General features: G+C 51.3%; 33 protein-coding genes across 33 annotated transcripts in view; 16 read left to right on the plus strand and 17 right to left on the minus strand.

Annotated features, from left to right (window-relative positions):
- Positions 1-132: 132 nt before the first annotated feature.
- KD926_007478 (oxidase ustYa family protein) lies at positions 133-1,047 on the plus strand (the record flags this gene model as incomplete). Its single annotated transcript, XM_053100336.1, has 6 exons — positions 133-181; positions 233-391; positions 447-528; positions 582-612; positions 681-774; positions 854-1,047. The coding sequence occupies 6 exons, from the start codon at positions 133-135 to the stop codon at positions 1,045-1,047; spliced, it is 609 nt and encodes a 202-aa protein (XP_052955919.1).
- A 326-nt stretch (positions 1,048-1,373) lies between these two features.
- KD926_007479 (uncharacterized protein) lies at positions 1,374-4,308 on the minus strand (the record flags this gene model as incomplete). Its single annotated transcript, XM_053100337.1, has 8 exons — positions 1,374-1,563; positions 1,628-1,664; positions 1,718-1,808; positions 1,895-2,043; positions 2,133-2,255; positions 2,321-2,547; positions 3,324-4,018; positions 4,066-4,308. The coding sequence occupies 8 exons, from the start codon at positions 4,306-4,308 to the stop codon at positions 1,374-1,376; spliced, it is 1,755 nt and encodes a 584-aa protein (XP_052955920.1).
- Positions 4,309-4,850: 542 nt separating this feature from the next.
- KD926_007480 (Zn(II)2Cys6 transcription factor) lies at positions 4,851-5,922 on the minus strand (the record flags this gene model as incomplete). The annotated part of the gene is made up of 2 exons (XM_053100338.1): positions 4,851-5,810; positions 5,908-5,922. The coding sequence occupies 2 exons, from the start codon at positions 5,920-5,922 to the stop codon at positions 4,851-4,853; spliced, it is 975 nt and encodes a 324-aa protein (XP_052955921.1).
- Positions 5,923-7,612: 1,690 nt separating this feature from the next.
- KD926_007481 (uncharacterized protein) lies at positions 7,613-14,836 on the plus strand (the record flags this gene model as incomplete). Its single annotated transcript, XM_053100340.1, has 11 exons — positions 7,613-8,420; positions 8,474-8,956; positions 9,348-9,355; positions 9,427-9,495; positions 9,555-9,613; positions 9,674-9,863; positions 9,946-10,054; positions 11,504-11,795; positions 11,896-12,107; positions 12,178-12,449; positions 12,503-14,836. 11 exons carry the CDS (start codon positions 7,613-7,615, stop codon positions 14,834-14,836), a joined length of 4,836 nt encoding a protein of 1,611 aa, XP_052955922.1.
- Positions 14,837-15,795: 959 nt separating this feature from the next.
- KD926_007482 (uncharacterized protein) lies at positions 15,796-17,262 on the minus strand (the record flags this gene model as incomplete). Its single annotated transcript, XM_053100341.1, has 1 exon — positions 15,796-17,262. The coding sequence occupies one exon, from the start codon at positions 17,260-17,262 to the stop codon at positions 15,796-15,798; it is 1,467 nt and encodes a 488-aa protein (XP_052955923.1).
- Positions 17,263-17,567: 305 nt separating this feature from the next.
- On the minus strand, positions 17,568-18,446 carry sod2 (superoxide dismutase sodB; the record flags this gene model as incomplete). The annotated part of the gene is made up of 4 exons (XM_053100342.1): positions 17,568-17,655; positions 17,723-17,790; positions 17,849-18,255; positions 18,317-18,446. The coding sequence occupies 4 exons, from the start codon at positions 18,444-18,446 to the stop codon at positions 17,568-17,570; spliced, it is 693 nt and encodes a 230-aa protein (XP_052955924.1).
- Positions 18,447-18,797: 351 nt separating this feature from the next.
- On the plus strand, positions 18,798-21,107 carry KD926_007484 (putative G-patch domain protein (TFIP11); the record flags this gene model as incomplete). Its single annotated transcript, XM_053100343.1, has 1 exon — positions 18,798-21,107. One exon carries the CDS (start codon positions 18,798-18,800, stop codon positions 21,105-21,107), a length of 2,310 nt encoding a protein of 769 aa, XP_052955925.1.
- Positions 21,108-21,636: 529 nt separating this feature from the next.
- KD926_007485 (membrane morphogenesis protein VPS13) lies at positions 21,637-31,253 on the minus strand (the record flags this gene model as incomplete). Its single annotated transcript, XM_053100344.1, has 3 exons — positions 21,637-21,686; positions 21,748-22,164; positions 22,217-31,253. 3 exons carry the CDS (start codon positions 31,251-31,253, stop codon positions 21,637-21,639), a joined length of 9,504 nt encoding a protein of 3,167 aa, XP_052955926.1.
- Positions 31,254-32,301: 1,048 nt separating this feature from the next.
- Positions 32,302-33,459, plus strand: KD926_007486 (DUF3429 domain-containing protein; the record flags this gene model as incomplete). Its single annotated transcript, XM_053100345.1, has 4 exons — positions 32,302-32,520; positions 32,583-32,636; positions 32,752-32,976; positions 33,037-33,459. 4 exons carry the CDS (start codon positions 32,302-32,304, stop codon positions 33,457-33,459), a joined length of 921 nt encoding a protein of 306 aa, XP_052955927.1.
- A 5,426-nt stretch (positions 33,460-38,885) lies between these two features.
- On the plus strand, positions 38,886-40,790 carry KD926_007487 (glycerol kinase; the record flags this gene model as incomplete). Its single annotated transcript, XM_053100346.1, has 4 exons — positions 38,886-39,157; positions 39,223-40,217; positions 40,273-40,439; positions 40,518-40,790. The coding sequence occupies 4 exons, from the start codon at positions 38,886-38,888 to the stop codon at positions 40,788-40,790; spliced, it is 1,707 nt and encodes a 568-aa protein (XP_052955928.1).
- A 1,540-nt stretch (positions 40,791-42,330) lies between these two features.
- Positions 42,331-44,962, minus strand: KD926_007488 (i-AAA protease YME1; the record flags this gene model as incomplete). Its single annotated transcript, XM_053100347.1, has 5 exons — positions 42,331-42,726; positions 42,794-44,499; positions 44,558-44,672; positions 44,734-44,868; positions 44,933-44,962. 5 exons carry the CDS (start codon positions 44,960-44,962, stop codon positions 42,331-42,333), a joined length of 2,382 nt encoding a protein of 793 aa, XP_052955929.1.
- Positions 44,963-45,795: 833 nt separating this feature from the next.
- Positions 45,796-46,908, plus strand: KD926_007489 (uncharacterized protein; the record flags this gene model as incomplete). Its single annotated transcript, XM_053100348.1, has 1 exon — positions 45,796-46,908. The coding sequence occupies one exon, from the start codon at positions 45,796-45,798 to the stop codon at positions 46,906-46,908; it is 1,113 nt and encodes a 370-aa protein (XP_052955930.1).
- A 765-nt stretch (positions 46,909-47,673) lies between these two features.
- On the plus strand, positions 47,674-49,080 carry KD926_007490 (mannose-1-phosphate guanyltransferase; the record flags this gene model as incomplete). Its single annotated transcript, XM_053100349.1, has 5 exons — positions 47,674-47,680; positions 47,755-47,798; positions 47,918-48,064; positions 48,122-48,998; positions 49,061-49,080. The coding sequence occupies 5 exons, from the start codon at positions 47,674-47,676 to the stop codon at positions 49,078-49,080; spliced, it is 1,095 nt and encodes a 364-aa protein (XP_052955931.1).
- Positions 49,081-49,963: 883 nt separating this feature from the next.
- On the minus strand, positions 49,964-51,334 carry KD926_007491 (3-keto-steroid reductase; the record flags this gene model as incomplete). Its single annotated transcript, XM_053100351.1, has 2 exons — positions 49,964-51,212; positions 51,294-51,334. 2 exons carry the CDS (start codon positions 51,332-51,334, stop codon positions 49,964-49,966), a joined length of 1,290 nt encoding a protein of 429 aa, XP_052955932.1.
- Positions 51,335-60,728: 9,394 nt separating this feature from the next.
- Positions 60,729-61,752, plus strand: KD926_007492 (putative C2H2 finger domain protein; the record flags this gene model as incomplete). The annotated part of the gene is made up of 3 exons (XM_053100352.1): positions 60,729-60,782; positions 61,095-61,174; positions 61,233-61,752. 3 exons carry the CDS (start codon positions 60,729-60,731, stop codon positions 61,750-61,752), a joined length of 654 nt encoding a protein of 217 aa, XP_052955933.1.
- A 5,053-nt stretch (positions 61,753-66,805) lies between these two features.
- Positions 66,806-67,995, minus strand: KD926_007493 (sucrase/ferredoxin-like domain-containing protein; the record flags this gene model as incomplete). Its single annotated transcript, XM_053100353.1, has 2 exons — positions 66,806-67,528; positions 67,612-67,995. The coding sequence occupies 2 exons, from the start codon at positions 67,993-67,995 to the stop codon at positions 66,806-66,808; spliced, it is 1,107 nt and encodes a 368-aa protein (XP_052955934.1).
- A 392-nt stretch (positions 67,996-68,387) lies between these two features.
- KD926_007494 (putative aminotransferase) lies at positions 68,388-71,830 on the minus strand (the record flags this gene model as incomplete). Its single annotated transcript, XM_053100354.1, has 5 exons — positions 68,388-69,725; positions 69,978-70,564; positions 70,619-70,904; positions 70,966-71,441; positions 71,749-71,830. The coding sequence occupies 5 exons, from the start codon at positions 71,828-71,830 to the stop codon at positions 68,388-68,390; spliced, it is 2,769 nt and encodes a 922-aa protein (XP_052955935.1).
- Positions 71,831-73,189: 1,359 nt separating this feature from the next.
- KD926_007495 (Rho family guanine nucleotide exchange factor CDC24) lies at positions 73,190-76,514 on the minus strand (the record flags this gene model as incomplete). Its single annotated transcript, XM_053100355.1, has 4 exons — positions 73,190-74,556; positions 74,622-74,808; positions 75,187-75,435; positions 75,540-76,514. The coding sequence occupies 4 exons, from the start codon at positions 76,512-76,514 to the stop codon at positions 73,190-73,192; spliced, it is 2,778 nt and encodes a 925-aa protein (XP_052955936.1).
- Positions 76,515-78,892: 2,378 nt separating this feature from the next.
- KD926_007496 (F-box and WD domain protein) lies at positions 78,893-81,443 on the plus strand (the record flags this gene model as incomplete). The annotated part of the gene is made up of 2 exons (XM_053100356.1): positions 78,893-79,127; positions 79,210-81,443. The coding sequence occupies 2 exons, from the start codon at positions 78,893-78,895 to the stop codon at positions 81,441-81,443; spliced, it is 2,469 nt and encodes an 822-aa protein (XP_052955937.1).
- Positions 81,444-82,211: 768 nt separating this feature from the next.
- Positions 82,212-83,774, minus strand: KD926_007497 (uncharacterized protein; the record flags this gene model as incomplete). The annotated part of the gene is made up of 1 exon (XM_053100357.1): positions 82,212-83,774. One exon carries the CDS (start codon positions 83,772-83,774, stop codon positions 82,212-82,214), a length of 1,563 nt encoding a protein of 520 aa, XP_052955938.1.
- A 508-nt stretch (positions 83,775-84,282) lies between these two features.
- On the minus strand, positions 84,283-87,593 carry KD926_007498 (involucrin repeat protein; the record flags this gene model as incomplete). Its single annotated transcript, XM_053100358.1, has 3 exons — positions 84,283-84,393; positions 84,455-87,355; positions 87,429-87,593. 3 exons carry the CDS (start codon positions 87,591-87,593, stop codon positions 84,283-84,285), a joined length of 3,177 nt encoding a protein of 1,058 aa, XP_052955939.1.
- Positions 87,594-88,706: 1,113 nt separating this feature from the next.
- KD926_007499 (putative cell surface receptor/MFS transporter (FLVCR)) lies at positions 88,707-90,390 on the plus strand (the record flags this gene model as incomplete). The annotated part of the gene is made up of 4 exons (XM_053100359.1): positions 88,707-88,838; positions 88,925-89,037; positions 89,098-89,473; positions 89,542-90,390. 4 exons carry the CDS (start codon positions 88,707-88,709, stop codon positions 90,388-90,390), a joined length of 1,470 nt encoding a protein of 489 aa, XP_052955940.1.
- A 621-nt stretch (positions 90,391-91,011) lies between these two features.
- Positions 91,012-91,912, minus strand: KD926_007500 (cytochrome b-c1 complex subunit 6 family protein; the record flags this gene model as incomplete). The annotated part of the gene is made up of 3 exons (XM_053100360.1): positions 91,012-91,076; positions 91,207-91,329; positions 91,594-91,912. 3 exons carry the CDS (start codon positions 91,910-91,912, stop codon positions 91,012-91,014), a joined length of 507 nt encoding a protein of 168 aa, XP_052955941.1.
- A 373-nt stretch (positions 91,913-92,285) lies between these two features.
- KD926_007501 (uncharacterized protein) lies at positions 92,286-93,234 on the minus strand (the record flags this gene model as incomplete). The annotated part of the gene is made up of 3 exons (XM_053100362.1): positions 92,286-92,816; positions 92,876-93,047; positions 93,224-93,234. The coding sequence occupies 3 exons, from the start codon at positions 93,232-93,234 to the stop codon at positions 92,286-92,288; spliced, it is 714 nt and encodes a 237-aa protein (XP_052955942.1).
- A 1,158-nt stretch (positions 93,235-94,392) lies between these two features.
- Positions 94,393-96,122, plus strand: KD926_007502 (ankyrin repeat domain-containing protein; the record flags this gene model as incomplete). Its single annotated transcript, XM_053100363.1, has 2 exons — positions 94,393-95,555; positions 95,957-96,122. 2 exons carry the CDS (start codon positions 94,393-94,395, stop codon positions 96,120-96,122), a joined length of 1,329 nt encoding a protein of 442 aa, XP_052955943.1.
- Positions 96,123-96,586: 464 nt separating this feature from the next.
- On the plus strand, positions 96,587-101,194 carry KD926_007503 (putative glycerol-3-phosphate acyltransferase Sct1; the record flags this gene model as incomplete). The annotated part of the gene is made up of 6 exons (XM_053100364.1): positions 96,587-96,757; positions 96,831-97,428; positions 97,481-97,749; positions 97,802-98,851; positions 99,570-100,019; positions 100,235-101,194. The coding sequence occupies 6 exons, from the start codon at positions 96,587-96,589 to the stop codon at positions 101,192-101,194; spliced, it is 3,498 nt and encodes a 1,165-aa protein (XP_052955944.1).
- Positions 101,195-101,535: 341 nt separating this feature from the next.
- Positions 101,536-103,412, plus strand: lys9 (saccharopine dehydrogenase (NADP+, L-glutamate-forming); the record flags this gene model as incomplete). Its single annotated transcript, XM_053100365.1, has 6 exons — positions 101,536-101,587; positions 101,726-101,779; positions 101,946-102,232; positions 102,292-102,330; positions 102,402-103,226; positions 103,317-103,412. The coding sequence occupies 6 exons, from the start codon at positions 101,536-101,538 to the stop codon at positions 103,410-103,412; spliced, it is 1,353 nt and encodes a 450-aa protein (XP_052955945.1).
- A 471-nt stretch (positions 103,413-103,883) lies between these two features.
- On the minus strand, positions 103,884-105,148 carry KD926_007505 (AHA1 family protein; the record flags this gene model as incomplete). Its single annotated transcript, XM_053100366.1, has 3 exons — positions 103,884-104,705; positions 104,787-104,869; positions 104,926-105,148. The coding sequence occupies 3 exons, from the start codon at positions 105,146-105,148 to the stop codon at positions 103,884-103,886; spliced, it is 1,128 nt and encodes a 375-aa protein (XP_052955946.1).
- An 8,565-nt stretch (positions 105,149-113,713) lies between these two features.
- On the plus strand, positions 113,714-114,849 carry fbp1 (fructose 1,6-bisphosphate 1-phosphatase; the record flags this gene model as incomplete). The annotated part of the gene is made up of 2 exons (XM_053100367.1): positions 113,714-113,838; positions 113,910-114,849. The coding sequence occupies 2 exons, from the start codon at positions 113,714-113,716 to the stop codon at positions 114,847-114,849; spliced, it is 1,065 nt and encodes a 354-aa protein (XP_052955947.1).
- An 806-nt stretch (positions 114,850-115,655) lies between these two features.
- On the minus strand, positions 115,656-118,176 carry KD926_007508 (uncharacterized protein; the record flags this gene model as incomplete). Its single annotated transcript, XM_053100368.1, has 5 exons — positions 115,656-116,119; positions 116,172-116,283; positions 116,699-117,338; positions 117,401-117,949; positions 118,061-118,176. 5 exons carry the CDS (start codon positions 118,174-118,176, stop codon positions 115,656-115,658), a joined length of 1,881 nt encoding a protein of 626 aa, XP_052955948.1.
- Positions 118,177-118,779: 603 nt separating this feature from the next.
- KD926_007509 (uncharacterized protein) lies at positions 118,780-119,151 on the plus strand (the record flags this gene model as incomplete). The annotated part of the gene is made up of 1 exon (XM_053100369.1): positions 118,780-119,151. The coding sequence occupies one exon, from the start codon at positions 118,780-118,782 to the stop codon at positions 119,149-119,151; it is 372 nt and encodes a 123-aa protein (XP_052955949.1).
- A 1,777-nt stretch (positions 119,152-120,928) lies between these two features.
- Positions 120,929-132,603, minus strand: KD926_007510 (proteasome activator BLM10; the record flags this gene model as incomplete). Its single annotated transcript, XM_053100370.1, has 11 exons — positions 120,929-121,831; positions 121,886-123,354; positions 123,426-123,504; positions 123,577-123,691; positions 123,749-123,919; positions 124,201-124,310; positions 124,442-129,839; positions 129,897-130,385; positions 131,300-131,518; positions 131,575-132,196; positions 132,270-132,603. 11 exons carry the CDS (start codon positions 132,601-132,603, stop codon positions 120,929-120,931), a joined length of 9,909 nt encoding a protein of 3,302 aa, XP_052955950.1.
- Positions 132,604-135,884: 3,281 nt separating this feature from the next.
- KD926_007511 (uncharacterized protein) overlaps positions 135,885-136,602 on the plus strand; it is a gene marked incomplete at both ends in the record, with an annotated part of 1,767 nt that continues 1,049 nt past the window's right edge. The window contains one exon of the mRNA XM_053100372.1: positions 135,885-136,602. This exon is cut by the window's right edge and continues 1,049 nt beyond it. Coding sequence (XP_052955951.1) covers positions 135,885-136,602 — 718 coding nt within the window.

The raw sequence follows: 136,602 nt of genomic DNA on the forward strand, positions 1-136,602 counted from the left end.
CCCACCGAGCATATACCTATATTCAGTTGAATCGATAGGATATCTGCTTAGGGCAATGACCAAGTCAACCGACAGATAATATCAACGTGTCTCTTTGCGCTTCTGTTCTGCGCTTCTGTTCTGTATCAAGCAATGACCCCGGCCTCTGATACATATGAGACGGGCTTCGAGACCGAACTCGGTATGCCGTTTATTTTGCCTTTATAGGGGGTCTTTGCTAATGGAATCGCAGAACCCTCTCGGAAAGCAATGAGTTTGAAGAGAGTGCAGTTCTACGGCGGTATACTCGTTAATGAGTCAGGAGAATTTGATCTTAACCTGAACCTCTACGGTCCCCAGTATACTGGCCATCCAACTAGAGAGTTGGATGCTGCATGGGACGAACTTGTAGGTCAGTAAGATACCTAAGGCTTCTAACACATGTGGTATCTAAGCTCGGACCATAGGGAACTACGTTGCCTTGAATGATCAGGAAGCTGCCCGGATCAACGGTGAAATTTCGAAAGAAAATGGCCACTTTTTCGTTGTGTATGTAGATTACGGACCCCGAATGATAAGGTCGATGTACTGATTTTTCCCAGTCCTCATGTCCAACACAGCCTTCATTGCGTGGTTAGTTTCCTGATATCAGATCTATGCCTTATCCTATCCAGCATCGCACATGGATCACTGATCAGTAGAAACAGAACTACTTGAGAAAAGCCCTGTATCCCAGGTTCTACCCGACCATCCACGAAGTTAAGGAAACGGTTCCGAATTACTGGACTCATATCGGTCTGTCTTATCCTACGTCCCAGCACACTTATATTTACCTTTTACTTGGTCAAATGCCTTCTCACTAATAACTGACTAGACCACTGCATTGAGATCCTGAGAGAGACAATTCAATGTAATATGGACATGACGCCTGTGCCACACGTCTGGTTTGAAAAGAAGAAAATGTACATCGCGAACACACAACTGGTGCATACCTGTAGAGACTTTGAAGCGCTGCAGAGATGGGAGAAGGACTGGGAAGAACAAGTGAAACAGCGAAGTAATGCTTGAGAGCAAGTGTCTAGTTTTGAGTATGCCTTGCAATAAGATGAGTCTTTGTAAGGTTCTCTAGTTATATATATGTAAATTGGTTACTAATTCAAGTCACCACACCCAGGGAACAACATGTATCCACCGAGCAGAACCAGGCATCGCAACAGGCACTATTACAATAATTGTGCGACTGACAGCGTTTACTCCATTATGATATATACCCTACAGGCGACTGAACAATTTTTCTTATTAAAAGGCTAATCAAAGCTTAGGTGCGTTAAATTATTATAGTCAAATGCCTTTACAAGTGGCTTCGCCCCCATTATATCTCGATAACTCGATGGTTATGGATATTCTTGTAACCCCACTATGTCTTTAGGTTTCTCGAAGTCTAGAGTAGATGCAAAAGAACGTTCCTCAGCCCAGCCCATAACTTCCTTGAAGTCATGACACTGATGGTGACTATTAAAATTAGCCACTGGCCATCTCACACGCTGAACCCAGTTGTATGTGACAAGATTCGAGTCTGCATCGCTGCAGTCATTTGAATATTAGCATATGCCTGACAGATACCTTTTATCATTCAGACTTGACTTACCACATGAGCTTCTGGCGAAGGGTGTCAATGCAATGGTCTGTCGGCTCTTAGGATATGGATCTATGTGGCAGGGGACAAGACTTCACATACCGACGCGTTCTTGTTCGTGCGCAAGGTTATCCTCTCGACTCTTTTGAAGATCCTCAAAATGGTTCAAATAGTTCAACTTTAACAGATTATGCTAGAACATCATTAGCACTAGGCAAGACAATGGATTATTGTCATGGCCTCTAGTCATAGATTGGGACAGGTATAGTCCTGACTTACAAGACAATTCAACTGGTGGGTAACTTCCAGTGTTGCCATGTATTTACTTTCAGATCTACCTCCTACCATTCTTGGAATCTGGACACTAGAATCAGGGTACTGGGGCTTGGAGCGCTCCCATGTATCCTTATCTACGGCAAGGACACCAGCTATAAACAATCATCAGCTTTGCTGTTGCTACCGGAGATTCCGGTCATAAATGGAACTGGCGGAAAAAACGGATGGATATTATACTAACGTCGCAAGATGTCCCCCCAGGCGGCAGCTGTCTCCAAGTTCGGGGGCCCCTTGAATGAATTGTTAACATTGAAGGTCCCAGTAAATCGCACATCTAGTAGGTGACGACTGGGCCCGTTGGGGCCTTTACCATGGAGCGTAAGTCAGTATCAAAACATTCTAAACATATAATAGGCATCTATATCGTACCTTCCTGCGCATTGATGGAAGAATCAGTAGACCCGTAACGGAGCAGAAGCAAGGCAACCAGAAATCCTGTGGTCACTGAAATGCCAAACAAAAGCGCGTGCAGGATCCACGGAAAAGTAGGTTTTGTGTTCGGTGAAGATGATCGCGGGCTTAGGGCACCAGTTTCTGTATCCTCAAAGTGAAGACGCCTGTATGTACCGACCATGGCTGTGACAAAAAGCAAAAAGCTGTATATTTGATTGAGCGAGTCAGAGACAGAAGCAGGAAGGTAATCAGAACATGCTATTCAGACAAGGGCTCTAAACACGTATGACCATATCCGTTGGTTGACGTAGAAAATTCGTATCTTTATGCAAAGACTTAGCAGCATCAACAGACAGGAACAATTTTAGAATAGCTTAGCTGATTACTACCGAGCAGATACTTCTCTTCTACATGTTAGTATGATAGCTGTGTGGGCCTTGGAGTGCTCCTATCCACTTTGACGCACTACTCATCATTTTGTTAGCACAGTATTTTGAAGACCTAAATCATCGTAACAACACATTCCACCATTGATAACTAAATGTAGTTATGCATAACTAACGTACAAGGATGAAAGACAAGTAGGAGAAATTGGAGAACTAGGAGAAGTATGAGATGTATCTGATAGCGTACCCACATATATTCTTACACTATGAGGGGTAGCGGGAACTAGAGAAACTGGGAGAAGTAGGAGAAACTAAAGTGTCCGGGGAGAATTTGCGAAGCTACTAATCGGTGGAGGCAACACCTAGGTCAAACAAAGACCGTAGGTATCAGAAACTATTAGTTGTGGTGGAGGTGCCTAGACCGCGTCCTAGCCCATCCGCCTGGCAGCTTGGCCCCCAAAACAGTGCAAGGAGGAGTGGTCAAACAAGGGTTTGATTCCATGTATGCGGCACCTGGTGGTGATCGGCACTTCCTCCGCGGCCGTCCCTCATACATAAAGGGCAAAACATTCCCTGGAGTTATCAAACTTTACCGGAACATCTGATTCGGAGTATTGAGAGTCGAGGCGAATTGCTTTCCAGTCGTCACATTGTGGGTCTTTGAAGGTCCGGCGATGGCAGTGAAGTTCGTGAATTGGGATGGGGGATTGCTGATACCTTCTTGGACCCCCAGAACGGATGCAGACGTGATGTTGGTCGTTGTATTGTAGCTGATCGTGAACACTCCTCCAGCTGCAATGGGATCTGCCTCGTCCAGTTTGGCAAGGTCGCAAGCTGCCTTGATGTAGTTGTATATACCCGACTCGTCAAATGCTTGGATCGTGGTGCTAATCTGCGGGATTTCATGGGTCCGGAGTGTAAACTTGGTGACAATCCCAAAGTTGTTGGCACCGCCTTTCAACGCCCAGAACAGGTCGGGATGAGACTGAGTCGATGCCACCACCTGCGTCCCATTCCCCAGCACCACTTCATATCGAGCAACATTGTCCATGGCATACCCGTATTTGTTGATGAAGTAGTGAACGCCTCCGATCAAGGTAAGTCCCGGGACGCCGATTGTCTTAAGACGACCGCCAATTGCCATCCGGCCGGAAGCCTCGAGCGCGGAATAGACGTCGTACCAGGTCATTCCTGGACCAACATCGATGGTGTCGTTGTGAAGCGTGTATTTGTTCAAGGCAGAGAGAGCGATAACAACGCCATCGTCGATGTCGTTCGATCCTGGAATCTGTCCTGCCCCGTCAGTGATGCATATTGGGAGGTAATTAATTGGACCGCCCGTGCCACTTCACCTCCGGTTCTGGGGACGAAGATGCAGGTCGGGTCTAGCTTGGAGCGGACATCCCAGTAATGACCAGCCTCTTCTTGATACTCCGTGGATGACGGGAACAACAATTGTTGAGGATTTTTTGAAGAAAGCCGCTGACAGGCGCATGACACACCAGGGACTGTGAGATTTCCACTACCCAAAGCCAACCCAGCCAGAGCCAGAGCCAAGAACTTGGTAAGTTGGAACATTGCCAATGTGTAATGAGATACTGCGATATTGAATGGAAGCGTTTTTACAATAGGACAAGCTTCATGCAGGGACTCTCCCAGATTATATAGATTTTTGAGATTCGTGCAGAGGCATGAATATGCTTTTTTTATCGATACCGCAAGATCGCTGCCTTGCAATCGTGTCGCAATGGTCCCGCCATTGATATCACAGGACGAAACGAAAGCAACAATTATTCCATAATTTGCAGTGGAATGCCCTGGTTCAACCAGTCGGACGGGGGCATTGATCGACACGGTAGAAGAAGAGGCGGTTCGGGTTCGGGTTCGGGTTCGGGTTGGCTTGTTCCTTCGAGGCAACAACTATTTTGTTTCACTTGACAGCTTTTTTTGACCTTGAAGGATGAAATAGGCCACATACAAATGAAGATATGATCGGCCAAGTAACGCGTCTGCCTTGTCAAACACACCAGCCGACCTGCTCCATCGGCCACTGGATCCATGGGCGATGTGCTTCGTCCAGAAGTCCGTGGATTCGCGACAACAAATGAATCGCCCACCCATCAATCCACCACATCCACTCCAGTCGACGCAGGAGGGGGCAGAAGAAACCAAAAATTACCAGTGCCACCGGTCGCTGCTCCATCAGGAGTTCCAGATATTCTTGTGACACACTCAGCAGCCACACAAATACGTCGTCCGTTTCCCATTGTGTAGGACATTGGTCTGTCCACGGTATATACGCCCATTTCATTTCTTCCCAGGCATCCAAGAAAATTGTCCTCATTATGAACCTCTTTTCGGATCAGACGCTCCACGTCGGGTATTGAGCTTTTATCGTCAGCCGTCAGGCTTTTGCGAACTTTCGAACGAGCGCTGCGGATATTAAGGATGGCCGCCATGGGACCGGACCATAACGCCTCTGAGGCATATTTGGCAATCGTTCCCGAACCCCGGAAAAGCACCAGCCACTCGGAGATTTCTCCTCGTCTAAAAAGCAACAGGTCGTCCAGTTTTCTAGGTTTGGCGCAGGCTATGAAACTGGTAAGAATTGAGAACAAGAAGCAACCGGCGCTGTCGTCCTGCATCAGATGCGTGATGTTCGGTGTCACTTGTCTCACTGCGGCATCATGGTGATATTCGGCTTGATTTACATAGAATTGCTTCTGATTGGGTCGCAAATGTGCCAGATGGAGAGCAGATATAGCCAGGATAGCCCGGAGTGCATAAGGAGCGGAGAAGCCTATTCGAGGGGCATTGAGACGCCAGAAAGTTTGGATGACCGGGTGCTGGGAGAAAGTGTACGCGGTTGAAGTTGAGAAATGATGCAGCAGCTCTAGACCAGATATGGCGAGCTCTGACGTTATACCGCTTGTCTGACCAGTACCTGACATAGCATCATCATTGTTCAAAAGAGTGCCTGGAATTCCTGGGGGAGAAGGTGCACCCCCAGCGGTCGCAGAAAATGAACACTGGACCTGATGCTTTTTGCAATTCTCACAACTCGGTCTTCCTTCATCACACTGTCCAAAGATTGTTAACTTCTATCAAAGAAGGGTCTGCAGGCGTATTGGCACCTGACAGAAACGCAAAACTGTACCTTTACTTTTCTTGCCTTACACTGCCCGCAGCCATTGCGTGACTTGCGGTGTGACCGACGCCCAGTCAACAGTTTCTCAGTACCCATTTCACCGAAGCACTGTTGTCTGGGACCATATTCTCTTGTACATGTGGTGATAGGGAAGCCGGAGTGGTTGTTGTTCGGAGAGATGATCTGCCGAAACCAGCATGCGTTTACGCAAGGCGAGGCGGTGTCGGTCGGCAGTATAATGTCAAGAATGCTAGTGCGTAAGGCAGTAGTTGTTGGCTAGTTAAGAGAATGATGCGCTGAGTATAAATTAGATGATAATTAGAGGATAAGTTGGGTTGGTCATATGAAGGACGAACGGTGCGACCAGGGTGGTCGACGGGGACCCTCTTGAGTGGGGCGGATATCAGATGTCTCCATAAGCCCTATCAGGCATTATGCTTGGGGAGATAGTAGGTGAATAATTGTGGCCGTGGCTGTAATCGGCTTATGTGGTGTGTTTTGAACAGAATGTTTGATTGATGACCGAAAGATGCCTCTTTCCCTCCTTCGCGTGCCGGCCGTGGTCTGGTTTGAAGTCTGTGATAGCGAAGTCTCTGACAGAGGCGAGTGAAACCCAAGGCATCAATACTTTCAAGACCTATTAGGCCTCCTTGTTTGTAGCCCTCGGATATAAAGTCGGGGTAGCACAAAGAAAAAATAAAAAGAAATTTCCAAACGCCCAGGGTTCTTAGCCTATGCTACCCCCAAGGACATTTCTCAATGACTAGGTAGGCGACTTGCTGCGTACTTGCTCTGACGGCTGCAGGTCTTGTAAGGGGTAACATGCAACTAGACACTGGGCTGACAAACTGGCATAAATAATGACTCTTTGACAATTCATTCACGTCAGCGAGGGAACTGCTTTTCCGAACCATGCGAACAATATATACTGCCTCGTGCTCGGTTGCCTAGCAGGATGTCGGCGAGCGACACCCACTAGGAAGAAACGCTTCCTTTGAACACAAACTTTGAAAAGCCACATTCGAGGTCGGGACGTGCCAGGGGTCGACAATTTATTGACATTGACGAGGAACAGCAAGAGCGATGGCGACGTTCAAGGGTTCGCGATTGGAGTCTCTATGGAATTTGCTTTTGCTCCCTTGATACTCCTATCGAACTCTTTGTTGCAACGGTCGTGCTTTCAGGGAGGTTGCGCGCCATGCATGATGTCGGGTTTCATAGGCTATACTTTGTCGTCGATATCTTTCCCTTTCTTGGATTGGAGAGACAAAGGACGTCTCCGTGGCTGACAGACAAACTTGGATTTAGTACCACTGGAGGGTGGGAGGTGATGCAACTCCACGCTAGTTTGCATGGTACGCCACGTTTCACAGGTAATGTGCGACCAGAGCTGGATGCTGCATGGGAGAATGTGGGACCAGGGAACGCCCCCAGCCGATATTCTCCAACAAGTATATTCGTCGGGATTTTGAGGGGTTACAAAAATGGGTGAAGGCCCATAACTGGGAAGATGGTTGAGAAGTCTCATGCAGTGCGATCATTGTTTGTAAGAGTGTGTTCCGATGATTGGTGTACTCACTTTGCGGCTGCTGGTTGGCCACAGAGTTGGGTTCTTTGTTCGCACCGCAGCTTATGAAATGGCCAACAATGCCGGATTTCCCTTAAATTCAGTATAAAGATTCATCTGTTTCCAACAATTCTAGTGATCACAGCATCTTGCACTCGTCCTCCAGCATGTCCACAACTCCTGATGATCATCAAACTCTTGTTAGTGAGATCCTGAGCAAGGACTTTGGTCTTGAGGTGACAAATATCACTCCTCTTGGCTATGGTCGCAGCAATATAGTCTTTCTAGTTGATCTTCTCAAGCCTCTCAAAAGCATTCGGCTCCTGGCACCATCCCGTGGACCCCCAAAGCCTGGCACTGTGCCCATACCCAAGGATACAGCAAAGTTGATCTTCCGCTTCTTCAGGCCCTTCGACACCTACAATGAGGCCGTACGGGCGGAGAACAAAGTAGCTGCAATGAGTGTTGCCAGCTCGGCTCTTTCCCATTCGCATCTTCCATCGATTGTTCCCCAAGTTTACGGCTGGGACAGCGGTGAGAACGAGCCGAGCGCACTTGGTTGGGTTCTTGAAGAATATATCCCGGGCAAAAACCTTGCCGCGGACTTTCCGAGTCTCCCAATCAGCAAGCAGAGAGTCATTCTTGCGCAGATGGCAGATGTAACGAAGGCGTTCCAGATCTATCGTCTTCCGGATACCGTGACCGGTTTCGGTGGACTTGCCTTTGATAATCAAAGGCAAATGCGGTCGGGTCTTCCGAGCTTCCAGTGTGTCGGTGGCCCCTTTGACTCTATTGCTTCCTTTTATCAAGGCCTGATGAGCTGGTATCTTCAAGCGTCGGACCGATTTGGGATTATCGGTGGCTGGCGGGACAGCGAGCTCATCGACCGAATTGACCAGTTCGTTATGAACGGATCAAGTGAGTTGTTGGCGAGCCTCCCAACAGATCGTCCGACATTCATCCAAGGCGGCCTGGGTAAGTACAAGCCATCATCGAGACAAAGCAGGACATCACTGAGACGGAAGCAGAGCCTATGAAAACTCTTTACGATCCCGAGACTCTTCGGATCACCGCAATCCTCGATTACGGTCTTTCTCACGTCGGCATCCCAGTCATGGAGTTTTTGTACTCTTTCGCCGGGTTCTCGGGATCCCTCACCGCGCCATTCGAAAAAGAAACCGAAAGATTGCGACACGCAATGCTACATGGATTCCCAGAGATACCTCCTATTTCCAGGCCCATGCGTCAGGGTCCTACTATGTTTGGAAGTGGCCACAATATTCAGTGGGGCCTTGCAAAAGCGTGGGAGGTTGAACTGGAGAGGGTAGGCGCCGTCCGACCACGCAACACTAAGGGCGCCGACTTGTTGTCTCAGGTTCATTGGTTCATTCAAGAACTTGCGCCGTGGCATCTGTACGACCCCGACATTGTTCAGATGCGTACGAAGGAGCAGCTCCTCGAAGCGCGGCAGGAAGCGCAAAAGACCTTAGAGAAGTACCTGGAGACCTGGGGTTATTAGGAAAGACGGAGGTTGTTCAGAGATGGATTTTTAGGCCAAACGAAGCCTGTCTGTGTACGAGGCGCGTCTTTGGTCATGAAGGATGAAGGCTGGATAAAATGATTATATCTCTGGAATATATATGTAGATGGATGTAGACGAGAAGAAGAGCAGAGGAACATCTTTAGTTGTTTCTTACTAGCTGATTGCCCGTTTGGGGCTAGTGTAGCTACAACGGTTACGTCATAGATACCCGGCCGGCGTTTTGTGCACGTGACACCGCGCGCACCAGGAACGCGTTCGCCGCCCGTCGAGTTCAACGTCGTCGATCTTCAGCAGGAAATCGGTTGCATGCCCCCCAGCAATCAAAATGTCTTACTATGACATTGATTCCATTTTAACAGACGCTCAGGTTGGTGGTCTCGCGCCGGACTTCGGTTCTTTTGAAGTTCGTTCATCTCATTCTGATCTTCGGTGCTCTAGAAATTGCCGTGCACGTTTGAGCTCGCGGTGCCAGGGCTTGGCATTCTAGAGGGCAATCCAGGCGAGAACGTAAGTCAAGCCATTCCTAAACATCGCTGCAAAGGAAATTGTATACTGACGCGACCCAGATCAAAGCCGGCACGCGAATCGATCTGCCGCTATGGCTGGGTGAAATGCTCTCTATCGGGTGAGTCTTCTGTCTGCATGCAGGCTGGGGGCGTTCCCGTCTAACCTGCCCCCGTCCCAGAGCGCGGCTGGGGACGTCTCGTCTGGTTACACTAGATCTTCCTGCCGCCTTATCAGAACGCGTCATGAACGCACTGAAGGCTGATCCCCGGACCATCGACTTGCGCGCGCTGGCGCCCCACTTCTACAGCCTGAGCGAACGGGTACTGGAGCTCTTCGAAGAGGAAGAGATGGTGGACGTTCTGAGTAACGTATGTCTTGACCGACTTTCTTGATCTCTGTCGTGGCCGTCAATGAGTGGAATGCCGTAACTGACTGACCCTGTCCCTTTAGACTTTCAAGAAGCGTGCAGCCGAGATCGCTGATCATGCGCATAACCCGCGAGGGGCTCTCGGCGAGGGTGTCGAGTTCTTGCGAGGTCTAGACGAGACTGAGCGACAGTGTAAGTTGTGCTCATTTGGCCTTGGGTTGAGCGATTAGGATTCTGACTAGCAACACGTGGACAGTGTTCCGGGTGGCTCATGATAGTGCCAGGGAGACACGGATTTGGGCCGGGGAAGCGAAGAAGCGATAGAACTGGAGGGGATACTGACTGAGCTGAGCTCGTCGACTCTGAGCGTTACGGAACATGTTGACCATGTTTATGGAGGATGTGACATGACTTGCATCCAGTGGAGTTTTGGTATGCCGAGTGAATTGATATTGATCTATGATGTATATTTCTCTGAAGAGCCTCCCATTTGAACTTCAATTGAAACTAGGTGGGACAGGTCTTTTTTGCGTGGGCGAGTCATAGTATGTTATGCGTTTCTACCTTGGGACTCTATTTAATTTGACCGGTACTATACCAGAGAGGATCACACGTCATGGGAGCTATGAAGAATGGGACGAGTTATATAAGCATACCCTTTCCTTGCCAACACCGAAGTCAGGCCGAGAAGGTCAAGGCTGGTACCATTGTTTCTCAGTGTCCAGGGTTCGGAATGGACAAGTTCCATGGATGACGGATACCTGTGGCTGGTCGTCGGTTCGAATGAAATTTTGCGACCCGATGGATCCCAAACGAAGCGATCCCTGGAATGGCCGTGGATGTATCTCCCTGTCGCAGGCCCTCCAACTGAGGAGGGAGGACAGAAGTACATACTCCGTAGAGATTGAATTAAATGAATTAATGAAATTGTCCATTGGATCGCCAGGCCAAGCGGATCCCTCCCGAACGGGTTTAGGCCGCGGGGAGTCTGGGCCTCCAGGAGGGCAACGGTCAACGCTGATTGGCAAGGGATGAAACCCCCGCAGCTACTGGGCGCTTCCGATTCGTCCAATGAAGATTTGTGCCAGCAGGGGGGGGTTCCTGCCTTTTCCAAGTTCCAACACTAAAAATTAGAATTTATTAAATTGAAATCTTTTAATATTCAATATTCAATATTCAATATTCAATTAATCAGAATCCATCGCATCTCGATGTGAGTCTCTCTCGTAGAAAGACTGAATCCCTTATCTTCCGACGATGGCCACGATGTCGGAGATGCCCGCAATGGAAGAATCCCATACATTCCCAAGGCTGGCCTGGTAACGAAACATACCGGCTTTCCAGAATTAAGACTAAAGTATGAACCTCCGGCAGATCGGGTAAATCGTGCTGGGTGGGGATCCCAAATAATATACTTTATGTCATTCCCCTTTCTTGGCCACCACCATCGACTCGTCACATCTTTCTTCCTCTCCCTCTGCCTCTCCCCTCACGTCCGTCACTTTGGCTTTCATTCTCTTTCTTGATTCCTCTCTTTTCGTTGAGTTAGTTTCCTGTCCAGCCCCTAGCAAAGCCAACCCCAGTGGATCCGTAATAATCGACATATCACCTCCTCGCTTGACCCGTCTCCAATCGCTGTAGTTATTGCTTTTTCCCCTTGCGAGATCTATCCAGTTATCTTCCAAGCTGAGCAAGTTCGCGTCTTGAGTGCACACGCTTCTGCCGCTCTACTGCACTCTAACTCGTGCAGTGCGTCTTGTCAGGAATGCGCATCGTCTTGTCGAGTTTCCCGTCGTCGCCAAAATGGACAGAGATCTTCAGAGACGCAGCACGGTCTCCGCGCACTCGTCAATCCCTTCGTCGCTGCGACACTGCGTATATCCCACGCCTCCTACCGCAAAAAGGGCCTCTCTGAGACACAGTCCAACGAAGAGTGAGTCCTGCCGCAATTTCTCGTCCCTGGCCCAATCAAGGGATACGGAACCGCGCAAATCCTCAAGCTAACCTGTGTCCATCTGTCCGTCTCCAGCCAGACCCAGACCGGATTCTCTTCAACCTGCTGCCGTTACCCGTGTCAAGGGTGATATCGCAATGGATTCGCGGACGAGCACAGGTGCGAGCGCGTCTTTCAATTCAGAATTCCCGATCAATGCAATTGACCAGTCTCTAGATATGTCCTGCACCGAGGACTTGCCTTCTATGACCGCGTCGCCGAAGTCGACCATTTCACACACCCCTCGATCACGTACGCATCCGCAAGATTCGCAGCGATATAACCAATGAACGAACGCTGACCACGGCTGTGTTGGAATTAGGAACACCGGAAACTACCACGACCCTGGTCAACCCCTCGTCTTCCCTGCTACAAGATCTCTTGAAAGAACAACGTGCCTCGCGCGGCTCGCGAGGAACGATGTCGGAAGGTTGCGACGATCGCACACCCCGTACGCCGGATCGCTCCGGTTCCGATTCCCAATCCCAATCCCAACAAGACGAACCGGGTTCTGCCAGACAGCGGAAGATAAATAACGCCCTTTCGTCCGGCCTGAAGCAGCCACGAGAGATGGGGATACGGGAGACGGATCAAGTAGGTGGCCTCTGATCAGCCCTAGATCTGGCAGTCGACTAAACCTTTACTAGTATATCTCGAAAATGAACAAGCAAAATTTTGACCTGAAACTTGAGATCTTCCACCGCGCCCAACAGATTATAGCCATGGAGAAGAAACTCGAACGGATGGCCGAGATGGAGGAGGAGCTTCGGCGAATGCGACAAATGGAGGAGGAACTCCAGGACCTTCGAGATGCCGAGGAGGATAATCTCCGTCTACGCGAATCCAATGAGCAGTTGCGACAAGAAATCGACAAGCGGGATCAGGCAGTAACGGAGGCTGTGGATTTGATCTGCCAGCTGGAGGCGAGAATGGAAGCGATGGAAGGGGGCCAGGATGCGTCTCGGCCTTCCACGGCTCCCGACCCTATCGATGAATATGATCTTGAGACACCTAGAAACAAGAGCAACTTCGAAATTCCCGAACGAAGATCTTCGAAACAAAGCTCTGCATCTGGGGAGTATCGTCGTGTATCATCTAGCTCACGTAACCTCAAGAGGCCCCCGTCATTTCTTACAGACCGGAGAGAGAGTACTGCAGCCCTGCGGAGCCTCTATGCCCCGGCTGACGAGCATTGTGCAATGAGTGAGATTACAAGGTCGGACAGCCTCAATTCTATTAACGAGACCCTGGATGTTGAATCGCCAAGACTAAGCGCTTTGAGCGAATGCAGTGAACTAAATCCGTATACTGACAGTGTCGGAGGAGTCAATGGATTGGACCAGATCATGATTCCGATTCGAAAACGAGAGCCTCTTTCGGATAAGTCTGACTTGTCGATATCCCAGAGCAGCGGTTTAGGGAAGCGTCAAATTGCTGAATGGATCCAACCCCAGTCGGACCCCTTTGCGGACAAAATTCCAAATATGAAGCCGCCACCATCGGATGTTTTCCAGGAATCAAATACGCTCCGTGCTGATAGCGATGCATTTTGGAATAGTTCTAGCCAGCGGACGCCACTAGGCAGTGTGTTTGGGAGTACAAGGCTCCCGCCTACCCCGGATACCATGAGCACGGCATACGCAGGAGGTGGGAACGGGTCCAATGGCAGTGCTGGCGCCGACAAAGGCCAGAGCGATCAGATTCAGTCTGTGAAACGAAGGCTTGCGCGTCCCCGTTCTGCCGGCGAATTGACAACGAAGCAAAGTTATGCACAAAGCAACGTTACAGATGGCTTGAACACCAACACAAGCAAGGTTACACTACCTCGACGCAGCCTTGAGAAGGAAGAAATACCCGCCATATTCCCTTTAGACAGCATCACATCCAGAACGGGGGGCCTTCTCAGTCAAGAATCTATCATCAACCCCAGCTTCGGTCATTACGGGGGAAACGAGATATTCAACCCCCATGGTCTAGAGAGGGTTTTCACCAAGATGGATCGGAATCACTACTCACCGGCAATGTTCGAAGCAAGACAAAGAGGCCCCGCTGCATCACCACCTCTCACTCCGCAGGACTGGGTGGAAGCGGCGAAGTCAGGGAGTCCTGCCAGAAAAGATCAGGCCAGCGCTCCTCCTACCGGTCCTCTCCCAGCGGGATCACGGCTAGTTGGTGCTCGAGCACCAAGTCAATCCTCTTTCCTTGGTCGACGACATAGCATCGATTCGGCCATCCGAGACACCGATCTTCCCACCGTTCCGACCCTTGACTTGGACTCGTTGGAGCCCGATCCCCGGCCTGAACCTGATCCCGAACGTTCTCGCCGGAGAATTAGTCTTCGTTTATTCAATCGCTCAGGAAGCTCGCGACGCCTGCAGGACTCTCCCACGATCGACTTTCTCGATAAAGATGACTGTGCACCTGCCCCCGTAGTACGGAAAACGAGACAAATAGCGAATGCTAGGGCAATACAAGCAAACCAAAGCATCGAAGACCCATCAACAACCGGGTATGCGAACCTTCGAGCGTCTGCGCCAACCTACGCAGACACCACGGACGAAGACGTCCCCCACAGGACTCTCCCTCATTCCTTGACCGAACGCAACTTCGCCTCGGCCGGCACGATGGCTAAAAGCTCACTCTCTCACGCCAAGAGCCACAAGAGGAGAAGCTCTCTGGGAATCCTTGGCTGGGTCAAAGGAGCCAGCGGGCTCGCATCTCTGGGGAAGAAAACCGACCCCGTGGATTCCACAACGCCAACATCCCAACCTAGCAAGAGTCGAGTATCCTCTCGACTCGGTCAAGATGCTTCGGGCCCGGTCTCAACGATCCCCGAGGCAGATCAAGACCCCAATCACCTCGCGGGCACGAATATCGTTGTCGAGGACTTTGCATATAACTCCAAACGCATGTCTCGCGCGGAGGAAGAAGAACCGGGACGGCGGCCACGGTATATGGAACGACGTTCACGACGGGGCTGATGCATTTCTTACTTTTTATCCTGTTTTAATTGCACTTCTTTTTTCGGTTCTCTTTGTTAATTTCTTTCGTTCTTCTTTATTCTGCCTTTCCATGAGTTTTCTTTCTCTTTCGTTCACGATACCCACGAGTTATTTGATGTGACGGAGCCGGCATGAAGATTGTACGAATAGGATATGGGGTTGCGGGGATTGCTTTCATGGCCTTGATATTGTTTTTCTGCACTGCTTTGTTCTGTCGTTTCTTCCTTTCGTTCATTTTCCTTTGTTCTTTCTTAATGTTTTGCGTCCATCCACTCTCATTATCATGTCTCCCATGTTTACTGATTGAGATCTATCATCTATATCTGGCTGGTCTAGATCCAACCATTCGTCTCTCATTTCACTCATTTCATTGATTTAATTGAGCGCTCAAGTCTGCCAAGATGGATTGACTTTGGGAATTCATCCATTCATTCGCTTTCAATCTTTCCTTCCTTTTTTTTTTCTTCCATCTTTCTAATTTTCTATCTGTGTTATTTTAGGGGTTCATTGTAGGAAAGCTTCAAAAGTACAAAACTTTACAATCAATTGAATTATAAATTTCTTCCATATCCTACAAAACATCTTACACAAACTGGAACATTATCGATGGATAATATTGTAGACTATACGCAACTAAAAACTCCAGAAAACCGAGTATCATCCATTTTCAATATCTCAATCTATAATCCAACTAAACTCCCCTTCCCATGCATGACCCGACCTGTCGCAATCTATGTACATGATACACCAAGAAAAAAAAAACCCCCCCAATTTTGAATTCCAAGAAGTGCGCACTCTCACACCGACCCCATTAAAACTCCATATCAGGTCCGTATATAAGACACAAGTAATTAATGAAAGGATTAGAGAAGGGTAAAACAAAAAGAAAGCAGGTGATACATAACCAACGCTTTTTATCCCATTCTGAGAGTGATGGATCAGTACCAGCCCGTGCCGGACTCACCCAATTTCTTTCCCCGCGGATTCATGGACAACACGCGCTGTCCCGGGAGAACGTCATCGGTGATCGAGGACTCGAAGGTACCCGAGATGGTGCGCTTGCCGAGCAACTCGAACGAGTCGTAGCCGTCGCCGTGCCCGTTGCAGGCGGCCCACTCGCGCGACAGACGCGGAGACGACCCGTCACCGAGATCACTCCAGCGGGTGACGACGATGGCGTGACGGAAGTGCAGGCTCCGCGGATCGGTGCGGTCCTCGGTGAGTTTGACCTCGACGAGGTACTCGGAGGGACACTCAGGACAGCGGCGCATGGGACGACACTTGCCGCAGAGAGTGGTCAGGGCGTTCGGGTTGTGGATGCGGCCGTGGATCATGTCCTTACCGCGGTGCTCGAGGCCCTGCAGGCCGGCGGTCTCGCGCGGCTTGGGGATGTGGCCAAGGGCGCACTTGCAGACGTTCATGAGCTCGCCGTCGCGCCAGTGCGCGCACGCCGAGAAGTATGGCCAGTAGTCGTCGCGCGAGTAGAGGAGCATGCGCTGCGAGCTGGGCGGCAGGTCGGGCTCCGCGAAGCAGCTGCTGACGACGCGTATGAGCAGCCGGCCGCGGTGGACGTAGTAGCGGCTGTGGTGTGACCAGCCATCGCGGCGCCAGCGGCGCGAGAGCAGGTCGGCGGAGATGCCGTAGCGTGGGGAGAAGCGGCGGGCGCGCATGACGAGCTGGACAAAGGAGAAGGGGAGCATGCGGCCGTGGGTGATGCGGTGTCGTGGCGGCGGGACCAGCGGGTTGCGGGCATTGGGGCAGTCGAAGAGCGGGTTCAGCACGTCGGCGGGCTGCAGCTTCTCGAACCCTTCCCGCGTGCGACGGTGGTAGCGGGCGCAGGGGAAGCAGAGGAGGTGGTGAGGGAGAGCGCGGTCCTGCGAAACGAGGAAATCGGCGCGGTAGTCGTGGTTTTCCGGGTCGTTCAGCGCCATCCAGGGATCGAGGCCAAGCCGGCCGAGGAAGGCTTTGCTGACGAAGGCGAGACTAGCCCGCTCGGCGGGGTTCAAGAACTCCGCCACCAGACGCCAGAGATCCGGCGGGAGCATGGCCATCACGGGTTCGCCGGGCGGCCGACGGTCGATCTCGTTCGCATCGTTGGCCGCGGAGTCGCTCATGTCCTGCACGCCAATGGCGTGCAGCATGGCCGTGTGGTCGCGGTGCTCACCCAGCTGGGTGTCAACCTGGGCATTGGCCTCGCGATATTTGAGTCGATGGGCCTCGAGCGGCGCAAGGGAGGGCATTGGAGGGATGTCATCGCTGCCGCCGCGCGATTGCAGCTCGGCTCGAAGGTCCGGCGTGGATGCGCTGTAGCCCTTTCGGAGGACCTGGCGAGATTTTTTGGGCCGCAGGGCATTGGCGAAGAAGGCTCGGAAGCCGCGCCGTTCCCCAGGACTGGTAGCGGACATGACTGGGGGGTAATGAGAGGAAGAGAGAAGAGGTGAAGTCGAGAGAGCCGCGAGAATCCGGATGCAGAAAGTCGGCGATGACGAAGTCGCTGATGTAATGCAACCTGTTACGGGATTACCCGCCGGGACCCGGTATTTTACGCCGTCCCTGGCGAAGTACATCAGAGATTCTATAAGGGCAATGGAATATCATGACATTAGATCCTAAGCTATCGAGTAGATTCCCAAATTCTCAGTTTACAGATCTCAACCAAAATCAATCGCTCAAATCAGAGGCAATGTACAGTCAATGTCCAGTCTGCACTTTACGAGAACCGCTTCTCAACGGTCTTCCAGTTGATCACCTCCCAGATGGCCTTGAAGTACTCAGCCTTGCGGTTCTGGTACTGGAGGCTAGAAGGGACATTCACGTTAGCAGCGGGTCGGGCAACGGCCAAGCAAGGTAATCGGAGAAACTTACTAGTAAGCGTGCTCCCAAGCGTCGATACCGAGGAGAGGCTGGAACTGGCCGACAACGGGGTCCTGGTTCTGTGTCGGGGATTAGCTTTAAACATCCTCTATTTTGAATGGTCCGGGTCGATCATACAGCGTAGGTCTTGATGCCGATGTTGCCGGTCTGCTTGTCCTTGACAAGCCAGGCCCATCCGCTGCCCTGAATACCAGCCAGGGCGGTGTTCATCTTGTTCTGGAACTCGCCCAAGCTGCCGAAGCTCTCGTCAATGGCCTTGGCCAGAGCGCCCGAAGGGGGCTCACCACCGCCGGCGTTCTTGGGGGCCAGGTTCTCCCAGAAGAGGGTGTGGTTCAGGTGACCACCGCCGTGGAAGTTGATGGCGGGCTTGAGGTTGATCTGGGCCGAGATATCGCCCTTGGCCTGAGCCTCCTGCAGCTGCTCGACGGCAGTGTTGTAGCTGTTGACGTAGGTCTGGTGGTGGTTCTTGTGGTGCAGCTCCATGATCTTGCCGTTGATCGAGGGCTCAAGAGCACCGTAGTCGTCTGGGCGATCACGTCAGTTCCGAGCTGTCGGAAGCTAGTCTACATGAGAAGGGACACATACAGGCCAGGTCGGGAAGAGTAGCCTTGCCGCGGGCAAAGGTCAATCCGGCGAGACCGGCAGACTTGGAAGTAGCCGAAGCTCCGGCGCGGAGAGCAGCGCGAGCCGTGGGACGGACGAGAGAAGCAGCCATGATGAATGGAGTGGAGAGGGAGGATTTGATCAATGGGGTATCACAGTAAGGAGGGAGTCAATTGACAGAAGTTGGGGTAAGTATGAAGAGGAAAAGAAGAGAGTAGAGAGAAGAGAGAGGGAAGGAGAGGAGAAGGAAGAACAAGGGAAAAAGAAGCGGGTCGCTGGGGAAGAACGTCATCGCCTCGGGACTCGCATTTCGCCGCCTCCGAGCTCCGTTCTCCGCTAAACATTTTGGTTCCATCGCGACTCTATCAACATTCAAGCATTCCTCCCTTCTATTTACGCTTCACACCACCCCCGCATTTCCGTGCATTCGGCTGCTCCCTCCATCCCTCACTCGCTCGGGGCTATGGATTCCCCCTCGGATTCATCCTATGCCGGCCAGAAGCGCAAAGTCGCCGACATGAGCTCCGACGAAGAGGACGAACGCCCGACCATGGGCTTTCGCGGCTTTGCGCGAGCTTCATCCCGGTCGGAATCGCCTCCCTCACGCGGCCTGGGTAGCGGTCGTCGCAAACCCTGGAACAACATGGCGCAGCCCGCGACGGGGGGCTCAAAGGGAGGCAACAACAATGGCGGCAATGGCCTGGCAGGAGGCAATTCGTTCGCCGCGCGCATGATGGCTAAAATGGGTTATGTCGAGGGACAAGGTCTGGGATCCGGTGGTCAGGGTATCGTCAATCCGATCGAAGCTCAGGCGCGTCCCACGGGTGCCGGTCTGGGCGCCGTGCAAGAGAAGACAAAGCAAGCGCGTGAGGAGGAGAAACGAGCGGCGGCCCAGCGCGGCGAAACGCTCGAGGACAGCTCCGAAGAAGAGCGAAAGAGACGGCAGAAGAAGAAGGAGCAGCGCAAACGAGAGGGCCGCAGTGCTACGGGGACCCCGGTTGTCCGCGCGAAGCCGCAATACCGCACGGCCCGGGAGATGGAGGCGGATATGGAGGGTCTAGAGGTCCCTAATGTGCTCAAGTCGTTGATCGATGCCACGGGCAAGGAACAACGGGTGATCACCTCCACGGCCGGCCTGATGACTCCGATGCCATTCGTCAATCAGGGCGAAGGCGAGGCGCTGAAAATCGCACAGCGGGCGCGCCATGACCTAGAAGCCTTTGCCGACGAATGGAAGGGACTGACGGAACGAAAGAGTTACATCGAACTAGAAGAGGCGCAGATCGTGGAACAACTCGACATGCAGCAGCTACGAGCCGACCAGCTGACAGAGCTGATCACCGCCGTCGGGGCGCTGGAGATATTCCAAGACGACAGCAACGTTCGGACCAAGTTCGATGAAGTGACTGACAAGCTCGAATCCTTGGAAATGAAATTCCGGAACGATATCCTTGAATACCGACTACCTGAGACAGCGGTCGCCGCCATCCATCCTCTCTTCCGCGAAGCCATGGAAGAATGGGAGCCTCTCAAGGAGCCCACATTCCTCGTATCACATCTCCGCCGTCTCCAACCCCTATTATCGCGAAAGAAGAGCGCCGAGGAAGGGCAACGCCAGTCTACGTCACCATACGAAACGATGATCTATACCCTATGGCTGCCCCGCGTGCGCTCAGCCCTCCTCAACGAATGGGACGTATTCGACCCGACCCCCGCCACGTCTCTCATCGTCGCATGGAAGGAGATCCTCCCGTCCTTTGTCTACGCCAACGTACTCGATCAGCTCGTCGTGCCCAAACTTACGAGCGGCATCAAGGAGTGGAAACCCCGAAGCAGCAGCCGACGGCATCCGTCGTCCTCGCAGCACAGCTCCCGGTTCCCGTGGTGGCTATTCACATGGCTCCAGTATCTTGGCGAACGACACACCGACCCCAAGCAGGCCACGGGTCTTCTCTCGGACGCCAAGAGGAAGTTCCGCGTCCTGCTGGACACCTGGGATCTCAGCCGAGGCCTAGTCAGCGGGATCGAACTATGGCGAGACGCACTGGGCTCCGAGTTCGATGTCTGCCTCCGCAACAACCTCCTCCCTCGCCTCGGCAGCCATTTGCGCGAGGACTTCGACGTCAACCCGCAAGACCAGGATCTCGCCGCGCTCGAGAACGTCCTGAAGTGGAAGGACTTCTTCAAGCCCAACGTCATGGGCCTGCTCCTCGTCGCCGAGTTCTTCCCCAAATGGCACAATATCCTCTATATCTGGCTCACCAACGACCCGAACTACGAAGAAGTCGGCGAATGGTTCTCCTGGTGGCGCACGCAGATCCCCGCCGAGATCAACGACCTGGCCATCGTCGACGACGAGTGGAAGAAGGGGCTCCAGTCGATGGACTTGGCCTCTCGCCTGGGCGACCGAGCCGCCGCCGAGCTCCCACCCCCGACCACGACGCGCCACGAGCCGGAAGAAGCGAAAGAAAAGGCCGCCCCGCGCGTGCCCGCCGAACCGCCGCGCAAACCCAAGGTCGTCGAGGAGGTCGGCTTCAAGGATATTATCGAGTCGTGGTGCGCCGAGGAAGGGCTTATCATGCTCCCGCTGCGGGAGGCACATCCGCAGAACGGCCAGCCTCTCTTCCGTATCACGGCCAGTGCGACGGGGAAGGGGGGTGTCGTGGCATTCGTCCAGGGAGATGTGGTCTGGGTGCAGAACAAGAAAGCCAAAGATATATGGGAGCCGATGGGTTTGGAAGAGAGGCTGGTGGAGAAGGCAGAAGGAAAGTAATTCCGCTCTTAGCCTTGACTTTTTACTCGGAAGGTTCGAAAACTATTTTGCTGGGTTTTTATGATATCCTATTTCGTTACTGTGTCGATACGTATATGATAGATTGCACGAAGTGTCACCGTCACCCTTATACTCCTTCAGCTCTATCCTCTTTTTCTCTTTTTCTTGCAAACGAAGGAAATGTCCTATCTTGTATACGATGGTAAGGATGGATCATGCTGTAACTGAAGAGAAGACATTAATTAAATAGCTGATAAACAACCAAAACGTAAAGTATCTACAGTCATCAATTGAGAAATCAGGAAAAAAGAAAATAGATGAGACACGAATAGAAGACAAATACAAAACAATGGCTATTTGCAACGCTGAAGTGCAGTGAAAGCGTAAGCTCCAGATGCTCCTTGAATGCATCCAGTCTGAATTTTCATGGCTTGTGACTTTTGTACTTTCGTCCTTTTCACATCATGCCGGTATGCCTCGAGGCCAAACTTCATGGACATCATTAGCAGACCATAAAAATCTCAATATATTAACTGGTCCGAGCGATATTGTTGTGCTTCTCGTTGAATGCATTGACGGCTGAAAGGAACAATATTAGCCACAGTGCATCGTAATAAAGAGCAACACCATGTTCACTTACCAACAGCAATTTGTCTGTACAGCCAATTTCGGGCACTTTCTTCCTGAACTGGGATGAAAGGCCCATTGGCACCTCCCTTGAGAATGATACTCATACCGGTGCGCTCCTTCGAGATGGTTTGGATATCGGTCAAACGAATGTCCCATTCGGTCTTGAGCTTCTTGGACCGCACAAGCATTATGCGGTCGTACGTCAACATGACCAGCATGTCTCTGCTAGGAAGTTCCAAATGGGCGATATAATCCTCGTTGAAGTACAGCCCATCGTCCGAGGTCTTGAGCCAGAACTGACCCAATGCTTCGCGCTGTGAATATGGGCGTACTATACCATCTGTTCCGATGAATCGCGTCAGACGAACGCGGTCGAGTCCCTCCGCGTCAAACACAGTCGTGGTATTGCGGACACCCTCAGCCAGATCTGTACAAATGTTAGTTATCCCATTCAAACGAAACCCTCGAGAACAACTTACTTGAGGCTAAATCAAAGGCGCCAATCGCAGGTTTTGTGGCCAAGCCTAAGACACCCTTTCCAACACCCTTGAAAAATCCTTGAAGACCTTCTTTTTCGGCGCCTTGGAGCGGATGACGTGCGAGACCTCCGATACCACTCGCCAAGCTGTTCGCAAATGCATTGCCACCCGCGGTGATACCATAGAGTGCATGCTTGGGTCGGTTTCGAGATTTCGACATCCGTCGTTGGTCTTGGAACTCCTTGTCCAGAGTGGCGGCAGCAAGACCCTTCGACATACTTCCAGTAAGCTTGGCCATACTGTCCGAGAAACCAAAGACCGATTTCTTCACAAAACTTGTAGCTCCTTTGGCAATCCCGATGCCAAGCTCTTGAGGTCTGTCGGTCATGACCAATCCCTGGTACGGTTCATAGAAGATTGCAGCAACTCCGGAACTGACATTGTTGAACAGACCGACCGGGTTACCGAGGAAATCAGCAGATCCAAGAACAATATGGACTTGACGGAGGAATTCTTGGGTATAGTGTCTTTGAATATTGCTCACAAGCACACCAAGAGAGACGCGAGCATTTTCCAGCATCAGGGCATTGAGTCGGACGGGTGCGTCGTTGACATTGCCCATTGACATGGTCATGACATTGACGAAGAACATCAGGGGATTGGAGGGCTGCATTGTGTCTTCGGCATTGATGCGCTCGGTCCGCATAAAGGAGATGTCGACCTGCATTGGCTGCAAATGTAGCAGCTCAAAATACACATCCTGGCCAGCACCTTCGCCAGTCGGCTCCGGGATTTGGAGATTCTCGTCACAAAGCTGACCCTCGTGTTCTTCGGACCACGAGGCACCAGGGACCTTCGCGAAATCGAGCATAGCAAAGACGAAGTCTTCATCCAGTTCTAATGTCATCTGCTGCAGCAGTATCGTGGCATATTTGATGTAAAGCACACCGTAAGAATCGTCCTTCACGCGTGTAACCATGGCATGGAAGATCGGGTGTGCCTCCATCTCCTTGCCGGTCTTTGGGACCACACTGGGGTACAACAAGATTGGGAAGATACCTCCATAGAGCTGATTGTCGATTTGGATCCACTTTATGGTCGTGTTCAAAGTCTGGTAAAGTCGCGATTCCCTGTACTTGATCTCAATGTCGCGGAAGGTCATATACAGCAGCTCTTTCAGATTTTGGTTGATCAACGATATGCCAATTCCTCCGAGACGGAGCTGAGCTTTGAAATTGACATCAGAGTCCAGTTCTTTAACCTCAAACCCGGTGCTTAAACTGGACTGAGAAGCCTGTCCCCTCTGCTGCCGATACATACTCTTCGAAGGCTTGAAATTGGACAAGACCAAAGTTTGGGTGGGACCCTCGGCAGTAATATTGATATCAATGATCTTCTGAGTTTCCCCATGCTGGGTGGGAGGAATCCTCATCGGAATCAAATTGCCAATCTCCGCGAGCTTGATACGTCGTTCTTTGCCCTTGCCGGTCAACACAAGAGTTTTGTTCTTTGTAGCTGGGTAATCCCACGCATAGGGCATAATACTGCGCGGAGGAAGACGGTAACGGATTGGCCGCCAGTCACTCGTCCTGTCAACTTCATCATCTTCAATGTTGGGGTTCGCTTGGAAGAAGATGAATTCCATGTCACTCTCATTTCGCATTGAGAACGGCCAGTTGCGATTTTCAAAACTGAAACCAATGAAGAGGGTTGCATTCTCCATAATGGTGTCAACCTTAATCAGTCTTTGGCGTTGGTTTGTTTTCGCAAGCTTCACGTGCACAGTTCCTATGTCTGCGATGTTGAAAGGTGACGACCACTGGTTGTTGACTCCTGGGAAGCAAAGACAAAGCTGTTTCTCTGCGACCTGACGCAAAAAGTGAAGGGGAATAAGATCGCCTGCTTTAATGCTGAGGACGTTGGAAGAACCAGGCTCTCGAACCAGTAATTCTTCGTTAAGTTTGTTCTTCAGAATAAAACGAGGCGTGATGGTAACGACCTTGGTCATCTTGTATTTACCTTCACCTTCGGCGACAGACACACCTGAGTGGAATTCAGATCTGCCATTCCGGTCTGGGAGAACGACCTCAAATGTACTTCCGATAGCTTCGAAACTTTGAGGCTTGCTCCAAGCAGATTCGCCTATCCTCAACATAGATCGGTTTTTGGTGTCACCGGTTGGGTAGGAGTACATGTACGGAAGGGCACGACCGCCGGTCCTGGGATCAGCCCTCAGACCTTGTCCGGCTGCTGACCGAGCAGACTGCAAGAAAGCCTTGCTCTGTATCTCCATCGGAAGACCTGTCTTGTTCAGAATGAGGTATGGACTGTAGATCGACACCTTGAATGCGCCTCCACTCTCGGGCACATTGTAGTAATGTAGCTTCAGTTTTAGCTGGATGCCTCTCTCATCCTTCAGAGAGAGCACGTGTTCTCTCCTAAAATCCTGCGCGTTTCCGTTGATGATGGCAAAATCACTCTGTTTGAAGACAGTATCTTGCATATCAATGCTGAGAAGAAGCAAGTGAGATAGCTCGACGACATGTACGGGGCTGACGCCTCCCTTTCGCAAGAAGTTGGTCCAGTCCTTTCTCGTGTTCTTGTCATAGATGCGGTACTTGAAATCGTAGGGAAGGAGGTTTTGAATTTCAACGGGGGCAAAAATTCGAATCCGCATGTAAGGATAGTGGCCTGCTAGGGAGTCCCGGGCATTGTATGTAGCATTCATCTGGAAGTAGAACGGCGGGGCTTGTTGTCCACTCTCGCTGACGCACTTGATTGTCCGAGTGGGCCGGCGTATGAGATCTTTCCAATGCAACTGTTCATTGGACCAGTCATAACCAAAGCCTTGATCAGGTCGCACAACAAGTGAGTGCATATACGCTGCCCCAACAGGCGCCGGTCGAGCATCGCCAGGCAGAATCTTCTCGATTTTCAGGAGATGGCCGTCATTTGGACTAAAGATGCCTAACTCGACTGGAATCTGTGTGTTGTTCTCGACGACCAGCGGTGACCGGAAGGTGATGTATTTCACGTTGTCTGTGCCGAGCTTGACTTCGACTAGAAGTCGATGGAGAACATTCTCCTTCCTGGGTTTCAAGTTGTATAGCATCTCGCCCTCCCGAACGACGGGGATCCGGCTTATGCTCTCAAACCCGCTTCCTTCCAGTTTAACGCCGACAAGTCCAGCGTGGCCTTCTGGTGCTAAGTTCTCACGCATAGCAGTTGAATCCTCGAATCTCCAAGGATATTCTTCCCCGTCTGTAAGTTTAGCAGCCGGTCCGTCTTCGTCAGCATTAACATCAGCCCAGACGTGGAGATCAAAGCCAGTGTGATTCCGGATTCTATAAGGAGCATCCGCTCCTCTTGGCTTCGAGAGAACATCCTCGTCCGTAGAAAGGAACTGGAAAGATTTGGACGCCAGTGCAATTGTGGCGGATGTAACCGTGAGCTCCATCGTTTTGTGCGAGTAGAGATCGACCGAAAATATTTCCGGGTTGACTTCCTTGGCTACATGGAAACCGAGCTGCCATGGCTCTATGAGGGGCTCCCAGGCTGACTTGGAGAAGTTATAGACGTTTACAAAAGTGTCGAAGCTAGTGTCAGCGTTCAGCGTTGACGACCAGTCACGAACATCCACTGCAAATTTCTTCACGCTCCAGTCAAGCAGCGGGAGGTCATGGAGATCGCCGATGAGAATGACTCTGATACCGTCGATCTGAGCATTCATCTCCTCTCGTTTGAGAATAGCCGATCGTGCAGGTGCCAGTCGACCATCTTGGGGATCAAGAGCACCGCGTGACCCACGATGATCCTTCGGTACAACTGCGGAAGAGGATTGTTTACCAACAGACTTCCTACGGGAAGACTTCGTACCTGCGGCCTTGCCATCTGTTATTTGCTTTGCTTCGCCACTTTCCAACTCATTTGTTCTTTGGGCCCGCATTTCAGATGCCTTGTTCACGATTTGCATAGCCATTAGAATGTCCCGAAGAGAGAGACGAAGGACCAGGGGCTCAAGGTGTACATTGATGGATGTCAAAGCAGAGCCTTTTTCTTGAGGGCGACTATCCATGGTAATTTCAAGAGTAAAATCGTCCAGAATTCGAAGCCTGCTAGTCTCAAACTTGTCCATGCGGCACAAGAACATGCCAACTTTGGTGATTTGCAAAGTCGAGACATTCTGGTGAGAGAAGAGCACCTGCTTTGTCCCAAGAACTATGGCCTCCGTGTGGGTAATGGCTGGGTTGGCAATCGTTATTACCTGCGCGTCAACAAGATTCACCTTGAATGACACGGTAGTCTGCCTAGCCGGAGTAGCATTCTCCCCGGTTGCAGGTCCAACAGAGCCATCCCTACTTTCTGCCGTGCTTGATCTGGGTTCTGATTCTTCGGTAGTCTCGCTGCCATCCTCTTCTTCCACTGACTCTTCTGAAGCGAATGCAGAGTTTGTGAAGGACTGCAGGGCAGAAAGATAATCCAGAGCAAGTATAATGCGCGGGCTGTCAATGGTCAACATGGCGATCAGATGTTTCTCCGGTCCTCCAGACATCGACACACTGGCCATAAATTGTTGCTGGACATCATTGTTTATCAATGACATGATCTTCCGGAATTTATTGGTGTCCCCATTGCGACTGTCACGAATAGAAAGGGAATGTATCAACAGCTCAGACTCCAATGATCCATCTGTCAACATGCGCAGTTTGACTCGCGTGTCGTTCAATGAGAATTTGGACAAACTAGCATCCTCCAGGCGCCCAACTGGCTCGTCGTCCTGGGACAGGATGAGCTCCAATCCAACACTATCTACTTTGAAGATCATGTCAAGTCGGACCCAGGTCTCGTCTACATTGCTCGCTTCCAATGACTGTCTCTCTTGAATCGCCCTGGACTCTGCTTCCTTGGTGGGCTCAGTTACTGAGGAAGGAAGTGCTTGCATGGCCTCGAGCTCTTGCTGCTCTGTGTCGGTTGCGAATGCACCGGGCACTGTGTTGGACAAAGCCATCAGGAATTTCAATTGTCTCTGCGAGATACGAAGGTTGATGGGAGACATTGAGCCCTCGATTTCCATATCAGGGCGTGGGTTGTCTTGCTGGTGCTCCAGGTAGCATATACTGAACTCAAGGTTGACCTTCTGAATCATCTCAAGTTCTTCCACGGCACCTTCATCGAAATGGAATTTCGACGTCAGGCGGATGTTGCGGATACCAGAAGAAATCAAATTCACGGCAGGACTGTCCTTTTCATCCTCAAGGGGGACAAAGGTATTCTTCACGTATATTTCACCAAGGTGGGCTGTCACTGTGTCACGAGGGCGGTCCTCCTTGACGACCCCTGGGAAGACTAGAATGGGTGTCATGACGACAACGTCGAAACGCATCCGCGATGCATTTTCTTGGAGTTGGTTGGCTTGGTTGGCTGCGGCCTGTCGGGCAGCATTGAAAATAGCCTGCATCTTCCCGAATTTGACCAGGAAGTTGATGATCTTTCGGTATGGCTCTTCAAGGAAATTGATTTTGATCGAGCCCGATCGGAGGAAAACCTCTGAATCATAACCAGGGTAATTCGCACTTTCCGGGTCAAAAGTCTCATATTTGAAATCGGCGAAATTATCCCCCTCAATGGTCAGAAGTCTCCGGAGATCAGACGTCTCTGACGCTCCGGTATTGACATCATCCACCAAGGTCAAGCTTCCGATTCGAGATTGTATGAGCATGGTTTTGCCCACAAGGAATATCCCTACGTCAGCAGTGTTGAGACTCAGAGTCGCAAGCCTGACACCGTCATTGTTGAGTACGAGAGCAATACTCTTGAGATCAGCTTTTATGCGAATCTTTCCAGACTGCTGAGGTTTTTGGTCCTCATCGTCTGTGCCCTGGATAGTTCGGTCTGACTGTTGGTTCCCGTTGTTGCTGGATTGCTCTGGATTTGTGAAGGTGAGAAGGATGAAGTCCAGGAGGGTGAGGAGCGTCCTTCTAGTAACGACGAGGTTGATAGTCGAGACCGAAACATCAAGATTCATTGCGACGCCCTCGTATGTTGACTCAAATTCAGGAGACTCTGGATTGACTCGGACAAATTTAAGATAGAACAGATCTTTATCCTCGTCCGCATCAAATCCCTTCGACGAGATGATCCTCTTGAATTCGGGCAAGGGATTATCCTCAATGTGATCATCGACGCTCAAAGATTTAAGGACTATCTCTGCCACCATATCAAATGGTCGCATATAATAGTCTAATGCGAATCCTTCAGCAACCAATTCGGCCAGTAGATGATCACGGAGCTGATCATTAGGATCCGAGCGGAACAATGAACCACGTAGACGACCAACGGTAAACTTGAATTCGAAATCCCGGCGATGAATGTTGGTCGGCTTATCAACGCTCTGATTTGTTTGCTCGGGATCTGATTCGTCATCGGAATCTTCGTCAACGACAGGGAGTTCCCTCAAGCTGGGCGGTTTGAATGACGAGGATCTTGCTCTGTTGCCGGCGAAGGTAGACTCATCGCTCTTCTTCTTCGATGGCGGTGCGGAGGAGTCGGTTTCAGAAAATCGCGGAATTGCGATATCGATCAACTTCATCAATCCCTTATACTTGGTATCGGAAATTGACGCGTGCAATTCGGGAAGATGACCGGATATTCTGGTCCGGGTGAGCTCTGTAACCTTCGGAACGATGCACATCTCCAGCACAAAATCCACGTTAATACGATCGATGATATGCAGGTTACTGGACGCGACATTAGAATTAAGCTGTGACTTGGTGGTCTCGATGCCCGGGCCAATGAGGACTTGTGTCGAGTCAAGCTTGATCAAAAATCTGTCGTATAGAAGATGCTCCAGCTCCTTGTAATCGCCTTCGTCATACTGGCGTTTTTGTTTGGACTGGAGATCTCTCATCGTCTGTCGGTCGACCAGCTCGCTGTTGACACTCACATGACCAGCGTCGAGAATCAAGCATAAAGAGCTTTCTTTTGTGATGCTCTCGGGCACAATGAACAAGGGTGCATGGATATCAAACTGCGCATCCACTTTCTTGTGTTCCTCCAAGGCAAACTCCAAGCCAGCTCGGGTCTGCTGCCGGATTCCCTCCACAGTCGCGCCTGCCGAATCCAAAAGAGCTCCAATAGATTCCATGTGTCGCTCTGGAGGCTCAAAGAACTTGACAACCTCGACCAAGAATTTGGGATTGTAGATGACCTCGATACTCTTTAGTTTGACCTTGACCACGGAGTCGGCATCGCTTTCAAGGGGGTTCTTCTCGAGCTGAAGGTGGAATAAGCTGTCCTCATCCTCAACTATGTCGTCACCGACTTCAGCATCTAGTTCCGCGTTGTCTGAGATTTGCGACAGGCGATTCTTAGGCTCTGGGAGAGAATCCTTCACTTTCACGATCTGAGGGAACAGACTCCCTTCCGTGGTTCCGTCGTAAACTCTCAGCCCTCCGAGATCCAGATCGACAAAGAAGGAGTCTGACCGCTGCAATGCCTTGGCACGGAAATTATCAAACACCAGCTTCATGATTTCATTTGCTGCCCCATGGGGATCACGTTTCAAAGTAAAGCTTCCCGCTCTGAGAGCCGAATTAATCTGCAATTTGACCCATTCCCGGGGAACTTCGACGCTCTCGGCAATTGCTTTCTTCTCGTCCCAGTCAATGGCATTGTAAAGCTCCTGGCGTTGCTCTTCGGTCATCGATGCCTCCTCGGATTCTTCTTGTTTACTACCCCAGAACCACTCCCCCCAGGTCTGCTGTCGTGCAGGCTTTTTCACGCCTACATTCTCCTTTCGAAGTTGGTTTCTTGCCAGTGATCTCCAGAACCGGATATCCTCATAGCTGAGCTTTCTCTGCAGCCTATCAAACTCTTCGGCGTCTTCTCCATACAAAGTCTCCTCGCGCTTTTTCTTCTTGAAGAGGTCAATGTACGCGATTCGGTCGTCCCTTCGTTCTTTGATGTAATCCCAGGTCCAACGCCGATTTCGATCGTGGATCTTGCTAAGCACAGCTTCGCCAGCAAATCTGAACCAAGCGCGAGGGTCTTCCTTGGGGCTAGACTTCGGTTGGAATTTCTTGTACTCCTGATGCCGGATAAAGTAGTGGAAAAGGTCCACAAGCATCAGCGCATCTCGGTACTGGTTGTCATCCAAAACGAAGCTAAGCTCGTCAAACAACAACCGGGTCTTGAGGGCTGGCCGGTCATGCTGTCCGGATTTATCCAACTCCAATCCAGCACGGCCACTCACGGGGCGAAGCATGTATTGACTATGCTCTTCGTCAATGCCCGACCGCAATCGCTCCATCAGTTCCGCGTGGCTGGTGCCCTGGGCTTCTGCGCCGATGTCTGAACCTCGGCCTGTACCCAAAAGCTCTGCATCCGTATTCCAGTAGGCTGAAAGGGCACCCAGGATTGCCAATTTATGCGTTGTTTCCGAGGTTGACTGGATGAACGTGGGGTTCCATTCGGAATCGGTGCTGACTGCACTAAGTTCCTTCAGCGTGATACCGACGGCGAACGGGTGGCCAGGCGATGCAATCGAGTCCTCGTAACGGAAGTGTACATTCTTAATAGAGATCTGAAGGTTGTCGACGACTGCCGTGATAAGACTCTGCGTGAAACTTTGGTTTCGGCGCTGTTCTTCCTGGCTCATGCCCTCCGAGTTTCGTTCCTTCAAGATTTCCGCGCTATCGATTTTATCCATCTTCAAATTCTGTTCTCTCCGCTCTTCCTCCTCGGGATCGTAGTCCGCATCTTCCTTCGGGGCGGCGAGGAGGAATACATCTTCGATATCGACTCTGACCGGCTTCCCTCTAAGGTTGGACCAGGGGATCGACAGGGTGAGCTCGCCGAGGTGGCCTTCGACGACATTGAGGGGCAGATGCAGTTGATCGAGGGCTTCTCGCCGCAGTTCCAAGTTGCGGAGTTTCACATCGCCAGACCAGATACCGATATTTAGCTGCGTGGCGTCGAAGTTCTTGACGTAGATGCCCAAGAAGCGGTTAAGCAAGTTGGCGACCACCCCCTCCAACATGGTTGCGGTATGCGGCTATAGGGGTAGACTGCGATAGAAAGAGATGAGGTGTCTTAAGAAGGACAGGCGATTGAGATCCAATCACGCCAGCCTGGTTGGGGAATCAAACGTCAGCATGAGGGGAACAGAGGTGACCAAGGTTGGGCAATTGAACAGGCAGACACAGAGCCCAAGCGGGGAATCAAGGAAAGAGGGAAAGTACGGCCTTGCCACAGACACGCGCGCGAGCTCTAGTTACACTCGCAAAATGCAGAAACCATAGCCATCCAGGATATTAACCAAGCCAAGCGTGCACGTTATACGGATGCGGGTCGGGCTGGGGCGAGACGGGATGGAATGGCGGTTTGACCAGCAGGAAAGGTGGGGAAAACACGAGAGAGTTGAGGGAGATATGCCGGAGACGGGTGACGGCGAGTATGCAGCAAATATGGGTGGCACGAGGAATGTCAGGAGTAGAGAGATGAGGATGGGGAGAAGAAGCAAACGGAGCCGAGAGACCAGGTCTACTAGGTCTAACTACTTCCTGCCTACAGCCGTACCTGGGGAAAACATGCGCTGGGCTAACGAAACAACAAAAGGGGGGGCTGCGTAACCCGCCCAGGCAGTGACGTCGCTCCTTCCCAATTCCTCTCTCCGCCTGAGGCACTGCGGCTGCATCCAGTTAGCCGTCTAGGGCTCCAGCCCTGCCGGCTGAGTCACCCGCCGTGCGGGCGGGTGGGTGCCTGAGGCGGCACGTCCGATGACACCTGCGGGAGTGGCGTCTGCGGTGCGCCCGAGCCCGATCATTACCGCACCTCAGCATAATATCACCTCACTCATTCGTTGTCTCCAGGAATCAGTTGTCTCCTCGGCCTGCCATCTCCACTCCCACGAGTCCAACTCGACCAACTCCTGGGTGAATACCCTCATCTCCACTCTTACTCTTCGTTTCCATCTTTTTTCCAGCTCAATTGGGTGAGTGGTCGTCCGTCTACCGGCTATCCGAGCTTTCCAGCCATCGCTTTGCTAACCCGAGATCGGGAGAAAAATTAGCTGTCCCTCGTCGACAATGTTGTACAGAACCACTGCTGCCCGCTCTGCCCTTCGGGCTCTCTCCAACACCAATGCCTCGGTCGCCCGCTCGAGCTTCGCCAGCAACGTTTTCAAGGCTCCCTTGACTTCCGCCGCTCGCTTTCCCGCTCGTCCGACCTCGTCTCCCAGCCTTGCTCTGGCTGCTCGCAAGCCCGTCACCACCGCGCTTGTCCGATATGCCTCCTCTTCGTCCAAGGTGAGAAGGGCATCGTTGTCAGGAGCTATGCAGAACGTCAATTGCTAATCTCATCCGAACAGGACGCCCACGGCGAGGAAGAGCCTGACATGATGGCCGGTATCAAGGGTGATGCGGTATGTATCCATTGAATTGTTTTTACTCGTCGCATGCGGTCCCTCCTATCGGGTTATCTACGCGTCGGCATATTCCCAAATGCTCGATCAGCTCACATTCCCGATTCTTTCACAGAAAGTGATCAAGGACACCTTCAGTCTTGCGGATGTCCCCAAGGAGGCTCTGTACCTCGGTATGGCCGGTGTCATTCCTTACCTCGCTACTTCGATGGAGACCGTCTACCTCTCGTACGAGATCGGCCGAAACGCTGCTGGTGGCGATGGCCTCATCTTCTCCGGTCAGACTGCCGAGCTCCTGCTCCACATGATTGAGCCCATCCAGGTCGGATACGGTGCTGTGGTAAGTAGATACCTTGCCGTTGGTCCATTCAAGAATTAAGCTGACCGGGAGCGATGACAGATCCTCTCTTTCCTGGGTGCCATCCACTGGGGTCTTGAGTGGGCCGGCTACGGCGGAAAGTACGGCTACAAGCGTTATGCGGCCGGTGTTGTCGCGCCTGCCGTTGCTTGGCCGACTCTGCTCTTCCCCACCGAGTACGCTTTGATCAGCCAGTTCCTCGCTTTCACCTTCCTGTACTATAACGACGCTCGCGCCGCTGCCCACGGCCGTGCTCCCCACTGGTACGGCATGTACCGTTTCGTCCTGACCTTCATCGTCGGTGCCAGTATCGTGGCCACCCTGGTCGGCCGTGAGCAGATTGCCAACACCATCACCTCGGAGCACAGCATCACTGACAAGATCAACGCTCTGCTCTTCCTCAAGAAGAAGGAGCAGGAGGAGCTCGAGGCCCGCCGCAAGGCCGAGGCCGAGGAGTCTGAGTAAAGGAATCAACGTTAATTGAACTTCTTTATATCAAAAACAGACCCTCTAATCCTGTGATTGTATAAGCATGTGCATAGTTTGAATTCGACGGAGTGGCCCGAGAGAGAAAGCAAAGCCGCGTCTCAGACCTTGCCTGCGGCAAGACCCGTGTGACAGTAAAGCAAAAGGTGTGATCTTATATCATTGTTTCCGATTTTGATTTTTTTTATTTTATTTTATGTTGGGTTGAGTTACTTGTAGATTACATGTGGAATCAACGAATCAGCGGACGCTGGGAATTTTCATTTGTTTTAGTTTGTTTGAACTGGTTATGTTGGACTGTGGTAGTTGTGCCACGCGAGACGTAGAGACGGGAAACTAGAAACAAAGATACTCCGAACTCATCTCCATCAAACAGTATCGAATCAGGTTTGGGGTTGGCAGAATGACAAAGGACTACCTTAACCTACCTAGGCAGTGCCGTATCACAGTCGTCCGCGCTCGTTCCCATCATCATCATCGTCATCGAGAACATTGAACTCCCCCTACTCCATATCCAGTAAACCGTATCTCCCCACGGGACTCCGGATATGTCAGGAATCCCTGATCATAAGCGATTAGTCCCTTGGCAAGCATTCCTGAAGTCAGGTCGGATATCCAAACAGACATCGATATTGATATCGATACCAAGGCCCAGCCTTACTAGTGACCACTAGACAAAGTAACTCCGGGCCATGGCAGACCAGGATCGCACGACCCAAGAACCAAATGCGGGGTTTTGACACCCCAGGCAGGACTTGAACCCGGGGGGAAGGATGGAAGTGTCGGCAAGACCAGAACCAGACAGGACAATGGACATTACAATTCCTGCCTGTCTACGGGAGTGCCTAACCTAGAAAACGCCCAGGATCCAGCGGCATTGCAAGCGAGCGACTCATTCAAGGAAAGTCAGACGAGGACAGCGAGCTCCCTGTCAGGACCAAAACGGTGCAATCCATCAAATCTGTTACTAATATTAATTGTGCTAATGTACTGTAGGGTGCTAAGTATGTCGCTATGAATGTATGCACATGCACAAATTAGCCCAGTCCTCGTGGTGCCCAAGAGATGAGTAGATAGACAACCAGGTAACCAAGTCGGCAGATGACATGACAATTACAATGCCAAACGTGCGACGATGCCACACAGACAGACAGACAGAAGCATAAGCAGACCGACCCAGAACACAACGCAGTGCCGACTTACTTGTCTGCCACGAAAGGCGCAGATCGCAGCAACAGGCCGGCAATGACGACTGGGCCCGGGATGCAAACAGGTTTGGGAAGGAAGTCCCGGGAAGGTATCGGCCCGCATTCTAAACCAACCTTTGACCGGATCTCACCGTTGGTCATTTGATGGGATCCTTAGATTGGTAGGGTTCTCATTCCGTGGTCTCCGGTCTCCGTAGCTTTGCAATTCCCTCGTTCTTGGCAGGTCGGAGGACAACGCATGCACGGCATATGTACTGTGTCAGTGCCCAGTGGTCTAGTAGGCAGGCATTGCATCAGAACCCGGATCTATCGGTCCATATTTCGTTTTTTTTTTTTTTATGTTCGCAATGGAAATATGCCAGTACTCCATATACCGCTATATCCTACAGGGCTCTAGACCTGCCACATTTTTTTAACCTAGGATATAAATAAATAAAGTACAAATTTGCGGTGGGAGGATCGACTCCGGGTTTGTTGCATGCTCTGATGATCCGTCCGTCCAGCCAATTAGGGCCAATGCATCACAGGTCAATGCTGATAATTGAGTGGGAATGGAGGCTCCGTATGATTCAAGTTGATTATCTTGACGCTTGGGAACTGCCGAAATGAAATGAAACGAAGACTACCCGCCCGAACCTCTTCTACACCATACTCCGTAGTCCGTACTCTGTAGGTCGATCATGTTCTTGCAGGGCCAGCAAAGCTACGTAAGTTAGGTTTGCCCGACAAGCAGGTCTGGTCGTCAACGTCACTATCCGCTCTGAGGTGGCGAGTGGTGGGCCTCGGGTGGGATCTTCTTCTTACTGGAATACGTGGGCAGGACTTGGGATACATAATCATGACATCGACACCTGGGCAGCCGGGCAGAGTGCGGGTTTAGAGGACTAATAAGATACGATGAATCAATGAGCTTTGCAAGGAATACCCGTATCGACTAACTACACCGTACGGCGTATGCGAGAACGACGGGGTCGAAAGTCGACAGGCGAAAGAAAGTACTCAGTGGTAGTCGTACAGCGTAGTTGGGCAGTCACCCAGTCTAATTAGGAATAAATCCGTAGTCTAAAATGTGCTTATTCTTTAGCTCTCCTTGATTCATTCGTCCGAAACACGGACGTTGATGTTCAAAAAAAAAAAGCAAAAGAAAATTTTTTAAATCAGATATAATAAATTTTAATAAACATTAAGCAACCCCGGGTCAGCGTCGAGACCCTTCTGCCGGTCGGCACAATTGATCCCGTGGCCCAGGGTAACTAAAGGAGGGGCCAAGCCGACCCGACTATCCGGAGGGTCGAATTTCTCCGTAAATCACATCCCCGAATTGATGACTTGTTTGCCCTGCCGGCTTCGCTAGTGCCGTCCCATCCTGGTTGGAACGCGTGCCAAAAGGATGTGATCAAGGAATCGGTGACAAGGGTATAGCAGAGTACTTATATACATACATACACCTTATACAAATATATTACCAAGTTGACGATTGTACGGAGTACCCGGATTCGAATTCTAGGTACACATTCCTTCCATGAATTGTGGACTTAGCAGATACTAAAAAACTAGTACGGAGCAGGTGAATTAATATTATCATAATATTACTATCGGAGTACTATTGTATATTACTGAGCAGTTTCGTAGGGGGGCCCCGTCTCGTTTAAAAAAGAAAATATAGTTCTGACATTACTAATGGGTGGTCCGGTTCCCACTCGGGAGGTCATGAGCACGCGCAAAAAAAAGAGGGAAAAGAGGGAAAAGAAAAAAAAAGAAACAAAAAAATGGGTCATGGAAATAAGATAAAATAAACTAACGACGATAACGGTAGAATTGAAAAGGAGAGAGAGAGGAAGGGGCCCCGAATTCCAGCGACGACCCTGGAACAACCGGAGAGAGAAGAAGCTAGAACGTCCAAATGATCAAGAAAAAAAAGATCCAGGGGTAGAAAGGGCCGGTCTAGATCGCCGAAGGAGCGTTAAAAAGGAATAGCAGGAGAAAATTGCACCGTGTCATGTGCTCGATCGACGAGAACCAACGGGCCCGCAGAGCCCCTCTCTTGCGCGTTTTGTCTTCAATCCTACCTACCTTGGCAGGGATATGATCTGGTTTATTTAGGATTATTCTTCCCTCCGTTGTTCAGGAGACGGTGGTTGGGCTTCCATAGAGATTCGATTTCCAGATCGACATCTATTCTGCAGGTAGGTATGTCTGGTCGTGGAATGGATCAATGGATCAGGCATAGATGCACATCGCTCTGCATTATCGATTAGGAATTTGGGAGCCCGTTGTTCCCTGGATTTACTTTGTTGGGGTTTCCCCCTTCTTCATACTGCCTCCATCAGACCTCTTGCATATTCTTTTGGAGGGGATTCGTTGTCAACCCAGAGATTGACGAGCCCGATTAAGACCTCGGAGGATGAGGGAGGGGGGGAGGAAAGAGAGATATTTTCTTTTATTTTGATATTTCTTTTCTTATTTAGTGACAATTATATTGTTACTAGGATTGCTTATCTCAACACCCACGGGAGGGTATGAGTGGTCGACCAGACCGGGTAAAGCTGTTTTCGGGGGGGGGGTTTGTTCTAGGCACCGCGACTAGTTCCGGGTGGAGATGCAGATAGAGAAAACCATGGAATCGACCTGCGATGGGTCCGTGATCGATGTCATGTGGCAGTTCAGCACCTACTATTCTTAGTCGCGCTCCTCGAGCTCTTGGCTGCGATGATCGGAAGCCCTGCCGGACATACCCTCCTTTACCACACTGATGGGAAATTGGGTAATTTGGATGTTATTTTATTTTCTGCTCCCCCCTTCAATGGGTGTGATCAAGACATTCCGTTGAATGACCCTTAAATTCTATTTCCTTCGCGAGTGAGATTTTAAAAGGCGATCGATGATTGATGGCCATAATCACGAATTGTACGGAGTACTCCGTATGAACCACAAAAATCAAGATAGAAAATAGAAAATCCATCAATCACCTCAGGAGGTTTCAGCCCAAATATAAAACATGGGGAGAACTAACCCGGCCAATAGTGCAGGGTGATAAATCGACGATAACGGAAAGGGGAGAGATCCAGAGGGAGAGACTCCAGATTTTCTAAATTAGCCAGGCTAACCTTCCCAAAATCCCCAAACAAGCAGTCCCCATTCCGCGTAAGGAGGGCAATGAATGTCAGTGCTGACGACGGACAGTGGTCGTCTGATCAGAAAAAAAAAAAAAAAAGAAAAAAGAAGGGCCGAAGAAAGTGGAAATGGAATGAATCTTCCAATCCGTTTTCCGAGTTCTCCCCCACGCCCCCACTTCTCCGCCATGGACGAACGGGGAATTCGCCAGGCCAAAGTAGGAGGCCATTAGGTCAGCACCCTAGTTCGCGGCGGGTACGAGGGGACTGGCCCGAAGAGAGCAGCCGGGCGAGGGTCACTAGGAAGCACCCTACGGAGCAACACACTCTGGACTATTCCTTTGCCTGGCCCTTAGTCGGTTCGTTAGTATGTATGTAGGTACATCCATGCATCCCCATACCGGACTCTCATACGGACAGGTACCAAGGGAAAGCTGTCCACTTATGCACATGTAATACCTGGTCTGGGCGGGCCAGATCCACCGAGTTGGATAAGAAGTGTCCCTCGTCCATTCTGGAGAAGAGCGAAGATTCATTTCTTTCTTTCTCGTTTCCCTCCCTTTTCCTGCCTTGTTGCCTCGCCACAGCATTAAATCACTCCTAAGTCGGTGACCTCATCCCCGCCTACTTTCTCTCTTGTTCGCTCTCTCTCTTCTCTTGACTTCTCTCTCTCCTCTCCCACCGCCCTCAAGTTTTCTTCTTTCTCACTGCGTTCACGGCCTTCCCAACACGCACTCCCGAATCCGGCTACGTCACCTGCGTCCACTCCTCCGACTCAGCAGCATCTTGGCTGCCCAGTATCTTTTCCTCGTTTCTTCCCCCCACCAACCATTTCCGCGTAGTTCAATTCCGTCATCCTTTAACCAATATTTTCTCTCTCTTCCCCGCCTCTTCCCTCTTAAGAACTGCGCTCGGGACGTAAATTCCCCCCCCTCTCTTCCTGTCCTCCCTCCAATCAACCCTCGGGCAATCCCTGTTCTTTGCCACTTTTTTATATATTCTTTTTTTTTTGGCGAGAATCTTCCCTCTCGCCAACTCCTCTCCCACGAACTCTTAAATTGCCTATACCGACCCCACCACCACAATGAGGAACCCTTTCGATATGTCCGATCTGGACTCGCTCATCGACGAGCAAGAACAGCAGGAGCGCTATGTTGATCTTCACGCTTACTCATCGCACGATGGCCATCGCGGTCTATTACAGCACGAAAATCGTCGCAATGACAACCTGAAGGATCGGTTTATTGGGGCCATCGACACGGGTACCACCAGTTCCCGTTTTATCATCTTCGACTGCACTGGTGTTCCCGTAGCGAAGTATCAGACTGAGTTTCGCCAGATTCATGAATACTCTGGGTATGTTTCCTCCCACCATTATCTTTAACATCATCCTTTGGACCCCTCCTAACTCGCAACTCTAGATGGCACGAACAAGACCCCTTCGAGCTGGTGGATTCCGTTTACATTTGTATCGAAGAAGCGATGAAGACCTTCCTTGCCCTGGGCCACTCCACCGACGAAATCGAGGCTATTGGTATCACTAGTCAACGAGAGACTGCAGTGTGTTGGGATTGGGAAACCGGCGAGCCTCTTCACAATGCCATTGCTTGGCCCGATACCCGGACCAAGGGCTTGGTCCGCGAGCTGAAAGCCAAACCCGGAGCAGACGAGCTCAAGAACATTTGTGGTCTTCCGCTGTCTACCTACCCTTCCTCCGTTACCTTGGTATGGATGCTTGAGCATTTGCCCGAAGTCAGGGCCGCATATGAGGATGGAAGACTCGCTTTTGGTACTGTCGACTCGTGGCTCATCTACAATCTGAATGGCGGTGTCGAGGGTGGTCGCTTGGTCACCGATGTGACTAACGCCTCCCGAACAATGTTCATGAACCTGGAAACGCTTGATTATGACGATCGATTGCTCAACTTCTTCGGGCTGGACAGGAACAAGATCCGTTTACCTCTTATCCTACCGTCCGCGGACCCGGACGGATACGGATATGTTAGCTCGGGACCTCTAGAAGGCATTCCTATTACTAGCTGTCTTGGTGACCAGTCCTCCGCGTTGGTGGGTCACTGCGCCTTCACGCCGGGAAGCGCCAAGAATACGTATGGTACTGGATGCTTCCTGCTCTACAACGTTGGCGAGAAGCCGGTCATCTCGAAGCATGGTCTCCTGGGCACTGTGGGCTTCCAACTGGGCAAGCATCGGAAACCTGTCTACGCTTTGGAAGGTAGTGTGGCTGTTGCAGGCAGTGGTGTTTCTTTTCTGATGAACAACATGGGTTTCTTCCGTGACTCGCGCAAAGTCAGTGACCTTGCGGCCTCCGTGCCCGACAGCGGCGGTTGTGTCTTCGTCACGGCGTTCAGTGGCTTGTTCGCACCCTACTGGATAGATGATGCCAAGGGCACTATCTGTAAGTTGAAGTCTTGGATATGAGAGTGAAGATTTTTTGCTAATCATGACAACAGTTGGCATTACGCAATATACTCAGCGCGGGCACATCGCAAGAGCCACTATGGAGGCTGCCTGTTTCCAAACCAAGGCTATCCTTGATGCTATCGAGGTTGACAGTGGGCACAAATTGACTCAGCTTGCCGTTGACGGTGGAATGAGCAATTCTGACATCTGCATGCAGGTATGTTGTGCTTGTTTTACTCTTGACCGCACAAATAAGCAGCGCGCTAACAGTTTTTTTTTTTTTCTCTCCTTTTAGACTCAAGCCGATGTTATCCAAATTCCTGTCGAACGACCCGCTATGCACGAAACCACCGCTTTGGGAGCCGCCATCGCCGCCGGCTTCGCCATCGACGTTTGGAAGGACTTCAATGAACTCAAGAACATGAACCGCGCCAACCGCACCACCTTCGAGCCCCACATCTCCATCAAAAAGAGTGCGAGGATGTACAAACAATGGTCCAAGGCCGTCGAGATGTCTCGCGGCTGGACCGACACGGGTGATATGGATGGTGAAGACGAAGAAGAGTAGAAATACTCTTTTGGCAATCAAGGAAGGAAAACACAAAAGGGAATCAGCCTTCCCATTTTCTATTATAATACCTGGATGATTTCTGTGCGATTAAGCGTTGTGCGTTTGTCATGTGTTCATTGGGGTTCATGGGTCTTTTTTTCATTGTTTTTGCTATTTGGCCAATCCGGCGGTGTGGTGTCTTTTCTGAAGATACCCAATTCTTCATCTCGTTTTTCTTTTCGAGCAGGTTTCCTGGTACATATACATCTATATACTATTCTAGCTTTCACATACATATTTTAGATCAAATTCATCAATATTTCAAAAACATAAAAAAAAAAACCAAATGTAGCGACAAGTAGTTTGGTTGTCACATGTTTTAGATATTCTGTGTGGCTTTCTCGGCACCGGATTATATACAACTCTTGACGCGAGCATCAATCAACTTGGCAAAAGTACGATCGGCATTCCAGTTAGATCTCTAGAATGGAACCGTTTGTCACCTCCTTCCTATATCTATGTCTCCTTGAGCAAGGTACTTCCATCATCATCAATCAATCAATCAATCAATCAATCAACTACATAGTTCACAAATTCCATCCATCCAATCCCCTCCCACCGCCATACCTACATATCTATGGCAAACAATATATGGTCTGGACCACCTCTTCCCTCCGTTTCATAACCAGACTCCCTAACCCGAGAACCCAGATATGGATTTGACTACCAAAGCCATGGGTGAGCGGTCATTTCATGAGTGCATAAGTACGGATGAATATGTTTTCAACAACCCGGTAGACCAGACCACAACAATCGTCATTCAGTGCCGCTGCATACACTGATTCCGGAACTGCTACTTAGGATGACAGACTTCTACCTTATTCCGAGTCTATTTAGCCGGATCTAGTCACGTTGATCATCACAGATACCTAGGGTTAGGGTCAAGTCAGCTTCTGCATCGCGAACGTCTGTCTGGACCGATTACGACTCGACAAAAACCAAGATTGTTCTAAATTCTAGCTTCAGTATTCAATTTCGATTGCGACCTATGTATGTATGTACAATACAATACAACCCAAGATAGACCAGGCAAAGGTACTTAGGTAAAGAGACAAGCAAGTATTGGGTAATTTCAATTCCGCGCTTGCCGGTGATTTTCTGACTCCTTAAACTCGCCCTGCTATATGCCAGATGAGAACAGATACAGGTCTGAATTTTTTGACTGCGATTGCGGATTTCGGGGATGGATATTGAGATCAGAGATATCGAAACAGAAAAAAGGGAAAGTAGAAAAGATAAGGGACAAGGAAAAAAAGAGAAGCAGAGTATGCAGACGAAGGCGCAACACCGAGTACAATGTAAAGAGCAAAGAGAAGGGGAAATCGGAAGAGGAACAAGAACCTCCAAGGGTTGCAATCAAAGGTGTGACAAGTACAATGCCGATCCTCGAGACGCCCAATGGAGGTCAGCCCAAAAGAAAACAACAACCAGGATCGAAAGAGGATTATGAATAGGGGAGAGATTGAAATGTCATCAGGAAAAAGAAAAGAGATTGGCCTTATTCGGCAGCTGTCGGGGGTTCTTTATCGGATTTGCTCAACCGTGCCGCCTGCAGAGCCTCGGGCAATTTAAGAGGCGGCGACGACGCAGGTGGTGGTTCCAGCTTGTCGAGTTTCTCTCCCTTTAAGACTTTCTCCATTTCTTCCTTGGTGAGAGTCTCGTATTCAATCAAGGCTTTCGTCAAGAGTTCCAATTCGTTTCGCTTTTCGGTCAGGATGTTCTGGGCGCGCACTCTGGCCTCCTCAACTAAACGCCGGACTTCACCTTCGATCTCCTGTTTGGTCTCAGACGACAACGAGTTGTAATTGGTGGAGAGATCGACGTTTCCGAGCTTCTTGGAGTATCCGAATCGAGTGACCAAGGTGAAAGCCGTCTCAGTGGCTTGTTGGATATCCTATTTGAAAGTTGGGTCAGCAAACAGCGATCTGGTGATGGATTGGGTGGGGGGAAAACAAGCTTACAGCTGAGATGCCGCTCGTAACCTTGTCGTGTCCGAAAATGAGCTCTTCAGCGGCCTTACCACCCATGGAAACGTCGATATCGGACAAGTACTCGGTATAGTTCCGAGAGACCATGTCCATCTCGGGCAGGAAGTGCGTCACACCCAGCGCCATTCCGCGGGGCACGATGGTGATTTTGTACAGCGGTGTAGAGGACGGAGAGAAATAAGCAACCAGGGCGTGACCAGCTTCGTGGTAGGCGGTCAGAAGCTTGTCCTTGTCCTGGATGAATCTGCTACGAGACTCTGCTCCCATCATGATCTTGTCTTTAGCCCAATCAAAATCCTTGGCGATCACCTTGTCCTGCTTGTTTCTGCTGGCGTAGATGGCGGCCTGGTTGACCAGGTTTTCCAAGTCGGCGCCGGAGAAACCGGGAGTGCCACGCGCAATCACTGCGAGATCCACATCAGTGCTGGTCTGGACGTCCTTCATTTGGTGCTTGAGGATATCCATCCGACCCCGGACATCGGGGAGGCCGACGGTCACCTTCCGGTCGAAACGTCCAGGTCGAGTCAGTGCCTTATCCAGCAGTTGTGGGTAGTTGGTCGCAGCAAGAATGATCACTCCGGTTGACTGCGAGAACCCATCGAGTTCGGTGAGTAACTGGTTTAAAGTTTGCTTCACGTACGAGGCATCCTTCTCATTTCTCTTGGCGCCTATCGCATCCAGCTCATCGATGAAGATGATCGCGGGTGACTTGCCTCGAGCCTGAGCGAACAACTCACGGACACGCTTGGCACCAACACCCACGTACACCTCGTCGAATTCAGATCCAGACATGTAGAAGAAAGGGACACCGGCTTCACCCGCAACAGCACGAGCAAGAAGGGTCTTTCCAGTACCGGGTGGCCCAACAAGCAGGACACCTTTAGGCAGCTTGCCACCGAGCGAAGAAAACCGATCCGGGTTCAGCAAAAACTCAACGAGCTCCTGAAGCTCATCCTTGGCTTCATCGCAGCCATGCACATCACTGAAGCGAACATTCTGATGCTGCGGTTGGGCCTCGTTGCTCTGAGAGCCTCGGATGTTCTTCAAAACGCCCGTGGTTTCCACCAAGACAGTAACAAGCACAAGGGACATGTAGACGAAGAATGCGAAGGACACCAGGAATTTAGCCCATCGGAAGATGGTGCTTCCACGCGACTCTTCCACAACAACATACAAAGGAGCTTCTTTCGCGCCAGTGCTGTCATGCTTTGTTGATAATCCCACTTGACCACCATGTTTCTGAGCCGCAACTGCCTGGCCAATAGCCTGGAGTTGTTCCATGTTCACATTCGGATTAGACCCGGGAGCCATTGCTGCGGGACTAGTTCCTCCAACAAGGTTCAAGGCCTTGAAATAGATCGATTCCGAAAGTTCGTTGCTGGCGAATTGTCCACTCCTGTACCGCTCGACTATAATCGCGGGCATATTGGCGCGAAGGAGGTCCTGATAGAAGGAATTCTGGGCATTGACGTTTTGTGGGTTATTGTTAGCGGTTTTCTCTTTCTGTGCTAAGATACCGTGAGAGGGACCGCCGAAGAGAAACCGCTGATGCTGCAACTTGGAAAGACCGAGGGGGTGGGGGACGTGGCGAAGTCGGTTCAGAGACGTGGAATAAGAACGAGAAGACGACGGAGAGAAGACCCGGGAGGCAAGGGAGGGTGAGGACCAAAGCGAACGTTCTTTAAAGAATCATGAGTCAGTATAAATGTTTCCCTCAACATCTCGGATTATGATTACCATTGAACAAGGAACGGGACCATCCCGATGACGCAGGCTGGCGTATGGCGTCCGCTCTCAAAGCCATCGAGGGCACCGTGTGCAGGAACTCCGGCAGCACGACAGACCCGGCTTTCTAAACAGATCGTTAACAACCCAACGGAACAATCCTCATCCATGCATGACACAAAACGTACTGTTGAACTCGCTTCCCCAACCGTGCGCTGGGAAGCGGTAGATCCGGGAGAAGGGCCGCGCTCGACATTCTTCCAAGGCGCATTCAGGAGCTTCGACATGGAAGGCCAGATATCGGATGTCACTGCCGCGATATTCTGCACGGGATTATATAGGTTAGAGAGGTCGAACGCTCCAGATCATAAGGCCAAGGGTTCTTACGGGCTTGGGGATCGGAACTTGAAAGGCCATGGTTGACCGACGTAAGGCGGCACTTGGCCGCGACAACAGGAAGTTCTATCCCTGGATAGGTCGTGTGAAAGTTGGGATCGAGGAAACGTGAAATTAATCCTCAAGGAAAGAAAATGCCATCACTGAATGATAGCGATCAGGGTGCGGAGCGAAAGTGAGATGGAGGTGCCTCGGCGGGATTCAATAATGCGGCGGCGAATTCATTGGCGGCGGACTTGCCACTGTGGCTCGTCCGCCCCGCCGGACAGACAGGTCACGTGTATTTATGCCCCAGGCAGCAGCCCGTCCATTTGCTTCCATCGGCATCTTCCATCGCCAAAGCTTTCCATTATCTGTAAACCATTCCCCTCGAGGTGGAGTTCGACAATATCTCCTCTCCGGGAGATCGCAGAGGCAACAGGAACTGCCTTGATCATATTGGTGATGAATATCTACGTATTACACAATACAATGGAAAGGCAGGCTCGGCAACCCGTGGTTCGATTCGGCCACCGATGAGAAGGTCATCATTGACAATAAGAAACCTTCTCATTTTTCGCATAACACATCACCTACCGCGCATGTTGTGATACACCGGTATCTTCCTTTTCACTAGGTTTTCAACACTCACACACACTCTCTCTCTATATATATGTTACTTTGCGCAAATTTGCAGAGTTTGTTATTGGCCAGTTCGGTCACCAGCACTTGGAGAAGGAAGCGGGTCTTCATTCACTTCAAGCAAGAGCGCAGCTACCTGTTTGACCCTCGTCCTGAACCTTGTCGTGATAGGTTCAGCAACTTTGACCTCGGGGCATACTTCATGGCTTCTGTCGTTCGAGCTCTAGTCCGAGATGTCCCGAAAGGTCATTCTTCTTATGGGAGCTCCCACCGTACGGAGTCTTCATTGGGATGAACATGAGCTACTCAATGCACCCATATACCCATTCGACGGCTCGGGTGTTGGCAACGAAGGAGCCAAGTCCTTTGCAGAATACTACACTGTGAAATGGAGACTGCTGCAGGATTCGGCTTTGCTAGAGACGTATCCAGATCAGAACGAAACTGATCCTACGGGAGGCGCACGGTTCTTTACCATCGACGAGCTGGTTACTCCTGGCGGAATATCTACGACACCCGACGATTCGACACTCTCCAAATTCTACAACCACTCTTTTGCCATCCATGAGACGTCGGAGATATCTGCGCCCGGCACCTCCGGGGACGACTCGACGAAAGAGAGCGGCGTATGGGCGGACAGCACGAACACTTCGATCGCGCCAAGCTGGGAAGAAGAAAGCCTCCAACCGGGTCTTTCGATCTCGGGACATATCACGGACCTGCGCGATATTCCTAGCGCCGCATACCTCAATGCCATTGTGCCTCAGACGATGACGGTGAATCTGATCGTGGGCATCATTACCATTCGGCCGCCGCGCCGCATCCTGACGCGACAATGGAAACGAGAGCTGGACCTGATCGAGGTCGTGGTGGGCGATAACACGCGCAGCGGGTTTGGTGTTACATTTTGGCTTCCTCGCACGAATCGAGGCGGCGACGAGGAGAGCGAACTGGGACGCAGCCTGGCAAGTCTGCGACCACGGGACATCGTTCTCTTGCGCACGGTGGGACTGAGTACATTCCGGGAACGGGTGTACGGGCAGAGTCTGAAGAATGGAGTCACGCGGGTGGAATTGCTGCACCGCCAGCGGGTCGACGTAACGGACGCGGGGGGAGTGTACAGCGGCAGGAAGCTGCGTGATGTTCAGCAGAAGCGCCCGAAGGAGCCAGAAGATCTGCCGCTGGCGAAGGTGAGCAACGTCCGTCAGTGGATCCGCCATTTTGTGGACCCGGCACCGGAAGCAGCAGGCGGTGGCACCAGGGGGCCAAAACAACGTGGGTCGATGGAGATTCCGGCGAAAAATCCTCATCCCACGATTCTGCCTCCAGATACGCCCGAGCAGTGACTGTGAGTGGTGATCTTATAAATAGAAACCCCGACAGGACGACGCGGCCTGAGGGACCCGAACAAGAGAGACATTGGCTCTCAGCCACCTTGACCAACGGACCATTCAGTGTACACCGTAGGACTGTATGTACTTTGTACTCCGTAGGTAGGGGACATGTCGGGTCATATGATTGACGCCGTCTGGAGTAGGGCGTACATACTCCGTCAGGATGTAACCTTGTTTTCTTTGTTCCGCTTGTTTTACCTCTAAGTATGGAGTGGAACAAGAGAAGCAGGAGAAAAAGGGGTGGGAAATTGCAGGAAGAAAGCTTGCCTGAGGGCTGAGGCATGGGGGGCAATACTGAAACCGGGCCCGACTAAGGAGAGCACCTGACCGGATGTTGCCTGGTGGCCTGGTTTGCGTACCGTATCGTTACCGTCTTCCCCTGCCCCAACTTCCCTCCCCCCTCGCCGCAAACAGACGGTACGGCGGTACACTTTCGTACACTCCAATACATCCAACGCCAGGTGTTCTATTGTTCATTTCTGGTTCCTCTTTTATTCCGCTCCTCTCTTCCTCCTCCTTCTCCTTCTCTCTCCTTTTCCCTCCCTGAGAGCTTCCGATCTGTCAATCCGGCCATCTCCCGATCGATTGATTGATTGCTTCCCCCTTCCCTCTGTCAACTTCTAATCAATCGCCTTTTTATCTTCATCCAAGTCCTTCCTTTTCCTTCTCCTTTTATACTCCCCTCTCCTAAATTCACTCGTTCATCCCACCCTCAATATGAAGGGTACGTGCTCCCTGTTGGACTCGACTAGTCCCCCTCCGATTGTTTCCCCCCCCCTTTAACTAACGTTTCTCTAGCTCTTATTCTTGTCGGAGGTTTCGGTACCCGGTTGCGTCCTTTGGTAAGCCAATGCTTCCCCCCTCATCCCTCCCCCGCCGCCGCCGCCGACGATCGTGACGTCGGAGCATACCAGCCGCTTCTCGAAAGAATCTCTGCTAATCTATGCGGCCGCTGTCATAGACGTTGACGCTACCCAAGCCTCTCGTGGAATTCGGCAACCGTCCCATGATCTTGCACCAGGTCGAGAGCTTGGCTGCTGCTGGTGTCACCGATATTGTTCTGGCCGTCAACTACCGCCCCGATGTGATGGTCTCTGCCCTGAAAAAGGTACGCGTGATATTCTCTCGTGAATTGAAAGATCCGGTTTGCTTATTGTTGCGCTAGTATGAGGAACAATACAACGTCCGCATCGAGTTCTCCGTCGAGTCCGAGCCGCTGGGCACGGCCGGTCCCCTGAAGTTGGCGGAGAAGATCCTGGGCAAGGACGACTCCCCCTTCTTCGTCCTGAACTCCGATGTCATTTGCGATTACCCGTTCAAGGAGCTGGCCGAGTTCCACAAGAACCACGGCGACGAAGGTACCATCGTCGTGACCAAGGTTGACGAGCCCTCGAAATACGGTGTCGTCGTCCACAAGCCCAACCACGCGTCGCGCATCGACCGTTTCGTCGAAAAGCCTGTCGAGTTCGTCGGCAACCGTATCAATGCCGGTATCTATATTCTCAACCCCAGCGTGCTAAACCGTATTGAGCTGCGTCCCACCTCGATCGAACAGGAGACGTTCCCCGCCATCTGCAAGGAGGGCCAGCTCCATTCGTTTGATCTGGAAGGGTTCTGGATGGATGTCGGTCAGCCCAAGGATTTCCTCAGCGGCACCTGCCTGTACCTCACCTCGCTCGCAAAGCGCAACTCCAAACTGCTCGCCCCCAACAACGAGCCCTACGTGTATGGCGGAAACGTCATGGTCGACCCCAGCGCAAAGATTGGCAAGAACTGCCGCATCGGGCCCAACGTCGTCATCGGACCTAACGTCGTCGTCGGCGACGGTGCTCGTCTGCAACGATGCGTCCTGTTGGAGAACAGCAAGGTCAAGGACCACGCGTGGGTGAAGTCGACCATTGTCGGATGGAACAGCTCGGTGGGCAAGTGGGCTCGCCTGGAGAACGTTACCGTTCTGGGTGACGACGTGACCATTGCCGATGAAGTCTACGTGAACGGTGGTTCTATCTTGCCGCACAAGAGCATCAAACAGAACGTTGATGGTGAGTTTTCTTGGTTATGCTCACTCAATCCTCCATCCATGATACTAACAGTTCTGCGCTAGTTCCTGCGATCATCATGTAATCTCCCGTTCTCTTTTCCTTCCCTTTACGTCGACATGTCCTCGAATATCTTGATTTGAATCACCTTTACCTCGAAATCGCCCAGATGCATAGAGCCGGAGTCGTTACATCTTTTGAGTTTGCCTTGATGCAGTTGATTCAGGCAGTCTTGCGCTTGCCCGGTTCATCGGTCAAGAGCATAACGTCCGTTACTTTCCCCTTTCCCCTTTACCCCTCCTGAAAGCACGTCTTCCTATCTACCTACCTACTTACCTACCTTTCCGCCTCTTTCTTGCATAAAACCCCCTTTAGTCTCATATATGGGTCTGTCACCATCTCCGCACTCAGAACCTTGACGGTGTGACGTGCGTCCGATGCGACTTTTTCCAATTTTTTTCAGTAATACTCTTCTGTTTTGATTTACCATCTCGCCTCAATCTTTTCTTCCTTCTCCCAATATTTTTTTTTTCCTTTTTTCTTTTTCTTATTCTTCCTCGTCGCGATATCTTTTCTATTCATTACTCTGCGTCTGCTTACCCGGGGATTGGTGAGTAAATGGGTTCTAATACACTATCCAATTTTAATGATGTATGTGGGACAAACGGGGTTCTTTAAGGAATGTAAATATGGGAGGCAGAACTCAGAATTGAATTAATACAAGAATTAAGGAAAGAGAATTAAGTCCATGTTCCAATTACATTGATCATTATTGCTTTCACCTGCTCTATTTTCGCGAAGACGTACTCCCGAGTCGAATTGAAATCATATTGTGTAGATCAACCGTCTATGTGACAAAGTAAGGATTAAAAATAGATATGAATATAGAAGAAAGAATACAGATAGTCCCGGGAAGACGAAAACAAAGGAAGATTGTCCAAGATAGGAAAGGGCCGTTTCCCATCTAGCTAGGACTCATCCACCTTCTCGGCCTCATCCAAGATACCGTCCCAGTGGATCCGCAACTCCTCCATCTGCCGCCAGCACGACCGTCCTAGCTCCTCGAACCGCTCCTTTTGTTCCTTGGTGAGGTCCGTCGCGCCGCGCTTGCGTCGACGCTGGCGATCCTCCTCGACCACGGCGCGTCCCACGACGCCGCCGTACCCCCATCCGTCAACCTCGGTTGGGACAGAGGACGCGGCGCCCCAGAGGCCGCAGGAAGAGCCCCATTTCACGCGTCCGCCGCCGTGCTGTCGGTATGCCGATTCCACGTCGTCGAGGGCCGATTGCGGCGCCAGGGCTAGCCAGACGGGAGAGCAAGCGCCCATGTACGTAGACAGAGTATGCCAGGGAGAGCCGAGGAGACGGGCGAGCCAGAAGGCGGCGAGCATGAGGTAGAAGAGCGGGAGCGCGAGAGGGACGATGGCGGTGCCGCAGATGCCAGGGTGGGAGACGTAGGTGGTTGGCGGGGGAGCATCGGAGGCGGATTCGGGGGAGTTCTTCTTGTTGGCGTCGTCGATCGAGTGGAAGCTGCGGACCCAGGGCGCGACGCTGGGGAGGTCGGACGTGAGGGCGAGGATGTCGGTCAGGGCCTTGGAGGATTCGTAGGGAGTAGTGGTGCGGAGGCCTTGGAGGTCCTCCGGGTTGAACAACTTCACTGTGGCTTCGATACTCGAGACCCAGATGATGCGACCGGAGTGACCGGGGCGTCGCAGCAGAGGCATGACGTTGTGGGCGAGCATGTAGTGACCGAAGACGTTGGCGCAGAATACATTGCCCAAGCGAGGCTCTTGGTCGGCGCGCGGGGTCTGAGGATCGGTCACGACGCCGGCCGACGCAAGTTTGTATGCCGGCCAGGTGGCGGCGTGGACCAGGTCGGTGCAGATCCCCCAGACGGCTCGCGGCCAGTCAAGGCCCGTCCAGCCACCTATGCCGGCGTTCAGCAGGATGGCATCGAGCTTGGGGAAGGTCTGAGTCAGTCGGCGGGAGAGAGCTCGCACAGAGACGAGGTTGGACAGGTCGACATTCTCGGGGATGAAAGTCACTCGGGCCGCGGCGGAGGCATTGGCCGAGGTGCGCAGGTAGTCTTGCAGAAGGCGGAGAGTGTCATTTCCCTTCTTGGTGCTCCGGGTTGTGAAGATGACGGTCAACGACCCGTGAGTGGTAGAGCTCAGGAACTCGTCCACTGCGCGACAGCAGATAGAAAAACCGAGGCCACTGTATTGCGCGCGAAGAACCGAGCGATTAGTCAGACGAAAGGCAAGGAGATTGGAGGCTACTCAGGGACGGAGACTGTACCTGTTTGCACCAGTGACCAGGATGAAGGTCTGGTTCGTCATGGCGATAGATTGAGTGCGAATGAGGTCCATCGAAGGCAGAGAAGCAAATCGACGCCGCGAGTGAAGGAATTCAGGGCGGCGAGTTGATTGGCCCGCCCACCCCAATGGGGCCCCCGAAGGAACCGTGGATGCCTCAGGAAGGAAGCCATGTGACGACCCAAAGAGGCAGGCGTACCGTGACGACCCAAAACGGCAATCTGTTTAGACGGAGTGGGGAGTATAAGGAAGAAGATGCTTTTCAAGTAGCTCTTCTCCGTAAGATTCAATGCGAGACACCCCTTTTCATACATTTTATCTAGCCTTGGCCAAACTAACCGTCTCGCTTCCTGGACTCCTGACTCAATACGAGGTCAAAACGTGGCCGGTCTACTTACTCAACAGTCCGGCATGGTGAAGCTGACGGCATTGGCCATATCATCCTCCTAGAGCTTCCTTAGAACCTAACGCTCCTTGATTTATCCCTCCCTAGTCGGCGGCGCGTTGGCAATTTGTAAGGTGCGTCCAGCCCGGCGCCTAAGGAATCAACCCCGCAAAAAAGCGAATCTCCACTAGCGCCTTGTTAGCCACATGGGGAAACAGACCTTGGCCCCCTTGATACGGAGTACGGAGTGATAGCTAGTTGATGGCATAGGCGGGTTCACGGGGTAGGTAGATCGAAATGCAGCCCAGGATGAATGGCTCGTATCACTTCGGCCTAGCCAAGCCAGCACCAACCATGTGGGAGGGGAAAGTTATCTGGACTGGACAAGAATGAGTTGGTGGGCGCTTTCCCGTGCAGCGGAGGTTGTTGGGAAAGCCGGATAGTGAGGCTCGCTTAGAAGATGAGCAATTATCTGTTGATGATTATCCTGGCTATCATCCTTGCGAATGAATAGTGTCCCCGGTGATCACAGATCATGGATTCAATCTCCGATCATCGATTTGTCTACGTCATGAGGACCCCTCGTGAACGAATTTTCGATCGCGTAACGTACGTAGTCCCTGATTTATTCGATTCAGCGCTTCCTAGATGGCGCGCGAGAGAGAAGAAGCGGTGCTGTACGCATGCATCTACACAGCGAGGTGGGCGTCAGCTGAAAATGGCGCTGGCATGCAATTTCTCCCCCGAATCATACGATAGGATGGTCGAAGTTAAATCGACGTCAATCAGAGTGGCGTTGTCCATGCACCGGTTATGAATCACTCGTCGGTTTGACACAAAGAGTAGAAGGGGTTTCTCAGCCTTTTCCATACATACATCACAAAGTAGCAAGCCGTAACTGAAGTCCTGAAGGCAGAGACTTCCAGCCAGCCCATCGGGGCCAGACGAGAGCTTTCCCAGCAGAACATTCGGGCGAATCGCTTTGAAAGACGCCCTTCTATCGGGATCAACACGACCAGTGAGAAAGATTAGGAATCCTCCACGACCAAGGACCAAGACCGAACCAGGTAGGGCTCTGGAAACGTATTTGGATCCCTCTGATGGCTGACCGGACCAGCAGTGAAACACGGCCTGTAGAGAAGCCCGAAAAAGGGCCAAAAAGGAACACCAGGCCTTCGAGTCCGTTCTGTATGCATCGATATTGATTGACGCCTCTTCCGAGTTATCTCCATAATTGTCAGCACGGAAGGAGGCGAGCAGCGTTGTGAATTGAAAGGCAAATAAGGCGACACAGCCACCCCGAAGGATTTCATGTCAGCATTTCAAAACCCTATCAAGACCGGTTGACTATTTGCCATTTGGGTTATATTAGATGCTGCTCTCAATCACCTCTGGTTCTCTTTGCCGTAGAGAAGCAGCCACCAACAACGGGCAGCCCTTTTTTTCTATTATTATTTTGGCGCGAGTACCAAGAAGGAAAATGATCCAACTCAAACTCTTAGGAGATAGCCGAGTAAACTAGACTCTGGATGGGATCGATGACTCCTCTCGACACATCGACTGTCTCGTACGGAGCCTCATTGCATTCTTGGGTCGTGGTAATTGTTTTTCCTGGTGATTCCCGTGACATCCGCAAGAGGGCCAAAAACAGGCGAGATCTTCCTTCCCAAGTAAAGAAAAGAATGAAATAAATGAAAGTAAATAAAACACTGTAAGAAAATAGGGAATACGAGAGACAACTTTAATATAAAAAAAACAAGGCATGACTATGCGTGGAATGCATACTACTGTGGGAGCGAAGATATTCCCGCACTAAACAATTGTCACCGTGGAGAAGTATATGGCTTCAGACAAAGGTGCTCACCGACACTTGGGAACCGGGGGGAATCGACCTGAGGCCCGGATTACTAGAGAATAGACTAAACCGTGGTAATCGAGCCGTACCAGCCGTATGTAGACCGGACTGATCATGCTTTTTACCAGCCTTAGAGAGGTGGCTTTTTCGGCGACGCGCTTGGCTACCTGATCAGCCCATTCATTTTCATGTGTTCTTTTCAGCCCTCATGCATCATTTTTCGCCTGATTCGACCGGGGATCTAATTAATTCCCCTCCTTCACAGCTCCGAGCCAAGCCGTTTGGGCGACTCCTATGTTGTGTCATGGATCGAGGGCCGAAAGGGGGCAAAAAGGATTTAAATGAAATTAAAAAGAGAGAAAAAAGCTGATTTGATGCATGCGAAACCTGCGAATCGGAGATTTTTCTCTGTGCTGGCCACCTATCGAGCGGCGCATCGAGCGCATGTATGTCTAGCATCATCCGCAAAGAAACGACGCCCTCCATTGCTTAGTTTCAGAATTCACCTCGGTTCTATGCACGATGAATGGCCAATCGTCGGTTCTTTCGAGCGGAGAAGTCTATGAATATGATCATTGGCGATACCGCGGCAAAGTAACTTGTCTTCTCCACGTCCAACATCGACCAGCGATGCGCACACTCGATCGAAAGATTAGTTTACTCCGTCGGCCCACGGGAGACGCTGCGAGTCATCTGTATGCCCAATAATAGGAGCAAGAGCGGCGAGAATTAGTCCTAGGCTGCATAGGATCTCACGCAGGAGCAGATTTAGTCCGATAATGGCTGCTGCGGCAATCAATCTCCCCCCTTCCGTCCAGTCCTTTGCTGCGTGCAGTAGGTAGGAACTAGGAAAGGGAAATCAGGACTCGGCCCTCCCCCTTATTTTTCCCACCCCTCTCAAGAACGCGGGGTTCTGAGGTAGTGTCGCTCGCAACGCTGTTTCGTGGGAGATACTGCGGCTACACCCTAGCAAAGGTTAATGATAAGGGCCGAAATAATAGTGATAGGGGAAAGAAGACAAAAGCTAAATAAGGAAAGGTAGATTAATAAACGAAGCGGAGCAAAGGGGGGAGAGACAAGCGAGTCAAGGCTGGAGGATCCCATTTCCCGGCGTTTGAAGACCCAACAGGTGACAGGCCAGCAATTTGATCGGGAACAAGGCTGGGCTGGACTGTCGGGGAATTGACCACCATCCGACTAGTGAGATGTTCGGTCGACTAGTTGGCGTAGTAGCAGTTTAGTCGACTTGACTAACCTTCACACCGTTGATCGCCCAGCCAGCTTCGAATCAGCACATCTCCTCATACATCCAGTTGATCACGTATCTTCTTGCGTGAACAGACGGTTTTTTGCTTTTCTATTTTATTTTATTTTAATTTTTTTGGTGACTTTTTGGCCTTTGGAAACTCGGCGTGCATTGAACATGCTAAGGCTGAGACCGTGAGACTTTTCGACAATCATTTTGGGAATTGATTAAGTTAGTAACTTTTTTAGAAATTTTTTTATCTCGAAAGAGGAAGAGAAAGAATAATAAAACCACTAAGAAAAGCAACCATTTGGTAGGGGGGCAAGGAAGCACAAATGAGAAGGGGGAGAGATCACCAAGAAACGCCAGGACTTGAACGGAGAACGAGCCCTCCGATCCTACACATGATTCCTCCCGTCTGCAGCTTAGAGCAGCGGCTGTCAGAACCAACGACCAGGTTCTTGGGTTCGGACTGAGGAGTAAGAGGAGAAAAAAAGAGAGCGCGCGAAAAAATTGGGCTGCGATGACGTTAACCCCCGATGCACTTAATCAATATCCATCTAGGCGAAGCCGCGAGGGAGGCAAGACGTACGTGTAGTAGTTTCGCCTCAGTGCATCGGGCGGGCCATCACGTCTCTGTCATCAAAGATTATCGCCCATTGTCACACCATTCCGCAGGGGATCAGCAGCAAGATGACACAACGGCGCCAGACTCGGTGTCTATCCTGCATCACAGACTACAGTCGATGCAGGAGGATGCCTTTCATTGATGGGATGACGGGGTAAGTAAGGTTTCGAAAGGATGGGAGACTTGCGACAGGCGACGTACTGTGGCACAGTACTAAACAACTTTATACAGTTAGTGCTCATGGTGAGAAGGCCGTCAAGTGGAGGAGAAGGACAAGGAGGAGGGAGATGGAAGTCGAATAGGACGGTCGTATACAATTGGGGCGTATGGATGATCTTCCAAGGGCTGGGCTTGCATACGAGCGACGATTCCTTCCCTTTCCAGAGTATCCGTTATGAAAAGATCCACAATCGATGCTCAAATGTTGATCAAAACTTGCCAGGATGTCTGATACTGACTGGGAAGAACGGAATTTGAACCCAGGATGTATAATTGGCGCGAGGCGATGGTTCTGGTGAAGGATTCCAACGTGGATACCAGGTAGATTGCTGATTACTGAGTGCGGGAGTCATGGAGCACTACGGCGGAGAGAAGTCGGTACGGTAAGGTGGTAATTATGGTAATTTGGAAACCCTGTCCGGGGAGCTGCGCCGTACAGTACAGTACAATACGGGCTGCGGTACCTCTACCTTACCTACCTACGGTATCATCAAGATTAGGTCTTGTATTCATGTAGGCACTGTAGATCCGTAGTCGACGGTCTATGTACGGAGTACACGAAGTATAACGTCCTCTGGGTTACCCCGTATATGGAGATCTCTCTTCCCATTCCGGTCCAGACTCCCACAGTCTGGACCCGCGTAGTCGGTCTTACGAAAGTGTCAAGCCACGCTGACAATCCTTCTTATCTTCATCTTGCGCAACGAAGCGGTGTCGCGGAGCGTCCCCTTGAGTTGAGATGGCAGCGTTAGTTAGCACTACTGGACAAAGTGTAACCATCATTTGAATAGGCCCGGTCCAGTTAAAAGCATATCCAGCCCACGGACGACGATCTATCAAGTCCGTCTCCTATCAATTATTGTGGACAATCTTCATCGGCTATCACTGGCGGTGGGGATGGAGACTCCTTGTGCCAAGCTCAAAGGGGATCGGCTCTAATGATTGACAGAACCATGGGTGGAAGTTGGGTCCTCAACCACGGCTGGAATCCTTCCCTCTTCGCGTCCTCGGTTTCCCTGGTCCGTAGCGAAATAGTTGTTATTCGGATCTGCAATTCACTGGGCGGCAACCGCAACGCTTCCCTCAAGCTGAAAGCCTCTTGGTGAAGGATTGATTGTCGAGAATCAATGAGTTTCTAGACCTCACTGCTGACGGGAGGAAAGTGGAGGGCCATGTGGGTAAGGACGATAGAGGGAATGGGGAGGGATTATCTAGCCTCTTCAGCGTTGACCATGCCTGTCACCGCCACGGGATCCACGTCCATCACCTTTAAATGTCCCATCTGCTTCACCGTCGTTCGAGGGGAAGGATCACGGATTGTGAAGGGCGGAGAAAGAGGAGAAGGCTTGAAGGAAGAGGGAGAGACGGTATTGTATTGTTGGATTATCGCGCAGTGACCTGTTGAGGATCGTCCAGCCAGTCGTTGTCCGGTCGTCAGCATCCCTTTGTACAAGGTTAGGAGCCACGTGGTTAGGGAGAATGAATACAGTAGAGAGCTCGACTTGATCCTGTTTGTGATCATGGATCTGGGATTCTGGGACCTTCTCGGGAGAACTTCAAGGGTACTTACTTCGGACTAGCGGTCGAGAAAGATAGTCGTAATCTTTACGGACGTGGACGGGGACGGGGAGGTTACGCCGTGGTATTCGATGGCTTGCTGCAGCAGACGACGAGGACACTCCTTGCCGACGAGGCCTATCTTTGCCTAAATGCTCCGGGCCTTATCATCTGTCTCCGCGGTTGCGTGCCTTTCACGGCATGCCATTTTCCAATCATTCGATCTGCCCCCTGATCATGGAAGTTTATGGGATGCTCTTCTTTTGTTCAAGGCAGGGCTTCAAAACCCCCAAAAATGGCGAAACGAACTCAGACGTACGCCGTAAGACCGGGATCCAATCGACGATGGAGAAGGGGGGTCGTACAACCGTAGGATGGTGCTACTCTACCTTAGTGATACATACCTATAGCTGGTGATACCTAAAGCCAGACCGATGAGTGGCCACCCGGGCTCGTTTGGAGGTAGGTAGCTAGATAGTACCCCTGGAAGGTGTAGGTCCGGACATACCTACCTACATGCAATAATAAATTACATCAGTAAGATCACAACTTCCAACACCGACGGGAAGGCTGCCATCGGGTTGAAGCACCTCCAATGCTTGTTGAACGATAAATTAAAATGAATGAATGGCTTTGAGATGTCCCGTATTCCAAGGCAGGTGGATGGAAGTAGGTATGTACTGCATACCTCGACGACGGCCGGGGGGGGGGGGACAATACGGTCAGGGTCGCGTACCGCCAAAAACCGTAGCATCAACAATGTGGGAGGACATCATGCAGGAAGCTAAACCCACTATCCGCCTAGTGGATTTCTTCCAAGGTCAGGCTTACCCCCACCAGCCCATGATTGGTCGAGCCTATCCTCTAACTCCTAAGGCACCGGCGGGTGGGTGGGGACCTCTGATTCCCCTCCCCAAATGATCTTGACCGGGAACTGTTCCCCCCATCCTTTTTTTTTTTTTTTTTTTTTTTTTTCTTTCCCATCCTTTCTTTTATGGCGTCTACTCCGTACTCTAGTTAACTCCGACAGCCTTCCACCCTGCCAGACAGACCCAGATTACTACTGTATGTGCGGTGTAGAAGTAGAAAGATGTCTGTCAGTTCAGGAACTCGCCTCCCTCTGGCACACCTGCCGCAACTATCTACCTAATCCTGGATAGTCGGTACTCGGTTACGAGGTGGTAGAAACGCAACGACCAGGGTACCTAGAATAGTCGGGCTAGTTGGACGCAGGACAATACTGATGCTACCTCTGCATTGCTACTATGGACCGGGTATATCCATCTTCTGTTCTGGATTAATTATTGGCACCAGTATCGATCATTTCTCTCTTTCTCCGGGTCCGGGATGCAGTTCCCATTTTTTTGCGGTCCGTCGAAGCGGTGGGAGAAAAAAATCCACGATATACCGTCTTCCGTTCATGCTTATGTGGAATTGAAATGAATAACGGGGGACAGCCGGTATGTCGGAGTACACAGGTACATTGTACAGTGTTGATGTTCCCCAAAAGAAATAATAATACGGAGTACATAATAATGAAAGCGACCAGTTCCAAAGCGGATTGGATAAACGCCCCTCTTCTTGCGTCGTTGCTTCTGCCCTCTCGCCTTCAGTTCTGTTTCCACCGCTATCCGCCAGTCTTCCGGGGTAGGGGTAAGGGTAGGGGAGGGGCGGACAGCTTGCTTCTAACCATCTCTGGTTACCGATCTGTAAGTAAGTATTCCTAATCGAACCGAAGGCCGGAGAATCTGGTACGTACCGTGTAGCTGTAGGACTACCTACCAGGTGTAGCTCTCTCGAGTCCGTACTTGGTACTCCGTCCCTTGGGTATGGGCTGCCCAGCTCCTGCCACCCGGTATTCTGGCCCGTAAAATACACGCGGCCTACGACACCTACCTGACAAGACAGATGAAGTCGCAGAATATTATGAGATACTAGTAGGCATCATAAATTGTCCAGGGTCAACCAAAATCATACTAATAAGAGTAAGCCAAAAAAGAATTTTTTAATTTTTTTTTCTCGTGCTTGTCAGCTCATTTTCGATTGTCTGGTTATGGCAGGTATCATCATTCTACCCTTGGTCTCGTTGATTTTAATTACAATCTTTCCTCCTGTCCATCCTCATCTTTCGCTTTTATTTCAATTTATTTTTAATTTTCCTAAATCTCTCTTTTCCACCCCTCCCCAGTCTCCTGAGAAGTTTCTTTGCGGACTGTAAACAGCATAAAAGCGCAGCATCTTCCCGTATCACTGGGACTCCCTTATTTATCATTATTATCTGGTTGACGTTTCCACCTTTTCCCTTCTCTCCATCTTCTAAATTCTAAATCCATTATTCTCTCTTCTGATTCATAACTCACCTCGACTCCGGTCCAGAGAGGAAATCATCACCGACCGCCATCTGCTCACCTTCTTAGGCTCTTCCCTAAGTCTTGGGACAAGCTGACCGGCGTGGCTTTTTCCTATAATAGGAGGCAACCGAAGATAACAAAAAAAAAAAAAAAAAAAAAATCAGAGGCAAAATAAAACAATTGAAAAAGAGTGAAGCGACGGTATAGTGGCCATCATCCATCATCAATCATAATAATTCCTATTATTATTATCTCGCTTCTTCTGGTGCCTTCTTGCTCGCCCTCGACGGACTACGGGCTTTGGACCTAGACCCATCATCCTCGTTTCTCCCTGAGATTATCGTGTTTATTATATCCTGATGCTCAGGATATCCGAATAATAATAATTACGATAATAACCAGGGTAAGAAGAAGCCCGCATAAGCAGCGCTGCAGAGGCTTTTCCCCATTCGACCCATCGGACCTCTTGTGACTCGCTGGGGCCAGACCTCCAATGATTGACGAAGCTGCACGTCTAGGATTTAATTTACCTACGGTGACAGTCTGGTCCTCTCCACTTCGACGCTGATTTCTTTTTTGTTTTGTCTTCTCGCTCACTCTTCCTTCGATCCACCACCCCATTCCCTCTCCCGAACCGTTGCTCTATTTAGTATCTATCTACTCCGTACATCGTCTCCATCGCCTTGGGCCCTTGTTCCTCTCTTGCTTTTCTTCCCTTTTTCTTTTTTCTTTTTTCTTTTCTCATTTTTTATCTTTTTAATTTTTTTATTTTCCATTAAATTAAATTAAAAAAAAAAAAAAAAAACGCGTCTTATTTTTTGATTTCCAAATCTTTTTACATTTTATTTTGTCTTATTTTATTTATCCTCTCCCACCCCCCTGTCAAACACCTCGACAGTCTAAATCTATTTATTTGTCTATTTTTACCTGGAAACCTTTTTATGCTGTCTGACTTCCATTGCTTTGATTCCCCCTTCTTAAATTCCATCCTTCTTGTTCCTCTCATCCCCGCCCCCTTCAACGGTTTTCCTCCCTATTAAACCATCCCACCTCCCCCCGTTGGGTTCCTCCCCGCCATTCCACCGTGCTCTGTCCCACTTTTTTTCTATTTTTTCTTTTTCTTTCTTTTTAATTATCATCATCACCTTATCGATATCTACACGCCCTTACCGTGGCCATGGCGCCTGGTAATGGACGCGATTTCAACTGCACGTGGGAGCAATGTGGCAAGGTATTCCTTCCTCGAGGTTCCTCTATCTACATCGGCCATTGATAATAATGGTATCAAATGACAGTCTTTCAATCGCAAATCCGATCTCTGCAGACATTATCGGATACACACCAATGAACGGCCTTACCATTGTACGGTCAAGGACTGCAACAAGAGCTTCATCCAACGAAGTGCATTGACTGTCCACTCGCGAACACATACTGGGGAAAAGCCTCACGTCTGTGACCATGATGGGTGCCGTAAGGCGTTCTCCGATGTACGAACCAAGTCCCATTCCTGTTCTTCAGTCCCGCAGCTGACGCATTCGATCAGTCATCCAGTCTAGCACGCCATCGCCGAATTCATACAGGCAAGCGTCCCTACATCTGCGCAGAGCCTACCTGTGATAAAAGGTAAGACTGCTAATCTCTAATGGAACCTGTTCTGGGTCTAATGGATTTCCCCAACCAGCTTTTGTCGCAAAACGACCTTGACCAAGCATCAAAACAAGACGCATCCGCCCGGAACCGTGTCTCGACCGCCGTCGGAGGATACGATCTCGGAGCATTCCTACCAGACGCCCATCAGCACGTCCGGTCCGAACGATCATTATCTTCTCACGCAGCAACCTTACTATTCCCATTCGTCCACACCCACCCATGACTTCTACCACCACCAGAATGTACCGATGACGCCGGTTGCCATGCAGGAGGGTCCACCAATTGTCGCCCATAGCGTGCCGGTCTCGCCACCAATGGAGATGCAGCATGCTCAACAACAGTACATGCGGCAGCTCATGCAGCAACGCTACGCACAGGGTCGTCCTGGGTACGTACCGCCAGAATTCAAACAGCCCTTTGCGGCCGTACCGGCAGTGGAAAGCCAACCGCTCGTGGTCACGTATCCTCAGAATTTCCAATTCAAGCAGGAAGAAACCCGGCTACTGGATCAGCCCGAAGGAACTGACTGGGGTTTTCTAGGGGTCGGCTGACGGACGAAAAATACTCTACTTGGACGCTGGAAGCCGACGGCGGAAAGTTAACCTTTGTTTACTTTTTCTTTATCTATCTATTTTTCTTTCTTTACTTGAACACTCAAATTGAAAGTGAAGGGAAGGGAGTCTCTCTCAGGAGATGTGACGATTCTTGTGTGACGCCTATTACGACTATCTTTCCAGGGCGGGTGTTATTTGGTTCGAATGCCATGTCTTGATTATGAGTCTGCCATCCCTCTTGAGTTCGGGATGTTTGTGCTGTGATCGGACTGTTGAAGTCACTTTTTGCTTCGCCAAGGTGTGACGTTGGTTTGGTTTCCCGGTTTACAAGGGTGAGGCGTTCAGTTGCGATACCTTGATACCTGACGTGATTGGTCATCTTTAATCTGTTATCGAAGTCTGTTTTTTTTTTTTTTTTTTTTTTTTTTTCTTTTCTCTTGATGTCTTGGATCAGTTATCAGAGCTGTTTGTTATGTTTGACCTTGGCCGTTTGAATAGAACATCAAGCGAGCCATATTCCCCAGGATGGAACCTTTCATGGTTGATTTACGTGTACTTATTCCTACTCAATTGTTTTTTATTCCCTACTTATCTGCTTCTCCCGTCCTAGTAATCCTATCTCGCTTATTGGCCGACGAACAACGGAGCCACCTACCTAGTTCGAGTTGACATGTAGCGGAGGACCGCCGATCTTCACTTCTTTGCGGCGCCATTGCGGGCTATTCTATTTTAATTTCCCATCATTCTGCAGACTCACCCGACTCTAACGCTGCAAGACCGACGATAGCCCAGGAGGCGAACCAATCCACCAGGCAGCCGGCGATAACTTCACTAGCGAGGCGCAACAATAGGATTATTGTTTCCCGCTGACCTCACTAGACATGAATGGCTCTGTAGGGATGGACAAGTCGTCTACAGCGGCTAACTAAGTCACTAGCTAACCAACTCTGTAGCTGCATACTAGTTAGCTCTGATGGAGTTGAGTTAGTCAACAACGTCAGCCAAGGATCAACACTCAACAGTTTTCTACTTGGGCGAAAACAACTCCACTTCAGAAGTACGAGGATCCGTCGTAGTCCGGGTTCATCGCATTGAACACTTTGCACGGAGTAACTACATAGCCTAAATACCCAATGTAGTCCATTAGTTAGTTAGTTTCTGCCCAGATCAGATCATATCCCACAATCAGCTAATCTAAACCGTCTACCCTAACTAGTATACACCACCTTAAAGCATACTCCGTAGGTGTACACCGTAGTGGATAGTAATTACGGCGCAGCCCGATATGAGAGATTAAATCTCCTTAGCCCTCGGAGACTAAGGATATAGTCTCCGCCGGGCCAACAAAATGGGTCTCCCTTCTGATCCATTACCCACATGCCAAATCGTGGATTCATTCAATCAATCCAATCAGCCAATTGCGAGCAGTAGCCGGGTACTCCGACTCATAGGCTAACTCCGTAGGACTAGGATCATAGGGTGGTTTCACGTTTCATCCTCAGGACTCCGTAGTAGTACGGAGTACCGAGTCCCTAAGCTAATTCCTGTATATCAGGGTAGATACTAATTAGTGGTAGTGGTAGTGGTAGTATCGGCCAAGGCGGATAGAAGGGAGAACTCGATTAATTAGATTAACTAATGCTAACTAACTAAGACTTAATTAAACAATTAGAACGATTAAATCATAGTTAGATTAAAACTAGAAGAGAGAAAAGCGAGAGAAGAGACGGAGGCGCGCTTCGCCTGCATTAAACCCTCATCACCACCGCCACTGGCATCATCGTCGTCACTTTCACATTCACGTTCACGTTCACGTTCACTCGCTTTCTTTTCTTTTCTTTTTTATTATTATTATTATTTGGAGGGCTTTCTTTTAGGTTGGAATACTTACCTACCCGATGTACAGTACCTACTGAGTAGAGTCTAGCGAGTCGGAGGATGGAGGGTGCGAAATTAACACGAAAAAAAGAAAAAGAAAAAAGAGGAAAGGAAAAAGAGGGGCATGGAATGAAAAAAAATCAATAATCAACCAGAAATTGCAAAAATCAAACCAGCGACGAGATGGTCGCCACCGTCCGCTGCATGACTTGATGGATCGACTGTACATACAGACAGACAGACAGACAGACAGATAGATTGACAGCTGGTAGACGCGTGTCCGGTACGAGACACTCCCTTACTACTAACTACCACTACCTACCAACCTAGTATTACTAGCTACTACTACTACTACTCAGTAGGCACAAGTAGGTATAGGAAGGTATAATACATATAGGTAGTGTAAGTAAACTGTACGGGTATTAATTACATACTTTACTTTACAGTATGTATACAGAATACCTAAAGGTACAGGATACAATCTCGAGATCTCTCTACTAGGTTATTCACTAGGTTAGGCTTTTCTGTCATTCCTTCAACTCCCACATCTCCTACATACAGAGTACATACATCCAGAGTACATCGCCAACGCATCCCGTCATCCAAAGCCCCAAGAACGGAGCACAAAGAAAAGACCGACCAGGATGCGAAACAGACACGGCAGCACCGCAGCACCGCAGCAGTTAAACTGCTAATCGAAACGGTCTAGATTGCGGGGTTTCCCCCTCTCCCATGTCGATGCTGCTTGTCCAGCGGGATCGGTCTGTACACAGAATGTACCTACACTGTACATACATCCATCATGTACTCCGCGGCGTGGGATGGATGCCTAAACCGTCTAGGGACGGGTCGTTGGGAACCCGTCCACGGAGAGGACTTGCTTTTTAGAAATCGGAAACGCAGGGATGGATGGAGAGGACAGTTGCGGAAGACGGAAGTACGATGGACGGCTGGATGGATGGATTGGATGGTGGCATGGCATGGCATATCTAACATGGCTGAATGGAGTGATACGTCCAAATCGAATCACGGCACAGGTACAGTAGCTTACCTATGGGGGTAAGTCCTGGCTAGTTAACTGTCTGACTGTCTACCGTACCTGTATCTGTAACTACTGTCTGTGCATTCTAGTTTCTACGGTAAAGTTGCCTCCTCTAGGTACTCCGTATCAACCATCGAATTCCCTCAATCTAGCCAACCAGTCTCCGAACATGAAAAAAATAAACAAAAAAAAAAAGAATAGAGGATCCTCGTCCCACCCCTCAACCCAAGTGGAGCAATTAATCTCCCCCGGAGGACCACCAGTGACGGAGCGTGGAGTTGATCCCCGAGGGAATGCAATTTGGCCTCGATCGAAGGCACGAAGGATCCGGTGGGGACTGGGGGACGGGGGACGAGGGACGGGCAGGATGATCATGGATCAGATGTCTCGAGACCACAGGGTACAGGGTTGGATTCTGGTTTTTATTTGATTTTGTTTCGTATGGTTTTTGTGATTTCTCCTGGATCGCGGTGGATGGGGAAAAGATCGACCGTCGGTGGGAATGGCCTGGCATGGCATGGCATGGCATTGTGGCCGTGAGAAAAGGGGATGTGTTGGCAGAGCAACCCTTGTGACGGGGATATCGACGGGGATGTGAGCATGCCAGGATGCGAGGGGAAAAGACGGGATGGGGATGACATCGCTTGCGTAGTTACCAGTGATAATAGGATTAATATAATTGATATTAATTAGTCTTCTGATGTGTCTTGATCTTATGTACGGAGTATATCGCTAGACATATCGACCTGTCCCTGACGGCGGACCACGGGCGCACCAGAAGTCAACAGTCAAGCTTGGGCCAGACCGAGGTCGATGCTTCCACGTCTCAGAAGTTTAAATTCAATTTCATGTCATCGCGACCCGTGGATTCTCCTCGACGATTAAGTTTTATGTCCGGCTGGACGTCCCGTCTGAGTGACAGGGCAGATTCCACGGAGATTCCTGTTTATGAGGTACCTTAGCTATCCCCATCTGCATATACAGCCCCGGTACATCGATTGTATTCCGATTGTACTCGCGACTACTGCCCAAGATAAACCCCAAACCGATCGATCCCTCCGATATGATTCCGATTCTCCCTACGCAAGAAACAGAAACAGAGGGGTTACCCCGTCCTACGTTGCACCCGTTCGGGGCTTTCATCCGAAACTCAAGTGAGCCTGTCTGTCCACGGAGAACACAGTAAGGATGAATTGTGATCTCACATCTGACAGGCAGTAGTCATTATGTATGATGATGTATAGGGTACTATCCCCGTGGGAAGATGACAATGCCTCAAGCTAACAACCAAACGTATGTACAAATGTATGTCCGAGTACATACGTAAGTAAGTACCTCATACATACCAGATACTTCTGCCTTCTGCTAGTGTTACAATCGACACAGCTACCTACCTACATAGTGGTTACTACTGTACACGCAGTCATTTCCACAGTAGATCAATCGCTGCTGTGTCGTACAGTGTGGAGTTCCTCGTATTCGTCGGCACTGTCCGCCCCAAGGAGAAGAGAGTTTTGGCCCGACAGTCCGGCCCCTCGACTAGAGCCTCTAGCCAGTATGGAGTACTCGCAATGGACTATGAACTCTATGAATCCAGAGTCATGGTTTCACGTCCACTCGCAAGAACTCGAATTCTGAAGCGAGGCTCCGACCGAAAGTCAATTTCCAAGATTTGCTGGTCAATCGACGAACCAGGTACCCGGATGGCCTCAGTGATCAATCATGTCGGTAGACGTCGAGGGGGCTTTAACTGATCCGGGTAATTTTAAACGAATGGCGAATGGGACCCGCTTCGCTAAGGGGGTTAGGTTTGGTAGTTTGGTGGTTACTTGTTTGTCGTGGTGGGATATCTACTGTAGTACATACACATGATGCATATACTGTACATACTATGAACTATGGAGTAGAGACTGGATGGTCAGCAAAGCAAACATTCGACGATTGACAAAAATGGTTAACTACATAGAAGTGAGAGGCCAGAGAGAAGTGATATCCTGATACTAATTACTGGACTAGATGAATGTAATTTACTACGGAGTGTCACTGTCATACCACTTTCTATTAAATGTACTCTTGAACATTGATCATGATCGGATCTATAAAAATGTATCCTCTGTAGCTATATACCCATCACCAACTAATCAACCCTCTCTCCCGATCAAACCCTCCCCGTAACTGCTCCTTCGGCTTAACCACCTTCCCCTGCAGCACCGTATACCGGATGACATTCTCACAGTCCTCCGGTCTCACGCGCGCCAACCAGATGCCCTGCGCCGCGCCCTCGTCCTTCGCCTTCTCCTCCCCGGTCTCGGTCTTGGTCTGTTTATACCACTCGAAATCCCGCCGTCGGTACACAATCACGTTGGCGGAATATTTGTGCCCCCCGACGTGACTGATGAAGTAGATACCCACGCCACCCGGTCGCTCGTCATCCAGATCCCGGTACAGCCCTAACGGCCGCAGGTGGCGCTCGAATTCGCGCTTCAGGAGCGGCGCGGACTGTCCGCATCGTGCGTCGCGCGTGCGTTGCGAGCAGAGCAGGATGACGGCTGCGTGCGGCGAAGAGCGCGATTGTAGGGGTGTGGCGGGGATGGACGGGGCTGCTGATACTGTTGTCTCGGACTCGGCGGTCTGGTTCTGCGAGGAGGACTCGTCCGCTACACCGACCAACGGTGTCGTGGTGGTGGGCGCCGGGTTGACGAAATGCGTGATGAGGTCGGAGGCCAGCGCGGGGGTGACGTGGTCGACGACGGTGAAGCTGGGAAGCAGGAGGACCGTGGTGGGTTGCTGGCCGGGCTCGTGGTAGTGGTATTCATCGGGGACGGGGATGTTGGAGGCGGAGAGTTTGAGTTTCTGCGCAGATACCACATGGTTAGCTTTCGCTCTTAGACAATCCAGTTCTGTCTTGAGATCAGATGGAGAAGAAGGTGAAATACCCCGTTCGTAGGCTCGATCCCCCCCTTCTCGATGGCCTCCATCACGCTGCCCGACTCGTCCGCCACGTCTCGCACCCAGTCCGTCTTGCCGGTGGCGACGAGCAAATGCGTCGCCCAGCCGTTCACGTTGCCGTACAACTCATCCTCGTAGTCGACGTCGAACCTGGCCGGGTACCGTACCGTGCAGGAGGAGCAGTCGTGCAGGCAGTCCTCGCCGTCGACCGCGGGGTCGGTCTTGCGGAATAGGGCGTCATGCGACGGCGCTTTCGAGAAGTCCTCGGTGGAGGTGACGGGCGTGGTGTCCTGCGTCTGCTCCCGCTCTGGCGAGGAGTCGGTGGGCGTGGAGGTGAAGAGCGAGGTGCCTTTGCGAAAGAGAGCCTGCATGGTGTGTGGGGGATGAAAAGGACAGAAGAGTCGGGGACAAATCAGGATGGAAGGGCGAATCTTATCAATCGCCGCCAAGAACGGAATGTTTTCCGAACATGTAGCCTTAGTGCCTTGCTTACTTATCCCTTGCCGATTGGCTGCTGCCTCCGGGGTGTTTTATACTCCGTACAGCTCTACGGTTGCAACTACAGAGTAATAATAGGTAGGGAGGAGGGCAGTCTAGGCTCTACCTTCTACAATCACTAGTCAGTAGTCGAACTCTACACCGTTACACCGCAATCTTCGAAGGCGTCGACCTGGAACAAGTCCAATCAGAACTCATCCCACAGGATGACGACAAAGCACACCATCCACATCCAATTTCGTTTTTATTGTATCTATCAGCCTATCTATCGCGACGGCGTGTACGGACGATTGCTCATATTGAAATTGAACGTATACGGCAGATCATTCGGTCCGCGAGGATCAGCCAGGCGGATGACACTGCCTCCCGAGCTCCCCGACGTGGTCGATCGCACCTGTCGAAGCGAGTGCATGGACGGCGTCCGAGGGACGGCCAGCGTGTGCTGCTGCTGTGGCTCCCGGTATCGCGGCCCGCCATTCTGTCTCGGTGGAGTACTGTAAATAGAGCGACCCTCCCAGGTCGACGCGTTCGACGGCCGCGGACTGTAACTGCGACCGCGGGACAGCGCCTCGCTACCGGGAAAGTCCATCGTGTCCGTTTCCCCCTCCTCGTCCGACGGGCCGATGACGGACTCGCTGTCTCCGCGGGAACTTTCGGCTCGGATCCCGCCCAGGGCCTGCGGATCCAAAAATGTCATCCCGCGCAGCAGTTCCGCAAAGACGTGCATCAGCTCTTGGAATTCGGCCTCGTAGAGTTCGCGCGATGAGAAGCGGGCGCGCTCGTAGAGAGCGAGGAAGTCGCTGCCAATTTCTGGCGGCTGGATCATGCCGAACTCGGCCAGGTGCTGGAGATACTCGCGCAATCCCATGGACGCCGGTCGCCGGAGAATTTCGACCACGCGCGTGTCCGGCGGCGAAGGGCCCATTTCGGCGGAGGCATGCTCGAAGGGGAAGTAAGGGTCCGGGGGCGCCAAAGAGACTGCTTTGGCTTCGATTAGGTTGGGGAGTTCCTGAAGGACGGTGCGATAGGGCAGATCGGGCAACTCGGGCGACGACGGCGACGACCAGCCCGGATGTTCGACGTGGTCCCAGGGGGGATGGTCGCGGTCAACCACGAGCATCTGGTAGTCGGCGAACCGGTCCCCGTCGGCGTCGATATCCCGCGGTCGAGCCTGGTAGGCCACGATGGCGCTACGAGCCAGTCCCTCCATCACCAGACGCCGGACGCTTTTGCCGACATCCTCCTTTTCGATGGGAATCCACGCCTTGGGGATTCCGGAGAGAACGGTCCGGTTGGTATAGATGCGTGTCGCGTAGATCAATGCGGCTAGGATAATGGTCACAACGTATCCGCCGGTGATGATGAAGATGTTGGTGAGTCGTGAGGTGACGTAGCACTGATAAATGGCGTCGGCCGGGGTTAAGACGACCAGGCAGAAGAGGATGATCGAGAGGACGGTGAAGACGGTGTGATTGAGGACGCGATACAGATTCCAGGCCATAGTAGCGAGCGCACCATCCTGCGCGTCGCAGCCTGTGCCGGGACCAGCACGAAAGAAAAGGGTTGCGAAAGGTAGGCAAAGCAACTCCGGGAAAGTCTGAAGCTGCGACTCCAACAGGGGAAGTCACCGACCGGGCGCACGTGACCCCCTTGCGGCCCACGGCCCAGGTCCGTCTCCTTTAATTTGCGCTATTCTTACTCTTTTTATTGCATTTACCGGACAATCAACTCAGAACATAACGGCATTATTCACAGGACGGTACATGGCGCCATCCTGCGAGATCTATAGTTCTACGCTCGGAAACATGCTTAGGCTAATCCTCTCTCATCCATCCCCCATCTAATCGTCCTGGACGGCAACCTCGTCTTCCCATTGCTGCTTGGCCATACCACGAGCCCGTTGGATCACGCGCTCGATACCGTCCAGACCCATCTTCAGAACATCCATCTTAGGTCCGTAACTCAGGCGAACAAAGTGGTGGCAGGGACTGTCAAACAGATCTCTTCTCTTGGCCGGGTTCAGATCGAAGAAGATTCCGGGCACCACGATGACCTTCTCGGTGAGGAGGGCGTTGAAGAAGTTCAATCCGTCGGAGATGTTAGCCTCCGCGGGAAGAGGGGGGTCCAAAGAAGTCAGATCCAGCCAAATGTAGAACGTAGCCTGCGGCACGTCCTGCATGCGGAATCCGATCTCATGCAGGCGCTGGAGGACGAAGTCACGCTTCTCACGGAAATGCTGCTGCAGTGCCTTCATCTCGGCGTGGACCAGAGAGGGCTCAAGCATCGGGATGGCGGCTTCCTGGAAGGGAGCGTTGGCACCGCCGTCCAGATAAGACCCGGCGGAGCCCAGGGCATTAACGAATTCCTTGGGTCCAACAATCCAAGCGATACGCCAGCCCGGAAGGCGGAAACGCTTGGTGAGACCGTCAATCAAAAGCACATCTGCCGTTCAGGTTAGCCGGACGGGAAGGGAGAGAGACAGAATCGCAGACGAACCATCTTGGTTAACATCCACCACGTTGGAAGCACCACTGATGGTGGTACCGTCACAGTCGGTGGTGTAGTTGTACCCTCCGTAGAATTCATCCAGAATCAGGGTGGCACGGTCACGGCAGATGTCTTGAATCCGAGCCAGCTCCTCGTGGCAAACAAAGTGACCGGTCGGGTTTCGGGGGTTGGAGGTCAACAGCACCGACGTTCCACGAGCGATTTCCTCGGCGATCTTATCGGGATGGATGTGGTAGTGGTCATCCTGGGCGAGGGGAATGGGGATGGGAGCGATCTGAAAGGTGGCCGTTAGCATTGGGGAGACGGGGATGAAGGTAGGTACATCACAAACTCACGTTCTTGAACAGGGTCAACATCTCCGAGTAAGCCGAGTAGTCGGGGATGGGGAAGGAAAGGTAGGAATTGCCCAGGATGGCGGCAATTCGAATCAAACCCGCACGACCGCCGGGGACGATGCAAACGTTCTCCCAGGTATACTGACTGGCCTTGCCTTGACGATAATGCTCATTGTATAGACGGGCGACAGCTGCACGAAGGGGCTTGATACCGGCCGTGGGACCGTATTCACGGGCAGCGGAGGTGATGGGGATGGAGGTGGGCCGGGGGAAACTGCCCTCGATCTCGTCGTCGGCCTCGGGGGCACCCTGACCTAGGTTGGCCCAGGACGAGGGATCCTCGGCGTAGCCATGCTCCGTCGCACGTTCGGTACACCACACCACACCGGTCGAGGCACGCGAGGCATCGAGACCGGCATGCGGACGGTGACCTTCGTGGGCCGTTCGGAACTGACGATGCGTTTCCGATCGGAGTTCTGGAAGAGGACGTTAGTTTAGCTGCGTCAATGGCGCATGCTTAGTGGCTTGGAAGGGGGGATTTTTTTTTATTTTAGTTTTTAATTTTGGGGGGGGGGCTGCGGAATCAACACGACATCTTGGTTTTGTGCCCAACCCATCGTCTAAGGGTGGAAGTTCCAGAGAGCAAGAAAAGAGGAAAGAAAACAGTTCCAATAGATGGTAGATAGATACATCGACTCAAGAGGAACACTTCGTTTGGAAAAGACAAACAAGAGAATAAAAATGAAACACGGAGTTCAGACGGAGAAAAAGAAGACGACGTACCATTCTCCGACAATTCCTTGCTGGCAGAGAAACGCCGGTTGGAGGGACGCAGAATGCTCACACGGCGTCCAGAGAAGGACATGATGGGCGAGAGACTCAGCGAAGGTGTGAATGAGGAGTGAACAACTCGAGCGAGTGGAAGAGCAAAAGACGGTGTGCCTGGTTGAGCATAAACGGCATCCCAAGGCGGGTGTTAAATGGCAAGAGGGGAAGAAGAAGAAGAGGGAGAGAAAGACGGTAAGGAAAGATAGACAAACTGGCGGCCTGATTCTGACGGACTCCAACTCCAAACCTGCCCCAACTTCGACTGTCCACTTTCCAATGAGAATCCCTCAGGATTGGTTCATCCCCAGGACATGCCAATGACAGCCAGTAGAACTGCCGACCAACACCTCCAGGACGATCAGGGGGCGCGAATAGAGGCAGGGAAAATGCCTCATCGCACCTGTCAGAAGCCTCTCGAGTCTCGACTTACTCTCCGACCAGTGCCCGACCATCCGTAACACTCACCACTAAACAAGACAAGCTCAAGGATAATAAATAATAATAATCGTTCCACTTCCGAGTGGGCCGCCGCTCTCGGATCCCATCCGACGATGCTCTACTCTGTACACTCTACTGAGTACTCGTCTAAGACACCGTCACCCATCGTCCAGTCTAATTTCAATGCAATTTTCTCTCAGTCTCTCCTGAACCCAACTATCCAAACTCCGACCAGGCCAATCCCCAGCCGGGCAAATGCAAAAAAAAGAAAAAAAAAAAAAAAAAACGTATCCAACATTCGCTCACTCCGGGCATCTCAACTCTCGTATCGAACGGGGGGAACAGAATAATCAGATAATAAAAATAGAAACGCAATCGAATCGGCTCGATCAAAAAATAGCGGTATACATACATCATGCAGTCATGGTCCTCGGACGTAGGGGAAAACAGCAGCCTAAACAAGACAAGACAAAAAATGACACTCCAGACGCATCCATCATCGTCGCCGTTCCCCTGGCCATGGCAAGAGAAGATCGGTTGACTATCGGCTCCTAACTCAAGAGAAAAAAAAGGGGTAAAAGGTAATATAGAAAGATGCAAAAGAAAAAAAAAAGAAAACCCTGTACCATCCCAGTTTTTATTTCCCTCTGTTCCGGTTTATTCCCGAGAATATGATCAATGATTCCCCAACAGTCTCAAGCCAATCCAGTTGGAAATGAGTTGTCGAACACCTGGAGACAACGCCAGCGACTTTCCTTGAGAAACCCTTCTCCCTGTCCATCTCTTCATCCTGCGGAGAGAGCGTGACCAAAGGGATGGGAGAAAAAGAAGGATGAAGATGAGAGAAGAAAGAAAAAAAAAAAAAAAGAAAAGAAAAGAAGAGTAATAAAAGAAAAAGGAAATGGAACCGGAAGAACCCGCAGATGGTAATTAGATGACAATAGTGCCCATTCACATTTCAGTTCTCCACGGCTTGACAATATAGTTGGATTTCTCCGACTTGGCCTCGAGAAAGCGCGTCCCGATGCTGCTCGCGCCATTCCATGAATGCGAGCTGCACTGCCTCGTCGCTGTCGATGGTGACGAAATCCCCGTCCTCGTCGCGATAACGCAAACGCACCGACTTATTGCCAATCGACCGGTTGGTGAATCGAGCCAGCTTCGCGTCCACCCGGTCCGTGAGCGAGCGGAACATGATGTTGCTGGCGATCACCAGCGTCACGTAGTTATCGTCAAAGCTCACCTTGGCTTTGAGCTGTGTAGGCATGAGAGGGTCCTCGTCAGGCTCGTGGCTCAAGGGTGATGTCGGTTGATCCGACGTCGACGGGGTGGCTCGAGATTCGGAGTACTGGGGTTCGTTGAACTGAGTCGCGGGCATATGCCGTGAGTCGTGGTGCGACGTGTTGGAAAGATGGTTGGCGTTTCGAATTGGAATGTTACCGTTGGTGGGCGAATTGTTCTGGCTTCGATTGACGGGGGCCTTCATGCTGGCCATGTGTGCCGGAATGGGTGGAACCGGTACATTGTCGACGGTCTGCATCGTATGCGCCCCCATGTATCGGCGCATTTCGGGATTGTGGGCGTGGATGTCGGGACTGCTGGCGGATCGCATGCGCTGGGCCATGCCGTTCGAGGCTTGGCCGGACATGGGTGGCAAGGAGGGCCGTTGCACAGTTCGTCCGTTCGGGGCGTTGTTGAAATATGAATTCGAGCCGTCCCTGGAAACTCCGCGAGACAAGGCGGGTGCCGTGTATCGGTTTGACTCTTCGGTCCAGTTGGCGGATGGTGTCTGTCGTCCGTAGGAGAAACCAGTTGACTGAGAACTTGATCGCGTTGAAGGCGTCTCGGCGACGGGCGAGAAGTAGGAAGGTGCGTTTCGTTCTGCAGGGGACATGCCTCCGCCGGGGAACTGAGTATGCACGGACAGGTTGGGGTCGGGCATTGGGAAGCGTGGCGGACGACCCGAGGAGAGCGGTGGCCCAGAGCTCCCACTTCCTCCTGTGGCAGACCGGGTTCTCAAGCTTGTGCTGGAGGCATTTCGACTCATGGGGAATTCGGAAAAGAAGCCGGCTTCCTTGGTGGCCTCCTGTTCGGCATCGTATTCCTGCTGGTAGGGGTTTGGCATGTTTGCCATGCCCTTCATATATGTAAATTCTGTTTCAGAAGTGCCGGTACTCCGAGCACTGCGATGATCGGCTTGGATCGCCCGCTGGTTATCAATATCCTTGTACCATTTGCGCATGGTATCTTCGTTCTGATAGCGAATGATAAAGTTGTCCACCACGCCAGGGTCGCCCTTCCAGAAAATTTGAATGCGATAAGAGCCTACAAAACGAGGTCAGTCAGCAACAGGAAACCAGCATGGGGAAGGTGTCATGTCCTTTCCATACCCGGCTTTTGAAGGCAAACGATATCGGTCACATTCGCCATGTAAATGCGGCCTTTGAGCTGAAGACGTGGCTTTCCCTTGACCGTAGCGGAAGGCTTGTCTTTGCTCACCATCAGTTTGGTCTTTTGTTTGTTCGGGTTGATATCCTTGCAGCAGAGAAGGATGCGCTCGAAAAGATAGATGTGGTACTAGACTCGAGAATCAGGGAAACACGTCCCATACTAGGTTAGCGATTGTTTTCTTTTAGAAGATCATGCGGTGATTCTGTTTGGGCCGTGAGCACGAGGAAATATTCGATCCCCCCCTGTGTGGGTATGTAAGGTTTGGGGGCAAAGGGCTGTGGGTAGGGTAGCAATGCCAAGTTTGGCGATAGGAAGAGCTTCCATGGAGATCGACGGGGAAAATGCACTCCGTTTGTTTCCTGGAGCCCTTTAACTACAGGAGCCATGAAAAGGGGGGTCCATATCGGCGAGGTTCAACCGCATAAGCAAGCCATGTTGTGCAGGGGAAACGACGTTTGCGGGCCAAAAGTCTTCATAGCAGTGGGTGACTAAAAGGGTACAAACCTCTCTTTCCGAATCCTTGCCGTTGTCGCCTTTTAAGACCGTGAAGGTTCCAAATCGTAGCAGATCGCCGAAGGAATCTATTTTCAGCGATTTCCAGTCGTCGACTCGCTCATCGAGTTCCTTGAATGCCGAGGCGAGGTGTTCTTTGTCAATTGCATCGTTCGCGCAATCGAGGACCGTTTGAATCGCATCGATGGCCCGGGTTATATCGGTTTGAAGGTCTGGGTTTTCTGTCTGTTTGCGGAGTTCCTGTTGGAAGGGTTAATTATGCGCCTTGAGAGAAAGGAATTTGGTATTTAGTGCTGTAGTCCCCATGACGGGGGAGCAGTGCAGAGAAAGGGGAAGAAACTCACGCTAAGCATCAATGGGTATTTGGTGAGTCGCTGGAAAGGCTTGACGAAGAAACCATTCAACGTTGCAGGCTGGGCCACCATCTGTTGCAAATCCAGGGAACGCGGGGCAATCCGAATCTTGTCCCATTCTCTCAGGCAAACTTCGTCGCAACGCATCTGGTTCGAGATAAACGGCTCGTACTGTCGGAAAGCTTCCTCATGCTGGATGAATACCTCTCCCCAATTTTGCTTCTCCTCGGGTAACGCATAGTGCTGTTCGATGCGGATCAAAAATCGCTGGGCGAAATCAAGGAGGTTGTTCAGGTTCAGGAAAATCTGGTGGCTGAGATCACCGGTCAGAGCGCCCGTTTCCTCCAATTCCTTTTTGAGCGCCTGCAAGTTCTGTAGGTGGTGGACATAGTCGCGCTCCGTCTCTAGCAATTCCTTCAGAATGTGTTCTCGCCGAGTCAATTTGACAGTCCCCTTTTCGGGCGCGAGGGTGGTGTCGTCGGCTCGTCGCTTGAGCTGACCCTGCATTTCCAAGATGTCCAAGACCCGGTTGACCATTTTAATGACCTTGATAAAACCAGTCGTACTGTCGCCATAGAGATCGGTGATGAGGAAGCAGTCCTGCTGAGGGAAGGCCAGCTCCTTCAAGGAGGCCTGTAGGAATTTGAAGGTGGCGGCTTTCGGACGTTTGGCCTCGGGGATCTTGGCGGGGTCGACTTCGAGGTACTCCTCGGGGCTGGAGGCATTGTAGATGGTCAGGAGAGGGTATCCATCCCGCAGACAGTTCCATAGCGAGGCCACGGGGTCGGTGTTGGCTTGCGCTTCATCTGCTTCATCCATCTCCCGCAGGTGCGTTTCGAATTCGGGCAGTTCCGTCAGGCGCTTTTTGAGGTTGACGCAGCTCTGGTAAATCGACTCACCGCCGCGGCGGTTGATGATGTTGTCCTCGGCGATGGGACCGCCATTTACAACCACGGTCTCGGCCATTTCGACAGTCCGTCGACTGGGGCTGCGAGACGAACCAACGGCGGGATCTCAGGGGAGGGGCGACAGGAAGGGAGGGGTCTCGGAATCGGAGGGGGGCTCAAATCTGCGCAGCAGATGGAGAGACCGGGAGGGTGGAAAGGACAGACAGGCGTAGTTGTACAAGAAGAAGAATAATGTCGAGCATGGATCACTGAATGCGAGCCGGTGGACCGATGCGGGATGAATGGCGCAAGCGAGCAGCTAAGAAAGGGAGTGGAGATAAAGTGGTACGTTAACTCCCTCCGAACGCTGAGTCAAGTTGGTCTCTGCCGTGTCTCGACTCTCTCAGGAGTCAGGAGGCTTTGGAGGGGGGAAGAAGTTCAGTCCGCGAACGAGCGAGAAAAAAAGGGGGGGAGGAAAGGAATGGAAAATAACCACAACCCACGACAACGAGAACTCGATCCGAAAGAAGCAGAAAAAGAAAATCAGAAGCCCAAAAGAAGCAGATAAAAAAGCAGAAGAAAGAGAGGAAGAGAGCGACGGTGCGTGAGTAAATATGCAGGTCAAGATCCAGTGACCGTGAATTTCTCGCCCTGTCCTTGTTTCTTTTTTTAAACCCGGACGGTCAATCAATATTGCACTTTTCCTTCTTGCCAAATACAATAATGATAATAATGATAATAAAACCCCCCCCCCAAAAAAATAATTCTCCGACCCTTGCTGGGAAGTAGTCCGTTAGACCAGCCCCGGGATTGGGAGATCGAAGAAAGGGTGTGAATGTGGGGTTCGACCGCTGCAGCCAGGCAAGCGTTCAGTCCAGGGTAGGGGGGGCAGGGACTAGATGACAGATTATAGATGGAGGGAATGGAGGGATGGGATCAAAATAGAAATAGAAATAGGACGGTCCCAGTGATGGAAGAGGAGGCGACACCCTTTTTCTGATCCCAACTAACTATTATTGCCTTCAAATCGGGCAGATCCGCTCCGAAGGTAGAGGGGGAGATTAAATCGGTTGCAAGGTCTATTAAAAAGAGAGCAAGCAGTACCCAAAACCAACAAATAAGAGATGATGAAACAGACAAGCAGGGAGAAGGGAAGGGAAGAAAGAGAAGCAGAAAAAGGGAGGAGGGGGGCAGGAGAAGGAATTCCGTAAGGCGCCTGAGGTTCCCCTGCCGATGCTGATTCTTCTTCTTTCTTCCCCCCGATGGTATGGCTGGTGAGCCCTGTGCTTATTTTCTCCGTTGGATAAGAAGAAGAACATCTCCCGAGTCATTATTACCCCTAGTAGTTACTTCCTACAACATTACTGTGTAGGATGTCCCCGGTATACACCGTACTGAGTACTCGGGTTACTCCGTATACTTCGGGGCCTTCGACTCCTCATACATTAAGCGTTTGAGGTTCGGACTAGTCCCTTCTGGTGCCGGGCTAAGGCCTCGTAGTGCCGATGATGACCTGGGAGGATGACAATATCCACGAAACCTCACAAACTGCGGAAATAGCCACCTGGTGGCACCGTGTTGATCTCTGCCCGGTACGGCAGTTGCGTGGCTATACAAGCCCATCAAGAGACGAACGATTCTATCGTTTTTGAAGCCATTCCACCTGGCTGTCGACCTCCACTTATCTAAATCGAGCCATGCCGTGGTAAATCGCCCATGTCACTACGTCAAAAGCAATACCTTACCTGTTCCTTCTACAGTAGAAGGAGCCTGGAGGGATGAAGCTACCGGAAGATGTCATGCAGAGGTTCAGTCCGCTCATCCAGCCAGGCCCAGAGTGAAGGAGTCGGGTCGTTACTTCATGTTATCGTTAATGTTATCCGCTGTGCATAGACACGCGATTCATCTGAAATTAAAGAGACTTCATCTATACAATCAGCAAATAGGTTGGCAACTCGCCCCTACATAATCTGCCTCAGTACCTCACTACGGAGTAGGTCATGTAGGACACCTTCATCATGTAAAACACTCAAAGGAGGAGCAGGGGATCATGGTTAATCAATACGATCAAGACAGGCTCGCAGATCGGACAGCAGTAGCTCGATGGTCCCTCGTAGACCAACGCGCAAGTTGTGTATAAAGCATTGTAGATGATCTAGATAGTCTAGACGGGCTATATGGGAATCAGTAAAATGAACAAGGAGTGTGTCTGGATGATGTCCGGAGTCCTCTATCGAAATTGTTATACTTCCTAGGCGGGAGGCCGCTTTAACGGGGTGGCTTCAGGCGGCTCGGCGGCAGTACCCGAAGAAGCAACGGCCATCCCAAGCATCAACTGTCAACTGTCAACTGACCTGCCAGGGCGATTCATTCCCTCTTCTTCCTGTGACCACCGAACGAGTCAGATTCCCATCTTTCCTGTCGACTTGGCCCATTCCAAAAAATTCCGCCAGACTCATGGCGAGGGAGACTCCCGCCCCCGAATCCACCATCCCTCGTCTCCTTCGGCTCCACGCTGCCAACGATACGTCTTTCGCTACCCCCTCGTTACCCACACCCTTCAAGCTCGACGAGGGCTACTCCGATGAGACCAGGAGCCAGGCGGACAAAGATCTCCTTCTAAACTCGCCTGCGAACGATGTGATGAATCTCCCGGACTGGCTTCTTGCTACGAGTGAGGCGGAGAGAGCTGGTGAGTTGCTCCCGCTGGGCGCAGTTCGCGTGTGTCACGATCCCGTACCCCCCAACCCAGGCACTGACCTTCATTCCCTTAGAGTTCGCCTACAGCCTCCTACAGTCCATGAGTACCTCCACCGTAGCCGCCTTGGTTGACCGACTCGCGCCTCTGCTGCACATGGACCCCGTTCTCAAGCTTCCGCCCGAAATCACCTCCGAGATATTCTCCTACCTGGATCCGCAAACGTTAGCGACCGCCTCGTTGGCATCTCGCGCCTGGCGCAACCGCATCGCCGATTCGCGTCTGTGGCGAGATCTCTACATACAAGAAGGCTGGCGTGTCGACGTCGACGCCGTGCGCAGGTTTGAAGAGGAAAACTCCGGACTGCTATCCCCTCAAAGTCGCAAATCTCGATCAAGATATGCAGACGCGGACCTCGGAGAACCGAAGCAAAAAAAACGGGTACCACCAAGCTGGTTGGACTCGCGGGAAAACGCATCTTTGGATGCCCACGAAGTTCCGCCGGCGAATGGACGGCACGCCCCCGTGGAAGCTGACCCCGAAGGGGATCATCTCATGAGCGATGCCTCAAACCAGCGGAGCAGGTCGGATTCCGGGAGGCAAGCTTTGCTAGACTGCAGGAGCAGCCACGGGTTTTCCTCGGACCCCACCTCGATCAGGGCAGCCGGGCAGATTTCTATACCAGCTAGGGTTTCCCCGACATCCTCTCTCTTCTTTAGGATGCCTAACGGGTCGGTAAAACTGAACTGGATCCATCTATACGCGCAACGTCGACGGTTGGAGGAGCGGTGGAACAAAGGTTGCTACAGCACATTTCAGCTTCCACATCCGTCTCACATGGATGAATGCCACCAGGAGTGTGTGTATTCGATTCAATTTTGGGGCAAGTGGCTAGTGAGCGGCAGTCGAGATAGAAGCGTGCGGATATGGGATCTAGACACCAAAAGGCTATGCCATCCCCCCCTGTTGGGCCACTCGAAATCGGTGCTCTGTTTGCAGTTCGACCCTCGTCCATCCGAGGACATCATCATTTCCGGAAGTAGCGACAAGAGTGTCATCATCTGGCGATTTTCGACGGGCGAGAAGATCCATCAGATCGTCAATGCCCACGATGACTCCGTCCTGAATCTGCGATACGACTCGCGCTATCTAGTCACCTGCTCCAAGGACAAACTGATCAAAGTATGGAGCCGACGCCAGCTGACACCGGCTGATCAGGAATATCCAACTATTCGCCATGGTTCCGGAGTTAACTATCCCTCATATATCGTCGACACCGCCGAAATGCCATCACCCGTCCTCGAAGCGGAGATTGCTCGGAATCACAACCTGACTCTGGCGCCGTACACCCTTCTCATGTCAATGGAAGGCCACGGCGCCGCCGTCAACGCCATTCAGATCCACGAAGATGAAATCGTGTCCGCCTCGGGTGACCGATTGATTAAGATCTGGAACATCCGCACTGGCGCCTGCGAAAAGACGATCATCAGCCACGAGAAAGGCATTGCATGCGTGCAATCCGACAGCCGACGCATTATCAGCGGGAGCAACGACAACACGGTCCGCATCTTCGATCACATCTCTGGCGCAGAAGTTGCTTGTCTCCGAGGCCACCGCAATCTCGTCCGTACAGTCCAGGCCGGGTTTGGCGATCCCCCGGGCGCCGAAGAAACGATGAGGCTCGAGGCGTTAGCCGTCGACAACGAATTCTGGGATGCCCAGCGCACCAGTGCGGCCGTCGGTCTCGGCCCCAGCGCGTTGCGACGGTCAGGTCACCTCCAGAATACCGCCGGATCGCGAGATCCTCGGGACATCAAGGCCTTGGGGGCTCGAATCCCCCCAGGCGGAGGCGGAAGTCAATGGGCCCGCATCGTCTCGGGCTCGTATGACGAGACCGTTGTCATCTGGAAGAAAGACAGTCAAGGGAAATGGGTCGTAGGGTTAGAACTCAAACAGGCCGATTGTGCGCAAGAAGCGTCCTCGATGAACGGCAGCTCAGCGACTCGAACCCGTCACCCGCGAGGCCATCCTCTCGCTCACCCACAAGGTGGCCCTCCTCATCAGCCACCACCGATGCCAAACCCGGCCCATGGGCCTCATTTCAACCAATTTGTTCCACCCTTCCATCCTCACAATCACCCTCCTCGGCCGATGCAACCCATCCCCCAGCCCACCTCCCGCGTCTACAAACTCCAATTCGACTGCCGAAAGATCATCTGCTCCAGCCACGACCCTCGAATCGTGGGGTGGGACTTTGTAGGCGACGATCTGGAACTTAACGAAGCGTGCCAGTTTTTCAGCGGTTTATGAATTGATTCCCTGGATTTGTCTTTTCTCTTTTCTTTTTTCCGCCTCCTTGCTAGGCTTCTATTCTTCCGACTGCGTCTTTCTTATCCCTCTGTCTGTCTCCTCAAATTTGTAATTGGAACCTTTTTCTCATGTGGAAATGCATGCAAGGTGTTGGTAAACCACCTAGATATTTTATCTCCCCTTCTTCTTCCACCCACCACTACTATTTCGCTGGCTTCCCTCAGCCAGGATCTTCAATACATACATCTTATTCTCATGGATAACACTTTCCCTTCCTTACCTTTTGCATTTATAAATGAAATCATGGCGTCCTTTATTTGTGAAAATGTGGAAACTCCGTCCCATCGAAGAAAACTCATCTGTTTATCAATCTGCGTTGGATTTGGTCTTTTCTGCTGATTTATAACGCCTATCATATTTTCTTTTCTGTGGTTGTTACTTCCCAGCGAGTGTGGCATCAAGAGCAATGGAGTTCACTGGTTTCAGGTTCAGGTCCTAGCCAATATAGAGACGTATTATTCATTTGGAACTCCCCGGTTCATCTACTCCGTTCATTGCTGGAAATGATAGTGATTTTGGATGGGAAAAATATAACAAAAGAGAGAAGAAGGACTTGGGGGAGCGAGCTGTAGTGTGGGAGAAAATACTTTTAACAATATCACCGGGATAAACTGAATGGACAGTCACCCGCGTAGAACAAGTCTCTGGCAACAACGAACAAGAGCACTCTCAGCGTGTGCGATGCTGATTATCCCCCGGAAGACCAGCCTAACCGAGCATAGGTTCCGTGACAAGGAAGTTGCGAAAAGCCAGACCCCGAAGCGATTTCCATGTATCTGCGCACCATCGCAGGAACTGTTGAGGCTTTGAGCCCATACCAACTTGGTTATGCGGTTGCTCTGTTGTACTCTCATCGATTACTCGGCTTCTGGCTGTAGTATATGTGTCATGAGAGCATGTGTTAGAATCCGTCACGGTATCAGACTCGTTGCCCAGTCGCAGGCAACAAGAAAAGCAAGAAGCGCTTGTTTTCACCTGTTGTAACCAAGTAACGGGCTTTTCCTCCCCTCCAACATCCAATTGTTGCACGCTACTTATCATCGACGCCTGTGTCGATGCGAGAAGACATCCAGCAGAGTCACTGGTTCTGCTATGAACCTGCAAGCCTGTTCCGGGGGTCTCTCCGGGCGCTTCAGGTGCGTTCAACTGGCCGTCACAAGTTTGATGTGATGCACGCCTGGAGACATTGCGGAAAGTGTTCATGGATATTGGTCTTCGGGGCGGGCGAAGGACAGCATTGCGCGGCCGCGATAGTGCATTTTGAAGCTCATGATTCCCTGTACTCGAGTCTGCACTCGATGCCACGGAAATCCTTTTGTTCGGGTTATCTACGCCAACATTTGATCGTGCATCCTCACGAATTGTGTTATCCTCCGCGTTGATGCCATCGCACTGAGCCGTTGTAAGAGTCCTTCGATGGAAAGGATGCTCGTCCAACCGCCTTGCGGCATTCATGCCATGTCCGCTTTGCCTGTACGGGAACCGTCCCAGGACAGCAGTACCATCGGCCGCTCTTGCAACGGTACATATTTGTTGATTTGGCTGGGAGGAGGGAGGAATGGAGGTGAAACCAAGGCGCCTTCGCCATCGCTCCCCGTAAGATAGAGTACCGGTGTCCTGTGCAGTCTGACGACGAGAATTTTGGTTACGGTAGAAACGATCATGCAGCTGAGGCTGTCTATCAACTGCAGAGGATTGTACAGGGAATTGGGCGGAGTAGCCAATGGCCTCCTGGGTGCCAAACGATGGAAGGCCGGGAGGTGTCGGGGACCTGACCGGAGGGGGATATCTTGGTAAAACCGGCTTTGCAGGCGAAAATAGATCTTTTGACCATTTTGGGGTCGTCGGTCGGCGATAAACATCGTTGAGACTGCTCACTTCCCGCTGTCGAGCCTGTTTAGTTGGCGGTGGTTTCGGAGTAAAGCTGTCGGAGAGCAAATACGCATGGCGTCTGCAAGAATTATCTTCCAGGTTTTGACTGTAATCTTGTCTATGCAACGGCGGGTTATGAGCAGTCTGTTCGGGTGTCAGAGGAAGAAGCATGGCGATGTTCGCTGCCATCCTGCTGTCCAACGTGTTCGGCTCGTCAATTGAACTAGGACCACAGGCGTTGACATCGTTCAAAGAGCTTGTTCGAATGGCATCATAAATAGAGCTCTCGTGGCTTGATTCAGATGATTCTTCTTTTACGCACTGTGAAGGCTCCTGGAATATTGACCGTGCTGGTGGGACGGCCTTTCGTTTGGCACGAGGTTGGCATTGGTTCGTCATACTGAGACAACAGATGAAATCTGTTAAACCCACATTGAAAAGATTGAAAATGTATAATATATAGAAGAGAGAGGCTTCGGATGAATTGAGGTGATACCAGAATTGCAATGGTGTCCATCATTTGGAAGGTTGTCCGCAATCCATCGTGCTTTCCCAAGTTGTCGTGTAGATGAGAGAAGGCGCGCCGTGAGACCGAGTCACCAAGAACCCAAGAAAACAAAGAATAGATAGTCATCCAAAAGCTATGAGACACCCGTAGGCAAGGGAGTAAATTATGTATAATACAAGGCTCCCCAAAATTGTCTATGTGCACACTCAAATAGTAGGACCGAGAGAAAGAAATGATTCGCCCAAGGAAAAGAAAGACAGACAGGACGTTTAAGAAGAAAAAACATTAGTATGTACTGGGAATGGTATATCCATCGACATCGACCAAGATAAGGTGATGGGATGAGAAAGGAGGCTCAAAAAAGTCAATCAAAAATCCAAAACGCGTCTTCTGTCATGATCATAAAGTCGTGACACTTTGGTCAACGCCGGGTTTGCCTGCGGCATTTGCTTGCTCCTTCTTCAAATCTCGGATCAAAGTCTCGAGTCTGCGACGTTCTTCGTGTTCCGCCTGTTCGTTCGCGTTAGCTTGGATTGGTCCGGGGCCAAAAGGACTTGGGATAAGAATGTACCTTCAGGATCTTCATGTTCTCAACTCGAGTGTCCCTCATCATCTTCTTGAACTCGTTCTTCAACACCATGGTCGAAGTAGTCTCATAGGTGCCGTCGCGCCCCATAGTGGGGTTGTGGATACCCATCCAGGTGATGCGCTCCTCGTTGAGCTGCGTCTCCAGCTGCTCGCAGCGATCACGGAGGTTATCAATGTGGCCTTCAAACCGCTCACGCTCCTTTTCGAACTCAATGCTGGCCTTGGTCATTGTCTCATAGTCATCAATGGTTTCTCGGAGCTCCTTCTCCAACGTATCGGCACGGTGCTGCAGGTTGCCGTTATGACCAGGCTTGCCGGCCTTGAGACCTGCAAGCTCCTGGGCCAGTTCAAAGTTTTTCATATGCAATTCATCGAGCTCTTTCTGGATGGCAGGGTTGGCGGCCGCACGTTGAGAACGTGAGCCATATGCGCCATCGAGCTCGGCTTTGGCCATCGTCAACTCCGTCTGGACTCTGACAACCTCTCCTTCCAGCTCGGTCAGCTCGCCCTGCAAGTTCTGGGCATTCGCCTCAGCATGAGTGCGGCCTTCGGTTGCCTCCCGGAGCTGCGATTCGATGTCGGCGCGAAGTTGGTTCATAGAAGCTTCCAGTCGGTCGATTTCATTCTCGGCTTGTGAGCGCTTGTCCGTGGCTTCTTGGACACGAGCATCGGCTTCGCTGCGGATCTGCTGCATTGTATCCTCTAATTGTGAGATCCGCTGTTCGGCACGCTCGCGAGCTTCCGCCGCTTCTTCCGCTTTCGCGTCCGCGTCCCGGTGAAGCTGATCAATCGCAGCCTGCAAACGCGCCGTTTCGGCATCTGCCTGTGACCGCACCGTACTCAGCTGCTCTTCATGTGTGTTAGATCCCGACTGCAGCTGTTGGAGGTGAGCTTCCAAGCGAGTGACCTCTGCCTCCGCGCGGAGGCGCGCTTCGTGGGAATCGACCTGCGCCTCCCTTTCGTGTTGGAGATCCTGCATGGCACCCTGCAGACGTGCGATCTCAGCTTCGGCGCGGAGGCGTGCTTCTTGGGCCTCCTCCTGGGCTTCCTTCTCGTGCTGACGCTCTTGCGTGACGCTCTGAAGACGTGTAATTTCGGCCTCGGCACGAAGACGAGCCTCATGAGCGTCTTCTTGAATATCCTTCTCGCGCTGCAGTTCCTGAATGAGCCCCTGCAGGCGCGTGATTTCGGCCTCTGCGTGCAAGCGAGCCTCTTGTGATTCCGCCAGAGCTTCCTTCTCATGCTGCAGCTCTTGGATCACTCCCTGAAGGCGTGCAATCTCGGCCTCTGCGTGCATACGGGCTTCGTGAGAATCCGCGAGAGTTTCTTTCTCATGTTGCAGCTCCTGGATAATCCCCTGGAGACGCACAATTTCCGCCTCTGCCTGTGCGCTGACTTTGTGAGAATCTTCGAAGATTTCCTTTTCGCGCTCAAGCTCACGCAAGACGGTCTGCAGACGGGAGACCTCAGCCTCGGCTTGTGCGCGAGACTCTTTCTCAGATGTGAGAGCGGCCGAGTGATCAGCGGCCGAGTGATCCTCGGGGATGCTGCGCATTTGCTGCTCTGGCTGCTGCCCACGCGCCGCCTCCAGCTGTTCCATTGTAAAGTTCAACTGATCCCTTGATTGCTCGCCCTCGCGTTCCGCCAGTTCGAGATCTTTCTTCACGTGGGCCAATTGCTCGATCAGGTCGGCAATATGTGCGTCTCTTTGCGCATCCGACTTGGAGTTCAGCTCACGCTGCTGCTGGATCTGCGTCGTGAGGATGCTTTTTTGCTCCAAAAATCCTTCCATTCGCTGCTGGATGTTGTCCACGCCCAGAGTGAGATAGGATAGTTGCTCCGTCAGGTCTGCATGAGATGACTGGGGAGGCGGTGGCAGTGGTTGCGCCCGAGACAACCCGGACTGGGTTACAATATGGTGCAGCTGAGCATTGATTTCTCCCAGTTTTTGTCCCGTTTCGTAGTCCCCGTCTTTTGAAGCAGAGGCACCGGCTGGCTGACTAGCGAGCGCACCAAGTCCGTCTTCAATATAAGCAAGGTGTGCTTCAATCATTGCCGTCGGATTTACAGGGCCGCCGTTGTTCGACGGAGGCGAAATCGAGTGAAAGTCACTGTTAGGGTTGGATTCCAGAATCATGCCGCGCATCCGTTCACTCAACTCCTCCAGTCGTCTTTCCATGTTGTGCAGCGCATCCAGACCACCGGGTATCTGTTCGGTACCGTTGGCCGTCCCCATTGCACGTGGACCCTGCCCATTTAGCTCATTGACATGATCGGACGGTTTGTATAAGCTTCGGTCGTCGAAGTCGTCCACACTGTCGCGGGTGTTGTGGCTCGAGAGGCTTTCCGGGGTGTGCGGGATATTGTTGTTGTTGTTGTTCTTCTTCAAACCCTTATGGGTCATTTGCAAGATACCAGCCGTGTGCTCCAGCAGTCGCTTCTGGATCTGCTGCACCCTCCGTTCCAAGTTCCAGATTTCCTGCGAGAGGTCCTCACACTTACGCGCACTCACAGCGAGCTCGCCATCCGACTTATCCAGCGGACCAGAGCCACCGCTGCGGCCGAAGACACTTCGGCGACTTCGGTTGGACTTCGGGGAGCCACCGGAATCATACTCGTCGCTGACCCGAGGGCTCTTGGAGTTGTACAGTCTACTCAGAGACATGGCCGCATCGCGGAGTTTCGTTTCCAGGGCCAGTTTCCGCTTAGCCGCATCCAGACGACCCGACAGGAACTTGTGTTCTTTCTTCAAGCCTTCAACCTCTTCCAACGACAATATCTCATAGTTCTTGCTGTCGCCCATGGCGGTCTCCGTCAATAAATACATGGCGACGGGGTCATTGGTGTTCAGGAGGGCCGAGCTCTGAGGATGCGCCGGGTTAAGCTGTTCAGGAAGCAAGACGTTAACGACCCGTTCATGAGAACTGGGGTGTCTGAAACTGGGCTCAGAAGCATACCGGATTGAATCGCGTAGTCTCGGCATTGTGATTGTCGAAGTCGCCTCGATATCCGTCCACGAGAGTCTTTGTTGGGGGCGGCTGCGGAGCGCCAAAGGAATTGGCGGAGTAATGCCTTGGGTCGCCATACGACGACTGGCTTGATCGGAGATCGAGACGGTTCATTGCGGCGGTGAAAGTGCGGGAATAGGTTCAGAATGAAAACTCGAGTGGATGATCAAGTTGAGACCACTCCAATTCATGCGAGTAGCAAAGCGGATCACCAGGCAGCGGCCATGCTGGGGGCGAGAATGGAGAACCGGACGGAGCAGAAGAGGGAGAATGGAGAGTGCGAACGGGGTTGTAAGAAGAATAAATCCCCGAGAGAGGTTGGAGAACGAGAGGGACCAGGGGAAAACTTAGATGGGGAGAGAAGACGAGGTACAGAGAAAGTTTAACAGGAAGAAGAGAGAGAGGAAGAAAGAGAGAAAAGGAAGAAACGACCCCAAAGAAAGGAGATCACGGGGATCTGCGAGGGCTGAGCCGACCGAGTGAAAATGTGCAGGTTGGCTTTGGATGCATCCACCTTGCGGGATTCGATTCCTCGCTTTCTGTTTTTCCTTTGGCTTTTCTTCTTCGTTATTCTGTTCCCCCCTTCTTTGCCTGCGTTCCCGAAGATCGTCCACCCCCAAGTGGAGGCAGGTGTCTGGATTGACTGCATGTATGACGACGGTGATGTTGATCGTATCCCAACCACCGGTTTTAGGAGAATTTTGCACACGAACCAGTTCGTGTGGAAGATTATAGTGAGACAGAATTTGATTACAGTGTGACTGGTTCATCGACTCTTGGGTTATATCTCACATTCCATTGTGCGGAAGAGGCGATCGGAGGAGTCGAGTGTTATATGGGGTAACTAACTAACTATGCCAGAGAAATATGATGCCATCATCTAACATTCTCCAGACATGTCAAACTGTCTGGTGGAATTCCGCAGTCCACACTCCACAGTCCACACTACCCTAAGTTACTCCGTCCGGAGGCAGACGATCACACATGGTCTGAATAATGAGGTTGCAACGGGATGAAACGTCAAGCCTCGGATGGGCGCTCGAACTCCTCAATTTCCGGGGTAGCAGTGGTTCATCCCGTTCCTTAGTTGCTGGTGGTCCCAACTTTACGGTGATCATTTAATATAAAATAATTAAGGCTTCTTCCCCTCTTGTTTGACCCCCTCTTTTCCTCTCCGTTCCTCTTGTTTCCTATCCTTTCGTGCCTGTAGACGATGGGATCGCCAGAATGACCTCCAAGACCACTGAACAAGATCCCCCGGTGGAATTGCCGCCCACTGGTCGTGGCTATAAGGTCTACAAGCGTCGATTCTGGGGATTGTTGCAGTTGGTTCTGTTGAATATCGTCGTGAGCTGGGACGTACGTGTTCATGTTCATACTTATGCCCTAACATCGTTCACCTATCTCGTACCTATCCACTGACATGAACATGCTGGACGGAGTAGTGGTTGACCTTCTCCTCCATCTCAACCACGGCGTCGGAGCATTTTGGGGTCTCGGAGAGTGCCATCAATTGGCTGAGTACGGGCTATCTCTTCGCTTTTTGCGTCGCAAGTCCGTGAGTCCCCTCTCCCCCTCCCCCTTGGGGATCTCCTTTCAAGTATAGATTGTCGGTCAGAACTGACGTCTTGCCCACCACCCCCAGCGTCGTGATCCTCACTCTCAACAAGGGTGGCCCTAAACCCGCCATCATCATCACGTCGACCCTCTTGCTGGTAGGCAATTGGATTCGATATGCCGGTACTCGCGCCCGCGGAGGCATGTTTGGCGTCGTCATGTTCGGCCAGATCCTCATCGGGTTCGCGCAGCCATTCTGTCTGAGTGCCCCAACGCGATATAGCGATCTCTGGTTTTCAGATCGTGGACGAATCAGCGCAACTGCTCTCGCAACGCTGGCCAACCCGCTAGGAGCAGCCCTGGGCCAACTGATCGATTCCTTCTGGGCCGAAGAGGCGAGCGAGATTCCAGACATGGTCCTCTACATCTCCGTCATCGTAAAGATTCCTCCCAAATACCCCCCTCGAGCCTGAATTCCGAGACACTGACATCAACAACTCCCAAGGCCACGATCGCATCCCTACCTTCGTTCTTCCTTCCCGCCAAACCACCCACGCCGCCGAGCGCCTCGTCCGCGGCCACTGTGCAGGCACCCCTCCTCCCCGCCATCAGCCAGCTGCTGCGCACGCTGGAGTTCTGGCTCATTCTGATCCCCTTCTCCGTCTACGTCGGCTTCTTCAACAGCGTTTCGTCGCTGCTCAACCAGATCCTATCCCCGTACGCCTTCAGCGAAACGGAGGCCGGCATCGCCGGCGGCATCCTCATCGTCGTTGGCCTGATCAGCTCCGCCATCATCTCGCCCATCACCGACCGCTTTAAGCACTACCTCGGTACTATCCGAGTGCTGGTCCCCATCGTAGCAATCTGCTACATCGCGCTGATCTTCGCGCCGCCCAGCCCCCTCGGCATCGCGCCCTCGTACGTCGTCCTGGCCATTTTGGGCGCCGCCTCGTTCGCCCTCCTGCCCGTCGTCCTGGAGTACCTCGTAGAAATCACGTATCCGTTCTCGCCCGAGATCGGCAGCACCATCTGCTGGACGGGTGGCCAGCTGCTAGGAGCCATCTTTATTCTGGTCCAGGACGCCTTGAAGGCTGGGGGCCAGGCTTCTCCGCCCTTGAATATGCAAAACGCCCTGATCTTCTCGGCTGTCGTTGCCGTCATCGCAGCGCCGTTTCCCATTTGCATCGGGCTGTTCGGCCGCGATGTGCGCCGCCGTCGGCTGGATATCGACCGCGGAGTCGTTTTGGATGCAACAGAGGCTGGTCGGGAGGACATGCAGCAGGTGCAGAGCGGAGAGGACGGCGCAGCCCCGGCGAGGTCCAAGTTCAGTGCCCTGAAGTTTTGGTCGAGATGAGGTCCGCGACGGCGGATGTTAGTTGGGGTCGTTTCATGAGATATGCCAATACCCTATTTCAGTTCCAGTTTCCTTTATTTTAGTGAGCGTTAGTTTGTGTTTGCTGTTGTCGAGAACCCCCCGGCTTGAAGTCAATTGGGCGCGATGTTCCAAGTTAGCAATGTTTCAGTATCGAGTTAGTTTTATCGTTTATCCGGCCACAAAATAGGGAGCACACCGAATCTAGGAGAGCAGTAACATTCCGTTCTAAACACACAAAAGAGAATTAAGAAGCACAGTTCCAACAGGCGAAAAAACCAGCTATCTGTACATACACGGCGAAGGGTCCATTCCATCTCATCCTTCACATGTTTTATCAAAAACACAACACACACATACACACACAAATCCAACACCGAAGAAGGAATCCGATTCCTTTTCCATGCTGGATCACCAAGGCAGAGGCGAGCGCTAGAGGATAATATCATAGCCCCCGCGCTCGGATGTAAATTCCCATCCACTGCTCCTCTTTTCGTATCGCATCCAGATGGTCAATACGTGACACGCGCCGTTCGTTAAACCCGTTTTTGTCATTGAACCATTAAGAGAAACGTGGCGGGAATCGTCACGGGAGCGAGACGTTTATTTGAGGGACTTCCAGAGCTTGGGGGCGGCGCACTCGGTGGCACAGTGGGCGAGGTGGAAGACTAAAAGATAGAAATTGCTTGTCAGCGACGAGTGTTCTGACATGACGCAGAGTCGTCCACAGGAACGCGGAAACTGCATTGATTGCCCCCGACATGACGGCACGGAACTGAGATAACGATATTCACTTACACTCCTCAACGCAGTCCTCCTTGGGGCCCTTGTAGTCCTCATCTTCTTGCTGCTGGGTGACACGCTCGACACACTCGTCGAAGTGGTGCTTGGCGGGGGCACACTGGGAGGAGTTGGCACATTCTATCGGACAACAGATGTCAGCTTTCAATCCGTGTAGATCATGATATAGGCAATTGGCCATTTAGCTCGTCCTGCGGCAACGGTATCGACTCGACAGTTCCGAATTGGCCAATGCGAATTGGACCATGGGAGACCGTCCGCCAGACCGACCGCCTGTCCGTTGCATCGAGCACGATGTCCATGGCGCGCAAACCCCGACCGCGGCAGGAAAAAGGCCAAAACTAAAACAGGGCGATTAAGCCAGAAGGGAATTGAGCGACTCACCCTCCTCGAGCTGGGGCTTGATGTCCTCGGGCTCCTCCTCTTCCTCCTCCTCTTCCTCCTCTTCCTCCTCTTCGGCCTCTTCCTCTTCCTCCTTCTCGGGCTCCTCCTCCTCGGAAGTCTCTTCGGCGGGGGTCTCCTCGGCCGACTCCTCGGTCTTCTCGGAGCTCTCGTCGCCGGTCGATTCCTCGCTGGCGGACTTCTCTTCGGGCTGGGCCTCCTGGCTGGGGGTCTCCTCGACGGTCTCGGCGGGAGCCTCAGCCTGAGCCTCAGGGAAGCTCAGGGAGGAGATGATGTCGGAGAAATAATCGGCGAGACCCATCCTGGAGCGTGGGGAGGTATCAATTGAGGTGACTGGGGGAGGTGTGGGGGGTGGAGTGGTGTAGGGTTGGCAGCGACGAGGTTTTGATGAGGTTTTGGGGTTGGTTTTACGAAAGCCGCCCGGAAGCAGGAAAATCGGAAGGCCCCGGCGAATGTGTTATTGTCGCACACGTGATTGGTCGACGCCTCGGCAGGGCCAATCGCCCGATCAGTTTACTTTTCTATCTCACTTCCTTCACTTCTCGCAGATGAATGCTGATCTCTCTCTCATTAATTGCTAATTCAAGATTTACTGTACACGAATGGAATACTCCTTCCCTTCCACCTGCCAGATGCGCACGCTTTAAAATTGAAAACATGTAGACCGACCTCCGTTAGCTCGCCCGGCGAAGTCTCTCCTCAAGTTCATTGGCTACACTCTGTTGCTGGACTTCTTCATATCCCGGCGGAGGTTCCATCGGATCGGGGCCTGAGGATGCTGCTCGATCACCCGTTCCCGACTGTGAGTTTAGCGACGGACCGCTTGGGTGGCTGTCGGGGCCCGACCCCGTCGGGACCTGCGATGGCCCAGTGTAGGCGGGTAGCTCGTCCAGGTGGACGGCGGACATGTCGACGTTCCTGGTCCCCCGGCTGCCTTCCTGGGACACGTCGACAGCCTGCTGGAAACGCTCCTTGATTCGCTCGAAATGGTTGTGGAAGTCAAACGCTCCCCCTTCTTTGAAAGCGATTTTCAGCTGCACGGCGGGCAATGCCGGCGGAATTCCTCCACCGGGGACTGGCTGGACCAGCGCCGTCCACTGATTTGGACCAAAGAATGGAGCCGAAACATGAGTGTCGTGGACATTGAGCAGTGGAACGGAAAATGATTGAAACTCATTGGATTTCTGTGCTGGAATATAGACAACCTGGTCGTGTACGGTCAGCATTCGTAACAATCCAAAACCAGAGAGGACGGTAGCATTACCCGTTGGTTTGTGACGGAAATTTGACCGGCGCTGCTTTGAATGGACAACGTCTCCTTGCCCTTGTAAGAACCAAGCGGCTGTAGGGATAAAGAGGTACGAGGAGGGGATGTGTAGATCAATTGCTCGTTAGGGAGCCGAACGAAGCCTTCTCGGTCATTAATCATTACCCAGCTGCGCAGTGAGTTATTAGATTCAGTCCAGCATGGAATATGTTTGCAAAGATAGGAAGAATGGATGGAAGAAAGAGAAAGGGAAGAGAGGTATAACTAGATTCCACAATGATAGTCATATGTAGAGCAAGCTAGTGTCAAATAACTGGAATAGGGAGCCAGGGAGCAATCACATACTTGACCGACATCTTGCTATCGTGATACCGCCTGGGGCTAGAGTGATAAGGTCCTTTGGTAAAGTCGGCAAACCCGTGTGCTACGTTTGACAGGTGCCCAACCAACACACGGCGATATTGGACGGACGGGATAGTAGTTAAGCCGAAGAAGATGTAGAAAAGACGGAATCAAGGGGATCACCAGTTCCAACAGCAGGCTCACGGAAAGGCCTAGATTGGAGGACACCAAGATGTTCGCTCTGAGTCTCTGGATTTAAGTTGGCTGTATAGTTCGAACACGATGATAAAAAGCCCCAGTTTATCGGAATCAAGAATAAGGTGGGTTAGGAACCCAGGAGAAGACCAGCTAGTTAACCTAGTGGCGGAGCGATAAAAGGCGAGATTGTCAGCTCGACCGATAACAAGCAGGGGGGCGGACGACGAGGCGGACGACGACAATTATTCAGCACGGTCACACTTGAGCACGTAGAGAACTGTGATGGGTGTCAATGACTATTAGCAGCAATACCAGCGATAGGAAGAATAACAATGGCGATAGTTCCAAGTCAGGATGAGAGGAGTTGGGGTCACTTTTTTTTTCGCGGGGTTCAGGCGGGGACGAAAGGAAGAAGAAAGAAAAAGAAAGCGGCTCAGACCTTCTCTCGACTGGCGGAAGAAATGAGACATCCTGCTCTCCCTGCGATTTTCACCCTGAATGCTTGCACAATCCACTGACCTAATTATAAAAAATTCTTCTATTCACTCTTCCATCAAGTTCTGCTTGCAACGGGAGTACTGTACTGTCTGTGTACTGCCCGTCTCTTTCTCTCTTTTCCGTATAGTTACCTCTGATTGCCATTGTTTACCCGTCTTTCATCTTCCTTGTCGCTCATTATGATTGCTGTTTCCTTTTTGTTTTCACGCAACAAAGAACAAACAAGATTCCCATAATTCAGATTATAAAAGAATCTCATTCATCTGTATCTGTCCATTATTACCATCTGTTGCTAAAAAAGCGACTCGTTATATATAAGCTGTGTAGAAACCCGCGGTTTTCATCGCCGGCAGCATTGTTTTCGCCCTTGCCCTAATCAGTTGAATACTTGAATCATCCGCTCTATGTGAAATTTTTTCTTTTTGGCTAAGATGACTTCGATCCTCGACCTTCCCCTTGAGATGATTTGGCACTGTATGGATTATATGGATCCAACAAGTCTGAGCCGATTTGCGCGAACTTTTCGGGGTTTCCACCAATGTGCACGGCAGAAGTTGAGGCAGACAGCAAGAACATACGCTCTCCCATCCCAGGATGTCTATGATAAATACTTGACGAAGGAGCAGGATGGTAGATATTATGCATACATCTTTGGCGACCAAGAGATCCCTCCCCGGGAACCCATGGTCCAAGCTATAATAGATGGGCGGCTTGATGCCCTCAAAGGATTCCTCGATGCTGGCGTAAGTCCCGACTCCTACACTATCAGTGGACATCGAATGCTCAGCGTGGCGATTGTGCATGATCAAGTTGACTGCGCCAATCTTCTTCTGCAGTACCAGGCCAACCCTCGCCTGCCAGACCTCACCGGCAACATCGACGTGGAATGCAGGGTACCGTTCTACCATGCGGCAGCCAGTTGCAGGATGGGAGGCGAGTTTATATACTCTTTGATTGAGATTGGAGTCAAAATCACGTCCATGAATGTCTTCCACTTGATCCGGAATCGTCCCGATGCTTTAGATATCTTGGCCTATGCCGTTGAGTACGGCACGGATCTCGGGAGTCTGACCGGACAAGATGGATCGACGATTTTGCACAATGCCATTTACGATTGGATGGAGTTCTATCCCTTCGTGCAAGAGGACGGGCGACAAGTTTCCAGGCCCCTGGTAGGAGACCCCAGACTGATAGAGTATATCGTGATCAATTATCCGGAGCTTATTGACGAACAGAACCTCATTGGCCAAACGGCTCTCCATAGGGCTCTGTGCTATTCCAAAAACAACCCTGGGATTGCCGAGCAGTTGATTGAACTGGAATGTGCGGTTGGCATTTCGGACGAATGGGGTCGTCAGGAGCTACACTATGCAGTCCAGCAACTCCAGTGCAATGCCGAGATTGTGCGTGCTCTGTGTAGGAGGTCAGAGGTCGACGTCAACGCCATTGCCGATATCATTCCATACGGAAGAGTGGAGCCCTTGCGAATGGCGGTTTATGATGGGAATTATGAGATGGCGAATGTATTGCTGGAAGATCCTCGGGTGGCTATCCATCAAGACTGTCTCGAGTTTGTGAAATCGTTTGCAAACGGGGATTTGTGGATTCAAGGGGAACAGACGTGTTTTGAAATCTCGAGGTTGGCATATACATGTTTGTCGAGTGATAAAATTAATATGACAATATCTTGACATCCATGTTCCCACAGAGTATCTTAGGTAGTGTGAACAAGTAGTACTTAGACTGTAGTGACATTATAGGTATGTACGGAGTACCGACGTCGCAAGGTGATCTGCCTGATCTCCCAACACTTGACCATCCTGCATATGTTGAACTGTTGAATGTATACCTCTTACCTGCCCGGGTAGTGGTAGGGATGTTTGCCTGAGGATCGAATGATAAGGAATCGCGCTTAACCCTTTTGGGAAGCACGGGGGGCAGACTCGACTTGCGCTCTCCCTCTGTTTGACTCCTGCAAGACTCTGGACACCAAGCATCAACACCTTCGTGGAGCTCTCGATTCAACTCAAGCCTCAACAGACACGCTCGATTCAACAAATTTCGGTTTTTCATCCAAGCCAGTCGCACCTTCCCTGCTTTTGGCCGTAACGAGCTAAAATGGGATCATGATGATGTAACACAGTCCAACGGGCCCGATTCGATCTCAATGGACGAAAGGGACACGCGATACCACGACGGACATTAGCGCGCCCGTCCGGCTCCTCTTCTTCCCCGCCCCAGAAGTGCCCAGTCCATGACTGACAGTAACGGCCCTTTGTCACATGGGCCAGCCGTTAGGATTTTCTTTTCCTCTCTCGCATCGACCTTCCCTACCGTTGATTCGCAAGTCTCCGTTTGATACCGCAGCGAGTCTCCTCAAAACTACTCGAAGACCGACCCGTTGATCAGTTCTAGCCCGACTCAATCGAGTTTGCAGCCTAAGCTGCCCATGCGCCGCTCTGTTGTGTCGTGTTGACGCGTGCTTTTCACCACTCTGTCGGAGGATAACGCCACTCAGTCCTGTCGCCTGCTCGGTCCTCTTTGTTTTCCCTTTCCCCCTCCGCCGCCCAGCCGCCGTCCCATACTCCCCTTCCGTTGTCTCTCCAGAAGTTTGCGACCAAGTTGAAGTGAAGTGGAATTGCGGCGGTGTTAAGTCCCGCAAGTAAAATCATGGCGAAGCAGCCGCACATCCCCCCCTTAATTGGGTGGTTGTATGACCTCGTTCTATGGACATTCTCGGTGCTTGTGGACCTTTTCTTCAGGGAGGTGCACCCGCGAGGGTCTTGGAAGATCCCTCGGAAGGACCCTATGATTATTGTCGCGGCCCCTCATGCTAATCAAGTATGATCCCCCTTAATCCCTTCGCCTCTGCATTTTTGGGCATTGTATATACTAATAATAGGCTTCACTGTAGTTCGTTGATTCGTTGGTTCTTATGCGTGCGTTGCGCATCGAAGCTCATCGCCGCATCTCATGGCTCATTGCGGAAAAATCATTCCGGCGCAAGTTTATCGGCCTACTAGCTAGAGGTATAGGCACAGTCCCCGTCGCCCGAGCAATGGACAACATGAAGGTCGGCACTGGAACGATCTATCTGCCGGATCCTGTGAATCAGCCAACCCTGGTGCGCGGCGTGGATACCAACTTTGAAGGACCCGGATTCGAAAAGGACGGCACAATTGCTCTGCCTACTATCAATGGAACTTCACATAGTGGAACAATTGCGGAGATTCGAGGCCCGGAGGAATTGATCTTGAAGAAGCCTTTCAAAGCTCGAGATGCTTTATACCAACTTACCGGGCGGAAAGTCATCACGGATGACGGCCAATTTACGGGAAATTCGTCGGACAAAGATCTGGCTGGTTTCAGGGGCTCCAAGTTCAAGGTCTCTCCTCACGTAGATCAAACGGCAGTCTACGAGGCAGTATTCGCCCGGCTTAATTCTGGTGGCTGCGTTGGTATCTTCCCCGAAGGTGGTAGCCATGATCGCACTGAATTGCTTCCCTTGAAAGGTGGGTCACTCCGTTGAATCTGGCCTTTGGCATCTAATAAATTTCATATCAGCTGGTGTCGCTCTGATGGCCCTCGGAACGCTGGCGGATAATCCGGATTGTGGCCTGAAGATTGTACCCTGTGGAATGAACTACTTCCACGCCCACAAGTTTCGATCCCGCGCGGTCATTGAGTTCGGAACCCCATTCGAGGTTCCAAGAGAACTCGTCGAACAGTATAAACGCGGAGAAAGAAGAGAGTCGGTCGGTGCCCTGTTAGACACTATATACCAAAGCCTGGTTGCAGTGACGGTCACTGGCACTGACTACGAAACTCTTATGGTTAGTTATCCTTGGCGCTTCTTGCAAGACATGAGAACTGAGAAAGGTACAGGTTATCCAGGCTGCTCGCCGCCTTTACAACACCAGGGGCAAGAAGCTCCCACTGCCCATGGTCGTTGAGCTGAACCGACGCTTGGTCAAAGGATATACGCATTTCAAAGATGATCCCCGTATTGTGCATCTGAGAAAGTCCATTGCGGACTACAATCACCAACTGCGTCTTCTGGGTATCCGCGACCACCAAGTCGATTATGCCAAGTTCAGATTCTTTCAAGTGATCTTCACATTAATTTCCCGCCTGGTCAAATTAGCCTTGCTTGCCATTGCAACGCTCCCCGGTCTGCTTCTGTTCGCCCCCGTTTTCATCGCCACGAAATTAATCTCCATCAAGAAATCTAAGGAGGCCCTGGCTGCCTCCACAGTTAAATTGCAGGGGCGGGATGTTATGGCAACGTGGAAACTTCTGGTTGCTCTCGCCTTTGCACCGGCCCTTTATGCATTCTACACGGCGGCTTTCACCTTCTGGGCATACCACAATCGGATCCGAGGGATCGTCCCAGACCAAATGCCACTGTGGCTGATCGTGCCTATTGGTATGATCCTGTTTCCGACCATCACATTTGCGGCTCTTCGTATTGGGGAGGTTGGCATGGATATCTTGAAATCCCTTCGTCCACTGGTCCTATCGTTGAATCCATCCTCCGCCAACACCCTCGTCAAACTTCGACAACGACGCGCTGAGCTGGCTCAGCAAGTCACCGATGCCATTAATACTCTGGGCCCTGAATTATTCCCAGACTTTGACGCGGCGAGGATCGTGACGGATCCCTTCCGCGAGATCAACCGTAGGCCGGATGAGGAACCGCTTCCGATTCCTGAGATCCGACGAGTGAGTACTACGGAATTCGGCGAGGGTTCTCCAACCCAAGAGCCCCTTCCCCGCAACGAATCGTTCCATAACCTGGCCAACATCGGCTTCTTCTCGACGCGACCTCCGAGTCGCAGCCGCAGTCGCAGTAGCTCCTTCGGAGGTCGGCCTGGCTCGTCTGGACAGCAACTGAAGCCACTCAGCCAAGTTATCACCAATGACGGATTCGAAGAGGTGAGCACCAAGATTCGGGATGCCATGCGAGAACGGGGAGAGCGACGACGTCGACAGAGTGAAGACAGTAGTAGTTGGGATATGGCGGGCTCGGGGCCCGGGACGCCGTCAGGGGATGAGAATCGGAAGAATATATAATAATAGTCGTAATTATCATTATGCTTTTGAGCTTATCGGGGAGCACTGAGTGTCATGTTTGAGCCTTGAATTGATTGATTCGCGTTGAAAAGCGGACGGTGTTGGGCGTTGCATGGTTGGGTCGGATGTACGGTGTATGTGTGGGTGGGTGGCGGCGTGGAGTTCCATTTGACTGCAAAACCGGAGTAGATCAAAGTTCGAGAGAGCAGGCGAAATCAACGTGTTGACTACGGGATGCCATGCGCCAGTATCTATGGAAAGAGGATGGTTGGGAAGGTGGAAAGCTTCCATCCACGTGGACCCACCGAGAGTCTGGCTGGCTGGCGGTTACGTCGCCCTTCGCATCCTCGGCCTCGCCCATCTCTATCGACCTGTCACCGACTGGCTCGCTCTGGTACTCGGCCTACCTGCGCTCTTTTTTCTCAACTCCCTTCACTCCGTTTCCTATCGCCTAGCTCCTTGGCCGGGGTCCCGTTTCGCCTCCCTTCGGTGTCTGATCGACCATCGTCGTCTTTGGTTCGCCCAAATTAGAAAATTTTCTGTCTTGTTACACTTAGGGGTGAAACGGAGAACAGTGTAGCCTGATGGACACAGCCCTACCAGCCAGGATCTCCGTCGTCTGCTGTCCCTAGTCGACTGGCCACTCTCTGAACCCACTCCCATCTCAATCGCCCCGTCTCGCCTCCTCCCCCGTTGCTCCGCAAATCCTCTCCCTGACACCGCTTCCGATCCGCCAACTCTCAGCATCTCCGTGGCCACTCCCTCAACCGTCAGTTGTCGCCGTCGCTCTCGTTTTCCGAACGCCATGTCGACATCAATGCACCTGTCCCGTCTTCGGAAATGGTTCCTTGCATCTCCGCCAATCGAGTTCGCTCTGTCCAGGCTTCGAGAGTTGCTGGTTGGAGCACTCAGGCAAGGGCCAGTTCCACAACATATTGCTTTTGTGATGGATGGGAACCGAAGATTTGCCCGAACACACGGGATCGAAACGGTCGAAGGGCATAACTTGGGATTTGAGGCACTGGCTAGGGTGAGTCAAGCGAAAGCAGTCTGTCGGTTTCTGGGGTGTCTTATTGCCACTCGTACTACTCCGTGGCCTCTCTTGGATATTTTTCATCCTGAGTTTGGTGTCGCGAGATATCCTATTGCTTGACCCGCCACGGCCATTGCATCGGGGTTGCACGACAAGCGCCATTACGAATACACTTTCCCTACATTCAACTGCTGACGATGCTCGCTCCTTAGATCCTCGAAGTTTGCTACCGAAGCGGTGTGAAAGTGGTCACGATCTATGCATTCAGTATTGAAAACTTCAAGCGATCGAAGTTCGAGGTGGATTCCTTGATGGAAATGGCTCGGGTGAAGCTTGCTCAGATGGCCCAACACGGTGAAATTCTAGATCGTTATGGCGCCAAGGTCCGCATCTTGGGTCGGTTGGACCTTCTCCGACCGGACGTACTCGCCGCGGTAAGCAAGGCGGTCGACATGACCGCTAACAACGGTGATCGAGTTCTCAACATTTGCTTCCCCTATACCTCTCGCGACGAGATCACCGGCGCCATTCGGGATACCGTCGCCGAATATAGCCAGCCGCTAGACTCAGCTCACGCAGCGTCCGTCGGATCGCGGACTCCCTTCTCGGAGAGTCACATCGCGTTGAACATCCGAGCGCAGCATCATAAAACGGAGGAAAGCGGTAGTGATGTCGACTCATCATCTGAATCTTTGTCTCAAGGCGAGGACGGTCAGCCGAAACCAGATCGTCTGAACAGGATTTACGAGTCGGGCTCTTCCTTCTCGTCCTCGACTACCCTTCACCTCGGCGGCCACCAGGAGGCAGCGAACGGCAAAACTGCCGTCTCAAATGAGTCGGGTCGCTCTGTTTTTAGGTCGCCGGAAACCATCACGCGACAAACGTTATCAGAACATCTTTTCACGAAGGACACCCCCCCTCTTGACCTACTCATTCGTACATCCGGCGTCGAGCGTCTCAGCGATTTTATGCTCTGGCAATGTCATGAAGATACGGAGATTGTTTTCCTCGATGTGTTATGGCCTGAATTTGATCTGTGGCAATTCCTGCCGGTCATGTTAGGATGGCAACGGAGGATTTCGAAGTCGCGCAAGAATCCCGAGGCCGAAGGGAATTTTGACGGAGACTCGTCAGAATCTCCCGAGGAAGATGAGAAGGTCAAGGGGTTGTAGTTTATATACCTCGCATTCTACCTAACGGAGTTTCTTGACTTTTTTTTTTCCCTCCCCTTCGAAGTGTCTTTTTTTTGGAGTTCCATTGTTCTGGACATAACAATACGACCGATATCCCCCCCCTCGAATGTTCTTGTTGTACATAGCCTCTCATACATAGCCGCATTCTTCTAGATGGATAATTATATTCGCAGCGTCATGATTTGTCTGACTTGCCCCTCCGATACCGCAGGCCCACGTGACCCCCCACCATCGTTGAGGTGTTGCTTCCTTGACTCACGCCCGCTTCTCTTTCTCTTCTCTCCTCTCAATCACATCATTCATCCCCTCCAATCGTCACAATGCCTAACCAAGTCGCTGGTTCCAAGGTTCTCCTGCTGGGCTCGGGTTTCGGTATGCCGTCTTACTCTCTTCCTGACATCCCTCGTTCCCCCAGGGCTTCCCCAGTCCATGTTTCATCCGGAGCCCCGCATTCGGTGACAAAGCTTCCTTTCTTAGTCAATGGCTGACCTTATTTGCGTTCGTTTGTAGTCACCAAGCCTACCGTCGAGGTTCTGAGCAAGGCCGACGTCCAGGTCACTGTCGGTACGTTCAATTGATATCACAGCACGGAATGGGATGATGTTGCTCCACCGCACGCACTCTACCGTTGTTGTCCCTCGCTCACGCCAAAGAAACCTCAACGAAAGGACTGGGCAAGGATTCACGAGGCGTATGGTAGGCTAACACTTGATCCTCTCGTGCATTGCAGCCTGCCGAACTCTCGAGAGTGCCCAGAAGCTCTCTGAGGGATTCAAGAACACCAAGGCCATTTCCCTTGACGTCAACGACCCTGCCGCCCTGGACAAGGCTCTTGAGCAGGTCGACCTGGTCATCTCGTTGATCCCCTACACTTTCCACGCTCTCGTGATCAAGTCCGCCATCCGCACTAAGAAGCATGTCGTCACGACGTCGTACGTCTCTCCCGCCATGATGGAGCTGGATGAGGAGTGCAAGAAGGCCGGTATCACCGTCATGAACGAGATCGGTCTCGACCCGGTATGACGCATCGCATGGTTGATGTCTTCGACCTGTCCGGTATCTAATTGCCTATTTAGGGTATTGATCACTTGTATGCCGTCAAGACCATCTCCGAGGTATGTTCCTCCAGTCCTGTTTCCATCTGACTTTCCAATCCGTCTGACTCGAGCTCTTTCTGGCATAAAAGGTCCACGCCGAGGGTGGTCAGATCACCTCCTTCCTCTCCTACTGCGGTGGTCTCCCCGCCCCCGAGTGCTCCGACAACCCGCTCGGCTACAAGTTCTCGTGGTCCAGCCGTGGCGTGCTCCTTGCTCTCCGCAACGCTGCCAAGTTCTACCGCAACGGTGAGGAATTCAGCGTGGCCGGCCCCGACCTCATGGCCACCGCCAAGCCCTACTACATCTACCCCGGATTCGCTTTTGTTGCGTACCCCAACCGGGACTCGACGCCCTTCCGTGAGCGCTACAACATCCCCGAGGCCCAGGACCTCGTCCGCGGTACCCTCCGCTACCAGGGATTCCCCGAGATGATTAAGGCCCTCGTCGACATCGGCTTCCTGTCCGACGAGCCCCGCGAGACTCTTAACTCCGCCATCTCCTGGAAGGAGGCCACCCAGCAGATCCTGGGCGCTCCCTCGTCCAGCGAAAAGGACCTGGAAGCGGCCATCTCGTCCAAGACTGCCTTCGCTACCAGCGAGGACCGCAACCGTATCATCTCTGGCCTGCGCTGGATCGGTATCTTCTCCGACGAGAAGATCACTCCCCGCGGCAACCCCCTCGACACCCTCTGCGCCACGCTCGAGAAGAAGATGCAGTACGCCCCCGAGGAGCGCGACATGGTCATGCTCCAGCACAAGTTCGGCATCAAGCACAAGGACGGCTCCCAGGAGACCCGCACCAGCACCATGTGCGAGTACGGTGTTCCTGGCGGCTACTCCGCCATGGCCAAGACCGTCGGTGTCCCCTGCGGTGTGGCCGTGAAGTTGGTTCTTGACGGTACCATCAGCGAGAAGGTATGCTCCCCTACTACTTGCTCATCCTTAGTCAAAAGAAGAGAAAAGAGTTTTTTTTTTTTTTGCTAACGTGCTCAATCAAACCAATAGGGTGTCCTTGCTCCCATGACCTGGGACATTTGCGCTCCTATCCTGAAGACCCTCAAGGAGGACTACGACATCGAGATGATCGAGAAGACTTTGTAAATTGATTTCTCTACCTGCCTCGGTGGCGGGTTTTGACGATTAAAGAAAAGTAAAATGAAATTTATGTAACGATCTACTCTATCTATCTTTAGAAGGAACTGGAATCAAGGATATCCATGGATTAGAATCACGCGCTCTCCACGTAAATCATTAAGGCCTCTATTCCGTATTCTGGGATCTATTGTTACTGTTTGATTTAATATGAATTTCATCTTTGTATTTGTTCTAATCGTGTGACCTTCTTCTATCGTGCAATCGTCGAAACCATACCCTCATAAGCGCCAAAAGAAAAGTAGGAGCCAAACGGACTCAAACTGCCAGGAATGTGTATGTATGAAAAGCGTCCAAGACTGGTCATTGGGAATAGATATCAACTTCGTCTAAAACCCGTCCTTTGAGCGGACGGACGCGTTGGGACGCAGATAACCTCAAGGTGCTTCCATATCCCCAAACCTTGCCATGGTGGATTCATCAAGTCTCCAAATATTTGCGCACGTTATCAGAGAATAGTGCCAAACCTACACCGAGAACAAGTACAACAAAAGAAATCAGCAGCTGTCTCCAAGAAAGCAAGCGCGATCTGGCAGCAAGAATGGTAAGGAAGCAAATTGGCCAGTAAACAGGGGAGAGCACATACCCGAATGTCTGTTTGATGCTGCGAACGTAGTACATCTCCCAGTTCTGCTTGGTGACGTCCTCCTGGCCGACGGGGACGCCGGTCCAAGTCACGTGCATCTGGGTAACGCCATCGGCGTTGTTCTGGTCAAACTTGATTTCGAGGGTGCTGAAATGTCCCTCAGGCCACTGAGCCAAGCGCCACTTCTGCTCAATCAAAGTGGGGGCCTCCAGCTTGGAGAACTCTCCGTTCACGTTGCCATCAAAGATAGAGAATTTCCCTCCCACCTTGGCACCATCGAACTGACGAGGGGGTCCACGGGTGAAAGCGGCAATGCGCTGAGGGTCGGTGAAGGTGTTGTACAGCTCCTCCGCAGTGGTACGGAACTCATCCGAGGCAGTGACGGTGGTAGTGTTCACAGAGACTTTATTGGTAGTCGTGGTGGTGGTGGGCTTGGCAGCAGGGGCCTGCTTCCGTGTCTGAGGGTGGTAGGTAGGGGCAGCAAAGCCACTGGATGGGTTGACTCCAGGGGCATGCTGAAGATCCTTGCCGTGCTCGGCGATCAAGGTCGGTGCAAGCTGGACCAGCTGTTGTCTCAGCTGCGGTACGATCTTGGAGCGAACGAGGTCTTTCACGGGCTGCTTGGAAGAGGATTCCGAATGGATCTCGATTTCAAACTATGCATTACCGGCGTCTACAGTCAGTCACCCTATACCCAACGACAAAGCACTGAGAGGGGACATTATAAGGGAACATACAACGTACTCATCTTCCTCTGTGTCGTGGGCTACCTCAGGGATCGTGATGGTGCCGCTAACAGCCTCCTCGTCCTTGGTCTTACCTGTCGAAAGGATTTAGTTGTGCCCCAGAAGGATGAAGCACTCATTATTCACGAACCTTCATACTCGAGTCGGACCTTGACGTCGAACAAAGTGATGACCTTGTTCTTGCGCTGGCTGACATCTACGTCGCCATCCACGGTCAGTAGATTGGAGATCTTGGCAGAGACACCATCTTCCTCGACAGAGATCGAGCAAAGGTTCTTGGTCAGGTACTCCTTGGCCCACGCCGAGGCATCCTTATTGACCCAGTGCCAGTTGTTGGGGTTGTGGAGAACCATGATGATATTGCTGGTATTATAATTGTTTATTTAAAAAAAATAATCTTGCTAATTGTTCTTGCTGTAAGAGGTGTTGTACTCTAATGCAGACAACGGCACGTATTATCTCCGGGATTCTGTAAGGAATTCTGCACAACGCAGATTCTTTTCTTTTCAATCAAGGTTCTGTCAAGAGAAGAGATCTCAGTCAGCAATGAATCACCAATGGTAAAGTTGGTAAGCAAAAGGCTATTGTGACAAATTTCTCAGGATCTCAGGTAGCGTTCCCGGATCGCAGCTACTCAGCAACGAAGCAAGATTTTTTCAAACCAGGCTTCTTTCTGACTGGTGCCAGCTATAAGATCTCATCATCGAGGGGGGAGGCACATTCCATCTGTGAGGCAGTGGAATGGTACCAATTGGTACTAAGCAAGTGTGCGAGGAAACCAAAAAGGAGGGGTGGGGCAAGAGACAGAGAAAAATTAATACTCACAGTTTAAAGAGCAAGCTCCAAGCACTGGAAGGCTGCAAAAGTAGATCAATCCGGGATCCAATGGAAGAAGGGAAGGTTCAAGGATACGAGGGAAGTACCGCGGCGAGGAGGGGGGTTTGTTAGTTAAATAGCATCGTGTGTTGGAGAGGGAGAGAAGACGGAAGAAAGAGCGAAAAGCGAGACTAAAGAAAAGGAAACCTCTAGAAGGTGGGTCACGTGGTATTGCTGACTAAGGGTATCTTGCAGAGCGTCGCGTGCTGCAGTGAAGAGAGACTCGCTTCGGTTCTCCACCACAGCAGCGGCTCGGAAAACAAAATGAAAATCATAGGAAATGTAAAAATGAAAAACAAGTCATCAAAGGGGCCATGTCATTTCGACCCGTCATGCCTCTTCCAGCCGCTCCAGATCTTCCCACCCATTCTCCTCCATCAGTTGCTCCTTAGCACGTTCCCGAAGGCCCTGAATGGCGCTTCCTAAAGCCTCGGTCCACTGTCCTTCCACCGTAGCCACTTTATCCTTGAGGTCGTTGGTCAGGGCCCGCTCTTCATCTGCCCGGGAGAGTTGCATCTCCCGCCGCACGGAGTCTTCGGCTTCGCCTTGGCGAATTCGCTGTGCCTCCATAAGCTTGCAGTTGGCTTTCATAACTGCGGATTTCACTTCGTGCAAGAGACAGAACAGGTTGATCTGCGACTCAATGTATTGGTAGCTGGATTTCTCAGCGTGTGAGATGAGTGTGTAGAGATATTGTAGCGGATGGCGGTGGTAACTTGGGTTCTCTTCATATTCATTGGTCGGGATCTGGATTTGAAAGCCATCGAGGTCTTCGGGGACCCGTTGAACCAAGGTGAGAAGCGACGGTGCAATATCCCAGAAGGCAGAGAGCTGCAGCTCTACACCCCGAGCCGCGTTCTCTTCAATCACGGCCAAGAAGGATTCAAGGCGGGCCAATGCACTTGCTTCGTAGTTGACCCGCCGGTCTAGAGCGTCCTTGACAAAGAAGGCGTTGGTCTCGCGCATTTTCTCCTCGTTAAGCTTCTGCTTGTAAGGCAATAGGACCACGGCTTTGTATTTCTCGTCCCGATCGCTGACCAAATCGTACATCTCGCGGTGCAAATGCTCCCGCGCCTCGAATAACCACTTCAACTGCGTCAGTTTTTCCAATAATTCCGGCTTCTCGTCACCCTCCTCTTGGGTCTGGTCAGGGGTTTCATGCTGCGCGTCGTCAAACATCTTGCTGCGTAGTTCGTTAATGCAGGTGGTGGTTTTAGTGATTCGATCATTCAGAATCGCGTGCATAGGTTTAAGTACGGTATTCTGATAGGCATCCAGCTCTTGTTTTGCCAGATCCCGCTCGTGTTTATTTTCTTCCTCAAGCAGAGCAGCCTCGGCCTCTGCGGCTTCTGCGAATGAAATGCTTCCTTGTTGGATCTGACTCTGGATGTTGGCCTTGAATTGTCGACGACCTTCCTGGATTCGTTCCTGATGGGTCTGTGATAGGGCTTCGATTTCTGCTTTGTGACGTTGCCTAGTGGTCTTGATCTCGGAGAGATCGCTGATCGATCGGACTAGGGTACGGTATGCAACCAAGTCCGGATGGCTGTTATTTACAGCCGGATGATGGCGGGGATACGGAGGCGGCAAGGTGATTAGCCTCGAGACGTCCATCTTTTGCGTCTCCTTAGGATTACTGTGACCGGCGGTGCTAGAATACTCCGACGGCGCGAAATCCTCATGCCATCCGACCTTCTCAGGTGGATATTCATCCGGGCCATAGGCACCAAATTGGTCTGCGGGCTCGAAGGCATCGCTCGAGTTGCTTGCTTCCACAGAATTACGTCCCTGCGGCCATTGCAAAGACTCGCGGGGCAGGCCCATATACTTGGACTCTCGTTTAGACCGCTGAATTCTTCGCTCGCCACCCTCGCTGCTGGATTTGGACTCCCACCAACGACTAGGTGCACGACCTCGGGAGCTCATTTCGTCGTTGCTCATACTGAGACTCGCTATCGGCGACAGGCAGGGTTTGTAGTTACTCCACCAGGCAGACTCCGGACGAGACTGCTGGGGTATATCTAGTCTCGGGGCTCCTCTGGATGGCCGCCGAGACAGCGAAGGAGGAAGCATTGGCTGAAGAGGTGGAGCAGGCTTGGGTGGAAGCTCAAAGAGCTTCCGACGAACCCCTTCCAAATCCAGCGGATTTGAGCCCCAGATCTTAGAGTACCTTTCTCGCCGGAGTTGGGATTCTGCAATGATAAAATCGGTAAAAATTCTCAAAGCCTCCGCTTCATCCACAGCGCCAGTCTCCTTCTCAATAAACTCTTTGTGCCTTTGAATTGCGTCTTTCATAAAGGTTGCATCTTGGTTCACAACAGAATTCAACGAGGGTCCCTGCTGCATCGGAACGCGACGGGGAGATAGTGTTGAAACGGACTGCAGTTGATCGTTTGGCAAATGCAAGATGTGTGAGACCGGACGATCTTCTCTAGATTCAGGCCGAGACGGTGGTTTGACCTCCTGAGCAGATTGCAACGGCGGTGTTGGGAGAGCTTTCGGCGGTAACACCGGAGAAGTTCCCTTGGGGAACGTGGACGGTTTGTCTCCATCGGGCGAGAACGGCGGGGTCTGCGCATAAACTCGAGATGGTCCTTGAGGGCTTGGTTCGGCTCGAGGAGTCGAGAACGAGGAACGATTGGAAAAAAGGCCAGTCGAGGAGGCCCTGGAGCGCGAAGTGGGTTGTTGACCATCGGACCCGACGCTGTGATTGCTGCGCGGTGTGGCTCGTGTAGTAGCCGGTTGTCGAGCGTTCTCAGGAGCAGCGTTGACGTCGTCCAGGACTAGGTTGGACGGCTTGACTTGCTCCAAGGCATCAGCCCAAGGGTTGCTACTCATGGATACGGCACTGAAGTCGTCCATGACCTGACTCTGCCTATTTCGACGCTCAACTCGCCTCTCTCTAATACCCTTGGTGCTCGTATCTCGAATGGCTGGGCTGCGGAAGAGGCCGCTTGTCACAGAGTTCTGAGGATGGGCGGAGACCCCCGATCCAGTCCCGCTGGTTTCAGGGTGGTGGACAGGAACGTCTGTTGTATTAATATGCAAAGGTGCTTTGCCCCTCTGTCGAGCCTCCGCAGACCCTTCCTCCACCCAATCAGCGGGGGTGGGGGGGACAGTATCCAGGCTGGTTCCCAAGACTGGAGGAGGTCGAGTCCTCGTTCTAGCTGCAGACTGCGAGTGGCGTAAAGAGGAGGAAGTATCAGACAAGCCACTGACGCTTTGTGATCTTGTGGAGGAAGGGGGAGGACCTGGAGGAGGTGGCGGAAGGGGCATTCCTGGTTCCCATCTACCTTCCTGCGGTGAATGACTTCGAGACTGACTCGTAGCCCTCGATGTACTCGCACTACCTACAATGGGGCCCGCCGAGACAGCTCGTCGGGAGGCTGGCGGTCGAGACATGTCATCGTACTGAGCAGTAGCTACCATGTGACCATTGTGGGTACTCGGGAGTGACGACTGTACACTCGCCGGCGAAGCCGTCACGTATGTCCTAGAGCTCGAAGCGAACGAGGGTTGCTCTCGGTATACATCGGTCCTGTTCTGCGAGGAAGACCTGGAGCTCGGGATCCCTTGAGGCAAGGGAGGAGGCGGAGGCAACGAAACTTGCCTCGTCAAACCTGCGTCGCCTACCACGGACAACGGACGAGTACGAGGAAGAGGCTGCTGGCGATATTCCACAGGAGTCTCGGCACCATGGTGCACCTGACCATTATAAGTAGAGACCGCACCAGGCGATGCAGAGCCGGCTCTCATGGCGGGGACAGCGTTCACATGGTCTCGATGTTGCTGTTGCTGACTAGGGGGTGAATAAGGCGGCGGGGGCGGCGAGAGAGACAAATCTGGTAAATACTCTAGTTAGCACTTTGACTCCCCGTCCTAGACACCTCACGAAGGCGATCGAACCTGAGTGAGGCCCCGCTGGTCTGTGATGCGACGCCACACGAAGCATGTTGTTCGGCTGCGTATACGAGGACTGCGCTGCATGCATGTGAGCCCCATTCACCGGACCCCAGTCCTGTGGATTGTATGGGACAGTATACTGCCTCGACGCCATAGGGGAAGATGCGGCAGGGAAGCCCCCGGGGGTTGTCACGGCAGGGGACTGGCTTTGCGTGAAAGGGCTGGACAGAGAGGTCGTCGAGAGCGGCGTCGATGCGTAACCGGCACCCAGAGCGACTCCGAGTCCTTGGATATGTTGACCACTCAAAGCTGTTGTCAACGGAGGGGGCTGTACAGCATGATCTCGACGACTAGGGGAAGGTTGATTGCTGGAGCCGGCATGGGGAGTCGGCCAGCCGTTGCGAGGATGAGCACTGGACGGCGGCTCGTCGCCAGCATTACTTGGAGACCACCAGCTATGATGCACAGCCCGCGATCAGCACGATGAGGTCCTCACAAGCAAAGTCCCCACGCAAAAAATGGGGGAGGGACAATAGCAATAGCGGGTGAGAGGGGCTCGCGCACCTATTCATACTGCCGCAAAGATTAGGAGCCAACCGGACGTGAAGCCATGGCTACCGACCGCGCGTAGAAGTGGAAATGGGATCGAGAGCAATCACAACGACCCCGAGCCTACCAGACGCGACAACAGAGGGGCAAGTGAGAGAGGGAATACGGATTTCTATTCTTTGCAACAGCTTTGCGGGCCCACGACGCACGATGGCGGCTTGCATGTCTCCAAAAGGAATCGGCCGTTCGACGGGCATAACTCGTGGGATCCACCAGCGGTGGCCATGGGATAAAAATAAAACACCAAGACACCGTCGGGCTGGATGAGAAGGGGACGTCGGCGAGGGTCTGCAGAGTCGGGACGGGGTGAAATGCAGGCCAGCGACGTTCATCACGGCCGGCGTCTTGTTGGGGCCGCCGGGGCCACATTTGCGCGCCGTGACAGGCTGCCACCCCGGTTGCCAGCAGCGAACCAGAGCGCTCGTCACACTCCAGCGCGACCAGTCTTGCCCGGTTGCATCGCTGGATGATAATCATGAACGCTAACAGTGTCGTCCAGGGGCCATTTCCGGCGGGGACTCGTCATCTGATTGGGAGGAATCATCGGCCACAGGCGCCTACACGGGGGGATACACTCGGCGTCAACCAACGAGAAAAGAGGTCCAGATCAATCATGTTGCTATTTTGAGGTCTTTGATTTCATTATTATAAGCTCGCACTAGTAACTGCATACTTTCTAGATCGTCGTCCTGCTGTCAGAGGGTGGTGTCACCCGGGCGGTCACCGTCAAGCGATCTACCACCACCTGTTTCAACATTCACTTCCTGTATCACTGGAGACATATTAGCATGTCTCCGATAATTATCATGGCGCTTGTAAAAGACAAAAAAAAAACGTCGAACTGCCATTTCAGATAAGTGCCCTGTCACAGGCAGTGGTCATCAAGGTATATATTTATGTTGACCGTCGTGATTAAATAAAAGTAAATCATCATTGAATATGGCAGAACGACCGAAACCGAAACAAAGAGAACCAAGAACTCACATTAGTGAAATGCCAAAGGGGCCTGTCCAAAGACAGAGCCCTTTGCTCTACATGAGTGGGAGCATCCCAGTTACTGTACAAATCAATCAGCATCGCGCACTCATTACATATTCAACAAGTGAACGGGCATGTATGATTGATCAGTCATGACAGTTCTCGTCTTAATCGGCAGAGCCAACTTGGACATATGCTTGTCTTTGTTGTGTGATGTCAAATCATCATGGTGTGGTCGGTGGGCAGAAGGAACGAGAGCGGAGAGCCTACATACAGGAATCTCCGACCGAAGTAGTCGAGGGTTTTATCTAATCAAAGCCTAGCAACGCTTCATGTTAGCAAAATTCTTTTAAATTTCAACAATGCGATTTTGCTCAAGATGCGAGTCAGATTTGCATGAATGGTAAAAAAAGGATGGTGTCAGCATCGATAACTCGAATATGACTCGTCATCTAGGTAATCATCATAGTGCTAGTGGGGGAGTTCGTAATCACGGCTTCAACTGTACCTTTTGAGCATTGCTAGAGCAAAGTCTTGACATAGTTGTCTAATGAACTACTGGTTCTTTTCGGAAATTAGCCTCAAATCAAGCCCAAAGATGGATGAAATGTTTGGCTGCAGCTAGTATCTCAGTGGGCGAGGTTTTCTAGGCCTGCCGCAAAAATGGCATCTCCGTCATGACCGGTCGTTTTGTCTAACGCCGTCGGAGCCCAGTGCCGCTTCATCTTCGAACGTGTCTTTGGAAAGATGGGTGTCGAAATCCTTACCATTTAGATAATAAGCCGTCGATATATAGGGGAAAACATGAAGCAACTGTGAGAGCAATCTTTTTTCTGTCAGCATTGGAACACCAAAGAGGTTTTCACGACAAAAAGTGTATTTTAGGCAAGCAGATCAGAAATAGCCATTTTGTATCGCCAACGACCGTAAAGTCTCAGTCGGTAATTTCCAGCGTATATATTGAAAAAGAAGCATCATGCTAGTGTGGTGCAGAAAGAGGACAGATGAGAGAATTGAAAACGTACCATTCATGAATTTCCATTCGCTGCAGGCAAGCTATGCTGGGTTCATTAGTCCTGTAATCCAAGTCAGCAAGCCGTGATCACACAATCGAGGCGAGTCAACAGTGCAACAATGCTTGCGAAGCATATCAGACTGACGTGCAAAACAATCGAGTTTTCATGCCCAAAAAGGTCAAAGACTCTAGTTTGTATGGTTGTAGGTAACATCATGCAAAGGGAAGGGTCGAGTCCAGGGTGGCCGGTACGTACCAAAATCGTCCAATGGCTGAGGATCGAGATCGTCAGTGGAAGCAGATCAGAGTGAGCAATTCTGCAATGGAACTACGACGCAGACAACAAGACATGGATTCTCAATCATTTTTGAGGCCAACATCATCGTGTCGGGACAGGCACGGAGCCCTGGCCGAGTGTGTGTGAAAGGAAAGAAAAGCAGCAGGAAAAGCCCGCGCTTCGCACCTTTTCAAGCTCACTTTTTCGGAGCTAATTTTACCGAGAGCGCTAGTCCTACCCTGGCTAGCGGGAGAGAAGACGCGAAGATGCTTAGGTCAGCTGCCAAGTGACGGTCAGCTGACCCCCGTGGCAGCCCGAGGGGATCGACGGGGGAAAGAGTCCCGAAGCAGACCGGGCGAGAACCGAATAGTTCACGATAGTTTGTGGTGGGCATTCAAAACTTCTCATGTCTGGTGACCGACCAGAAAACCCACCCGCAGAGCTAGTTGTCCGTCTGTCTCTCTTCCTTTCATTCCGATTTTCCAGCATGGGATCTATCATATGCACCTGCGGCTTTTTTTATTTATTTTATCTAGTGGTTCAGGCCGGGTGCGACACGTGTCTCCGTGGTGGGACAGAATCAGAATACTATCTACTCGGGAAGATAGGGAAGATACGTGTAGAACAGTTGAACAGTAGAATAGACTGAATACTGAATAGAAAGAAGATGATTGACGGAAACCGGACCGGAAGAATTGTCAGCCTCGATCGGCGGCAGTCGGGAGAAGAAGGGAAGGAGGGGCTGCTCTTCCTTCCTCCTTCCCGGGCGAGTGCGGGGATTACGTACCGTGACCAACCCCGTGACATTGCGTCAACCCAAACCGGTTGGTCGCTCTGACGTTGGAAGAGCCAGACTCTCGACCTGCTTGCCCTGCTCTCTGTCGTTACTCCGGTACTTCATCTTGCTGGCTGGTCGATCCACTTCCATCCTATTTCTGGCTCGCTGCTAGAACATGATGTAAACTGCCTTGCATTAGGGGGGTCCTGCAAATCCTTAAAGGGCTCATGTCTGGCCCCTCCTGATCTTAGAAATCCTCTGGTCGAGTCCCCTATTTGATTCATTTATTTATCAGACCCTAGTCCACGAGAATCTACCTCCCTTTCTGCTTCCGTCCCTCTTCCTGCTTTCTCCGTTGAACCGAGGTCGGCCGTTGCTTTAAACTCCCCTCCTCTCTCCTCTCTCCGTACTTACCAATTGACTCTGCTGGACCCCAATTCCTTCTCCTTCTATACACCTCCTATACCCACATCTATTCCATCATGTCCAACGGCAACAGCGGTGCTCCCCCCGTGGGACAAGAGAACATTAACACCGACATCGTCACGCTCACCAGATTCCTGACCGAGGAGCAGGCTAAGGTGCCCGAGGCCACCGGTGACTTCACGTAAGTGTCCACGCTGCCCTGTTTCTTCTGGCGGGGAAGTACACCTGGACTAACGGCGGGGAAATCAACAGTCTTCTGTGCCACGCTCTCCAATTCGCTTTCAAGTCCATCGCCTACTACATCCGTCGTGCATCCTTGATCAACCTGACCGGATTGGCCGGGTCCTCGAATACCACCGGTGATGACCAGAAGAAGCTCGATGTCATCGGAAATGACATCTTCATCTCCGCCATGAAGGGCTCCGGCAAGTGCCGCATTCTTGTCTCTGAGGAAGAGGACGAAGCGATCTTGTTCGACGAGCACCCTAATGCCCGATATGCCGTGGTGTGCGACCCCATTGACGGTTCCTCCAACCTGGACGCTGGCGTTTCGGTTGGAACCATCTTCGGTATCTTCAAGCTCCCCGACTCCCTGCTGGGCCCCGGCAAGAAAGTTACCGCCAAGGACGTGCTTTCCCCGGGAACCGAGATGGTGGCCTCTGGTTTCACCATGTACGGTGCCTCCGCCCAGTTGGTGATCACCATGCGCAACGGCAGTGTCAACGGTTTCACCATGGAGAACTCCCTCGGTGAATTCATCCTCACCCACCCCAACATGCAGATACCTACCAAGCGCGCCATCTACTCCGTGAACGAGGGTAACAGCATGTACTGGGAAGATTGGACCAACGAGGTCTTCCACTCTATGAAGTTCCCCGGCGAAGGCGGCAAGCCGTACAGCGCACGATACATTGGTAGCATGGTGGCCGATGCCTACCGAACCCTGTTGTACGGCGGTCTCTTCGCCTACCCCGCCGACTCGAAGAGCCCCAAGGGTAAGCTGCGTATCCTGTACGAGTGTGCTCCCATGGCCATGCTCTTCGAGAACGCCGGCGGTCTGGCTATCAACTCCCGGGCCGAGCGCCTGCTGGAAGTCAAGCCTGAGCACATCCACGACCGCAGCGGCGTGTTCCTCGGCTCTAGGGACGAGGTGCAGCGGGTCATTGACACGCACAACAAGCACAAGAAATAAATGATCAAAATCATGCAAATCATTTGATTTCGGTTGCATAGTTCTCGGTCGGTGTCAGGTAGGGAGTTCTTGTGTCGTTTATTTTCACAGGGATTATTTATTAATGTCGTCGGTACATAAAACACCGCGGGTGCGGAATATCGCCCGGTTTCTACTGGCAAATAGTTCACGATCTTCATGTATCTAAAATTTTATATCAAGTCCATATGAGAAATTGAATATCCAAATTCAAATCAAAATAGATTATTACCATATATCCCGCTCATCTTGTCTGTTTCTATTGCCACTTGTGCTCTTGATGTTAAGGGCCAAGCCGGGATGCAAAATATATTCCGCAAGAGACGCCAAGTTAGGACAGTGTATGCTCACCATCGTGGATGAATTGATGCCGGGAATGGTCAAAATGGACGAATTCTACTCTGTACTACAGTTGAAAAGATCAAGATGGCTATGGAGGAACGAGAGGTCCTCCTGGGTGTTTGTTGCACATGGAGGGGGGAGCAAACCCGAAAGCTTGGCACATCGCCTCAGGCATCCAAAAGTTTATGGTGAGCGGAACGAGGATTCTTCTACCTCCCTCAGGCACTGTGATTTCGTCACTGGCAATCTCGCTCGTCCCAATGTAGTATCGATACTGGTATACCACAAGCTGAGAAGCTCATCGAAGAATTTACTCAACACGAGTAGTAACAGGAAAGGAAAAAAGAAAGAGTAATACAGTTCTCTGAGATGAGTCTGCTGTTAGGTTAAGTGGCACTCTTGATAACTTTTATAAGATCTCTCAATGCCTCCTCAGAGTAGACATTCTATGGGACGTCATGTATGGTGATGTTCATCGGATGCTCTTCCTTGGGAATATGCACGCGCAAAAGATCTTTGAAGGGGGTGCCAAAATAGTATTCGACATCTAAATACCGGCTGTCCTGAGGTGGGTTACTGATAGTTGGTTTGATAGTCGCCAGAGCTTTGAATACATTTCTCATCCTTTGTCCACTCCGGAAAAAGGTAGGTTCTTCCGCATCCACCAGACGGCTACAGCACAGTAGGAGGCCAGCGAGACCGGAGGCTGCAGCGGTGGCTACTGAGCTGCCCGATATATAAGTCGATGAGGAAATTCTAAGATATTCGACGACTGCTTCATCCCCGGGAACTAAGAAGTCGAGCTGGCCCTCGTAGGTCCAGGAAAGTGAGCGCCCGAAGCTGCTGGCACACCCAATTTTGATACAATGATCGGCTTCCCCTGGATTGGGGATTCCCTTAGAGCTAAACGCTTGGTCACTTGCCGAGCAAAGTACCAGGATATTGTGTCTATGAGCACTAACTAGCTATCGCCGCGTTTATAATCTGGATTTCTGTGCTGTCGGGGGAGGTGGCTTCGATCGTCCAGCCGATGCAGATTATGTCGACGTCACAGTAAACAGCCCAAGTTATGGCCTATAATATGTTTATTAGCTGTATTTTTATGTAGACAGGTTACTGGGATCACTGAATTTCGCCGCCGACTCGGCAGTAATCTTCTTTCGCCTATTGGCCGGAGAGGAAGCATGCTCATCAAGTCGGGCTATATGCAGACTGATATTGGGACATAATTCCTGATTATAGTCGCCATCCACGTTCCATGCCCTGAAGTGGACATATGCCAGGGGTGGTTAGCAGAGTCAGATTGCCGGCAGAATGATATGCCTTGAGTGGTATTCCTAAATAGATTCGCGAAGCTGATATCTATTCCGTCATCAATAATTGCGAGATTGACATTTTGGATACTGGGCGCTTTAATGAGAAAGCTTGCAAATTCTTTAGAGCACTCGATCCACCGATGACTGCTGCTACTCTGGAAGTCATGGCCCACGTATTTATTCGCTGTTTTGGTTGGAGAGAGTTCTTTCGAATAGTCATCGTTGAGGTGTTCGCGATCATTGAATAAGGCACTCTCCATGCTCTTTAGGTAAGATTCCATTGTTGCCTCATCGTCTTTCTGAGTAAATGAACGATCGAGAAGGCTTTCCAATGAGAGTGGATTGCTGCTCTGCGCATCTTCTAGCTGGGGCCCCGCTGGTAACTTCATCGAAGTGTTGTCATTACTGTCAGATAAATGCACACTTCCCGTTAACAAAGATGAAGAGCCGCGCAATATCAGCTCCGCCATACCAGATATCTGGCTTCCATTGTCGGACTCATCATCGTCGCCGACGGACCTAGGTAGGGCGAAGCAAGCTATTCTGTGGAGGTGGGCCGCAACATGGATTGGGTCCACGGCCTTCATAGGGCAAAGGGGACAATCACGCATCTGTTCGGTTATAGACTGGTCATTGGCGTCTCTAGTAGCATTGCGGTGCTCTGTTGTCCGGTTTATCACTGTGTCGAAGGAGATGAAATATGTGAAGGTTTCATGGTTGAGCCAGTCAGTGAAGGTGTCATATAGTTGGTCTTCGCTTTTGCAATTGGGATATGTGCAGACGTATGGCCGCAGGTCATGTAGCACGTGTGTTCTTTTTATGTCAGCGTCCTACAGTCCACTGGTAAGATAAAACGCAAAAGAATAACGACTTACCCCGACGACTTCTTGACTAGCATCCTTCGAGGGCAGAGGGTAAAGCAGTACGGGCATTCAAAATCCCCTCTGTCCCATAGTCCCTTGGGTGGTGGAGGGATTGAGTACGAGTCACCATTATCTGTGTCACCAATATGCATCACTGTTGAGCTGGAGACGATTGATATCTCATCATCTAGCTTTACTTTGGAAACGTCTAGGTGGGTGGCCGTTGACGGCTGTGAGGGCGCTATTGGAGCAATGGGTATCTCTAACCCCCCTTGAGGTTGTAGGTCATGTCTAGCTGGAACCGGGACACTATCGCCCTTTTCGAGAAAGACAGACTGCGAGATCAGCTCAGATTTTGTCCTGCGCATCTTCCAATATCCAAATTGCTGTCGTCGACAGGTATTTGCCTTGGCTAGACGGGACACAAGATAATGGTCGGTGAACTTTTCGGACGATGATCCATTGTATAGCCCTAAAAGCTCTGCGATGTGGTTTTGGTCACTCTGTTTGAACTGGGCTACGAGATCAGTTCCGGTCTCAGGATCGATCTGCCGGAATTTTCTAGCCTTAGAGAAACCGAGTCTCGTTGCAGGGTTTCAGATCTTAAAGGATAATCGACACAGTTTATCAATACCGGCAGCTATGTTTTCCAAAATTATTTCGGACAATGACCCATCATCAGAGAAAGCCGAATCATCCGAATCGGAACCAACTTCCCCCTGCGGTCCAGGATCATGGGAATCATTATATTCGTTTGACAGAGGGTCCTCCACTCCAGTTTGTATCATGGTTAGCGGTTTTGATTTCGTTTTCATCAGTCAGGTCCTCGCATTGAGACAACAGCACCCTCAAATCCTGCAACAAGTCTATTGTGTACTCGAAAAGGAATGGAGCGTCCCTGAACCGGTAATCAAGCGAACTGTGGCCGAGATGATACAGGCCTAAATTCGAAGCCCAAAGCTGGAACCGTTGCGCTTCATGGGTCAGTTTCCCATGCTCGGTACTCCCGCCGTTATCTCGTGTCATAGACCTCTCAATCGAAGTGAATAAGAGACGGATCGTGTGAGCAGCAGCTCCCAGGCTCAAATTAGATCCTTCTTGTTGGGTAGTCATATCTCTCCGCGGGGGTATGGGTGTTATTCAAAGAAGAAAGAAGAAAGACCCCTCGCCGTCAGCCGAAATGCGCAGCTTCCTGGAATGGCCAATCGCCTCGACGCCTCAGGCGCCAACACGCAGACCCCCTCGTCTTCGCCTTCCTGCTTGCCCCATCACACTCTTCCATCTGTGTCCGAACTTGTACCTTGCAGTCGTCTACGGATCTCAAGATAATTTTTTTTCGGTGTCCGAATCCATCTATCTTGTCTCTCCACGAATAAGCCAACAGATTCAGAATGTCAGGATTCGAGGTGGCGGGGGTCGTGCTTGGTGCCATTCCATTAATCATGTCAGCTCTAGATGGTTACAAGACGGCTCGGCAGTATCTCCGATTCTTCGTCCGGAAAGAGCTTTTGCTCAACCAGCTTATATGGTCGCTGAAGGAGCAAAAGTTCTTCATAGAGACTGACGTTCGCCTGGCACTTAAGGCGGCAGATCTCTCGGAGGATGAGATCGTGAAGCTGACCAATACGCCGGCCGAGTGTCTCTTGAAGGACCTAGACATCTCGGGCGCAATGAGAGTAACTGGGCGACGGATTCGAACTCTACTTGAATGCCTTATCTCGATGTCAGGAGATATTGAGCTCGATAGTTGCGAACTTCGATGATCTTGCGTCGGAATTGCAAGTAAGACATATGCCGCATGGGAATTGATGCCCTACTCCGGCTTGGTAAATATTGGCTAATAGATCCTTTGTATGGCGTTTAGTGGACCAAAAAAGACCTCCCGACAATTCTTCGTGATAGAGACAGAAGGAATAGAAGCTCCAAATTCACCAAGAAAGTCAAATTCGCTTTCAAAAAGGAGGAGATCCAAAACCAGATACAAGAGCTCAAGAGATCAACTAAGATGTTGAGCCGAGTGAAAGAAAACAGCATGATGCGGCAAAGCATAACGTTAAAGTCCACATCGACAGCAGCCACAAACTTTGAACGTACCTTGAGCAAATTTCAAAAATACGCATCTTGGTTGTATTCCGCCATCTCAAGCAGTTGTGTCAGTGGCTGCCATCCCATGCATATAGCGAAGCTGTTCCTCCAAACTCAGGCCGCAATGATTGGCAAGAAAAGATATCAGCTTTCTAAGGCTTCTTCTCCAAGATTTTTTCAGTTTGTCCCCCACCCATCCACGCTTGATATACCGTTTGATAGACTGGGGGTTAAAGTGTTGGACGACGACATGGACAATTTTGCAGATAGGTGTGACCCCCACGCCCAATCACTTGCGCCTGTAAATCTCTCTGATGGGTGCTGACCTCAGGCTAAGAAAAGCTCCGATGCGAACGATAAAGTTCAAACAACCGTTGTAATTAAGTTACCAAGTCCTTTACGGACCCCGATGTCTACGCCACGCGAAGTCACAGACCTCTGCACGTCCTTGAACAAGTCATACGAAAGTGGAGCACCTTACGACTTGTACCTATCCCGATGTGCCTAGCTCTGCCATCTTAACACTTCGAGTTGCCTCCAAAGTAGCACAAGCCTTGTGCCCAGAGGTTCAAGCGAAATTATCACGCTGAAAGAGCTCTTAGAATCAGGACAAAAGAAAGGGCAAATAGCATCTAAATGGCCACGAACCCACGATTAGGCATAGCGCTTACATTGACATCATCAATCATACAGCTACACTCAACTGAATGGTTTCAACCTGCGCTGACGAGCTCCTCTATCGCCTTCATGCGGAATGATGCCGTTGACGAGACGAATCCAGGTTCAACTGTACTTCAACCATTCCTCACCTATAACTTTCCCTCCCAGGAAAACCACGGACTAAGCAAATGCACGGCGAGAAATTCCACGCTCGAACTCGGAATCGTGCTCCTTGAACACTGGCATTCTCAGACAATAGAGGTATATGCGGCCCAGGCAGGGCTAGACCTACATCATACCTATGCATCTCGCTATGAAGTGGCTAGATACTGGCTAGACTATAGTGATGATGATATCATGCTCTTCTACAAAGACTTGGTTGAACGATCGATCGAGTAAACATTCGCCACCGAATTGGCAACGCATAGTTGGCAGGATTCGGTTTTTCGGAATTCCGTCTGTGAATATATCTTAAAGTCGTTGTGGGAGAATTGTCCGCCGAAATACCGGTGATATTTTCCTTTTTATACATCTTTCGACTGAATCTTGGCAATGTATATAGCACATTAAATGCAGCAAGTGTTATTTACTCCGAGGACATTTATAGAATCCATATTAGCGGATTGTAGATATTAGAGAAGTATTCTACAGTAGACAAAAAGCCAAGGAAGAACAACAATACAAGGTCTAAAAAATCCAATTGATTGTTTCTGATAAGTTACAATACAGAAGGAATCCAAGAAAATGGGTAAAAGGAAAAGATTTAGAAACGAAAGCGAAGCCTCACCATCGAGATCAATCGACGGGATCCTCCTCCAGGAGGGTCTTGAAACTGAACGGAGCGAACGGGATACCGTCACCCATGAAATGCTTACTCATGGCTTCGACCCAGTGCAGACGAAGAGAGTGAAGCATGGCACTGGTGCCTTCCATGACACAGAGAATGGCGATGGTCAAGGTGAACCACATGTAGAAGGTGACGACGATCATGATGACGCGCATGCCGTTGGACTCCTGCTCGAAGGCGCCGCCGAGGGTCATGTTCCACAGGACGATGGACAGCTGCTGATGGGCTAGGGAAAGGGCCCACAGACGCAGGTAGGAGGCCGTGTGGGAGATACAGTTCAGACAGAACTCGATGGTGTGGATGACTTGGTGGATCATAATCTCCGAGAAGTCAAACTCTTCATGTTCCTCGTCTCCGAGATCTTGGGCAATCATGGCAACGCCCTCGCCGTCGCTGGCCATGCTGTCACGGGCTCCAGAGGCACGACCATCTACCTCGCCATCGTCGAGCGCGCTGACTCTCGATGGTTCAGCGAGGCCTCGGTATCCAAGGCCGCGGGCCTTGTTGTGCTCCCAGCGGAGGTAGAACGGCTTGAAGAAAAGCATGATCGGCACTTGAACCAAGGCAATAAGTAACAGGATGACTTGGACGGTTGCCTGGTGCGAGTATAGCTCTTGTCCTTCCTCGATGCTTCCGGGAGAGAGAAACATAAAGATCAGCATGTTCAGGAGACCCGGCGGCGACCGGCCCGCAGCACCCCAATCCACAAACCATTTGTAGACAATGGTGAGGACGAGGTAACCGAAGATGGACTGGAAGAAGAGCATGCTTGGGATGAAATTGCCAATGACATCGACCTTCGACTTGAAATGCCGAGCGTTGTTATATTGCAGGCAAAGGGCGTAGGTCATCTATACAGCTGTTAGTTTCCACGTGTCCCAACTGAAATATCACGATCTACTTACATGCGCCCAACCCAAGATGATACTCATTTTCATTTTCATGCTGTTCGTGAAAAGCAACGAGTTTTCGGCTTCGTGCCAATTCCAGTCAAGACCAATAGGGAACCGGTAGTCTTCCTTCAAGGTAGCCTCATAGCTATGACCCTTCTCGATGTTGTCTGGCCACTGCCACTGACTGGAGAAGATGGTAAACGCCTTCGAGAAGATATCATTGTAGATGATACCGGTGTACATAGAGAAGATACCCATCATCAGCATGATGTAACGGCCATAGAAAGCCATGTACGTCAATTCATCTAATTTGGTCTTCAGAAGCTTTCTCTCCCAGAAGATCATGGCGCTGGCACAGAGAGTCATCAGAGTACCGTGACCGAAATCACCAAACATGACCGCGAACATGAACGGGAAAGTCACAACCGTGTACAATCCAGGGTTGGCCTCGGTGTACTTGGGGATACCGTACGCGTTGACAATGGTCTGGAAGGCTTCCGTGAACTTGTTCGTTCGGACATATGTTGGTGGGGTCTTGTTGGTCCGAATCTGGTTGACGATAGTAGGCACGCTCAGACCAGCTCGATCATTGACGTCCTGTAGGGTTGACTTGATCAACGGCAACGAGCTGGTCGGACACCATGCCTCCGCAATGAGAGTCTTTCTCGCTTGGTCGTAAGAAAACCGATTGAGGGTGTCATAGACAGCCTTCTCTTTCCTCACGATAATCATCCAAGCAGCGAGAGAGCGAGCAATCTGGGAGAGTTCCGCATCCAGAGTGTTCTTCGTGTTGCGCAAAACGTTGCCCACATCGCCCAGTCGTGTGTTCACCTCGTGGACCTGATCCCGCCTCAACTCGCTGTTCTCATCCACACTGTACAGAGAAGCACCGAGGGACTCAGAAATCTTTCTGATCTTGGCAATGATGTTCTTTCCGTGGGCGAAGATCACGAAACAATTCTTGTGGGTTTCTTCGTTGTTGGTCGGGTCGACGATGGGCTCCGGGATCTCCGACTGGTTCATGTACAAGTTACCGCGCAGGGTCCTCCAAAGGATTCGTTCGAAAGCGCCAATCCGGTCCCGAGGGATCACACCTGCAACGAAGCCGATGTTCATCTCAAGAAACGACTGCTGACCTTGCGCATCGCCGTTCGCGCCCCGACTGGGTTGCTGCTCAACGTCACGTAGAAGGGGAGCCTCATCGTTGTCGAAAGACTGGCGAATTTCCTCCGTGTGGGTGTGGGCACGGTCAAAGAAGCCACCGGTCTCTCTCAGAACCCAGCGCCATTCCGTAAGCTCAACCTCACGCTTCTTCAGTGTCTCGTAGCTGTCGTTCAGCGACGAAATTCGCTGTTCAAGGCTCTCGCTGCGTTCAGCAAGCTCATCGATCTCGGAAGCTAGGGGAGCGGCCAGCGTGTCCGAAAACTCAGCCGAAGATCTCATGGGAATAGCCGCCTTGTCCATCTGGGCATGGAAATAACCTGTCGGGAAAGGAGAGAAGTTTAGTCGAAATTCGATTGGATTATTGACGTCTCAGAGCTTCAAAACATACGCAGTTGTCTTTCCACATTATCCAGCCGACGGATCTCTTTAGTAAAGGTGCGCTGGAAGGCATTGGTGTCGGGATTGAGCTAGATACGATGAAACATAAGTTAGCTCCGGGGCATCTGGATAATGCCTGGACCTGTCTGGAGCGAGCTTACATCTCTAAACTGAACCGAACCAAGTTCTCCCAGGGCGCTGACAACCTCTCGTCCGATTTCATTGGCGATATAGAGCTGGGTCAAGCTCATGTCCGACGAGCGGAAGAAGGTGTCCCTTGGAGCCATGGTGAAAGGAAGGCTGCTTCGAGCAGATTCTTTTCACCAGAGGGACGAGAAGGTAATTATAAGAAGCTCGGCAGAATCCGAGTCTAATGGAGTAGTGATATAGGAGCCAGGAGCTGGCGTGAGAGCGGTTTGCTGAAAGAGAGAACCCCCTGGGTGTCGTGATGCGGCTTCGACTGCCCGGAAGCCGCGTGGCTGCTGAGACAGCACGTGACCGGACCTACGCAAGCTTAGTCAGTGTAGATTCCACCTTGCCGCATTTGGCTGCATTCCATCATAGTCAACTCTTGTTGTCAGGATGCCTGTTTACAAGTTCTACGAATTGAGGGCGAGGTAAAAACTCAAAACCAGATAATTACCACTAAGAAAGAACGCTGTATGAATATCAACATTGCCTCCCAAATCATGAATAGTGGCAGACATCCTCGCATTAATTTATCCAAGCCACCCAAATTGCACATTCTCATGGCCCTGCAGGACATCTAGATGTCAAGAACTCACAGGTGCGAAGCATGCACAATGGTTTGTGCCATGAAAGCAAGAGATTCAAGGGTATCTTTTGCCCATACAAAACAGCACAACGCCCATGTTAGCTCTGCTCTAATCGCCCTCTATTATTATCATTAAGCAAAGTAGCTCTTCCAAAGAACACCCGAGAGATCCTCCAGCTGATCCGCCGTAAAGGCCTAGTTGCAAGCAGTTAGTTCATTTGCTCTCAGAGACCTGAAATATGACAACTCACTTTCGCATCGATATGCCAGGTATCCTGCCGGGTCTTCTTAAATTCACTGATAATAGATTTGACACTCGATCCTACAATGCCCGGGTCATTCGCAGCGCGAACACTCAAGGTTGCCAAAGCTTCGGGCATCCACCGTGGCGGAGGGCTATTATATGGGAATGCTTGGATGAGCGCGCCAAGTCCCAGAACCGAACCATGACGGGTGATGATGAGTCGAGTGTGTTCAGGGGTCGGAGTCCCGGGGCCGGAGGAGACCGGCGAGGAGATGCCCGATCTGAAGTTCTTCGGCCTCTTAGGAAGGGGGTTATTGATCAAAATCTTGCTGAACCTATCCTGGAATCGTTTGATCATTTCTTCCCGCAGGAAGCCTGGCGAGCAGCGGATCATTCCGGACAAAGTGGCCGATGCCCCGGCTCTCACTTCGTGTTGCGGGTCTTCCAGCATGTTGGCTACACACTCGAACAATTTGTCACGATCGGCGACGGAGAGCAAGAACAGGCGACGGAAGTAGATAATCTGGATATTGATCATCACTCGCAAACGCTGATGCCACGAGGGCGAAGTCTGGCCAATGTGGATGAGTGATTTGATGAACCCAGAGCTTTCCTCGGCAGGGTATGGGATGTTTGGTAAATGGCGGAAAACGTGGTAGGCGAGAGATTGAAGTTCTGGATCTTCCTTTACGTCCATCATGTGCAGAAGTTGACCGGTGAACACGTTCGGGAAAAAGGGTACAAGTTGCGTGCATTCATGAGACGAAAGAGTCGAGTCAAGCCACAGAAGGACTGTCTTGCTGCCTGAAGTATACGACGATGGTGTATGTTGGCCAGGCGTTCTTTCGTGGCGCCATTTCTCAATCCGGTTGAAGACATCCTTCATCATTGCCGTAAATTCCTCGGAAGGATAATACGGGTACGTGCCCACCGAAGACGATGATTCCTGAGCTGTGAAGAGACGCTGAACGTCTGCATAGGACTCGTGGTATCTTGTGCGATAGATCGTAGCAATAGTCTGGCCCATGGCTTCGCGAACACCCTTGTATGGATGATCAAGGTGGGCAAGGAAGTCCTCCACAATCGGCTTCTCTAGTTGGAAATGCCAGCCTGCATCTATGATAGCCTGATGTAATAGATTGATCTTAGAGCTTTCCTTGAAAGCAGCATTCGTGGTCATATCCAGCCTGAAGCTTGCAAGCCAATCGACGAGCGGCCAAGCCCGTCGAGGATCGCGGCATTGAAGAATCATGTGAAGGAATGTCGTCCAATAGCCAGAATTTTCGGGGGTCAACCCATCGGTGAAGATCTTCTGTACAATCGGGAACGCGTACTCCCACACTAAGGTTCGCTTCTCAACGCTGGAATCCGCAACAGAGCTTATAAGGGCTCCTAGGATCTCAGCAGTAGCCCTGTGTTGATGCTTGTCACTGCCGTCTTCAAATACGGCCGCTACTTCTTCCTGAATATCTTGGAAGGTGGCAGCTGTGAGTCCATCTCGAAGCATCAATTCAAAAGCGTAGAGCAGCATCATTGCACAAGGCATCCGGAACTTGTCAGCAGACGGGTCGCGGGGCTCCTGTTTCAAGTACATGAAGAACTTGGTGAACCATGCTCGGTTGAACAGTTGCCCCATGTGAGTTCGGATTTTCCACTCAGTCTCATCGTATTCAATATCGCGCGCGACATTCGACTTGTACGCAGGCATCCTGTCTCCCCACACAAGCCAGCCAGGGAAATCATGATCGACATAATACTCTGCCTCTGGATTGGCAAAGCTAGCCAAGTATTCCTGGGTCCAGCCCTCTTCGTAGCGCTTGGTAGCTACGTTTATCTTCGAGGGGAAATGTTGGTTGCCCAGAATGTAATTTTTGTAATCATGGCTGCAGATTGCGCGCACATCCACCATAGTGAAAAGAGCAATGAGCGCTTGCGAATACATTCCACGCAAGCCCGGATGGTCGTCGATGGATCCATGGGTCACGAGGTCGATGAGGTTCTCGCTGGCAATGTAATCGAACCTGAGACCCATTGTGACCACTATAGTGGCTGCTCGGCTGGCAACCTTCCAATGAGACACCCTTGCCAGATTCACGAGCTCTTCAGCCAGATCAGCCTTCTTTTTCTCAATGAGGGCCCGTTTATTGTTAATGGCCTTGCGCTTTTGTGTGATTTGATCTTGAACATCCTCCTTTGGAGCGATTGCTTCAACGCGGTCTTGGTCTAGGATGGCCATTCTTTCCATAGAGCGGCCGTAATCCATGATTTGGAATACAGCACTGGAACAAATCTTCTGCACGGAGGGCTTGTCGACCGCACTTGCATCGATGAAGGTCCTGATCAAAGTGGGAGCATATTTCCAGTGACGCCCAACAGTTCTTGCGACGCTGCTTAACAGCAAAGAGAACAATGCACCTTTAATTCTCGCGTAGTCATTCTCCTTGATGCCCTTCTGTAGAGCTTGGAGCAGCGGTGGGATGACAAGAAGTCGAGAACCCCAGACAGCTTTGAGAGCCGACTCTCCGGCACTTTGAGCGTTGCGACGGGTTTCTGTGTAGAGAGACACACATGATTCGGCAATATCCAACAGCAAGATCTCGTCCAGCCGAGAACGACGTCGCGGTGCTGCATTGTGTCTAAGTCGTTGCAAGTGATACACATTCGCTCTTCGAACCAGCAACGGACGAGGATAATCCTTACGGACGCCGCTCATCTTGTAAGGATGGATGTCCGCGGCAAGAAGACGTGTAACTCTGTCCAGGACATGAGCGGACCTCTCAATGCCGACGTCGACAAACCATGACCGGTATGCAGAGTATAAGGCACTGAAGCAAGGCACATCGTCCTCCTGCTTGTCGGACAAAAACCTATGCACTCCGTGAAGAATCCAGCCAGCCCTCTCTCGTATGCCGTGGATTGTGGTGTACATGGCGTCATTTTCCTTAAGTGGATAGCCAGTAGGATATGCGAATGACTCTCGGACAGTAGATTCGTCAGAGCTGTCAAGAGCCGAATCTTCACTCTCGGCATCCGTCTCATTAGAGACTGCCTGGGCGTCTGCCATGTCGATATCGTTGGATGAACCATTCACTCCGCCTTCCTTGGTCTTCGAGGCTGCTTTGGGATCAAAGAGTACGGAGATACCGGAGAGGATAAGCCGCAGTAAAACTAGATTCCTGATAACTTCATCCGACCAGTCCTTCCCGCTGCCGTCCCGTTTCACACTGGACGTATCATCAATCAATGCGGTCAGCCGCGAAAGGGCAGTCTCCGCTTGGTTTTGGAAGAGGTCAACGGCAAATTCGAGTTCTTCGCGCGTGGGAATGTGCCATTTTACGGTCAAACTATGCGGATCGGCTCTATAGCTCCAAAGCCCGGGGTGCACGCCATTAGCAACTGCATCGGGCTCATAGAGCGAGTAATCGGCAGTATAGGTTCCCGTCAGGTTTAGGAGTAGATGGTGAACGAAGTTTGAAATGTGTACGGTCGGAATACCCCGACATTTTTGTTGCATATACACGGCAATGTCGAAAAGCTCTTTCCTGTGGGCCAACACAGAGTCCCCGACGTGGACGACACACATGCTCAGCATGCTGATATTCCATACCAAGCCGCGATCGCGGGGAAGCACATCTGTGCCTGTCGTTCGAGTCGAGCCCGCACCATTGTCATCGATCTCGGTGCGGATTGCCTGTGTTAACACCGGGATGAAGCGTTTCAATGCCTTCTCGGGATTGACCTTGCACATCGAGTTACAGATGAAGGCCATCGCATCGCGAGCTTGGTGAATCACATGATTGGATACGAAGTCAACGACCTTCGTTAGCGCAATGTCATAGTACTCAAGGGAGAGAGACGACAAGAGTGGCATGAAGGTTGCAGGAAGCGTGTTCACAATATTTTCCTCAGGGGATCCATTTCGGACCCTGGTTGCATCGGGAAGGTTCTCCAGGAGCGTAAAGACACGGCCCAAGAATGAGACAATGAAGTCAGCAAAGCCACAGGTTGACGAACGAAGAATCAGTTCTTCGGTCTCATCATCTAGGTCCTTATCATAATTCAATTTAACCTCGACGCCTTCTTCTTCCATGCGTTCCATCTCGCCCGTAATCCATTGCACAGCGAGCATGTTGGAGTTGATATCTTCCCTGCCACTTGTCAAGTCGGCCATGGGGATGTTATAGCATGCCGATTGTATGAATGATAGAGCGTGTAAGGATTTCTCCAGATCGTTGGCATCGACACCTGGCAGCGCGAGTCCCAGTAAAGTCGTCATGTGGCAACGATATCCTTTGGTCCTGGAAATGATACGTGACAGGACTTGAAGAGCACGGAGAGACGATGTTGTACGGTGGACCTCGACGAGACCCTGAAGAGATGGGTAGATTCTCTGCAGAGCACCTGGTAGAATGAGGTGTGGCTCCAGGTATGCCAAGCTCTGCAGCGTGGACAGAGAAAAGCTCATGGCCGTGCCACTCTTAGCGTAAATTCCCATGAAAATCACCTCACGCAGACACAGAACAAAACGACGTTTAAGCGGCTCCGTGAGTCTTCGCTCTGGGGGAACCTCCATCTCCCCACTTTGCTCGCGATTCCAGCGCATTATGAAGAAGTCAGAAAGGTAGTAAACCAGCTGAGACAGAGTCTTGGTCCAACTTCCAGAGTTCGAAGGATGGAAAAACGTCTCCACGGCCTGGATTAAACCTTCAAGTTGGGTGAGGATCGACTCTTCAGTGTCAAGACACGCCGGCGAAAGGGACATGACAATCCAGCGAGCGATATGATGTGCCACAGGATGCTTTCGAGTGTCTCGATCAAGCATGATACCAAGCCCCGAAGAAATATCCACAAGAGCACTGTAGGGGGATGTTGACTGTCCGACAGGAATCTCCAATAGCCGCAGAATGGCCGTGAAGATGAGGGACGACTGTTCCTTGGTATAGATTCCATACGCAGAAAATGATATATGAGCAGCGGGAAGCGAATCTCGCGCCAATCGCGAGAGGAAGTCCATGAAAGTTATGTCAAAGGTTTTGGAACGGCTGACCAACGACCAAAGGTGGAAATAAGTTGGCATGAAGTGTTGAGGCAGTAGGTCTTCTCGGAACTCCGGCGGAGGAGACGTAGGGAGTAGCAGGTTGATCAGACCGACGACCACAAATGCACCTTCTGAGAATGACGTTGTATAATGGGGAAGGAATTCCTCCAACATTGCCGGCAACTCGCAAGGGTCGATATAGAGTTGAACGAACGCACAGAGCTTCGTTAAGGTCTTGACGTTCCGTTTCAAATTGGTCGAGTGCACGAGACCCGATTCCGTGGGTAGAACGAAGGCCTTCAATTCTCTGTACAAGGGTTTCCAATCTAGAACCAGGTCCTTGACCGGTCTAAGGTAGTGCTTGCGCCTGCGGTTTTGTAAGTATCCCAGCGCGATGGTAGAGGAACATCCCAGATCCACTCACTTGGTGAGAAGCATAAACATGCTGGCAAACCGCTCCGAAACACCGGGGTCAATTCCTGGAGCAAGGCAAAGCTCGTAATAAAGTCTCACAAGATTGATCCGTTCCTTGCGCGTTGGATCAAACTTGAGTGACAGCCATCCTCGAAGCTCCCGAGTCCAGTGCACAGCACCTGGGCTGAAGTCACCTGCCTCCACCGCGATATACAGCTGGCTCAATATCTCTCGTAGAGTTCGGTCTCTCTCGGTATCGTTCTCGAGCGAATACGGTAGGTATTTGAAGTAGGGGTATGTCCGAGGCCGGACACGAGCTATTGGTTCACCATCGCCGTTGGTCCCTGCGGGCTCGCCCCCTGGGGAGGTTGCCCTTGAGATCTCATGCACATTGTGAAAGTTTTCGGGCGTTAGGATCGCTTTTGGGCCTGAATGATCCATAGTCGTGCAGTCCGTCCGACGATTACTGCGGTGGAGAATGTGGGAATGTGGGAGAGTCCTGGAACAGACTGGTATCAGCTTCAGCGTCAAACCCACGCAGTAATGAAGAAGGGACCAGGGACAGAGAGTAAATACGCTGGACATGAAGCTCGTAGCTAAGACTTAGTTATGGATGTCGATGCGAAAGAGTAGCCTGCTATCAGTCCCGTTCGCATGAGCGACTTAGTCGGGTTGAGCTAACAAGCGACCGAAAGCAACGATCGGAGCTGTGGCTGAGCGAGGAAGGATAGCTGAGAAAGGAGGGCTGGCAAAATAGAGCCTTCCAGAGATAATTTTTTGTTAAGGGAATAAGAGCTGCCAGAATTCTGACTTGGAGCTCTGAGGTTGAAGACAAACGGGGAGGAGCTCATGCGTAGCAGTCCGACGGGTGAAGGTATCATTGGGTTTTGTCAGATCACTGATGACATAATTCCACACGCAATGACGCCGCAGCCTAACCGCTATGCCGCGTTTGCAGGAGTTGCCTTCGCCATTATTGCTCAACCGTTCACTATTTTAACGGGTCTTTGACGATCGAGGAAATAACAAAGATAATATAGAAAGAAAAATTCTTTTTGGAATCTCACACATAACAATCCAAAATCAATGAAATACCATATAAAAAAGAATTCTGTACCTCCCAATCTGTTTGGCCTCTAATCATCGGGTAATGAGAAAGTACAATGACAACCCACAGGGTGAAAACAAAAATGCAACGGTATGTTTACATCCTAGGCTGGTGGGAGGAAAGAGCCGAAGAGAACCGCTTGTATCAGCCCATAAATGACTGCTCCTAGCACAGTGAGCGTAAAAATTCGACTATGCTTCACCCCGGAATCGCCAAGAACTAGATGTGCAAGGTACCAATACCACACAGGGTACCCAGAAGAAACCCTATTGATGATTTGCACATGATAGTTAGTAACCGCTAACCCCGAAAGCAGGGCTTGCGGGACGGTGAATCGCATCAGTAGAGAAGCCTGCGTCATGGATGATGTCCCTCGGTCAATGTCGGAGGCTTCGTAAGGGCTGGATGCCAGGAATGCCTTCAATCCCCACGTAGATGATCGAAAGAGAATGGCAAGCATGGGGAGAGCAAGTAAAAATAAGGGGATATTTGAAACCGTCCAGTAGCGAAGGAAGCCCACGTTCCTAATTCTCAGGTAAGCAATTGCCGACTCGCAAATGGGACCTACTAGGGTACAAACCAGTAGTTTTCTTGGACCCAGCCATATATGCTAGGAATCAACCGCTGACACCAAGGCCTTGAGACATCTTCCGGCATACAATATTGCGCATAGGCGAAGAATTGAGGAACGACAAAGCCCAGGGCTAAGATGCAGCCGCTGATGACGACGACGCCTAGATGAACAAAAGCGTCGACTGATACACCTCGAGACAAAAGTCTTTGAAGCTGAATAACAGCATCGTAGGCAAACAAGAAACCACTGAGAATGCCGTTGCTGCGAATTACTGTGGCAGCCGAGAAGAGTAAGGCTGCCAATAGCAGCTTTGCGTTTCTGGGCCCCGACCTATCGACCTTGTTATCCAAGACGGACGAAGAGTAGATATAAAGCCCGGTGATATTGAGGAACGAAAAGACCGGCTCTCCATACGGGGCCGAGAGGAAAGCCCCCGCAGGGGCAATTATGTGCAACGCAGCAGAAAGAAAGCAAATGAGTCGTTGCGTGGTCGTCTCTTGGCCAAAGACATTAATCGAGAGTCTATACAGGGCTAGCACCGAAAGATAATGGGCAAGATGTGAAAGCGCAATCCCCGCGATTGCAATTCTGGCGGATCCACTCAAGGCACTGTCCCAAGGATTCAAGACTACCAAGATAACATCCATCAGTATCTACATGTATGATAGCACTCAGGTTACTCGGGGAACAGATAAACACACCGGAACTGAGGAAAGCGATAGTTTTGCCCAAGCCATAACTAAATGCCCACTCTTGTTCGAACACATAACCACTTTCTGCAATATGCACAAAATAGATCGAATCCCACCTGACAAACTTCAGGGGTGCTGACAGACTCAACGGACCGACTCCCTGCTGGGAAAGAAGGCTCGTGGACGTATCGTAGCCTGGCCCGGGGCACCCAGCAACGACCAAGAAAACGATTGTCTTCCAGAGCCAAAAGGCCACCGACAAGCTTCTGACGGGATGACTAGGATTCAGTAGGCCCGGGCGAGCCGAAACCGATTTCGAAGCCATGGTGTCTAGATCGTCCATGCGACACATCTCCAGGGAGCGATTCACCCAAAGTATGATTGTTACCTATGGTTATCACTTATCAGGCAATGAGGCCACCTTAATCCATGCTGGTGATTCGTCGACCAAGCCCCATATAAAGTGGTTCCAAAACCGGAATGGGATGACAGAAAAAGGGACACGGAAAAGAAAATAATCACGATAATAATAAGGTCATGCGATGGATGGGCCGAGGCAATTGAGACCCGAAGAACGAAAGGAGGTCGCGGCTGGCGAGTCGGAGGTTTCGGCAGCATAAGTTCCTCTTATTCAGCATTTGGGCATGCATAGTGCATAGGCTAGTGCGATTTCCCCATGCGCCAATCCTTAGCGTTCCATGGGAATGTTGCGATGAAGAAAATTTGCAGGGAGTCATCTTACGGAGTAGTGTCTTTACGCCGTTACGGTCTATACAGGATGGGATTTGTACACATTATTACACACGATAGTTAGCACAATCCAACCGTCACGATGGTCACATGCAGGAGCTCCACATGAGGCCTTTTCCAGACCGTTCATCTCTGAAGTCTGGAGTCTGACCCTGGGCCGCAGGTATGAACGCATAACTGCATAAACCCCGAACTGCATAATTAGTCATCCCGCCAGTCACCCTTGGATCAGCGCGGGCTGATCCAGCCCTACGGGAGGTTGACTCTTTCCAGGGATGGCCCCGTGGTGGAATCATCCCCGAGGAGTAATTTAGAACATGCCTGGGGTTATGAGAGATGGAAGCCATCCAAAATATATTACATAGTCCCTAGACACACAAAAAAAAACACTGCTGTGTGCCTTGTTAGGTTGTTACTTGTTACACAGTAGGCTCCGACATGATGACGTAGCCAACATCCGCCATGAGGATGACTATGAGCGTCATAGGAACCAAACCACCGTAAATAACTGGATACTAAATCCTAAATAGTAATCTTCAATTCTTAAACCTCCGATTCTGTCGCCCGTACCCACTTGAGTCCCAAACATGATGAAAACGGAAAACCGCCATTCTTGAAGTGGACAAGGCCAGAACAGAATTAAAAATGAAAGGACAAGAGTGAAGAGCCAAGAGAAAAGCCGTGGTGGTCACGAGTGGGCATTCAATTTTAACCCCTCAGGGTCCAGCCTTGTTATGGCCCATGTCGGTGTCATCATGTCATGACAAGTAGCTGCTATCCTGTGCCCTGTTCTTACGGATTAGAGTAACTAGCAGGGCTAATAAAACAAAGCCAGGAAAGCAGAAAGGAAAATATCGGCTGGCTCAAGCTACCAAGTTCGCTGATCACGCTGCATTCATTTCTTTCCCTTGAGGCTTCCTCCTCCGGTGGCTATCCTGTATCCAACGGATTATTCCTGAATATTAATCTTTCTTCCAGCGCAGACACCGGGTCCACGAGAAGGAAGGGCGAAAATCTTGCTGTCAGGCAAATTTTCAGCTGAACTCCGCCGGACCCCACTCCATCCATGGACTTTTTTTCAGGTTCTTTACGGAATGCCCGTAAGGCTGGGATACGAGAGCGATACTGAATAATACATCCATGGCCAAGGCCCGATTAGTCAAACAAGTCTAAGAGAGCTTCACCTCGCGGGTGGCAACGAAGCCCTTGCTACGACACAGGGATGGCGATTGGAGACCAAGGGAGACAAGACAGGAACGACAACTCGAAGAACCTTATGACCTCGATCGGCATCATGGCACCAACCACGGCCTTTTAAGGCAGTTCTCAATTTCTGGCTGCCTGGAGTACCGACCTTCATATTTCATAGAATACTGCAATACTGGACACCGGCAAGGTACGGGGGGCAGCCAAGAGTGGCGCCCGTGGAACACTGGATCTGCCCGGCCTTTACCGGCGACTCGGAGGTGACCACCTCCGACCGTACGGACTCGTATTCCGTGCTGTTGGCAGATGGAGATACGGAGAGACAATAAATAAGACATCCCTCAGGATTCTCGACAAAGCGGCTCGGATGGATTTCGGAGGGCGGACGGACTGCGAGGCCAACCTCCGAAGCAGACGGAGATAGGCTTTTTTTCGTATGGAGTTTCAGGTCAATGAGTCAGTTGTCAGGTGTCAGTTGTCAACTATACAGAGTAGACAACGGCGTCGACTACAGGAAAAAATACCGAGGCCGCGCGGGGCGGAAAGGACAACGATCCGAACCGATCAGTTTTACTTACCAGTTACCACCTGGATGGACGGTCGGTCGCGTTGATATCCTGAGCTCCGAGGATCGCCCGCTAGACTACTTGGATGCATCCATGGATCGCCTTTCGTAGTTTTGGAATCATCGCGAACTGATTACTCACACTTACTTCTAGTTAGTTACAGATCCATAATCTGATTATTGTTACTGACCTGCCTGGTGCATGCTCATACCCATACTGCTATCCCTACGGAGGACAGACAAATCATAATTCTAATTCTTGGTAGGGAAGTGGATTCTCTTTTTTCTTCTTTTTCTTTTTATCCTGATTTTCTTTTTTTTACCCCTCTAACTTAAACCTTTTCTTTTCCTCTCATTTCTAAATCTCTAATATAATCTCGTTTGGTTTCGCTCTCGTATTCTCCAAACCTTTTGACTCGAATTACTTGACCGCCATTACCATCTGACAGACCACCCAACTCAACTCCATTATTCATAAGGCTGCAATTTACCCCCATTTCGTGCTGTTTTATTTTATTTCATTCTTTTTTTCTTATTTTCCTTCCGTCTCCTTCCTGGTTCTGCTCGGATCACTCGCCGAGTGCCTTCTCGCTCTCCCTTACGTCTTCTCCCGCCTTTCGTTGCATATTACGGAGTACATTCTATCATTGCCGTTGTGTAGCCTTGGCCCTTTTGCCCCCCTACCAATTGACGCCCGCCTAGACTACTTACTCTGCTCATCTTTCCTATACCTCTGCTTGTCCACCATTTTCTTTCCCTCTTTTTCTTTTATTTTCCTTTTATATATATCCCTCATCTACTTTGGTCCTCGGTCGTGCAGGTCACGCCAAGCTTCCAAGCTTCTGTCCCCCTTGATATTCTCCCAAGCTCGAACCCTCCCCTTTTCCTTGCTGTTTGGCTCTGCCTCCTTCTATATCCTCCTCCCTCAACGCCGTCGACGGCCAGGTATTTCTTTTGGTATAGATTGCGCAAACAAGTGATCTGCGAGCCAACGCCACGTTACGAGTGATCCGAACCATCCGATTGACTTCAGCAGTGTTGTTCCATTCGCTGTCGATGTTGGTCTTGTTAGGCCCTTGGAGCCTCCCGCTTCCTGTCAAATAATGCTGTTTAACCTGGGATTGACGGCGGACGCGGCAGCAGCCCACGAAAACGACGTTGTTGCTCACCAATCTGAATCTCGACCTGTGCGCCATTCCTCGCCTTCGAATATTGCCTTTGCATTACCTTCCTTGAAACTCACCAACAACCGGAACGGCTGGCACAAGGCCGCGCAAGCCGAGCTATCACGCAAAGGCTCGCGCGGTGTCATGTCCCGAGATGCGGAAGAACCGGGATCAAGCGACGGAGAGCATTCGACTGTCGGACCCGCCCCGGTTCGACCGCAGATCGCCCGTGCACAGTCAGTTAGGAAACAATCGTCGCGACCTAAAACCTCTTACCAGCTGGCTCATCCGGCCAGCCATGCGCGTCACAGGCGGTTGAACTTTCGACCCAAGCTGGTGTTGCAGCTCCAGCGATTGTCACAGACTCCGCGCCCTTTGCCGGTCCTCGACGTGTTGCCATCAACCGTATACCTGCCCCGACTGGCGCGCAAATTCCCTACGATCTTCCGAGGCAAGAAAGGGCTGGGCCCGAATGACCTCATCGTTGTCATGAGCGACTTGTACGAACGAACGGGCGGAGACATTGCGGACAAGTATCTGAGCTCGGACGACGAGAACGGGGAGCATCGGGAGGTGGTCGCAACGATATGCCAGCTCCTCCGCGAAGATGCGCTGGCGAAGGGTAAAGCGGAGATCTGCCTCAACTATGGACCGG

Source organism: Aspergillus affinis (genome assembly GCF_023601865.1).
Source record: "Aspergillus affinis strain CMG 70 chromosome Unknown NODE_44_length_242547_cov_84_751050, whole genome shotgun sequence".
NCBI lineage: Eukaryota > Fungi > Ascomycota > Eurotiomycetes > Eurotiales > Aspergillaceae > Aspergillus > Aspergillus affinis.